This window comes from Saccopteryx leptura, chromosome 1 (assembly GCF_036850995.1).
Source record: "Saccopteryx leptura isolate mSacLep1 chromosome 1, mSacLep1_pri_phased_curated, whole genome shotgun sequence".
NCBI classification, from domain to species: Eukaryota; Metazoa; Chordata; class Mammalia; order Chiroptera; family Emballonuridae; genus Saccopteryx; species Saccopteryx leptura.
This window is the reverse complement of record NC_089503.1, coordinates 59,724,235-59,855,346: the sequence shown is the minus strand read 5'-3', so window position 1 is coordinate 59,855,346 and position 131,112 is coordinate 59,724,235. Positions and strand designations below refer to the sequence as shown.

General features: G+C 42.0%; 1 protein-coding gene and 1 long non-coding RNA gene across 4 annotated transcripts; one reads left to right on the top strand and one right to left on the bottom strand.

Annotated features, from left to right (window-relative positions):
• Positions 1-62,511: 62,511 nt before the first annotated feature.
• POLD3 (DNA polymerase delta 3, accessory subunit) lies at positions 62,512-123,818 on the bottom strand. Of its 2 annotated transcripts, none has more exons than XM_066368549.1 (12): positions 123,629-123,818; positions 121,239-121,294; positions 110,928-111,030; positions 103,862-103,901; positions 102,509-102,641; positions 95,526-95,778; positions 94,847-94,919; positions 89,333-89,498; positions 85,712-85,824; positions 72,633-72,745; positions 71,053-71,131; positions 62,512-64,598 (listed from the first exon to the last, which is right to left on the bottom strand). In XM_066368549.1, the coding sequence occupies exons 1-12, from the start codon at positions 123,686-123,688 to the stop codon at positions 64,396-64,398; spliced, it is 1,392 nt and encodes a 463-aa protein (XP_066224646.1). In that variant the 5' UTR covers positions 123,689-123,818; the 3' UTR covers positions 62,512-64,395. The 2 variants fall into 2 exon arrangements, with proteins under 2 accessions (XP_066224646.1, XP_066224637.1); XM_066368540.1 differs by having other exon boundaries at positions 62,513-64,598; positions 95,517-95,778.
• A 5,286-nt stretch (positions 123,819-129,104) lies between these two features.
• Positions 129,105-130,574, top strand: LOC136394816 (uncharacterized). Of its 2 annotated transcripts, XR_010749239.1 has the most exons (3): positions 129,105-129,130; positions 129,625-130,008; positions 130,455-130,574. It is a non-coding gene; the product is annotated as an uncharacterized lncRNA (long non-coding RNA). The 2 variants fall into 2 exon arrangements; XR_010749238.1 differs by having other exon boundaries at positions 129,625-130,574.
• Positions 130,575-131,112: the final 538 nt, after the last annotated feature.

Sequence of the window (131,112 nt, the reverse complement as noted above, 5' to 3'; positions counted from 1 at the left end):
TCTTGCTCCAGGCCGGCACTCCTCCCCCATTTTGCTGTGACCGATGTTCTAAGCTCAAATATGCTCACCTCAAAGGGTATCCAAGACTTGGCAGTCAGGTTGGCAACCCTGGCAACCTGGTCTGAGATGAAGGCCTAACAGTTACAATCAAAGACAACATCAAGCCCTGGCTGGTTGGCTCAGTGGTAGAGCGTCGGCCTGGCATGCAAGGGGTCCCGGGTTCAATTCCCGGCCAGGGCTCACAGGAGAAGCGCCCATCTGCTTCTCCACCCCTCCCCCTCTCCTTCCTCTCTGTCTCTCTCTTCCCCTCCCGCAGCAAGGCTCCATTGGAGCAAAGATGGCCCCGGGCGCTGGGGATGGCTCCTTGGCCTCTGCCCCAGGTGCTAGAGTGGCTCTGGTCGCAACAGAGCGAGGCCCCGGAGGGGCAGAGCATCGCCCCCTGGTGGGCGTGCCGGGTGGATCCCGGTCGGGCGCATGTGGGAGTCTGTCTGTCTCTCCCCGTTTCCAGCTTCGGAAAAATACAAAAAATAAATAAATAAATAAAATAAAGACAACATCAATAATTTATCCTGTCCACATGTACAGTTCCTTACAATTTCAAAGACGTATTAAATCCCATGATTCCACTTAAGGTGAAAAGTATAGGAATTACACCCATTTCATTTTATTTTTAAAAACTAATTAATTTTTATTCCATCTTTCACCCTCTCCCCTTTGGCAACCATTCGATTGATCCCTATATCTGGGTCTGTTTCTGTTTTGTTTATTCATTTGTTTTGTTTTTTCACATTCTACATATAAGTGATTTCATATGGTAACTCTCTTTCTCTGTCTGACTTATTTTACTTAGCATAATACCCTCTAGGTCCATTCATGTTGTCACAAATGGCAAAATTCCATTGTCTTTTATTGCTGAATAATATCCATTGTATACATACCACATCTTCTTTATTCATTCATCTATTGATGGACACTTAGGTTGCTTCCATAACTTGCCTATTACTAGTAAAATTACAATGAGTATATCTTCTCAAATTTGTATTTTTGTTTTCTTTGGATAAATATCCAGAAGTGGAATTGCTGGATGGTATGACAACTCTGTTGTTAATTTCTTGAGGAATCTCCATACTGTTTTCCACAGTGGTTGCACCAGTCTGCATTCCCACCAGCAGTGTATGAGCATTCCCTTTTCTCCACATCCTCACCAACACTAATTTGTTGATTTATTGATAATAGGCATTCTGACAGGTGTGAAGTGGTATTCCATTATATTTGAATCTGCATTTCTCTGACAATTAGTGATTTTGAGCATCTTTTCATATATTTTTTGGCCATCTGTATGTCCTCTTTGGAGAAATGTCTGTTCAGGTCTGCCCAAATTTACATTGGATTGTTTTTTAGGGGAGGTTGGTGTTAAGTTTTTTGTTTTTCTGGTTGTTTTTTGGGTTTTTTTGTTTTTGTTTTTTACAGAGACAGAGATAGATGAAAAGCCTCAATCATCAGTTTTTCGTTGCAACACCTTAGTTGTTCATTGATTGCTTTCTCATATGTGCCTTGACCATGGGCCTTCAGCAGACTGAATAACCCCTTGCTCAAGCCAGTGACCTTGGGTCCAAGCTGGTGAGCTTTGCTCAAACCAGATGAGTCTGCGCTCAAGCTGGTGACCTCAGAGTCTCGAACCTGGGTCTTCAGCATCCCAGTCCGATGCTCTATCCACTACGCCATCGCCTGGTCAGGCGGTGTTAAGTTTTATGAGTTTCTAATTTATTTTGGATGTTAACCCTTTATTAGATGTAGCATTTGAAAATATCTTCTCCTATTCAGTAGGTTGTCTTTTCATTGTGTTGTGGTTTCCTTTGCTGTGCAGAAACTTTCTAGTTTGATGTAGTCCCATTTGTTTATTTGTTTTCTGTTTCCCTTGCCCAAGTAGACATGTCCAAAAATATACTGCTAAAAGCAGTGTCAAAGAGTGTACTGCCTATGTCTTACATTTAAGTCTTTAATCCATTTTGAGTTTATTTTTATATTTTGTGTAAGGAAGTGTCCAATTTAACTTTTTTTTTTGCTTCTATCTGTTCAATTTTCCTAATACCACTTATTTAGAGGCTGTCTTTACCTCATTGTGCATCCTTGTCTCCTTTGTCATAGATTACTTGACCATATAAACAAGGATTTATTTTTGAGCTCTCTATTCCATTGGCCTATGATTCTGTTTTTATGTGAGTACCCTACTGTTTTGACTATAGTAGCTTTGTACTATAGTTTGATATTAGGGCATGTGATACATCCCAATTTATTCTTTCTCAAAGTTTCTTTGGCTATCAGGGTTATTTGTGGTTCCATATAAATTTTAAGATTAGCCTGACCTGCAGTGGCACAGTGGATAAAGTGACCTGGAATGCTAAGGTTACTGGTTCAAAACCCTAGGTTTGCTCAGTCAAGGCACATATGAGAAGTAACCATGAGTTGATGCTTCCCACTCCTCCCCTCCCTTTCTCTCTTTTTCTCTCTCTAAAATCAATAAATAAAATCTTTAAGAAAATAAAAAGAAATAAATTTTAGGACTAGATGTTTGAATTCTGAGAAGAATGTCATTGGTATTTTAATAAGGATTGCATTGAATTTCTATATTCTTTAGGTAGTAAAGACATTTTAATAATATTAATCCTTCCAATCCATGATCATGGTCTATCTTTTCATTTATATGTATCCTCTTTAATTTCTATTTTCAATGTCCTATAGTTTTCAGAGTATAGGTCTTTTTTTTTTTTTGCTTAAATTTATTCCTAGGCATTTAATGCTTTTTGATGCAATTGTAAATGGCATTATTTTCTTAATTTCTCCTTCTGATGATTTGTTATTGGTGTATACAAATGTGATAGTAGTGCTACCCCAGTTTTCTTTTTGTTTCTATTTGTAGGGAATATCTTTGCCATTCTTTCAGTTTCAGTCTGTTTGTGTTGGCATTTAATCCCTTTACATTTAAAGTGTTTATTGCCATTTTGTTAACTTTTGGTTGTTTTTATAGTTCTCCTGTTTCTTATTTTCTTGATCTTTTGTGGTTTGCTGGGGGGGGGGGGGTTGTTGTTGTTGTTTTAAAGTGTTTTATATGAGTTCCTTTCTCTTCGTTCTTTGTATATCTTGTTTTAGGTTTTTGGTTGATGGTTACCATGAGGTTTACGTATGTTTTTCTAGAATAGTAGAATAGTCTATTTTAAGCTGATAGGCATTTAAGTTCAAATATATTCCATAAGGATTACATTTTTACTCTCCCTCCATGCTTTATGTTTTTGTTGTCATGTTGTAGATCTTTTTGCTTGTGTATCTCCTATTATTATAGTTTGAGTTTGATACTTTTTTCTTTTGACCTTCATAGTAGTTTTTTAAATGTCTGATTCACTGTATTTATTAAATATTTAGCTTCACCTGTGAGATTTTTACCTTTCTTATATTTTTCTTGGTTCTAGTTAGGGCCTTTTTTTTTTTTTTTTTTCTGAAGCTGGAAACGGGGAGAGACAGTCAGACTCCCGCATGTGCCCGACCGGGATCCACCCGGCACGCCCACCAGGGGCAACGCTCTGCCCACCAGGGGGTGATGCTCTGCCCTTCCGGGGCGTCGCTCTGTTGCGACCAGAGCCACTCTAGCGCCTGGGGCAGAGGCCAAGGAGCCATCCCCAGCACCCGGGCCATCTCTGCTCCAATGGAGCCTTGGCTGCAGGAGGGGAAGAGAGAGACAGAGAGGAAAGAGGGGGTGGGGGTGGAGAAGCAAATGGGCGCTTCTCCTATGTGCCCTGGCCGGGAATCGAACCCGGGTCCCCCGCACGCCAGGCCGACGCTCTACCGCTGAGCCAACCGGCCAGGGCCGGGCCTTTCCTTTTCTACTTAAAGGAGAACCTTTAACATTTCTTATAAAGCTGGTTTGGTGATGATGAACTCTTTTAGTTTTTGCTTATCTGGGAAATTTTTCTATCTCAATTCTGAATAATAACCTTGCTACATAAATAACTCTAGGTTATAGGTTCCTGTCTTTCAGCACTCTCAAGATGTCCCTTCTGGCCTGTACACGTTGCTGTTGAGAAATCAGCTGAAATTGTTATGGTGTTTTCTTTGTCTGTAATTCGATATTTTCCTCTTGCTTCCTCCAAGATTGTCTCTTTGTTTTTAATTTTGCCATTTTAATTACAATATTTCTTGGTGTGGGTCTCTTTGGGTTCATTTTCTTTGGAACTCTCTCTTTCTCTGCTTCCTGGACCTGAATGTCCATATCCTTACCCAGGTTATGAAAGTTTTCAACCATTATTTCTTTAAATAAAGTTTCTGTTTCTTTCTCTATTTTCCTTCTGGAATGCCTATTATGTGAATGTTTGAACTCACCATGTTATCCCAGTGTTCCCTTAAACTGTCCTTGGATTTTAAAATTCTTTTTCTTATTGCTGTTCTAACTGGTTGATTTTCATTAGTCTGTTTGCAGGTCACTGATCCATTCTTCTGTGTTAGTTAATCTGTTGTTGATTGCTTCTAATGTGTTTTTCATTTTAGTTATTGTATTCTTCAGTTTTCCTTGGTTCTTTATTATACTTTCTAACTCTTTGTGAAAGTTCTCCCTAAGTTCCTCTAGTTGGGTGAACATCCTATGACTGTTTCTTTGAATTTTTCATCAGGCAAATTATTTATCTCCATTTCTATAGGATTTTTCTATCCTTCATTTGAGGGATATTATTCTGTCTTTGCATTTTGTTTAACTTTCTGTGTTTGTTTATATGAATTAGACAAATAGCTATCTCTCTCAGCCTCGAAAAAGTTGCCTTATATAGAGCAGCCTCTATGCAGGCTGTGTGTGTCGGTGGCTTTGGCTGGCTGGTCGGAGCCAAGCAGGTGCTTAAAGGCGCCCAGGGCACTGCCTTACCAGCTGGAGCCATTCCAGAAGGGGAGGCCAGGTGTGCCGTATGTTCTGTTGGTTGATTGTGCTTTGCTCTGTTTGGGGCCAAAACAGACTTTGGTAATGTGTCCAGAACAAGACGAACAGACCCTGCAGGTAGGCTGCAGCCCCTGCCCACCCTATGGAAGTGGAGGGGGATGCAAACAATGGTGCTCACTTGCCCCTGGAGCCCAGAGAAGTCCCTTGGTTCTGGAGAGTTCCCACAGCTCCCCGGCCTTCTCTATACAGTCTCTCTCTTGTTTGTTGTACCAAAAGTGGTCCCATATAGAGGCAGCCTCTGTGTAGGCTCTACGTGCTAGGTAGTTTGGGAACCTGGTTGGAGCTGAGCATGTGGTTACAGAGCCTGGGGCACTGCTTTGCCTCCCTTTGTTCAGAGGCAAAAAGCTCCAGGCCTGGTAGTTGTGAACAAGAAGTGGTGGCCTTGCAGGCAGACCAAATCACCCAAGTGGGGCTCCCAGCTGGCTCCTCTGACCTAGACAGTTCTGAAGCTCCTGGACGGCTCCTGCAGCTTCCCAGCCTTCTCTATTCGGTCTCTTTATCTTGCTTGTTGGTCAGAAGCTGTTCATTTGGCCTTCAGCTGTTTCTCCAGAGTAATTGTTCCCTATATATGTGTGTGTATTTAAGTTTGCTCATGGGAAGGGGCAAGTTTAGTGACTTCCTATACTGCCAACATCTTGGACCTCCCTTACTCTCATTTTAGAGGAGAGAACAGAGACTCAGGATCAGCCAGTGTCTTACCCCCAGCCTCACAGGGATGAGTGGTAAAACCAGGACTAGAAATTTGGTCTCCTGACTACCAGAACCATGTTCTCTCCCCAGTATAGCCACACATACCCCACCCCCAGCCTGACTGAAGCCATGGAGAGATAGTGTAAAGTGCCCTGTTGACTGGAGTTCTGCCACTTTCAGCTACTTAGAGGGCTCCACCTATTATCTCCAGAGCCTAGTCATGTGCCTGGGTGTCTGAGGTCTGGGAAGTATATATCCTACCAGTGCTGCCCTCACTGAGCAGGGCCAGTGTCACCCTCCTCAAACTCCCTCTGCCAGTTTCCAGGGGCCTGGTTTGAGACTCTAGGGTTTGAGAATCTTCCCCTCATTCTCTGAGTCAGAAGAGCCTCTTCACAGTCTCTGCCTGCCTCTTGTAGAGAAGACCAACTTGCTTGCCATGTGGGGTTCACTTGAAACTCTGAGGATGTGTTTTGAGCATCCTGCATTTAAAACATAGTCATTCACATGGTGAACTCTGGCCATCCTCCAGCCTAGCTCTATGTCTTTGTCTCAGTGAAGCCTGCCCTGCCCTGCCACACCCATCCCACCTCTGCCCCCTGCACAGTGGCCCCTCTCCTCTGCTGGAGGATGAGGTTGGAGGCAGGGTTCTGTCATCAAAAGGCAGCTCTGGGGCCTCACGACAGGACTGGACTTCCCTGGACACTTTTCCTGGTGTTGTAGGACAAATGCCTTCCTGATTTCTCTGATGAGCTTATCCAAAGCTTATGGTGTTCTTCCCAAACCTCTTTCACCAGGGGAGGCACATTTAGTACATCAGTACCTCCTCACTTTGGTTCAGACTTTTTTGAGTGTGTAAACACAAGGCTTGCCATGGGAATCTCTAAGAGGCTCCCCATGGTTTTACACCTCTCTGAGTAGTCTTCCCCTTCCATGTATTCATTCATAAAACACTCTCCGAGTTAGTCTGGGGTATGCCTTATGCTAAACCACTGACACACTGTAAGGAACCAATATGACCCTGCCTCTCTGTAGGGAGCCGAAGTCTTAATTGGAGGCTGAGAGAAGAGCTAACGGCAGTGCCAGCAGGGCAGTGGGGGGGCCCTGCTCAGATGAGGACCTCTCAGCAGGCTATGAAAATGAGTAGGAGTTAGATGAGAAGGTAGAGGGACAGAAGGGAGTGGGTAATGGCACAGGAAGAGACAGATGTATGGAAGATAAAAATAGCATGTTATAAATTGACTCAAACAGCTTGGTGTTGTTGGATAAGAAAGCTTGAAGCAAGGAGCAAAGGAGAGGCTGCTTCCCGGCCAAGAAGCTGTAGCTTCATCCCGAGGGCAGCACGGAGCCCTGGAAGGGTCAGATTTGCAGTTAGAAAACTAGCTCTGCCTGCTGGGAAGAACGGTGTGGTAGAGTGAGGTAGTGGCTCTAGGGCGGGAATCTACATGAGGTATGACAACATCTCAATCTCCATCACCTCTCCTGCTAGGCTGTTGTCATACCTCATGTCAGAAGCTAGGGCGGGAATCTACATGAGGTATGACAACAGCCTAGCAGGAGAGGTGATGGAGATGGAGATGGAGATGGAAGGGAAGGCAGAGCTGATGGCAGTCTGGACCTGGGCTGAAGGAAAGGGCAGAGTCTGGTGTGTAGCTGATGTCTCGCGCGGAGACTGGGGAGGGCCCACCAGTTCCAGCTGAGCTCCCAGGCATCTCAAGAGATGCCCTTTGGGTACATTATGTTATGGGTCTGGAAAAAAAAGGCTGGGCCAGAGATGGGGATTTGGGAGCTGTTGGCCTGCAAGTGGTAACTAATGCCAGGAGATGGCAGACACTGGGCAGGGAGAGGTTGTAGAGTAGAAAGAGAAGGGGCACCAGGACATCACCCAGCAGAGGAGCCACCACAGGGGCCAGAGAGAAGCCAGGAGAGCACGGTGGCCGAGAGACCAGTGAGATGAGGCCTGGAAGGGCCCTCCGTGGGACAGGGGGCTTCTGGTGCCTGTGGCCGTGGACTATGTCAGGAGAGCTGGGGGTGTCGAGATGTCCGGGAGGAAAGGAAACAGACAAGTCTTTGAAGAACTAGTGGTAAAGGGGAGAGAGGGGCAGGACAGCAGCTGGCAGTGGACATGGGATGAGAGGAGAGGGATTTTTAGCTAGAGGAGAAGAAAGTAAGTCCTGAGGATGAAGCAGCCTCACAGAGAAGGGAAAGAAGAGCAAAAGGAGTGAGTGAAGATGGAGGAAGTGAAGGGACAAGTTAAAATCCATTCTCGCTCAGCCACTAACTGGCTGCATGTCTCCCAGGGAGTGTGAGGAGGGAGAAGGAAAGTCTCCCAGGGCTGCCCAGCTCTCCACTCCTGAGGCTCCCTGAGACTCCAGCAGGGCGTCCTGAGGGATCCACTGTCCTGCTTGGTGACCAGGCTCGCATAGCCCAGGCTCTGGGGGAAGTAGTCACATCCTCTCCCATATGCCAGGCCATTAGCTAACAAAACATATTAAAGCCCTTTGTCTCATTTAATCCCTAGGACAACCCCGTGAGGTGGGGATTGTTGCATTAAGGTAGGGGTCCTCAAACTACGGCCTGCGGGCCACATGCGGCCCCCTGAGGCCATTTATCTGGCCCCCGCCGCACTTCCGGAAGCGGCACCTCTTTCATTGGTGGTCAGTGAGAGGAGCATAGTTTCCATTGAAATACTGGTCAGTTTGTTTATTTAAATTTACTTGTTGCCTGACCAGGCAGTGGCGCAGTGGATAGAGCGTCAGACTGGGATGCGGAGGACCCAGGTTCGAGACCCCGAGGTCGCCAGCTTGAGCGCGGGCTCATCTGGTTTGAGCAAAAGCTCACCAGCTTGAATCCAAGGTCACTGGCTCCAGCAAGGGGTTACTCGGTCTGCTGAAGGCCCGTGGTCAAGGCACATATGAGAAAGCAATCAGGCACATATGAGAAAGCAATCAATGAACAACTAAGGTGTTGCAACACGCAATGAAAAACTAATGATTGATGCTTCTCATCTCTCTCCATTCCTGTCTGTCTGTCCCTATCTATCCCTCTCTCTGAATCACTCTCTGTCTCTGTAATAAAAAAAAAATTAATAAAATAAACATTTAAAAAAATTTTACTTGTTCTTTATTTTAAATATTGTATTTGTTCAATATTTTTGGGTTTTTTACTTTTTTTAATTTTTTTAATTTTTTAAATTTTTACAGAGACAGAGAGTCAGAGAGAGGGATAGACAGGGACAGACAGACAGGAACAGAGAGAGATGAGAAGCATCAATCATTAGTTTTTCGTTGCTCATTGCGATACCTTAGTTGTTCATTGACTGCTTTCTCATATGTGCCTTGACCGTGGGCCTTCAGCAGACCGAGTAACCCCTTGCTTGAGCCAGGGACCTTGGGTCCAAGCTGGTGAGCTTTTGCTCAAACCAGATGAGCCCGCATTCAAGCTGGTGACCTCGGGGTCTCGAACCTGGGTCCTCCGCATCCCAGTCCGACGCTCTATCCACTGCACCACCGCCTGGTCAGGCTGTTTTTTTACTTTAAAATAAGATATGTGCAGTGTGCATAGGGATTTGTTCATAGTTTTTTTTTTATAGTCCGGCCCTCCAACGGTCTGAGAGACAGTGAACTGGCCCCCTGTGTAAAAAGTTTGGGAACCCCTGAGTTAAAGGATGAGGAAACTAAGGCTCAGGCAAAGTTAATGACCTAATCAAGACCCCACACTTGTAAATGGAGGCATTGGATTCCAGCTAAGTTCTGTGATTCTGAGTCCTGATGTGTCTCAGAGCCCCAGGGCCAGGTCCTGGGCTGCGGCAGGCATGGCTGACCTAGGCTCAGACCCAAGTAGCTTCCTGGCCCCAAAACTTGATCATCTTATTATGATGCCAAGTCTGGCCTCCAGGTTTCCTGGGGGGCTTTCTTCTCCTCTTCTTCCAGCATCTGTGAAGCCACCTCCCTCTGTCCCCCCACAAACTCTGGGCTCTGGGAAATGGCAGTGTTTCTGAGAAACAGGACGTGGCCTGTGGTTTATGGCTGGCCTGGGCGTGAGGGAAAGCCTGAGGCCCCACCAGATACAATGGCATCTCCAGGGCAGCCCAGCCACCCTCCTTCCTCTCTCCCTGACCCCTGGAAGACACCCCCTGCCTGCCTTCTCTTCCCACAGGGTCAGTTATGGAAGATTAATAAGAAGTGTTGTGGGAATTTGGTTGAGGTTGGAAGTGGGTGGGGTGGCATGTATATCTATGAACAGGGAGTCATCACAGACCTTCTAGAATGAGAATTGGGACCTGGATCTCTGGCTCACAGCTCAAGGCTATTTGAATGACCACATGACATGTGATGTCTTTCTCTAGTCCCACGTTTATCGATCCTGAGCACAGAACTCACATAACTTTCCCAAAGTCAAACAGCAACCAAGAGTTGGGGCTGTTACTGGGACCTACAGGGTCGGACTCTAAAGTTTACTCCCTCTCTTTACCCCATGATGTCTGGGCCAAGAATGAGAACAGCCTTCTCACCAGCTGGCATGCCACTAGCCTCTCCCCTAAACCCCTTACCCTTCCCAGAAAGTCTTGCTTAACAACCCAGAACAATCTTTCAAAAACCACCAATCTTACCCTGTCTCTCCTTCATTAAGCCCCTCCTCCAATGCCTTCCCTCTGCCCTCAGGATAACATCAAAGCTCCCTCTCCTGGCCCTTTGGGATTGGGCTTCTGCTGCCTCTTCAGCCCCAATTTCCTCACCATCTCTCCCAGCAGCACCAGAGGGTCCAGTTCGCTTCCCTTTCTGACTGAGGAGGGCTGGATCCAGGCTCCAGGATGATCTGGATCACAGACTCTGATACCATCTGGACATTTTCTCTCTGTTGCCCCCTGCATATCAGCACTTTCTTCCCAACCAAAAAAAGCAGACAAGACACCATGCACTGCTTAGCAAGCACCCTAATAGCCCTAATCAGACAAAGTATAAAGGATATACCCTTCTGATTCCAATAAAAAGACTCTGAGGAATGACTCTGATCAGTCCATCCGTCTATCACAGTCAGTCTTCAGTAGTCAGGCATAAGGTAATAGAATTATATGATTGGCGTAGGGGGAGCAGTTACCCCAAACAAAGAGGTGGGCAGAAAATGCATAATCGCTAAAGGGATCCCTGTTCCCAGGCTACCATAGCTACAACTTCAGACCATTTCTTAAACCAGCATCCTCTTAAACCAGCATTCCCGCTTTCTGGAATACCTTTCCCTATGCTCTGCTTATAGTACTCCAGCTTGTCCTTCAAGTCCTCCTCAGAAAAGCCCTCCCTGGTCCCCTCTGCCTCCCAGTATTATACTCTCTTCTGTAATAAGACTCATCCTTCAGTGTTGCAATGATCTGTTCCTAAACCTTTCTCCCACTGGAGAGTAAGCTTCTTGAGTCAATGACCACATGGTGGTCATCTTTGCATTTACAGCCCCTACCTAGCATGGCCCCTGGTCCACAGGAGGCATTTAGTACATGTTTAGTGAAGGAGGAAATGCGGGATGAAAGAGTGACATTGATGGTGAATATAACAGTGGTGAGATGGCACTGACTGCTGATATACAGTAGGCGCTCAATAAGCAGCTGTTGAGCCCTTGAATGGTCCCATGACCACTGTCACTGCTGTCACGACTGCCACGACCATCTTACTGCCAGTTCCACCACCAGGACCACCCCTCACATTTGCAGGGCCCAGCTAGGAATACAAATGTAGTCTATGTATCAGAGTCTAAACATTTAGAAGTTATGAATCAAACTAACAAACTATTATATATAACAAACTATAAATAAATATGTTCTATCTTCCTACCTTTACAAATATACCTTCCTAATGACCTGGAAGGCCAAATCCAAATCTGACATTTTCACACTTCTCTGAATTCTTTTTCAGAACATGGAGGCACAGGGAACCGAACCCTTGGTCCCTGGCTTCCAGGTCTTGGCCCCTCTCCTCTCATTCCAACTCCATCCTGTAATGTGAGGGCACACCTGTGAACACCCCAATCTGCATGTCTCTGGTGGTTTTAAAACATGTCTATGACTGCTTTTATCTCCTCTCATTGAGAAGTGTGGCTCATATCCCCTCCTCTTAAATCTAGGTGTGTTGTGAATCATTTGTAACAATAGAATGAAGCAGAAATTATGCTGGGTGACTTCCACGGCCAGAAAAGGCAATACAGCTACTGCTCTGTGTACTGAGATACTACTACTGGGGCCCTGAACAGCTATGTAAGAAGGCCAGCTACTCTGAGGCTGCCATGCTGTGAGGAAGCCCAGAGCACACAGAGGCCACACACAGATACTCTAGTCCACAGCCCTAGCTGAGCTCCCAGCCAATTACCAGCATCAACTTCAGATATGTGGATAAAGACCCCTCCACTGACTTTTCCCAGCTGAGGCCCCACATGTTGTGGAGCAGAGGCAAACCATCCTCATGGTGCCTGGTCCAAGCTCCTGAGCCCAGTAATCACCATGAACAAAACAAAATAGCTGTTTTGCCTGATCAGGCAGTAGTGCAGTGGATAGAGCATCGGCTTGGGACGCTGAGGACTCAGGTTCAAAATCCCAAGGTCAACGGCTTGCGTGCGGGCTTACCAGCTTGAGCACAGGCTTGCCAGCTTGAGCACAGGCTTACCAGCTTGAGCACAGGCTTGCCAGCTTGAGCATGGGATCACAGACATGACGCCATGTTCGCTGGCCTGAGCCCAAGGTCACTGGCTTGGCTGGAGCCCCCTGGTCAAGGCACATATGAGAAGCAATTAATGAACAACTAAGGTGCCACAACTATGAGTTAATGCTTCTCATCTCTCTCCCTTTCTGTCTGTCTGTCTGTCTCCCTCACTAAAAAGAAAAAAAGAAAGAAAAAATAGCTGTTTCAAGCTGCTATTTTTTTGAGGTAATTAGGTAGCAATAGTAACTGGAACAATGCCCAAGTTTTATCCAAGCACCTCCCCACCAATTTCCCCTGAAACTATCTCTCAGACTTAGAGAACAGGCTAGGGAAAAGGATTGCACAGTCCTGGAAGCAGACTTGGGCTGTTTGGACAGAGAATCCAGGATCCTGGGTTCATCTAGAATGGGGGAAGGGGCACACATCCAATTGATCCTACAGAGTCCCCATGCTATGGGTAGGAGTGTAGCTGAAGGCGAGTCCGTGAGGCCCAGGTGGGGGTCTGAGGGGTCCCGCACTCCACCATCACCATCCCACTCTCACGCCTATTACTGCCAGCACAGTGAGGCAGCTATCCTCAGCGTCCCACTGTGCCCTCAAAAAATCCCTCTAGTGGGGAAGAAAGAGACATAAACAATGGAGAGTGACAAGTACTCTGATAGAAGAAAGCACAGGGGTGTCGTGAGAGACCATGGTGAGGGGACAGGGAACCAGAGAAAGTATCCTGGAGGGGAGGACACCCAAATAGACTTAAAGGAAGTAGCCAAAGAAAGCGGGAAATTGAAAAAAAAAAAAAAAAGGAAGAAAGAGAGTGGGGAAATCGTATTCTAGTTGTAGGAAATGGTGTGTTTAGAGGCTGGGTGACAAATAAGAGTAGTGTATTTGGGGACGTGTAAGCAGGACAGCCTGGCAAGAGAGCCTCAGTGGTCAGCGGAGGCGGGTGGTGCAGGCGGCCGAGTGGGGTGGCTGTGGGTGGAGAGAGAGCCGTAGTGGTCAGCGGAGGCGGGTGGTGCAGGCGGCAGAGTGGGGTGGCGGTGGGCGGAGAGAAGCCCGGCGGCGGAGGGCAGCTCTTCCGGGGCCCTCAGAACAGGACCGGTGCTCGGGGAGAACGCTGGCTCCACTGTCAGTCCCAGGGCCTCCTCTGATTGCCCAGGCCTGTTCCAAATCGGTCGTTATTCTGAATATTACTGCTATTTTTTGAGCCTGGAAGTTTTCTTCATTTGTTTTTGTTTTTTTAACAGGGGTGTAACTCAATCAGATTTGTGTTTTACAAAGATTTTTCAGGCTTTTGTGGGAGAAAGGCTTGGAGGGAACCAAGAAAGTAAGCAGAGCAATCCATAAGTTTTTGCAGCTATTCATGAGAGATGATGGCAGTCTGGACTGGGGTATGGAAATAGAGATAGAGAAGAGTGGAAGAGGTTCAGCGCTTGTTAAAGGGTAGAATCAACAGGCCCAGGGTGGATCAGACCCTGCCTCAATGAGCTCACAGTGCGGCAAGGAAACAGCATGGACATACACAGCAACTAAAATCAGCTCATTCAATCCTTGTCACCAATCTCAGAGGCCCAGTAGGTACAATATTCCTATTTCACAAGTGAGAAAAAGTGATGCCCATGACAAATATTGTTGCTTTACCACCCAGTAGCCATTAGCTGCCTCCCCTTTGCTACTAGAACCCCAGTTGGATAGTGTCCAGCATCTGGGGTGAATCATGACTGACCAAAATTAGCCTTGGCAACCCAACTCTGCTCTGCTAGTGAGTGGTTTAGGGTTGGGCACATAATCCAGTTTGGTGAGGTGTTGAGGGGGAGGACATAGTCCTCCTCATAGGACAGAGTCACATGAGGAGAAAACCTTTTTTCTGCTTTCCTCCCTGTCCTTCCGACTTCAGATGCTGTCAGCTAAGGCCATAAGACCTGGAGCTGTGGCATCCATCTTGTGACCATGAGGCTGAGCATTATGAAAGCCAGTAATGAATGCCGCAGAAGGCTGTAGGGAGTTGAGTCCTCAATGACATCAATGACCAATCTGGGTACCACCTACATTCCTTGATAAGAAAACAACAGATGTCGTTATAGCTTATGCCACTGTAGTAGCACTGCCAATGACCTTGTCATCGCTTTAACATTTTTATACACACCGGCTTCTAGTCCCAATGTGCTCTCACTTCCAAAAATCAGCACCTGCTTCTCCTTGTCAAAGGACCACCCTCGAGCAGCCGGATCCCACTTTGCCTGTGAGCATGGAAACCCAGAAGAGCCTGGGAATTTATACCCTTGCCCCAAGAGTGCCCCTTAATCAAGGACAGATGAGTATGGAGGTGGCAGTCCTCCAGCTGCCTTGTGCTGATCTGCACAGCTCTGAGAAGCGATCTGCCCTGTTCCTAGAGCTTCTCTGTAAGACGCAGCCAAAGTTCCCCTTTATGGGACTTGGCTTGATATCATACTCTGTCTCCCAGTCCCACTTCTCCACTTCCCTACTACTGGTTTGTCTTGGAAACACTTCCTAATATATCACTTTCACACAATTCCTCATCTCAAATTCTGCTTCTTGGAATCCCAACCCAAGACAGCCACCATTAGTCAGGTTTTCTGTACTTGCAGCCTAAAGCATCCTAACAGACATAACAGAGCAAAGTGAAGGTCTCACAGCAAGATTGCTCAAATGTAGGCTTTCCTGCCAGCATTTATGGTTTTTTTAAACATGCTAATTAATAAGCTGAGTATTACAAAATTATTTTTGTAAAGTGCTATATTCTAAACATAATAATAATGGCAATGAATTACTTCTAATTACTGAGAGAAAAACCCGTGAAGCCAAGCACCAGGCTAAGACTTTACCTCAGTGACCGCGTTTAATCTTTACCAGGTGGATAATATTTGTATTAGTGTTCTTCGCTGAGGAACAACATAGAACACTAATGTTCATGGTACACTAAAAACTAGTGTTTTATGCTGAGTAAGCAACCACAAATTTAGCAGCTTAAAACACATTTATAATCTCAGGGTTTACACAGATCCACAGTCTGGGCACAGTTTGGCTGGGTTCTCTGCTGAGGTCTCACCAGCCAGCAATCTAGGCACCAGCAAAGGGGGCAGGCCATCAGAGACTCAGCCGGGAGAAAGATCCACTTCCGAGCTCCCTCGGGTAACTGGCAAAACTCATCTCTTTGTCCTTACGGAACTGAGGTCCTTGTTTTCTCACTGGCTGTTAGCCAGGAACCACTTGTGGTTTCTAGATACCACCATACGGCTTTTTCATAGGCTCTCTCACAATGTAAGTTTACTTCCTCAGAGTCAGGAACAGAGACTCGTTGACTCCAAGGTAAGTCCAATTCCTCTTTGAAGGGCTTCTACCTGATTAAATCAGGTCTACCCAGGATAATCTCCTTTTAAAGTAACTCAAAATCAACTGATTTGGGGCCTTAATTACATCTAAAAAATCACTTTACTGTTGCCATACGCCCCAGACCAGAAGTGAATCACAGATCCCACCCTCACTCAAAGAGAGGAGTTATACAGGGTGTGAACATCATGGGGACCGCCCTAAGGACATCTGCCATACTATTATTATCCATATTGTAGAGAAACTGAGGCAAAGAGGGGTTTAGTAATTCTACCCAAAGTCATCCTGCCAGTAAGAGGCAGAATATGGTTTCAAGCCCATGTACTCTAGTTCTGAGCCTACACTCTGAACTGTGACCCTGCCCAGACTAGACAATGCCCCAAGCATTTTCCTATTTCTTGTCACTGAGTCCTCTCAATAATTATGAGGAAGAAATAGAGGCTCAGAGAGGTTATGGGACTTGCCCAAGGTTGCACAGTGTTGTCTTCTACAGTCAGAACAACAATTCAGGTTTATCAAATTCCCAAACCCATAATTTTAACCAGCGTAGAAAGTAGTCAGTGCTTAAACAGAAAAACAGAGAATGCTGAAGGAGGTCATAGGAGACAAAGAACACCTCTACTGGGGCAGGGGTGAGGCAGGAATGGAGGAGGTAGCGTTTCAACAGGGTCATAAAGAAATAACAGAATTTGGCCGTTTCAAGGAGGGGACAGCTCAGGCAAAGTCAAGGAAGGATAAAAGCACAGGTGTTTGGGATAGGTGGGGCAGGAAGTTTGTTTCAGACCAAGATTGGGGATTATGAGAAAGGAGGCTGTAGATACGGCCTGGACTCAATTTAGAACACCAGTGTTGACCCTGAGAAGAATACATATTCCCAAAAGGACTCCTCATGGTTAACTGCGCTTAAATTCATGACCATAATCTTACAGCCATTGGAAGTCCCTCACACATGCTACATTTCCTCACATAGGCTACAATTAAAACAAAAGCCACAGACAAGTCAGTTAAGCCTCCTGCATTGTGCACCTGTTATTTGAGTCCACCCTTTTATGAGCACTCCTAGGATGGAAATGTGACCAATAAAATGAAGACTTTCCCTGTCCAATTTGAGCTGTGCAGCTATAGCCTCATTTGCATCCTCACTGACCAGTTGGACCAAACTGTGATAATTTGGAACCATCATTTGCATGGAAATAGACCAATCAAGGCCCAGGTGCAGAGGCACTCTTCTCTATATAAGCCAGCTTCACCTCTACCACAGGAAGCATACTTTCAGTTTCCATGAAGATTGTGTTTTATTGGGTGGAGTGGCAACACCAGGACTTCCTTACCTGGGCTGTTTCGCAGTTGAACTGTTCCATGATTGAGCTGTTTTCACTGAGTAAAGTCTTCCCATTCACCCCACCCTAAACTGAGGCCTCCTGTTAGTGTCAAATTGGTGGTGATGACTTTTGGTTGACACCAGGATAAGGAGTCAGAGCTTTATACTGAAGGCAGTTGGGAGCCGCAGAAGGGTGTGAGCAGCAGCCATACACAAACATGCATTTAGAGGTTTTAATGTCAGGTGTGTGTATGAGAGGGGACTGTTTAAATAGTTCTTTCTGCCTCTAAAGAAGACCTTTCCCATTCAAGGGCATCTTTGGTTCTCCCAAAACCCTAGGAGGGAGGATGGATGGGCAAAGCTGTGCCCATTTTATGGACAAGCATGCTGAGGTCCATTGAAGGACGTGCTTCTTCTTCTTCTTCTTCTTTTTTTGTATTTTTCTGAAGCTGGAAACGGGGAGAGACAGTCAGACAGACTCCCGCATGCACCCGACCGGGATCCACCCGGCACGCCCACCAGGGGGCGACGCTCTGCCCACCAGGGGGCGATGCTCTGCCCCTTTGGGGCATCGCTCTGTTGTGACCAGAGCCACTCTAGCGCCTGGGGCAGAGGCCAAGGAGCCATCCCCAGCGCCCGGGCCATCTTTGCTCCAATGGAGCCTTGCTGCAGGAGGGGAAGAGAGAGACAGAGAGGAAGGAGAGGGGGAGGGGTGGAGAAGCAGATCGGCGCTTCTCCTGTGTGCCCTGGCCGGGAATCGAACCCGGGACTTCTGCATGCCAGGCCGACGCTCTACCACTGAGCCAACCGGCCAGGGCCAAGGAGGTGATTCTTTATGAGGGGAATGAGACTCAGTAGTGGGGTCAAACGTCCCACTTCAGTCATGGTGCTGGGGGAATGAGGACCAGGGATTATATTTTTTCCTACAGACTGTGGCTCATTCATCCTTTGCACATCCCACATGCATGCACCAGAATCAACATGGGGATTGTTTGAAATGTCCCCTCTGAGGCCCCAAACCCAAAGGTTCTGATTCAGAAGGTGTAGAGTGGGGCCAGGTATTGGCAGTTTAAACAAGAACCACAGGTGGACCGGATGGGCCGTGATACCTTTTAAGAGCATAAGGGTCAAAATCTCAGTCATTGTAGAACATTGCCCATGATGCAGCCTACAGCCTCAACACCACTCTTCTCCATTCCTCTGGAGGCTACCTCAGCTGAAGTCAGGCCTCATCAACCCTCCTGGAGACGTTTTAAAGGCTGGCTGACTCAGCTAAGTGCTATTATTAGGGAATAATCTGAAACTGAGGCTCAGCGCGTCGACAGCGTGCCGCAGATTCCTATGCTGCAAAAGGTGAGATTCGAACCCGAGGCGATGGCTCCAGGAGGACTCCACTTCCCGCGGCTGCCAGCAGGGGTACACCGAGCCCTGGGGACCAGGGGGGCAGGAGGCGGAGGTCGGGGCGGGGGCGCCGAAAGAACGGGGGCTTTGATTCCCATCTCCCGGCGCCGACCCAGACACTAATTAAAATCGCCTGGGCCGCGGGGGCGGCAGGGCGGGCACAAAGCCGGCTTTGACCGGGCGGCGGCGGCGCTGGCGGGCGCGGGGCCCCGCGGCACAGGGGCCCCTTGTGGAAAGTGTTTGTTTTTGCTCGTAAAGCGCGGCAGCCGAGCGAGCGCTGCCCTGGCGGCGAGGGGAGCGGAGACCGTAGAGGGCCCTTGAGGCCACGGCCGGCCGCCCCCGCCCGGCCTGCCTGCGCACTGCCCCTGGCTCCGCAGTCCTAGCCCACCGGGCGACATGCCTTCCCATCAGGGCCTCAGTTTCCCCTGTATTGCATGGCAATAATGGTAACCTAGTAGTATTACTAAGAAGTAATATTTATTGAGCACCTGCTGTATTCCAGGTCCTGGGCTTTTCCCACTTTATTTTATTTAATCCTCCTAACTCTATTAATATCTCCGTTTTAGAGATGAAGCTGGAGAGGCTGAGTGCCTTGCCCACGGTCAGACAGTTCTAAATGAGAGAGTAAGTGCTGGGATCCAAGACTATGACTCCAGAAATTAGAGGAGCTGCCTCTCAGCAGGGCCAGGGCCAGTTGGGGGCACACAGGAAGGTGGGTTTCAGCAAGGAAAATTAGCCTGATCACAGCCTGCTCATTACCCATCAAGTGGTCCATTGGAGTGAGCTCCCTAGCACTGAGATGTTCAAACAAAACCCTAAACACAACTAGTGCTAGTTCTCAGAGGTCCTATTAGCTCAGGTCTTTAGGGTCTCTGGCTAAGTACAATGGCACTGTACCAGATTTGGGGGTGGGGTGCAGATCTGCGTGGATAGTGGGAACTAGGAAAAGACAGGCTCCTCCTCCTCAGGAGCCCCCAAGGTTGGTGGGGCCCCCTGACCTCTATGGTCACAGAATCACTTAAGCTCACGCTCTGGGCCTTTACACTCCAGTGAGAACTTGCTGCAAGTGTGAGTCTCTCTTCTCCCCACTTTTCACCTGACTTCTACTCATGCTGCAGTTGTCAGCTCAGAGCAGGTTTGACTCTCTTAGCACCCACCATTTGACCTTGAGAATAACTGTTGGTAATGATCTGCTCAAGGTTGTTGACTTCCCTTTCAGACCTGGTTCCCGGAGGATAGGACTGTATGGGCCTTGCTCACCTTTGCCACCAGTTCCCTCTCTGGATGGACTGGGCGGGGAGAATACATTGGGTGGTATTTCCTCTGGTTGGAACAGGATCAGTTAAGGCCTGGCTGGGGAACTTGGGGCGAGGATGGGCGTCATCAGAAAGATACAGAACCCTAGTGGGGGACCGAGTTTACTGCCTAAGACAGTGACAGACCAGGCAACTGTCTCAACCAGTGACGAGTACTGAGGTGCCCTGTGACTGGGGGTCCTGCGGCCGCTCTGTTACTGGGCCTCTAGCAACCTGAGCTCTAAGCCTCTCCACCTTCCTCCACCCCTGTGCCCCCCTACTCCTCACCCCTTCATGTTCCCTGCCTCTGCAGTCTGACAGCGGGGGCCAGCTCTGATCTGCAGGGGATCTGCCACTGATCCCAGCCACCTGTGAGAACTCGATGGAGAACAAGGAAGGAGGGTTTCTCAGACTCTCTCCCTCCCTAAGCTCTGGGAGCCAGGGCTTGGACAGAGACACTATTAACACAAAATTTGCAAACATGGCTTCTAAAAATAGCTCCGGCTGGCAAGACCCACCTGGCACAGGCTGCACCTTTGCGGCTGCTGGCGCACTCCCCTCAGAGCACCGCCTCAGTCTGTCAGCAAGTGTGTCACTCTGCCTTCCCCCACCCATCGTGAGGGCAGTCACAGCTCTGGGTCCAGTCCAGGGGAGAGACCCAGAGAGGAGAGGAGGATTGTTCCCATCTGAAGAGGGGCTGGGATGCACAGGCTGAGGGGGTGGACAGCGCTGCCAAAAGGGGTGGAGGTGGTGGGTAGGACACATAGGTGCAAAAAGACCAAGTTGGCGTTTAGATTCTGAAAATGAAAATAGCCCAATCAGAGTAAAAATATACCAAGAAGATGAAGAAAGAAAACACGAGGGGAGGAAGGCAGGGCTGGGAGAGTGGTTCCATGGTCATCGTGGACCCAGCGGGGGAGGGCACATGGTTACCCCCCAACAAATCCTCAGGACCAGAGACCCAAAGAAGCTACCTCTGAGCTCTTCTTCATCTTCTCTCTTTTGAGGAGAAAGAGAGAGAGAGGGAGGGAGAGAGAGAGATGAGAAGCATCAACTTGTAGTTGCATCACCTTAATTGTTCATTGACTGCTTTTCATATGTGTCTTGACCTGGGGGCTCAAGCCAGTGACCTCGGGATCATGTTGATGATTCTGCACTCAAGCCAGCTACCTGAGCGCAAGCTGACGAGCCCATGTTCAAGCTGACTACCTCAGGGTTTTGAACTTGGGACCTCAGTGTCCCAGGTTGATGCTCTATCCACTCACCACTGGTTAGGCTAAGCTTTTCTTATCTAACCCTTTATTGAACAAATAATGCAACTGAGACCTGGACTGGTGATGTGACTTGCCCCAGGTACCTCAGCAAGCCAGTGGCAGCACTGGGCTGGAATTTGGGCCTGTTGGCCTAATGTATTCCTACAGGCTTCTCGGTCTTCCTCTCTGATGGCTGATGGAATAGTCTTCATTAATAATGAGTCTCAAAATGCTCCTTTTTCATTGTTGCTTTATTTAGAAAAGATTTACTGAGCACCTGTTGTGTACTAGACATTGGGTACACAAAAGTGAACTGGAGAGGCAGGCCCTGGATTTCTGGTAGGTTCCACTAGTCCAGTTCAAGGACTGCTCAAGTGAGCACAGAGCTCTGCTGTGCTCAGGGTTCTTTCATGTAAACTTATAGGAAAGAATATATATTGTGTTTCCCAGGTTACAGTTGAGGAAACTGAAGTTCAGGCAGTTAATAACTTGTCCAAAGTCACCCAGTAAAGTTGGAACTACAGCTTCCTCGCATTGCCTCAAGGGGCCTTGGGTTCCTTCTAGATCAGAGCAGATGGCTGGTAGGAGGCCAGCACTTGCCCCTGGGTGCCACCTGTTATGGATGTGACCATGGGTGAGAGTAAGAGGGCACTAGAAACCCCCTGTGCCGCAAACCAGCACGGCAAATAATTCCAGGTCCTGAGTGGGAATGACACAGAATTAAGAAAATAGGCTTAGAGAAATAAAGGATGGGGTTGGGAGGGCTCTGCGGTTGCTGATGGCAAGAACAGAGAGCACTCCACACTCGCTTCTTGCTTTATTTATAGGGCAAAGTGGGCCATTAGCAAATCATATTTCCGGGGTAATCCAAGAATTTTACCAAGTGCAGAAAACCCCCACCATACATAACATCTTAACTTTACACAAAACAAAGGATAGAAGAAACTTGCCTCCAGTCTTTCTGGGGGACATGGGGGATAGGATGAGTATAAACAATCCAGCACCACAGCTTAACAGCCTTTAGCAACTTCACAGAACAAGTGAGATGGGGGGTTGGGCAGACTGTCAGCTTACTGCCAGTCCCCCACACCTCTGTCCCCCAAAAATCTAAACTCCAAAAACCCTGTTGGCTTTTCGGTCCCCAACACCCATGACCAGGGACGCAAGATTGTTGCACATTACCTTGGTTTTGGTTGGATTCAGTGACGTTCCCTGGACACATTACATAGGTAGATCTGGCCCTCAGAGAGCTCACGGGAAGTCTGGCTGCTCCCTACTACTTAGCGTCTACCCTACTCTCCCAGGCCCCGCCATGGAGCAGTCAACCAGACACAATGCCCATTCCTGGAATGGGAAAGTAAAGCCAGAGCTGTACTATTGCTGGCCTGCACACAGGCCCCATTCAGGCTCTATCGTGGGTGGTCAACAGATGTGAAGACATGTGACCTGCCTCTCCAGGGAGCCCTGGCTGTGCTGCATCCCTTACAACAGCCCTTGGCCATTGCCTCCCTGTGGTCTCTACATCCCCAGGCTCACCCAGGGCGGGAACCCGTGTACCATTTCATTCTCTTTTTCGATGCCACAGTGAATTCTACTTTGCAATGGGTTCATTCAAGTGAGGTTATAGGGTCCTGCATATTCATTCCAATCATCCCCCCACACCCACAGGGGCACATCATCAGTTCTGCACCTTCCCACTTGCTGCCTAGAACTTTCCATGATACAGTGCTTACCTTGAGTCCCCAGCTATTACACACCTTGTGTGCTGACAGGGCTCTGACTGTGGACCCAGGCATTAACTGGCTGTCCCACTCTGCTCAGACACTGAGATCCCCGTGAACTGGAGAGGCATCCCCTGCCTCCGAAAGCCTGCTGCCTGCACAGCACTGTCTGATCAAAATGGCCACTCTGGACATTTAAATTGCCAGTTTGAGTTATATCCCCCTTCCAATGTAGCCACACCTAAGGAAGACAAAGACGCCCATATCTGGGCTGGACCTAAGAGAGAACAGTGCTCTGTGGGTGGCCTGGCTCAGGAATACTGCCCTCTGGGGCAGTCCAGGGGAAGTAGAAGCAAATCCAATCTGAAAGCACTATCAATATCGGCATCCCTGCCTTCCCTGTGCAACATTTTCTTTTGGCAGCTATATTACCCTCTAACCCTCTCCTTCAAGGAAGCAGTGCTGGGCAGGTGCTTGCCCAGGAAAGGTCACTGGGACCAGAGGTGGGGATAGCACCAGCCCACAGGTTCCCTAGACCCCTGGGAAGGGTCTAGGCCTGGGAAGACTCAACCCAGTGAGGTGATAAGCTCACCAGTGGTGACTAGCTCAGCCTGTCTGAACACTTCCTCCAGGGGGCTGGACTGGGGCCCACCAGAGCAGTGGGCAGATGGAAGTGGAGGAGGGTGGAGTGTGTGGAGCACTGTCTCGGTGTCTGAGCCTTTTCAGTTCCAGCCCATGTGCCCCACCCCTAGAAAAAGGATCCCTAAGATGGCCTGAGAGAGCGTGTGCTCCTTGCAGCCAAAATGCTTGTCTAGCGGATAGATTCCATCTCTCAAGGGGGTTTGAAGGGGAGGCCCAGAGTCCAGGGACCAGGAGAGGCTAAGGCTGGAGCTGAGGATGCACCTCTGGAGGGTGCTGGAGGGGAGTCCAGCTGAGTTACAGATCGACACTGACGTTGAAAAGGCTGTGCAACTGGAGAAGTCTTTCTGTGTTCCATCACCGTCCCCACGTGTCCCCACGGTACCTCAGTGGGTCTTTGTTCCCTGCAACCTCAGCAACCCCAACCTACCACTAGAATCCTGCAAAAACCCTGGAGCTGAAGGGAGAAGCCCCAGCTATGTCTTCAACTGCCCAGTGACCCAGATATATCACTCAACCTCTCCCAAGCTCAATTTTCCCATCTGAAAATTGGGGAGACCAATTCCAGTTTGTCCATATCCTCCCACAAGACATGATGTTGGCAGGGGGTGGGGGTTGTACGAATGAAATGAGATCACAAATTGGAAACCACACCAAGACTCAGCATCCAGTTACATGTGATTCATCACGTATGACCTCACCAGCTAGAAAACAGCAAATGGCAAATCCTTGCCTTCTTCCCCCTGCCTCAGGTTAGCAGATTATTCAGTCCCTTGGTCAACGAATACCGAAAAAGCCCCACTTGGGTGGCTGGCACCACTTGGGTCTGAGGAGAACAAGAGAAAGAGACCTTGGCACTGCCCTCCAAGGGCTCACAGTCTGGGACAGTGAGATTCACACAAAACATAGTCACCGCCATTTTTGGAAGCATCTACTCTATGCCAGCTCTGTGCAGTGTGCTCTCTACATGACATTTGGTTGAACAGTTACCCCATCAGGTAGATGATATTAGCCTCAGTCTATACATGAGGATCCTGAGGTTCAGGGAGGCAGCTGGGGAGGTTAGTTCAACATCACACAGTTAGTGGCATTGGGCTTGAATGCAGGAAGAGCTACCTCTGGGTCTGTGGTCCTTGCAGAATCCCCGGCTGCCTGTGGATGCTGTCAAGCAGGATCTGGATGCTCCAGGAGGGGCTGCCCACTGTCACCCCCGAAGTCTGTGCTTGCTTGTCCCCGTGCTGGGCACTGGAATCCAGTGCATAGTCTTACACTTTTACCCCTGGTGAACACATGGTGTGACCAGAACTGCCTCTCTAACCTACACCCCCCAGGGTACTCACCCCTTTCCCAGTGCACCTGACACTTCGTGAATAACTGTAGCTCCTATGTGTGCAGGCTGCCCACTCCTAGGAAAGACTGTGAGGTCTACATTTGACAAGTTAGAGTGAATGAATCCCCCTCACCTTTGTTTCTCTATGGGTCAAACCCTTGATGGGGGCCTTAGCAAGTTCTAAAGAATTGCATGCAGCTCAAGTCTTAGTAACAGCGGTCCAGTGTGGGCCCATGACACCTGTGGGAGTCGCTGCTACTTCCTGTCATTAAATGTGTGTGCCAGGCTCTGTGCTGGGTACCCACCCTGAATTGTCTTATTTAGTCTGCACATTAAGTGTTACTGTTATCCAGTTTTACAAATGAAGATATGGAGCCTCAAAGAGGTTCAGTGCCTTGCCCAAGTTCACACAACTACTGAATAATGGAGCTGAGCCTCCATCCTGTCTCTGGACTTCCTGTACCCCACAGCAGCCTTTGGGGAAAAATCAAATTCTTCATCTAGCATTCAAGACTTTTTTGCTAGATGACCTGAAAACCATCAGCCAGACAGGTCTCCCTCCTCCCTGTACCCAAACGGGTCTGTTCCTTCCCACCAACACCTGTCCCTGCCCTTTGCCACCAGGATAGCTCCCCTGCTCCCCCCATCCTGAGAAACTCAAGCACATGAAGGATAGGGTGGGGGCATGGAGGGTGAAGAGCAAGGTGTCTCAGAAAACTAGAAAGAGGGGAAACGTGAACACAGGAGGAGAAGCCAGCGTCTCAGTCTATGCTAGCTCCATGCTGGGGCATGCTGGTAGGGACATACACTTGGTGTGAGTCAGTCGACTGAAAGCCACAGACTGTGTGTGTTACCCTGGTCAGAGCCCAGTCTCCTTGAGCTCTACCTTCCTCCCGCCAGGAAGGAGTGGGCTTTAGATGATCTTGGAGACCTTTTCTCCTGAAAGGAGGTGGCTGCTAGAACTTCACTCCCCCACTCTGATCCCTACTGCTGGTGGTCCCTGTCTCCAGCAGGACAGTGGCAGCGACCAACACCCCACCAACCCTCCCCCCCACACACACACACAACACACCCGTCCTCTGGAAGCAGATTTCAGGAGGAGTCCAGTCCTGGTGGGTGCTACCCAAGGGGAGGGGTCTCGAGCGCACCGGAAGATGAGGCAGGACCCCCGATTCTGGTTCTGCTCCGTTGTCCACTCTGCTGAGCATTGTCAGGCAGACTGATTATCCTCTCAACCTGTTTCCTCAGCTGTAATATGAGGAGCAGAATGGGTAGAGATGGGGTAGACAGTCTTTAAGTGTGCTTCTAGCCCTGATAACCAAGGAATTTCTGAAGCCGAAGAAGTCCGGGCGTCAGCAGAAAAGGTGAGGAGAATTTTATAACCCTTGGGCAGCATGGCCCCGGGCAGGAAGCAGAACTGCTCTTTCCACCGGAGCAGCTGCTTGGCCTGGCTAAGCAACACAGGGGAGGGGCAAGGACCTAGATGAGGACAGGCACCCAAGAAAGCAGACAGGGATGGCAAGGAAGGGGCTGACAGGAGAAAATGGAGAGACCGAGACAGAGGGAGGATGGAGAGCTCGCAGGTCAGACATGGTGAGGGGGTAGGGTCATGAGCCAGGGCCACAGCTACACACCTGGGGCAGGAAGAACTCGGGGGCGGGGGGGAGGGGGGGGAGGGACATCCCTGGGCTACCAAGAGCCAGATGTGTAAAGGAGGAGCCAGGCTAAAGCTTGCTTTCTCTTTTCAAAAGAAAAAATTTTGGAACCATTGACTGTAGGAGTATTGGGGGCCCTCTTGATGTGTCTTCTGACCTCTTCTGGTATAAAATTGTAAAATCACAATGCCATCAACCAAGTAAAACAATATGCACAGAGAAAAGCACGGAAGTCCCAGTATGGCTCAGGGGGTCTTTTTAGCTGATTGGTCCATGAATGCTGTCCTCGGAGCACAAGAGAACTAGTCTCAGCTGTAGGAGAGCCGGTGTCTAGTCCCTGCTCTGATACTAACTCACCCAGGGGCCTTGAACAGGTCGGTCACGTAAATCTGCTTGGACCTCGGGAGCAAACACTCCTGCCTCATCTGTCGTTGTGGGGGTGGGGAAGCTTGTCTAGCATTCAATGACTCATTCTATTCTAGCTCCATGCTGGGGGCTGGGACACCAAGATGAACCAGACCTAGTCCCAACCCCATCCCTCCTCTTGAGAAGCTTCCATTCTGGATAGGAAAACAGACAGATGGGTAAGTAGATAATTTAAACTCAATGTGATAGACACACAGATTATTATGCGTGTGTACAGAGAGCAGTATAGACCACACGCTGGGGGTGGGGGGATGGCCAGGGAAGGCTTCCTGGAAAAAGTGAACCAGAGCTGGGCCCGGAAGGATGAGTAGGATCAGCCAGGCAAAGCCGATGAAGAGGACAGGAAGTAGGAGGAAAAATAACAGTCCAGCCAGAGGACACAGCAGAAACAAGACCCCAGAGATGTATATCAGTGCAGTGTGGGGACGGAGGGACAAGTAGCTTGGTGGTGAGTGGAAAGCCTGAGTGTAAAGAGGACACCATAAGAATTAAGTGGGATGATGGGCGAAGGCGTGACATGAGCATAAGGTCACACTGTCAGTCTGTGTGTCCCTCAAGCCGATGCTGGATTAAGAGAGGGTCCATAATGCATAATTCCTCTCAACCTGGCTTGACGTGGTATCTTCCGGTTGTCTCATCGTCACATTCCCCCCAGAATGTGCCAAAGGCCTGGCAGTTTCCCCAGCCTACTGTGGGGGTTGGGGGGCATGCAAAATTACAGCCACTGCAACGAGGCCGGCGTGACCTCAGGAGCTCGTTTCATCATTCTGAAACCATGCTCCTGGCCTTAGTCAGAGGCAGAGCGGTGGGGAGGAGAGGGTGGGAAAGCAGAGTGGGTGGCAGCAGGTTTGGGCAAGGTGCCGAGGCTGGAGGAGAAAGCAGCTGGGACCAGAAGGCAGTGAACTCCAGCTTGGATGCCATCCATCATGCTGTGTGACTTCAGGCCAGGTCCTTGCTCATTCTGGGTCTCTCTGAGCAGCATGGGTTCCTGGTGGTGTTCCCACGGGAGCCTCCTCCCGTGGGCAAGAACTGTGGGCTCTTGGTTACTCCTGTGGGTGTGGCTTTTAGTGGTGAGCAGGCGCCTGTGTGGGCCTGGCAGGGTTGGAGTCCGGGCCCCAGCAGTAGGCTGCTTGGGAGCATCCACGCTTCCAGGAGGATCATGCGTCTGTGAACCATGTGAAACTAACTGGCTTCTGCCAGGGTCAAATCTATAGAGATACCTAGAAACTTTGGGTTAGCAAGCTCACGCTGCCCAGGTGCGCTTCCCTTTGTATTCTGCATCCGTAGCCAAGTCTTTGAAGCAGTCATAACTAAGTGGGGCTGAGTGTATTCATTTGCCAGGTCTACCATTACTGAGTACCACAGACTGGGTGGCTTAACAAGAGAAAATTTTTCCCCACGGTTCTAGTGGATAGAAGTGTAAGATCAAGGTGTTGACGGGGTTGGTTTCTTCTGAGGCCTCTCTCTCTGGCTTGTAGATGGCCACGTTCTCCCCCTGTCTTCACGTGGTCTTTCCTCTGTGTCTGTGTCCCAATATCTTCATCTTACAAGGATAGCAGTCATACTGGATTAGGCCCACTCCTATGACTTCATTTACTTAATTACCTTTCAAAGACCGTATCTTCAAATACAGTCACATTCTGATGGTCTGGTGGTGCCGGATAGGACTTCAACATATGGATTTTGAGGGGGACACAATTCAGTCATAACACTGGGCTTTAGAATCAGCAGGGAAGCTTTTCTAAATCCAAATTATTCTTTTTGGCTGAGAGAGCCACGAACGCCACATATTTTAAAATGTAATTCCGTGAGAGCCATACAACGACCCATGTACATTACGCATTATCCAATAAAAATTTGGTGTTGTCCCGGAGGACAGCTGTGATTGTGTCCAGCCACCTGCAACCATGAACATGAATGGTAGGAAGTGAATGGACTGTAATACATGAGAATGTTTTATATTTTTAACATTATTATTTTTTTATTAAAGATTTGTCTGCGAGCCAGATGCAGCCATCAAAAGAGCCACATATGGCTCACGAGCCATAGGTTCCCAACCCCTGTTCCAGAGGTTCTGAGTGTAAGCTCCATGAGCAGGGAGCTGTGTTCCTACTGCCTAGAACTATGTGCAGCATGTTGTGTGTGCTCAGAAAATACTTGTGGACTGAAAGGATGACTTTGGGAGATTGGGATGAAGCCCACATGTTTGTCACTTAGAAAGTTCCATGGCTGGATGGGAAGACGAGGGCCCAGTAAGGTAAAGAAATAGCAGGCCTGGCTCTCCACAGAAAATGTGGGCTCACCGGACCTGCCTGGCCCCTCTCCAGGAGGCCCTGGGCAGTAGGAAAAAGGAGGGTTGGACTTGCCATCACTTTTGACCCTCTTTACCTGTTATTCATCTATATCCTTTATAATATAATAAAAAAAGATAAATGTAAGTAAATGTTTCTCTGAGTTCTGTGAGCTGCTCTAACAAATTAATTGAACCTGAGGAGGCTATGGGGCCATTCAATTTATTTACAAATGTGCCCCATTCTCTTACTTTATTGTGCTGTACACGTGTTGTGTTTCTACAGATTGAAGGCAAGCAAAAGATTACGACTCCCTTTATTGCGGTGGTCTGGAACCAAACCCGCAATATATCTGTGGTGTGCTTGCATAGCCAACTGGTCAGAAGCCCAGGAGGGTGCAGTCTTGTGGGACTGAGCTCTTAACCCGTGCAATCTGAGGCCATTATAGCATCAGAATGGGGTTAATTGTTGGTGGTGCTGGAAAACGCACAGAGGACCTCCCTTCAGCACCCTTCCCAGGTGGCCTCTGCCGACCCTCCAGCCTCACCCTGTACAGCCTGTGGTTAAAGCCACAGAATCTAGTGCTGTTTTCTGAGTCTGTCATCCCTCTCCCCTTCTCCCCTTAGTGCAGGCTTCCCTGGGTTCTTCCCCCACTTTGTTTGCCTAGGAAATGTCTCCTCGAGCCCCGGTTGAGCTCCAGGCCTTCTCTGACCAGCCCAGACTGGGGTACCGGGGCAACTCTGAGCCCTATACTTCCCTCTATCATTCTGGTCACACTGGCTGCAAGTGCCCTTCCTGCTGTCTCCTCCACCAGACTGGGTGAGCCGAGGGCATGACGAGCTGGTAAGTGCTACCTGTGTCCTGGAGCCTCAACCTGTGCAGGGCGCCGAGGCTAAGCCCTCTGCAAGGTTTCAGGGAATGAAGGATGGATGTTGAAGGGAAAAGCAAATGATCTGGGAAGCGGCGTAAGGAGGGATAGTTGGAGCTCCAACACAGGGTTTCAATGGAAGAGTTTTTCGAAAGGTGACATTCTTTCTATTCCGGCTCATACTCTCATTTGTGGCAGGACTGGACCTGGTGTCGCAGTGTCTGACCTCCCCCTGCCCCACCCTCAGTGCCCCAGCCCCTCTGCCAGGGCGGGTGGGGATGGCTGCTGCAGAGCAGATGTAGGAAGCAGATGCTTGGCCTCAGGTGCAGACCTCAGGGGCAGGGCTGGCCAGGAAGCTCACAGAGAGGTGAAAGGGCAGTGGCCCCAAGGTGTAGAGACTGGAAAAGACCAGTAACGGGGAGAGGAGAGGAGGGAGGGGCAGGGCAGACAGCTGGGAGGCCAGAGGCCCGGTTTCTCCTCTCAGTGCCATTGTTCAGCCTCAGAGAAGCTCCCTGATTTGACCTTTCAGTAAGTTCCTGCCTCTCCGGGCCATGGGTTCTTCAACTCCGATTGGGTGGGCTGGACTAGGGGGTCACTAATGTCCTCTCTAGTCCTGGCCAAGGTTTGAGAATAGTGTGGCTGTCTCAAAATGCCATTTGAGAGGACTGTCCTCAGGCTGGCACACAAATGGCAGGGCACACATCTAGCCAGGCACTGGGAGGATACGTCTCTGGGCCTGGAAAGAACTGGAAGCAGCTTCCCCACGCCTCCTGCACTGGACCTTGTCCCACAATGTGGGGAAAACAGCTGTGTTAGGCTTGCTCGCTGGTTTACTGGCTGCAAGCACTTTGCCTGATTAGTGCGTGAGCCCATGGGAGCGCCACCTGTGTGTGGTTTATGTAAGGCTACAGGTGCTTTCCCTGAGGTGCGATTCTCCCAGATCACTCTCTCGCCACTGTGAGGGGCAGTATTCCTGATCCCTTGCCCTTCTCTGAGGAGAGCAGGTTTTCCTTTGTATATTTGCTCACTCATCTTTGCGAGCCTCTAATAAAGGGGTATGGCCCTATGCTTTCTGGCTCCACAGTTCCTCTACTGTCTGCCTGTATTCAGTGAGAACCTGCATGGTCTCAACCACCAGCATTACACACAATTTTGGCAGGCCACTGTGGCCTCAGGTCTAATGAAGCTGGCCACCTGGGGAGCCATGGAAACCCAGCCTGGCCTATTTTGTGGTGAAGCCATGGTCACCTCTCTGCCTAACCCTGAGGTGATACTCCTGAACATGGCCTGTGAGCTGGGCAGCACCCTTCATGGGCCACCTGGGATTCTAAGGAGTTCAGCTGGCTGGGGGCAAAGGAGTTGAAGGACGCGCCAAGCTACAAGGGCCCAAGGACCAGGTGTCTGGCTATGTGGACAACCTCTGTTAGTACTGCACTCCCTGGGTCCCACCTGTCAGGACAGGGCCTGCTGTCCTGGGCTTGTGCCTGCAGCCATTCCCTGAGTGGTATTTCAAGTTCAGTTGGTGAAGCCAGGCCCCCTGGGATGAGCCAGTTGGCCGCTCTCTTTTATTTGCTTTTCAAAGTTGGAAAAACTACACTGTGCACCTGGCTGTACTTATTGCTGCTGAGTTTTCTTTCTTTCTTTTAAGAAACAGAAAGTAACCACTGTGCCTACTATAACCAAATCCACTTTATTGGTCTTCTGCATCTCCCACTGCAGTAATAATAATCCCTTACATTTGATGGGTCTTTACAGTTTACAAAGCACTTTCTTATGCATTCTCCTTTTTGTTCCATGCAACAGCTTTGGGGGGGGTGAGAGGGCTAGCATTACCATCCCTGATTACCGGTGAGATAAGTGAGCCTCACTCAGTAAGATCAGCTGCCCAAGGTCATGCAGCCACACGAAGCTATAGCAAATAACCTGGGTCCTCTCATTCAAGGCCTCTGTTCTTTCCCTTCACACACCCCTCATGTCATGTAAATGCCCAGGGTCTCAAACACCCTTTCCCCAAAACAAGAAAGGGCAGAAGACTCAGCTGGCCCTGACTCTGCTCTTTTCATTTCTGAACTTTTTCATTTGGTAAACTTAACCATCACTTCTAAGCCAATGATGAAATCTGGGCTTCTCTCTGGGACCCTGCTTCTCTAGGTCTCTTTAATGTCCCCACCTGGTCCTCGCTCACCCCACTTAGAAAATTCAGCATTACCTTAGTTTCATTTCTCTTATATCTTTTCAATCTAGTTGGCCAAGTCCTGGGCATTTTATTTAATTCACTTATTCATCCAGCAAATACGGATTGTATGCTATAATTTTACAGTCTACTCTGCCTCCCACTGTTACATAATACATAGTCTTGTGTGTCTGGCTTCTTTTGCTCAGTGTAATGTTTATAGGGTTCATTCATCTTAGAGTATGTATTCCTTTTTGTGGCTGAATAATATCCCATTGTATGAATATACCACATTGTACTTATCTTTTCATCAATTGATGGACATTGGGTTGTTTCTACTTTTTGGCTATTATGAACAATGCTGCCATGAAACTTAGCATACAAGTTTTTAAGTGGACAAATGTACTTCTTTTAAGTATATACTTAGGAGTAGAATATCTGGGTCATATAGTAATTATAGCTTTAACATTTTGAGGAACTACCAGTTTTCTAAAATGGCTGCACCATTTTACATTCCCACAAGCAGAGGTATGAGTGTTCCAGTTTATCCATGTCCTCGTCAACACTTTTTATTATCTTTTTTACTATAGCCATTTTAGTAAGTATAAAGTGGTTTCTCATTATAATTTTGATTTACATTTCCCTGATGACTAATGATACTGAACATTTTTAAAATGTGTTTGTTGGCTGTTTGTATATATTGTTTAGGGAAATATCAGTTCAGATCCTTTGCCTGTTTTTCAGTTGGTTTATTTGTCTTTTTATTGTTGAATTATAATCATTCTTTATATATTCTGGGTACAATTAGATAAATGATTTTTAAATATTTTCTCCTATTCTGTAGATGGTCTTTTCATCTTTGAGGGGGTGTTTTGAAGTCCAATTTAACTACTTTTTCTTTTGTCACTTATGCTTTTGGTGTTTAAGAAGGCTTTTTCTAATCTAAGATTACAAAGATATACCCACTTTTTTACTATGATCCTTTTTGAGTTAAATATCTTTATTAAAAATTTTTAATTTGTGGTTAAATATCCATAACAAAATCTACCATCTTAACCGTTTTAAAGTGTACAGTCCAATAGTATTAAGTACATTTAAATTGTTATGCAACCAATCTGCAGAACTTTTAATCTTGCAAAATTGAAACTCTATACTCAAAGGATTCTTTATTTCTTTCTACTCCTAGGCCCTGGTGAGCTAATTTTCATGTTTAACCTAAGAAAAGGGCCCAACTTGATTCCCTTGCATGTGAATATACAGTTGTTCCACTGCCATTTATTGAAAACACTAATCTTTTTCCATGAATTACCTTGGCACCCTTGTTGAACATCAATTGACCATAAATATAAGGGTTTACTTCTAGACTATCAATTCTGTTCCATTGATCAATCCATATACTAGTATCAGACTGTCTGGATCACTGTATCTGTACAGTAAGTTTTGAAACCAAGAAGTATGCATCCTCCAATTTTGTTCCTTTTTAAGATTGTTTTGACAAATTTTGGTTCCTTGCATATCCGTGTGAATTTTAGATTAGCTTGTCAATTTCTGCAAAAGAAAAAAAAAGCCAGGTGGGATTTTGATAGAGATTACATTGAGTCTGTAGATCAATGTAGGGGCTATTGCCATTTTAATAATAGTATTAAGTTTTTTGATTTATGAATATGCGAAGTTTTTCATTTATTTAGGTCTTCTTTAATTTCTTTCAGCAATATTTTATGAGTTTCAGAACATAAATTTTGTACTTTTGTTAAATTTTTTCTGAGTTATTTTGGGAGTTTTTGATACTATTTTAAAAGAAATTGTTTTCTAATTTCATTTTTGGATTGTTCATTGCTAGTTTGTATAGAAATAAAATTGGACTTCATATATTGATCTTTTATCCTGAAATCTTGCTGAAATTGTTTGTTAGGTCTAATAGTTTTTTTAGTGGATTTTTTAGAATTTTCTATATAGATTGTATCATCTATTGTATATAGAGATAGTCTTACTTCTTTTCCAATTAAGGTCTCTTTCATTTTTTTCTTGACTAATTGCCTTTTCTAGAACTTCTACTACAGTGTTAAATAGATGTGGTAAAAACATACATCATTGTCTTGTTCTTGATCAGATGGAGAAAATTTTCAGTTTTTCACCATTAAGTATGATGTTAGCTGTGGGTTTTTATAGATGCCCATTATCAGCTTGAGAAACTGCTATTCTTAATTTTTTGAGTGGGTTTTTAAAAATCATAAAACTGCTGGATTTTGTCAAATGCCTTTTCTGGTTCTAATGAGATGATCATGTGGTTTTGTCCTTTATTCTATTGATTAGGTGTGTTACATTAACTCATTTTCAGATGCTAAACCAATCTTACATTCCTGGGAATAAGTATCATTTGGCCATGGTGCATAGTCCTTTTAATGTATTGCTGGATTCATTTTGGTAGTACTGTGTTGAGGATTTTTGCATCTATATTCACAAGAGATATTAGTGTACAGTTTTCATTTCTTCTGAAGTCTTTGTCTGGTATCAGGGTAACAATAACTTCATAAAATGAGTTGAAAAGTGTTTTCTCCTCTTCTAATTTGTGGAAGAGTTTGTGAAAAATTGGCAGTAAATTTTTGGAAGAGTTCATTCCTTTTTATTGCTAAGTTGTATTCCATTATGTGAATTCAGAGCAATTTGTTTATCTATTCACCTGTTGTTAGATATTTGCTGTTTTCAGTTTTGGAGTAAAACTGCTGTGAACATTAGTGTACAGATCTTTATATTGACATAAGTTTTCATTCTCTTGGTAAATATTTTCAAGTGGAATTGCTGAGTTATTTGGTAGTTACATTTAACTTTACAAAAAAGTTCCAGACTAATTCTCAAAGTGGTTGCATCATTCACTATATTTTCCACTCCCTCCAGCAATGTACTCTGCTTACTCCACATCCTCACCAAATTAGGTGTTGGCAGTCTTTTAAATTCTAGCCATTCTAGTATGCATGTTGTGATATCTCAGGGTTGTTTTCATTTAAATTTGCTAATGAATAATGACACTAAACCCATGTTCATGTGTTTACTGGCCATTTGTATTTCTTTGTACAAAATCTGTTTGTGTCTTTTGCTCATTTTTTAAAAATGGATTTCAATTGCATCTTCTTACTACTGTATTGTAGGCATTGTTAATAAATTCTGGATAGAAGTCCTTTTTCAGACTAGATAGAGAATGTTCACTCTATGATTTTCCTACATATTTTCTTAATAGTATCTTTTGAAGAGAAGCTTTAAATCAAACTTTATATTTTGATGATTTCCATTTTATTGATTTTTCTTTTATGGTTATTGCTTTCTGAGTCCTGGTTGGGAAATCTTTGCTTATCCAAAGATCATGAAAGTAATCTATGTTTCCTTCTAGAAAACACTTTCATAGCCAGTGTTTTTACCACTGTTTTTTTGGACAGACTTTTCTTTACACGTTGAGTTGCTTTTGTCCCTTGAATGAAAATCAATTAACCACTCACTAACTATTCTGCCCCATTTATCTTTATTTTCTTTCTTTCCATCTTTATGCTAATATTACACTGTCTTGACTACTGTAGCGTTATTGTAAGCCTAGATATCAGGTAAGGTAAATTTTTCACCTCTATCTTATTTCAAGACTTTCTTATTCTAGACCTTTTATATTTCCATATAAAATTTAGAACCAAGTTGTAAATTAAAAAAAAAAGACTTCCAGAAACTTGATTGGTATTGCTTTGAGCTTATTGATCAATTTTGGGAGAATTGACAAATTATCAATATTACATTCTTCAATTCTTGAACATGGTATATCTCTCCATGAATTTTGAGCTGCATTAATTTTTCTGTCTGGTGTTTTGTAATTTTTAGTGTAGAGGTCCTGCACATATTTTGTTGCATTTATCTTGAAATATTCTGTTTTTAATGCTTTTATAAATGGTATTTAAATTTATTTTCCAATTGATTATTGCTAGTGTATGTAAATACAATTGATTCTTGTGTATTGACCTGGTATCCTGTCATTTTACTAAATTCATTTATTGGCTTCAGGATATTTTTGTAGCTTTCTTCAGTGTTTCTGTGTACATAATTATGTTCTTTGAAAATAAAAGCAATTTTGTTTCTTCCTTTTTTATTCATATGCCTTGTCATTGCATTGGCTAAAACCTCAAGTAATATAATATTGAATGAATTCACGATAGCAGATATTATTGCTTTGTTTCTAAACTTAGTGGAAAGTCAATATTTCACCAGGAATATCATATTTAGTATAGGTTTTTGTAGGTTATGCTTTATTGAGGTGTTTTATTCTATTTTTAGTTTTTTGAAAAGTTGGGGTTTTACTTTTTTATCAAGAATAGGTATTAAATTTTGTAAAAATACACATGGTTTTTCTTCCATGTATGCTTGAAAAGAACGGGTATTCTGAAGTTGAGTTTGGTGTTCAGTAATGTCAATTAGGTCAAGTTGGCTGATAAGGTTTTTTAAATCTTGTCTATTATTATATAAGTACAGATTACACTTTCCAATTTCTTTGCATATGTTGGTTTTTGGTTTTGTTAGATATTCTAGCAATTCTGATATCTGATATTTCCCCCTTAGGGGTGTTGTTGCTTTTGCTTGTTTAGTAACTTGCCTGGACTAAATCTGTGGAGCCTGCAGTGTGTAGCCACTAGTGTCTTTTTCTTCTTCTTCTCCTATTATCCTCCTCCTCCTCCTCCTCCTCCTCCTTCTTTTAAAGCCTTTCTTCCTAGGGATTGCCTTTGCTAAGTAGTTAGTCAATGATTGGTCAGAAGTTGTGCTTAAACACATTGAGCTCATAATATTTTTTCATGGTTCTGTGTTAAATCTTTTTATTTTATTTTATTTTCTTCTTTTCCACATGAGAGGAGGGGAGATAGAGAGACAGGCTCCCACATATGCCCTAACCAGGATCCACCTGGCAACCCCCATCTGGGGCCATACTCACAACCAAGCTATTTTTTACCTCCTGAGGCAGAGGCTCCACAGAGCCATCCTCAGTGCCCAGGGCCGATGTGCTCAAACCAGTTAAGCCATGGCTATGGGAAGAGAAGAGAGAGAGAAAGGAGGGGGAGGGGTAGAGAAGCAGATGGTTGCTTCTCCTGTGAGCCCTGACTGGGAATCAAACCTAGCCGATCCTCTACCACTGAGCCAATGAGCCAGGGTTGTGTTAAATCTTTTGCATGGGTTAGATAGTATATTCCTAATTTAGGTAGTTTTTAAGTCTGCTCCAGATTTTACTTTCTGTTGGGCACTTTCATGTTCCCTTTACCTGTTTGCATGATCTCAAATTACACCCAGAATATGTGGATAGGGAGGCACTCTGGTTCTCCTGCTCATGTGCGTTGCCGGAGATGTGGGAGTTTATCAAGCCCACTATGGCTCTCATTCCCTGTATATCTCTGTTAAATTTCTGGTTCCTTCTTTGCCCCAACCAGGACCTCAACCTTAAGCTAGCTGAGTTACTGGCCTTCCTTAGATTTTTGTTTTGTATTGTTTTGTCACTGAGATTGCTCCTGTTTCTTTCAATGCCCCTGGGCATAGGATTGTTTAAGCTCTGTTCCAAATCAAGTGATCCCCTTCCAAAGCAAAACTACAGTTTTTTGCGGCTTCCCTCTCTCTGTAGAACAATTACCATGGTGACTGAGCTGGTGTGGTGGTGTGGGAGGAAAGGGTAGGAGCAGGCACAGACTAAGATGTTACAGACTGCCAATGTTCTTACTGGATTTTCAGTAGTTTTTCATGAATAAATGCTTTTCAATTTGTTGTGAGCCTTTGATCACTTCAGCTTTTGTCTCGCTTTAATATTTCTTTTTTTTATGAGGATTTTTCTGAACTCCTTACTCTGCCATTCCAGAAGTCCTGCACTTCTCGTTCTATATCCTTCTAAAATTGTGAGTATATCTATTTTTTTCCATGTTCTGTTAGCTTTGACTTCATATATGAATAAAGCTGTCCTAAAAATCCATGAATAGGTTTTTGTGTGAACATATTTTTAACTCATTTGTGTAAATATCAAAAACAACAATTACTGGCCCTGGCCAGTTGGCTCAGTGGTAGAGCGTCAGCCTGGCGTGCAGAGGTCCCGGGTTCGATTCCCGACCAGGCCACACAGGAGAAGCACCCATCTGCTTCTCCACCCCTCCCCCCCTCCTTCCTCTCTGTCTCTCTCTTCCCCTCCTGCAGCGAGGCTCCATTGGAGCAAAGATGGCCTGGACGCTGGGGATGGCTCCTTGGCCTCTGCCCCAGGTGCTAGAGTGGCTCTGGTCGCAACAGAGCGACACCCTGGAGGGGCAGAGTATCGCCCCCTGGTGGGCAGAGCGTCGCCCCCTGGTGGGCGTGCGGATGGATCCCGGTCGGGCGCATGCGGGAGTCTGCCTGACTGTCTCTCCCCGTTTCCAGCTTCAGAAAAATACAAAAAACAAAACAAACAAAAAAACCCAACAATTACTGGATAATATGGTAAAACTATGTAGTTTTGTAAGAAACTGCCAGACTGACTTCCAAAGTGGCCATACTCTTTTGCATTCCCAACAGAAATGAATGAGAGTTCCTGTTGCTCCGCGTCCTGGCCAGCATTTGGTGTTGTTGGTGTTTTGGAATTTGGCCTTTCTGAAAGGTGTATAGTGGTCTCTCATTATTGTTTTAATTTGTAAATCCCAAGTAATATGTGATGTGGAACATCTTTTCTGTTTGCCATGTGTATATAGCAGGCCCTTGAATGTCATTTTGTTCAATATAATTTTGTTATAATGTTGATGAGAAAAAAGAATTCCTGTCCTGGGCCACTGTTTGTGTGGAGTTTGCATGTTCTCCCATGTCTACATCTCTGGGTATTCCAGGTTCCTCCCACATCCCAACGGTGTGCAGGTGAGGTTAATTGATGTGTCCAAATTGAACCAGTCTGAGTGTGTGTGTGTGTGTGTGTGTGTGTGTGTGTCCCTGTGTTGCTGGGATAGGCTCTATCTGCAACTCTGAACTGGAATAAGTAAGTTAGAAAATAATTATCATACTTGTTTTTCTTAATCTTTCTTAAATGTAAGAAAGCTCACATTTCTTTCTTTTTTTTTTTTTTTTTTTGTATTTTTCCTAAGTGAGAAACGGTGAGGAGGCAGACAGAAACTCCGGCATGCGCCCGACCAGGATTCACCCTGCTCTGCTGTGATCAGAGCCATCCTCAGCACCTGGGCCAACTTTGCTCCAATGGAGCCTTGGCTGCAGGAGGGGAAGAGAGAGACAAAGAGAAAGCAGAGGGGGAGGGTGAAGAAGCAGATGGATGCTTTCTCTGTGTGCCCTGACTGGGAATTGAACCCGGGACTCCTATATACCGGGCCGATGCTCTACCGCTGAGCCAACCGGCCAGGGCTCACATTTATTTCTATCTTTAATGTTAGAAGTGTTTTGGGTCTTTATTTAGAAGTTTGGTGACATTTTTGTGACCAGATATATGCCATAGGAACTTAATTCTTATTTATATCAATTAGCATATGGCAAAATTGGTTTTGTTATACATTGTTTCCCAGTATTTATCCACAACATTAAGTGAGACTTACTGTGTCTTCTTTGGTGAGGTGTTTATGACTTTTGCCTATTTTTTATTTTTTAAATTTTATTTATTTATTTATTTTTAATGGGGTGACATCAGTAAATCAAGATATATATATTCAAAGATAACATGTCCAGGTTATCTTGTTGTTCAATTATGTTGCATACCCATCACCCAAAGTCAGATTGTCCTCTGTCACCTTCTATCTAGTTCTCTTTGTGCCCCTCCCCCCTTCCCTCTCCCTCTCCCCCCTCTCCCCGTAACCACCACACTCTTTGCCTATTTTTTAATTGGCTTGTTTGTTCTCTTATTGAATTTTAGAAGTTCTTTGTATTTTTTAGATAACGGTGTTATATCATATAGCAACTGCAAATGTTTACTGCCTGTTAATTGGTTTTTATTCTCTTAACAGTATCTTTCACAGAGAAGAAACTTTTAATAGTAAAAGTCTAGCTTATCAACTCTTTCTTTCATGGGTCATGTTTTTCATGCAGTGTCTAAGAAGTCATCATCACACCCATAGTCATCTAGGGTAGTGGTCCCCAACCCCTGGGCCGTGGACCAGTACCGGTCTGTGGGCCGTTTGGTACCAGTCCGCAGAGAAAGAATAAATAACTTACATTATTTTCGTTTTATTTATATTTAAGTCTGAACGATGTTTTATTTTTAAAAAATGACCAGATTCCCTCTGTTACATCTGTCTAAGACTTACTCTTGACGCTTGTCTCGGTCACGTGATACATTTATCCGTCCTACCCTAAAGGCCGGTCCGTGAAAATATTTTCTGACATTAAACCGGTTCGTGGCCCAAAAAAGTTTGGGACCACTGATCTAGGGTTTCTCCTATGTTTGCTTCTAGGAGTTTATCTAGTTTTTGCTTCATATTTAGGTCTGTGATCCATTTTGAGTTAAGTTTTTTTTAAGAGAGAGAGGAACAGATAGGAATAGACAGATGCAAAGGGAGAGAGAAGCATCAGTTCTTAGTTGTGGCACATTAGTTGTTCATTGATTGCTTTCTCATATGTGCCTTGACCAGTGGGCTCCAGCCGAGCCAGTGACCCCCTGCCTCAAGCCAGCAACCTTGGGCTTCAGGCCAGTGACCCCACGCTCAAGCTGGTGAGCCCACACTCAAGCTGGATGAGCCCATGCTCAAGCCGGTGGCCTTGGAGTTTTGAACCTGGGTCCTCAGCATTCCAGGCCAATGCTCTAACCATTGCACCACCTCCTTGTAAGGACATTTTGAGTTAATTTTTGTGAACAGTGTAAAGTTTGTGCTTAGATTCTTTTTTTTTTTTTTTTGTATGTGAATGTCCAGTTGTACCAGTACCATTTTTTGAAAGGACTATCTTTGCTCCACTGTATTGCCTTTGCTCCTTTGTCGAAGATCAGTTGGTATATTTATACGGGTCTACCTCTGGGTTTTCTATTCTGTTCCACTGACCTATTTGTCTATTCTTTCACCAACATCACACTGTCTTGATTACTATAATTTATAGTAAGTCTTGAAGTCAGGCAGTCATTTTGAACTTGGTTCTTCTTCTTCAGAATGTGTTGGTTACTCTGGATCTTATGCCTCTCCATGTTAACTTTACAATCAGTTTGTCCATGTCCACAAAATAACTTCCTGGATTTTGGCTGGGATTGCATTGAATCTATGGATCAAGCAGTAAATTTTTAAGAAATATTACAGTTTTCAGTTCTGTAATGGCTATTTGATTCTTTTTAAAATATCCATTCTCTGTTGAGATTCCTTACTTTCTCTCACTTTGTTTATACTTTTTTCTAATGCCTTGAGTATGTTTATAACTACTTTAAAGATCCTTGTCTGCTTATTCTAACCTTAATGTAATTAATTTATGAGTCTGTTTCTACTAAATTATTTTTCTTCTGATTAACACATTTTTCTTTGCATGCCTACTAATCCTCTCTTTTGCACCAGCCAGTATGGGTGCTACACTGTTGGGTGTCTGCATTTTGTTGTCTTCCGTAGTGAGGTGTTGGCTTTTACTCTGGCAGGCAGATAATTTGCTTGTGGATGAGCTTGATCTTTTTGAGGCTGGTTTTAAACCTTTGTTTGGGTGCATCTGGAAGAGCATTTACTCTAGAGCTAGATTAGCCTACCCTTAAGGCTTGGCCTTTCTGAGAGAGCTGCTGGGTGCCTAGAGTATGCCATGAGGTCTCAGTAGTTTGGCTAGTTATAATTCAAATGTATCTCAGGTCTCTACATGTAATGGTAGTTGTTTATCTCCAGTAGTTCTTCTCTGCCTGGTCTAGCAGGGTCTCCCTATGCATGTGTAGGGGACCCCCTGCACATTTCTGGAGCTCCTTTTCTGTGTGGCTCCATTCTCTCGGAAACCTGCTCTGCAAATTTCAGCTGCCTCAGCAGCCTTGACCTCTGATTTGTCTCATCTTAGCAAATGTTCTGTTTGTCCTCCCCTTCCCTGAATCCAGGTCTAGAAAGTGCCTCCAAATTAGGTGATAATGAGGCACAGTGCATCTGTTTTCTTTCTATTAGGGATCATATTTCTATTCTGCCTGTTGTCCAATGCCTGAAAACAATAATTTTATATGTTGTATCGAGTGTGATAGTTGTGCATAGAGTGAGGGCTGGTTCAGTACCAGTTACTCTGCATGGCCAGAAGCAGATATCCCCTATCAATTTTTTAACTGTGTGATCTTGGGCAAGTCACTTAATCTCTCTCTTAACATCAATTTTTTTTCATGTCAAAATCAGACTAAGAATAGCTACTTCAAAATATTGTTATGATGAAAAGAAATAATACATATGAATTTCTGATAGTGCCTGAAGCATTTGCCGATGCTCCCAAATAATCATTGTTCATTACTGTAGTTGTTCTGGTGTATAAGACCTGTGGCAGGCTGCTGCGATCGCAAAGACTAACAGGAGAGCAGCACAGTCAGGTGAAGAAGCATACCCTAAGCTACAAGCTCTCACTGTCCTACACAGCAAAAATTCAGCAGCAGTGGCACGGCCTATGGGTTTTGGGACATCCTAACAAGCTACTGACATACCTGGCTACAAGATAGCATTCTTGAAGCCAAGGACCAGGTGAAGGCTGTTGTTTATAACAAGGAATGAAAGCATCAGGCACAATGGGGGCAGTGGGATGTAGCATAAAGAGTACAGAGGCTTTGGAGTCAGACAGGCCAGGGGTTCAATCCCAGATGTGTTATTTAGCCTTAGGTAAGCCACATACTTTTATATATATAATTTATACCTTTCAGGGTTCTTAAAATAAGAGGTGCCATATGTAAAGTCCCTGGTATATAACTGACATGTAATAACTAACTGCTATTATTATCTCTATCATCTGATTATATCACTTCCTAGCTTAATAACTTTCCTTGGCTTTTTTTATTTCTCTTAAGAAAAAACATCCAAACTCCTAAATATGGCTTAGAAGACCCTCTATGACTAACCTTTAACCTCTTCAGCCTTAAATCTTGCCACTCGGAGCTTCTTTGACTTTCTTTCAGCCACATTAAACTACTTTCTTAAACTATCCAGGCCTTCATGTTGCCTGTATCTCTCAATGGAACGTTATTCCTATCCTCGGCTTGGCTCACCAGTTTAGACATCACTTCATTTATTCATCATTCTTGTGTTCATTCATTCATCAAATGTTTACAGAGATCCTTATGTAGCAGGTACTGGAATACAGCAGTGAACAGGGTATATATATATATATACTGTCTCTGTCTTCATTGGACTGTGCCCTGTAGCTTAAGCATATCTGCCAATGGAGCTCCCTGGACTTGGGGCTCCCTGCCAAATACTTTCATGGTTTCCTGTATTTCTCTCATAGCCCTTCTTTTGATATATTGCAATTGTTTATTGCCTATCGTTAACCCTCACTAGATTGTAAGCTCACCGAGGACATGCACCTTGTGGTCCTAATTTTCACTGTCTATAAGGTGACCAACTTTTTTACAAATGAAAAGGAGGACAAAAATTAATTGAAGAAAACAATATCGTAAATAAAAGAAACATTTTATTCATTGCAACAATAATAAACTATAATATGATAAATGCATAATAAAAACATTTGTAATATTTTATATTGTAATTATGCTTACATGCCTATAATTTTTAATAATAATTGTAAGAAAAAACTACTCATTTAGATACAAATACGTCACATGCAATGGATCGACTGCATCGATCAAATACGGACATTTACAGACTAGTCTTCCAGTATCAAAAAGGAGGACATATAGGAGAACACTTTTCAAAGGAGGATGGAACTTACAAAAGAAGGACTGTCCTCCCTAACGGAGAACGATTGGTCACCTTACTGTCTAGCACATTAAATATGTGTTGAATTATTAGCAAATTACCAAAAGCTTGCTCGGCTCTGACACATACACAGAGCACCTCCTCAGTGAAAAACACTGTGGGAGATAAAGGTACAGGCCTATCACACCGGCCCCAGGGAAGGCAACAACCTCGAGGTCCCTGACTCTTGGGCCCAGCTCTCTCTCGCTGAGATCACAAGCTGGTGCTGATATGCCCCTGCTTCTGTTGCCGGTGACAACTCATTGCTGTGCTCCCACCAATGCGGCTTCTGCTGGGGAAGTTTCCTTCCCTCTCAGTTCTTTTTTAAGCCCCCTGGTCCACAGAGTTCTATCTGCTTTATAGACCCTCTTACATCTCCACGTACCACACCAAGTTTGAGCTGCAGCAGCTGCTCACACAAGTGCCGCCTGTAAGCAAATGACCACTGGTCCAAAAGCACGTGTGAGACACCTGTTGGCTTCCTCTGAGGCCTCCAGGAGTTTTCTGCCTCACTTGGACTCTGTCAATAGCTTCCTCTTCTTTCCTCAAAAGTGTCAAAGCCTAGTAGTACTTCCTGTCCCTAAATCAACAAAATAAATAATGGAAACTCGGCTTTATTCAGTTTTGCTTAAGTTAAATTAGATTGGTCTCTGTCACTGGAAGCAATAGGAAAGTCATTCTCATGTACTGACGATAAGCATCAAAATTGGTACAGCCTTTGGGAGGGCAATTTGGCAATAGGGGTCAAGAGTTTCTAAAAATTTATGTCCTTTGACAAAGGAATTCTATTGCTAGGAATCAATGTTAAGGATAATTTAAAATACATTAAAGATTTGGTTGTAGTTACCCAAAATGTAAGCATAAGGCTCAGGAGAAATTTGTCTTTCTCTGACTTGCTTTAAAAGTTGTTTACAGGTATTCAGTTTTTGCATGACCAGGCAGTGGTGCAGTGGATAGAGCGTGGGACTGGGAAGCGGAGGACCCAGGTTTGAAACCCTGAGGTCGTCAGCTTGAGCATGGGAACCGCAACGAAAAATGGAGGCTTCTCATCTCTCTACCATTCTGTCTGTCTGTCCGTATGTGTCCCTCTCTCTGACTCTCTGTCTCTGTCAAAAAAAAAAAAAAAGACATTCAGTTTTCAGATGAGAATTATTATTACACGGTATTCAGCTCCAAAATTTAGGCGCTTGGAGGTTTTGAGAGAGAAAAATCTCAACTCTGTAATATGGAATTGAGAGGAGTGGACTAAAATTTCAAGGTCAAGCTCCACCACCACCTTATGTGGCGGTGCAGGTAAGTCACCTAACCTCCCTGGGCTTGTTTTCTCATCTAACAAGGGCTAATATCTAGGCGATCCACCTTAGGCAGGCACATAAGGATGCTCCAGCTCTCCCTCTGGTCTGCACTAGTGAGCTCTGTAACAACAGGAATTGTCTTCATTGGCTTCCCTTTGTCTTTAGAACGACACAGTTCACACCACAGCCACAGGGTTCCCAGCACGGTGAGGTGCCCCAACTCCATCCTCTCACAGGGCCCTCCGCAGATCCTCTGGAAGGCTTATCACACGGGTTCTTAAATATCTGTTTACATTTTTTTTTCCTTTGGTTGCTTCTCCCTTTCAAAACTCCATGAGGGCAAGTTCTGTTTCTGGCTTGTCCACGACTGTCTTTTCAGGGCTTGGCAGCCTGCCCAGCCTAGAGACACGAGGTAATTTGTTAAATGAATAAATTTTATAATCTTAAGAGTGTCAGGGATAAAGACCTAAGGCCATTGTTTTACAGCTGACAAAACTAAGGCCCACAGAAGAGAAAGGACTTTTCCATGACCACATGGCCAGTGAGTAGAGAGGCAGTTTTAGAATTCATTCATTAAATGTTTTTAGGCACCTACTATGTTCCAGGCACTGTCTGGAGATTGGTGCTCGAGCTAAAATGACGGCCGAGACAGCCCTGACCTCCTAGAACTTGCCCCGTAGTAGAGATGGCCAATAAGCAGGTAAACAAATAGCACTTATCACTATCTCAGATATTATGTATCTATGGAGAAAGGTGCGCTGGAGACCAAGTCACATAACAGTGAGGACTCCTATCCATGTTTTCTGCTTCAAAGTGCCAGGTTCTTTCCACTACACCACGCTGCCTGCCTTGAGTAAACAAACAAAACCATAATTTATGAGGCTCCCTCAGCTGCCTGTGTGTGTGCTTGGTGGGGTGAAACCCTCACGCTGTCCATGAAAACGGGCCAATATCATCAGAAGTAGCAGCTGACTGGCTTGCCTGCTAAAGCAGGTGTCACAGCGTTCGCCAGCCTGGCCTTGCTGTCTTGAAACTTCGCATCTGGCGCCCAAAGAGAGAGGGAGTGTGTTTAAATAAGACGGCTATTGACCAAGCAAATGGAGGAGGGTTGGAGTTGGCTGGTCTCTGGGAATGATGCAAACCACAAGGGGACAGCACTCGGGAGGTGAACAGAGAACACAGATGGGCTCAAACTGCAGGCGTGACTATTGCCTGAGCACCCTATACATCACTGGGGGAAGGAGAGGAGGCCTCTTCACTGCTGGAGATCTGTTTATTTTTTCATCTATTAAGTCGCCTTCTGATATCTGCAGTTGGGGAAACAGAATGTCTACTCAGACCACTGGCTTTCTTCTAAACTGTTTGAGTAGGAAGGTAGATGAAACAAAGGTACAGAATGCATGCAGATGACACAGCAGTCCATCTGAGAGGCAGGTGCTGGTGGGTCAGAGGGGAGTCGGGAACTGGAAAGGTGAGCAGGATCACAAGAATGCCCACAGATACTCTGGGTCGGTGAGCACTCCCTCCTCATTTTGTTATGAGATTAGTTTTAATAGTAGTGTGTTGTCTACAGCATAAAGTGGATATTCTAATATAGAATAGTTGAAAAATAAACAAATAAAGGATATAACTCATTCCCAGATAGTTAAGATTAAAGTCCAAAACATTGCTTTGAAAATCATAATAGTTACTGACCAACCACGATAAACGGGGCACTTGATATTTATTATCTCTAATCCTCACCGTGGTCCTGAGGTAGTTATTACCTCCATCTTACAGACGAGCAAACTGAGGCTCAGTTTCAAGTGAAGTGACTCTTTAGAAGTCACATTGGTAGTAAACGGGCATGGAGCTCCAATCTGTCCAATTCTGAAGTTCAAGTACTTTTTACAAAACCAAGAAGTGGCAGCCAACTGCCTGATAGCAAAAGGTAACTAACTATCTCTCACTGCTCTGATGCTTCTAATGTTTTATAGGCTGGGAAGCCACCTAACTCATACTGTGAGTTATGAACAATTTTCAGTAAGGGTGGAGGGGCATCATGCAGGAGCTTTGCGCAGCTGTTCCCTTATTTTAAGGGTGAGCTTTTTGCAGCAAAAAGCTTACTGCTCGAAAAGAAGAGTATCATTACACAGTCCCAGGTATGATGGCTGTTTAGTGAGTGCCCGATATGCAGCCTGATTACAACATGCAAGACTTGTTTACTGTGCTCCACACCCGTGGAAAAGAACTCACGTCAAGAATAGATGACGACAGGGCACTCACAGTCTGCCCCTGAAATCCAAGCCCTACCACGTGCTCCTTAGCTGGGCAGCCTCTCTGCCGGTCAATTTCTTAATTCATGAAACTGGGCTGATAGCTACACCTCCCAAAATTGTTAAGATCAACTGACTTAAAGTATATAGAAGCACCTGGCATGGAATAGATGTACAGTAAAGATGACAGGATGAATTTAGTTGACCAGTCGGGGACTATGGGTCACTTTGGCCCAGAGAATTCCAGGGGGATGCAGTCAGTTCCAGGTCTAAATCAGAGTGTGCTTGTGCGTCAGAGCGGGGCCTCCGTGTATCCTTACTGGAACCGTGGAACCAATCCCATCTCCATGGTTTAACTAGGACCATGGCTCAGGCAAGAGCCAGAGGATTTCCAAGCATGAGATGACCCAGCAGAAAGCTAATCATTCCACATTTGAAGTCACTCTCAATTCTCTCCTGTCCTGAGTTTCTGAGGGAATCAAAGGAGTCATTTGCCTAAAACTGAACTAAATTCAACTTTGTATTATGTTCTTCTGCTTGCTCTATCTCAAGACGCAGGTAGGATGTGACTCTTGGGGACTTATGACCTACTTCATACTAGTAAGTCTCTCTTCGGGCACAAAGGGTGGGTGATTTTTCAAATCTACAAATCTGACATGTTAAAATTCTTCAGTGGCCTCCTCTAGCCTAGAGAATAAAGTCTAAACTGCTTCATTAAAACCTCTGTGATCTGGGCCCTGCCTACTTATTTGGCCTCATAACCCACTAGTCTACCTCTCACCAAACCACTTACAACTCTAAACACGGCATGATTTTTCTTGTGCCTCTTATGTTGTATGTCCCATTCCTTCTGCCTGGATGCCCTTTGCTTTCCCATTTGGCACTCTCCTATCTATGATCAAGACCTTGGTTTAAGTACGTCCTCCTCTCTGAATCCTTAATACCCAAAGCCGCCGTAGACAATCTTCCCTGGGCCCATACCTTTAACAGAGGAAGGCGGCCATGGTATAGTAGAAAAAATACAGGCTTCAAGTCAGAAAGCCAAGAGTTCAAATTCTGGTCCTCCCTCCAAACCAGCCGGAATGCCAGCCAGAGGCCAGAAAGTCTTGGTCTCTAGCCTAATGTCCAGAGGTGGGGCTTTCTTTCCTTTGTAAAGACAGATGCAAAAATCAGAGACGAAAGGTTGAGGAACCCTAACCACTGGCAAGATCATCCCTATCCAGGATTGGCAATATTTTATTTATTTTTTGTATTTTTCTGAAGTGAGAAGCAGGGAGGCAGAGAGACAGACTCCTGCATGCACCTGACCAGGATCCATCAGCATGCCCACTAGGAGGCGATTCTCTGCCCATCTGGGGCATTGCTCTGTTGTAAATGGAGCCATTCTAGCACCTGAGGTGGAGGCCATGGAGCCATCCTCAGCATCTAGGACAACTTTGCTCCAATGGAGCCTTGGCTGCAGGATGGGAAGAGAGAAAGTAGAGGAGGAAGGGTGGAGAAGCAGATGGGTGCTTCTCCTCTGTGCCCTGGCCGGGAATTGAACCCGGGACTTCACATGCTGGACCAACGCTCTACCACTTGAACCAATTAGCCAGCGTAGGATTGGCAATTTTAAATGTGTAATTTATTTTCCTTCTTTTGTTCCAACTTCCATGTTGGCTTACATGCCCACCTGACAGGGAGTCAGCTTCCTGTACAGGTTTACGAATCATAACCAATACTACTGTATGCTAGTTCCTCTCATTTTTCATGATAAATTTATTACTAAAAATAAACACAGCTCACCTTTGGGCAAATCATTTAAACTCTCTGAACCTCCCTATCTTTATTTGTAAGTGAAAAATGTTGTGAGGTTTAGAGAAAATGTATTTAGACATCTAGCACAAATTTTGGTCCATGGTAAGCACTCATAAATATTGTAAGTATAATGTGCTATAATAGTAATATTTGTCTATGTCTTCTCTCCACAAGACAGGAAATTCCTCAGGAAGAGGAAATTCATCTTTGCATCCCCAGCGTCTAGCACAACAGTGCTGGGCACATAGTAAACTTAAAAAAACACACACACACACAAAAACTTGAATGCATAAACATCCACATGACTGGCAGTCTCTGGAAGGCAGAAGACTTGTCATGTGCTTCTCTTACATCTTTCACACTGGCCACCGTGGTTACTGGGCAAATGAGTAAGCATTCATTCAAGGCAACTCATGAATGGACCAATACGTTCTCTTCCTTCGGGGTTTCTTGACAGTAGAAAAGTTGCATGATGTAAAGTCTGAAGACCTAGGATCTAGCCCTGGTTCACTTTCTTGCTGTGAGGTGTTGGGCATGCTGGCCAAACAACCTGGGCTTGTTTTCTGCAAAAATGGGGGTGAGAAAATTCTTATGGATTATCACAGGGATGAAATAAGATAAAGTAAAGGACCATATAAATATAGAGCATAACTGCCTTTTGAATTATCCCTTGTCTTGTGAGCTTGTATTATGGCTTAAATAGGGAGGAAATGCCAAATTTCATCTTGATTTTCTTAAAAATTTTTTTTAATTTATTAATTCTAGAGAGAGAAAGAGAGAAAGAGAAGGGAAACACTGACCTGTTGGTCCAGCCATCCATGCATCCATTGGTTGACCCCTATATATGCCCCAATTGGGGACTGAACCAGTAACCTTAGCACATTGGAATGACACTCTAACCAGTTGAGCTACCTGGCCAGCGTTCCTCTTGATTTCCTTACAAAGGTTAAGTCAAAGGCAACACCAAGAACTGGAGAAGTTTCTTCAAGGAAAAAGCGTTCTTAATTTAAACTAAAACCAATTAAATGGATTGCTTAGGAAACTATGCTCTATTCAGAAGTTTGCTGGTGATATAAAACTAATCAGTAAACTTTATTTTATTCTAGCCTCTCTTTAAATTCTTAGTAACATTTATTAGTCTACTTACCTAACTTTGTAATTTAGTTAAGTATGGTATACTGAACATAATTGAATTTTTGTTTATAGATTTCAAGACAACTTGGCAGGATGCTGTAGAGAGGACTCAAGCAGAGAGATTGGATTAGATAAACAGGAAGATTGCCTTTGAATCTGACAGTCTGGGATCTGAACAACTCATTGTACTTATGAACCCGAATCACCACTGGGCAATATGGAAGTATGAACTAATACACAGCCAAGAGCAGGATAGCAGGGTGGTTAAGACTGTAGGAACTGAAGCCAAACTGTCAAGATTTGTATCTCTCTGGCTCTGAAGCTTGCTAACTCTGGGACCTTGAACAAGTTACTTCTCGACCTCAATTTCCTCATGTGTAAAATGGGAATAAAAGAACCAATCTTACATGGTTGTTATGAGGCTTAAGAGTTAAGGCCCTGGCCGGTTGGCTCAGTGGTCGAGTGTTGGCCTGGCGTGCGGGGGACCCGGGTTCGATTCCCGGCCAGGGCACATAGGAGAAGCGCCCATTTGCTTCTCCACCCCCTCCCCTCCTTCCTCTCTGTCTCTCTCTTCCCCTCCCGCAGCCAAGGCTCCAATGGAGCAAAGATGGCCCGGGCGCTGGGGATGGCTCCTTGGCTTCTGCCCCAGGCGCTAGAGTGGCTCTGGTCGCGGCAGAGCGACACCCCGGAGGGGCAGAGCATCGCCCCCTGGTGGGCAGAGCGTCGCCCCTGGTGGGCGTGCCGGGTGGATCCCAGTCGGACGCATGCGGGAGTCTGTCTGACTGTCTCTCCCCATTTCCAGCTTCAGAAAAAAAAATACACACACACAAAAAAAAGAGTTAATACATCTGGCCCTGGCCGGTTGGCTCAGTGGTAGAGTGTCGGCCTGGTGTGTGAGACTCCCGGGTTCGATTCCCGGCCAGGGCACACAGGAGAAGTACCCATCTGCTTCTCCACCCCTCCCCCTCTCCTTCCTCTGTCCCTCTCTTCCCCTCCTGCAGCCAAGGCTCCATTGGAGCAAAGTTGGCCCGGGCACTGAGGATGGCTCTGTGGCCTCTAGAATGGCTCTGGTTGTGGCAGAGCGACGCCCCAGGTGGGCAGAGCATCGCCCCCTGGTGGGCATGCCAGGTGGATCCCAGTTGGGCGCTTGCGGGAGTCTGTCTGACTACCTCCCCGTTTCCAACTTCAGAAAAATACAAAAAAAAAAAAAAAAAAAGGTTAATACATCTAACAGTCTTGGAACACTGCTTGGCACATAGTTGGTGTGCAGAAAAATGTGAGCTATTCTGCCCTGTTAGTTTAATATATGTCCAAATACTAGGGGCTGTCCATGCATTATGTCATTAAAGCCTTAAAACAACCCTTTAAGGGAGGTGGTAACTCATTGTAAAGATGGAGAAACTGAGGTTCTGAGTACTGAAGCACCTTACCTAACTAAGGTCAGTGCCTTAGATAGGGCTGCATCCAGAGCCCCTGCCTCCCAGTCCTGTGTCTCTCCATCACACACCCTGCTTCCCCAGTATGCCACAGCTGCTGACTGCATCCACAACAGAGTTGAATTTATGCTGAGCCTACATATACCCTGTAAGTACCCTTTGGGATATCCTGCTTGCTTTTTTGTCAATATTCCCATTCTTAAGGTAGGATAGAAATAACTCCATTAAGGGTTCAGTTAATCATAGTTTCCTTGTACCATGATTGTGTAAATGGTGAGTGACAAACAGCTAAATAAAACCCACTAAAAGGCTGGACCTTCCTTGGCCTGTGTCTTGTTTTAAATTCTTTGTTGCTCTTCGCACAGGACTATAAAGTTTTGTCCATGATTATCCCAGTTCTTGTCTGAATTAAGTCCCTTGTCTACGGCTCATCTAAACACAATCTCAACTCCTGTTTAGTATGTATGTCTTGTCACTCCAAAATGGTAGCTTCTGAGCTCTTGCAATCCCGAAAGTATCTTATCCAGGACTAAACATAACTAGAATTCAACAACTGCTTGACGCTTTGGATTTGAATGATCCAAAGCAGATACTAAACGTGTTTTTTCCGTTGTTCAAGAGCATTCCAGTAAAAGACATGAAATAAGAACCTTGAAAAAGAAAGCAGCCAAAGAAAGAAATTAAAGAAGGGCTGGCCATGAATAACTGAGTATTTGAAAAAAGGGGACAGTTAGTGGGGGTGGGGTGGGGGTGGGGGTGGGGAAAGCCAAGGTGAAACCTCAAAAAACAGGGAGGGGAGTCTGGCAAGAGCAAATAAGGAAAAAAAGGTGTGTATGGGGGAGGGGGGGAAGCCAGACAACAGTTAACATTTGAAATGGAAGTGAAGTCTCAAGTTAAGGTGGGTTTGGATCAGAAGCCTAGATTTCTCTGGCTAAAGTGCCTGGGTGGCAATCTGTGGGTGGCCCACAATTAGGAAAAAAAAAAGAAAAAGAAAAAACTGGACACAGATACAAGTGGTGAGAAGTGTCATGCAGCAGGGAGTGGCAAGCATCAATCCAAAATGCAGTCATTTGGGTACAATGTGCCCTTCAGAGAGGGCATGGTGACAGCATGGGCTAATTTACAGAGTCGCCAGGGCAATAACTCAGAAAGCAACACTGCCTTCTCACAACAAAATGAGGCTGCCCCAGAATGCTTCATGGTGGTAAAAAGCTGCATTACAGCAGAGTGAGATCCCGGAACCAATGAAAGGAGACAAGTTTACCAAAACGAGTCTTGACACAGAGTATGTTTCTGGCAAATACATTATTCACTCATTCTACTCAGGTCCTAGGGAAACTATTTTGTTTCCTTATATGGCCCTTCTCTTCAGCTCTCTCCTGTATAATAGCTAATGTCTTCTTAGAGAAACAAAGATAGAAAAGGAAAAAACCGTTTCCTTGCCCCCTCTCCGTTTATTTCAGGGAGTTGAGTAGAAGCTCCTATCATGGAGAGTGTCACAGAAGTACTAGCTCTTCAAATCACTTTTAAAAACTGAAATAATTGCCTCTGGCCAGTTTGCCCAGTGGATAAAGTGCCAACCTGGTGGACAAGAGGTTGCAGGTTTGACTCCCAAGTCAGGGCACATATGAGAAGCAATCAGAGTACACAACTAAGTGAAACAATGAGTTGATGCTCCCCCCCCCCCATCCCTCTCCCTTCCCTCATCCCTCTTTCAAATCAATGGAAAAATAAAAAAATTAAAACTGAAGTTAGCCTGACTAGGTGGTGGCGCAGTGGATAGAGCATTGGACTGGGACACAGAGGACCCAGGTTCAAAACCCTGAGGTCGCCAGCTTGAGCATGGGCTAATATGGTTTGAGCAAGGCTCACCAGCTTGAGCCCAGGGTCACTGGCTTGAGCAAGGGGTCACTCGGTCTGCTGAAGCCCCCCGGTCATATGAGAAAGCAATCACTGAACAACTAAGGTGCTGCAACGAAGAGCTGATGCTTCTCATCTCTCTCCTTTCCTGTCTGTCCGTCCCTATCTGTCACTCTCTCTGTCTCTCACAAAACACACACTGAAGTTATTTCTGCTAGAGAAATCTATATTGATGGGGGAAGGCAAAAGAAATATTGCATTTGTCAACACTGGCTGCCAAAATTAAGCAGCCTTATTTTTTTTTAAATTTTTTTATTTTTTGTATTTTTCTGAAGCTGGAAACGGGGAGAGACAGTCAGATAGACTCCCGCATGCGCCCGACCGGGATCCACCCGGCACGCCCACCAGGGGTGACGCTCTGCCCACCAGGGGGCGATGCTCTGCCCCTCTGGGACTTCGCTCTGCCGCGACCAGAGCCACTCTAGTGCCTGGGGCAGAGGCCAAGGAGCCATCCCCAGCGTCCGGGCCATCTTTGCTCCAATGGAGCCTTGGCTGCAGGAGGGGAAGAGAGAGACAGAGAAGAAGGAGGGGGTGGGGGTGGAGAAGCAAATGGGCGCTTCTCCTATGTGCCCTGGCCGGGAATCGAACCCGGGTCCCCCGCACGCCAGGCCGACGCTCTACCGCTGAGCCAACCAGCCAGGGCCAAGCAGCCTTATTTTAACTATGACATTTTGCTTTAATCCTATTCTTTCATTTTAATACTGGAACTAAGATACAATGTACATGCTTGGTAAAACACTCATTATACAGCACACAAAATCTAAATGACAGCTGTCACTCTTATAAAATAATTTTTATTTATTTTAGCCATCCTCCTACCTTCTCCACTTTCCAACCATCAGCTTGTTCTGTGTCTATGGATCTCTTTCTGTTTTATTTGTTCATTTGATTTTTTAGATTCCACATATAAGTGTAAGTGATATTTGTCTTTCTTTGACTTATTTCACTTAGCATAATGTCCTCTAGGTCTATCAATGTGACAAATGGCAAGATTTCATTCTTTTCTATTGCTGAGTAGTATTCCATTGTTGGTATCACATCTTATTTATCCATTATCTCTCAATGGACATGTAGATTGCTTCCATATCTTGGCTACTGTGAATGATGCTGCAATGAACATAGGAATGCATGTATCTTTTTGAATTAATGTTTTTGTTTTCTTCAAATGAATACCCAGAAGTGGAATTGCTGGATCACATGGCAGCTCTATTTTTAACTTTTTGAGGAATCCTCATACTGTTTTCCAAAGTGGCTGTCCCAATTTACAATCTCACAGCAGTGAACAAGGGCTCCTTTTTCTCTACATTCTCACCAGTATTTTATTGATTTTTTAAAATAATAGCATTCTGATAGGTGTTAGGTGGTATCTCATTGTGGTTTTAATTTGCATTTTCCTGAGCTTAGTGATGCTGAGCATCTTTTCATATATCTGTTGGCCATCTGTATGTCCTCTTTGGAGAAATGTGTGTTCAGATCCTCTGCCTATTTTGTTATTGGATTTTTTTTGGTGTTGAGTACCAGACATATTTTGGATATTAATCCCTTATTGGATGTGTCATTGACAAATATCTTCTTCCATTCAGTCGGTTGTCTTTGTTTTATTGGTTTCCTTTGCTGTACAAAACTTTTTAGTTTTATGTAGTCCCATTTGTATATTTGTTCTTTTGTTTCCCTTGGAGTGAAGTAGACATATCCAAAAAGATATTGCTAAGGCCAATGCAAAAATAATTTACTGCTTTTCTTCTAGCGCAGCAGTTCTCAACCTGTGGGTCGCGACCCACAGGTTGAGAACCACTGTTCTAGGGGTTTTATAGTTTCAGGTCTTACATTTACGTCTAATTCATTTTGAGTTTATTTTTGTATATGGTATAAGAAAGTGGTCCAATTTCATTTTTTTACATGGATCTGTCCAGTGTTCCAAAAACCACTTATTGAAGAGACTATCTTTACCCCATTTCATATCCTTACCTCTCTTGTCTTAGATTAATGGACCATACAAGTAAGAATTATTTCTAGGCTCTTTTTCTGTGAAAAGGTTGTATATACAAAGTGGTCCCCAAATGTCAAAAGAACTGAAAGACCAAAGAACGAGGCAGAGAAGTCCAGCTTGTTGGTTAATGAGTTTAATAGGAAACTTACAGAAATGCAGTCCTGGGTGGTATCAGGACGTTCCTATCTCCACATCATTCCCCCGCTAGACCACTCATTTTTATCTGCCCTCAGAAGTGAACCTGAGCTAAGAAAGGAGTATGTGGGTGGTCAGGGGGAACAAAGAGAACAAATACTGGGAGGCTCTGGTACCAAGGTGAGCTAAGAGACAAATAACATTAGGGTTGTCTTGGCCCAGAAGGGTCAATGGAAATTCTGTGATTAGCCCAAAGCCTCTGTATACATTTCAGAGTTCACCCAGGGGAAGATAAGGGGTTCAAAGATCCTGGTTCATTCACTCAGAAGTAAAACTGGTAGATTAGCTTCAAGATGGAATCAGTTCTGTCAGCACAGCTCTATTCCATTGATCTATCTATGTTTTTATTCCATTGATCTATATGCTTTGATTATTATAGCTTTGTAGTAGTTTAGAATTGGAGTATGATACCTTCCACTTTGTTCTTTCTCAAGGTTTCTTTGTTTATGTGGTCTTTGTGGTTCTGTATAAATTTTAGGATTAACTGTTCTAGTTCTGAAAATGCCATTGGTATTTTAATAGGGATTGCATTGAATCTGTATATTGCTTTGGGTAGTAAGGACATTTTAGCAATATTCTTCCAATCTAAGAACATGGTATATCCTTCCATTTATATACAGTGTGTTCGTAAAATCATGGTGCACTTTTGACCAGTCACAGGAAAGCAACGAAAGACGACAGAAACGTGAAATCTGCACCAAATAAAAGGAAAACTCTCCCAGTTTCATACTATTCAGTGCAGTTCGATGTGGGCTCACGCACAGATGTTTTAGGGCTCCTTAGGTAGTTATCCCATATAGCCTCTACAGACTCGTCACTGACGGCCTACCAGAACGGGGATTCTCCACCAAACTGCTGGTTTCCTTCAACTGCTTATCCCATTGAGTAATGTTATTCCTATGTGGTGGTGCTTCGTTATGAACACGCCGATATTCACGTTGCACTTTGGTCATGGATGCGAATTTAGCGAGCCACAGAACACACTGAACTTTCCTCTGTACCGTCCACATCTTGACTGGCATGGCCGTGGGCCACTCCGCTGTATATACAGTGTTACGTCATCATCTACGCATGCTGCCACATCATCCTACAGAAACTGGGAGGGTTTTCCTTTTATTTGGTGCAGATTTCACATTTCCATCGTCTTTTGTTGCTTTCCTATGACCGGTCAAAAGTGCACCATGATTTTACGGACACACTGTATATCCTCTTCAATTTCTTTTGTGTGTGTGTGTGTGTGACAGAGACAGAGAGACAGACAGCAGGAAGGGAGAGAGATGAGAAGCATAAATTCTTCCTTGTGGCACCTTAGTTGTTCATTACTTTCTCATATGTGCCTTGGCTGGGGGGCTACAGCAGACCGAGCGACCCCTTACTTGAGCCAGTAAGGGGTGAGTCTTGCTCCAACCAGATGAGCCCACACTCAAGCTGGCGACCTCGGGGTCTTGAACCTGGGTCCTCCACATTCCAGTCCGACGCTTTATACACTGCGCCACTGCCTGGTCAGGCTCAATTTTTTAAATAGCTTATGCCTTTCACCTCTTTGGTTAAATTTATTCCTAGGTATTTTAATCTTTTTGATGCAGTTATAAATGGGATTATTTTCTTCTGATCATTTGTTATTGAAGCATAAAAATGCAACTGATTTCTGAATATTTTGTATTCTGCTACTTTACTGTATTCTAGTAGTTTTTTGGTGGAGTCAGTTCTGTATATAGAATCATGTCATCTGCAAATAGTGATTTTCTTACGTCTTTCCAATTTGGATGCCTTTTTAAAATTTATTTACTTTTGTCTGATTGCAATGGGTAGTATATCCAATACTATGTTGAACAGAAATGGTGATAGTGGGCATCTCTGGCTTGTTCCTGATCTTAGAGCTTTCAGCTTTTCACCATTGAATATTGGCTGCTGTTTGTCATATGTAGCCTTTATTCTGTTGAGGTTCCTTCTATATTTATTTTGTTGAGAGTTATCATAAAAGGATGTTGAATTGTCACATGCTTTTTCTGAATCTATTAAGATGACTATATAATTTTATCCTTGATTTTGTTGATGTATCAGTATCATGTTAACTTACCTCAGATATAGAACCATCCTGTGTCCCTGAAATAAATTCCACTTGATCATGGTATATAATCCTTTTGATGTATTGTTGAATCCAGTTTGCTAAAATTTTGTTTAAAACATATGCATCTATGTTCATCAAGAATATTGGTCGGTAATTTTTTTTTTTTTTTGTAATGCCTTGGTCTGGTTTTGTTATCAAGGTAATGCTGGTCTCAAAAATGAGTCTGGGAGCCTTAGCACCCTTCAGGTTTTTAGAATAGTTTAATAGGTGGGCTGACCTGTGGTGGCGCATTGGATAAAGCATCGATCTGGAATGCTAAAAGTACCAGTTCAAAACCCTGGGCTTGTCTGGTCAAGGCACATACGGGAGCTAATACTTTCTGATTCACCCCCCCTCAAATGAATAAAGAAAAAGATTTCTGTTTAAGAATAGGTGTTAATTCTTCTTTTGTCGTGGCCAGGTAGCTCAGTTCATTAGAGCATCATCCCAATACACCAAGGTTGTGGGTTCAATCCCCAGTCAGGGCACATACAAGAATCAACCAATGTATGCATAAATAAGTGGAACAACAAATTGATGTTTCTCTCCCTCTCTAAAAAAATAAATTAAAAAAATTTTAGAGTACTTTGTTAAATATTTGGTAAAATTCACCTGTGATGCTACAAGGTCCTAGATTTCTGTTGGGAGTTGTGTGTTTTTGTTTTTTTTTTGTTGTTGTTGTTTTGAGAGGCGGGGAGGCAGAGAGACTCCTGCATGTGCCCTGACTAGGACCCACCCACAAGCCCCCTTACCCAGCGATGCTCTGCCCTTCTGTTGCTCCGTTTCTCAGTGACTGAGCTATTGTATTTTAGTGGCCAAGGCAAGGCCATAGAGCCATCCTCAGCACCTGGGGCCAATTTGTTTGAACCAATGAAGCCATGGCTGTGGGAGAGGGAAGAGAAAGGGAGAGGGGTAGAGAAGCAGATGGTCACTTCTCCTGTGTGCCCTGACCAGGAACTGAACCTGGGGCATGCACACGCCAGGCAAATGCTCTACCACTGAGCCAACAGGCCAGGGCGAGCATTTTTTTATTTTAGGCTCAATTTCATTAGTCGTTATTGGTCTTTTTGGATTTTTTGTTTCTTCCTGATTCAGTGTTAGAAGATTGCATGCATCCAGGAATTCATCCAGTTCTTCCATGTTGTCCAATTTGTTGGCATAAAAGTGTTCAGTGTTTTCTTATATTCCATTGTATTTCTATGGTGTCAGTTGTTACTTTTTTTTTAAATTTAAAATTATTTATTTATTTATTATTTGTTTTTACAGAGACAGAGAGAGTCAGAGAGGGATACAGGGACAGACAGACAGGAATGGAGAGATGAGAAGCATCAGTCATTAGTTTTTCATTGCACATTGCTACACCTTAGTTGTTCATTGATTGCTTTCTCATATGTGCCTTGACCGTGGGCCTTCAGCAGACCAAGTAACCCCTTGCTGGAGCCAGCGACCTTGGGTCCAAGCTGGTGAGCTTTTGCTCAAACCAGATGAGCCCGCGCTCAAGCTGGTGACCTTGGGGTCTCGAACCTGGGTCCTTCCGCATCCCAGTCCAACGCTCCATCTACTGCGCCACCGCCTGGTCAGGCAGTTGTTACTTCTCTTTTCAAGTTTATAGTTGAACTCTCTTTTTCTTGATGAGTGTGGCTAAAGGTTTATCAATCTTATCTTTTTAAAGGGCCAGCTCTTGGTTTTATTGATCCTTTTTTTTTTTTTTTTTACTATTTTGTTTATTTCTACTTTGATCTTCATTTCCTTCCTTATATTCACGTTGGGCTTTGTTTGTTGTACTTTTTTAGTTTCTTTAGTGTAAGGTTAGATTTTTTTGTTGTTGTTTCATGAGGTAGGCCTGTAGTGCTATGAATTTTCCTCTTACAACTGTTTTGGCCATGTCCCATAGATTTTGGATCATTGTGTTCTCCTTTTCATTTGTCTCAAGGTATATTTTGATTTCTTCCTAGATCTATTAACCCACTCATTGTTTAGTAGCATGTTATTTAAGCTCCACTTGTTTGTGTTTTTTGGTTTTCTTAAAAATTGATTTCTAGTTTCATGATTTTGTAATCAGAGAATATGCTTGATATGCTTTCAGTGCTTTTTAAATTTATTGAGACTTGTTTTGTGACCTATCCTGGTAAATGTTCCATCTGCACTTGAAAAGAATATATATTCTGCTGCTTTGGTGTGAAATGCTCTAAAGATATCAGTTAAATCCACTTGGTCTAATGTGTCATTTAAAGTTGCTATTCCTTGTTCCTTATCTATTATATATTTTCTGTCTGGAAGATCTACCCATTGATGTCAAAGGGGTATTTAAGTTCCCTACTATTACTGTATTATAGTCAATCTCTCTCTTTATGTCTATCAATACTAGCTTTATATATGTACGTGCTCCTACATTGTGTGTAAATGTTTACAAAAGTTACATCCTTTGGTTGATCTCTTTATCATTATAAAATGCCCTTCTTTGTCTCTTGTTACAGCTTGGTCTCCAGCAGGCCTCACTTAGCCACAATCCCTGCTGGTTTTCACAGCAATTTTTGTGGGGACTTTTCTTCCTGGCATGGGGAGACAAGTGTGGGACAGGGACCCCACCCCTTGGTGCTTTGAGGGAGGTCTCTGAAGCCAAGATATCCCTTCTGTTTCTCAACCATCAAACCATGGGTATGGGACCTGCCATTTCATGTCCCTGTCCCTTCTACCAGTTTTGACATGGCCTCTTTCTTATATACAGTGTGTCCGTAAAGTCATGGTGCACTTTGACCGGTCACAGGAAAGCAACAAGATGATAGAAATGTGAAATCTGCACCAAATAAAAGGAAAACCCTCCCAGTTTCTGTAGGGTGATGTGGCAGCATGTGCGCATGCACAGATGATGACGTAACACTGTGTATACAGTGGAGCAGCCCACAGCCATGGCAGTCAAGATGTGGACGGTACAGAGGAAAGTTCAGTGTGTTCTGTAGCTCCCTAAATTTGAATCCGTGACCAAAGTGCAACGTGAATATTGGCACATTTATAATGAAGCGCCACCACATAGAAATAACATTACTTGGTGGGATAAGTAGTTGAAGGAAACCGGCAGTTTGGTGGAGAAACCCCGTTCTGGTAGGCCATCAGTCAGTGACGAGTCTGTAGAGGCTATACGGGATAGCTACCTAAGGAGCCCTAAAAAAATCTGTGTGTGAGGCCACATCAAACTGCGCTGAATAGGTATGAAACTGGGAGAGTTTTCCTTTAATTTGGTACAGATTTCACATTTCTATAGTCTTTTGTTGCTTTCCTGTGACCGGTCAAAAGTGCACCATGACTTTACGGACATTCCTATAAGCATTACTTATAGAAATGCTGTTCAGCTGGTATTCAGGTGGTTCTCAATGAGAATCAACTTGTTCTCCTCTTATAAAGTTCTTCACTTGGACCTCATAGTCTTCAAATAAAATCCAGACTCCTTAGTAGGACTCCCAACTTCAGTTCTCAATTGGTCTTCCTCCCTATTCCTAAATTCAATAGTCCATTTTCTCCCCAAAGCCATTTGCCTCTGCCTGGGAAACCTTTCAGTTCTTCTCTGCTACCCATCTTTCAAAAAACTGCTTGGCTTCCTCCCCTCCTGAAGACTTCCTCCACACCTACCCTCCAATGAGCTCTCAGAGGGCCTGTGCTTATTTGTCACTGCACGCTCACCATGACACTATACTTTTATTTTACTTGCTTGTCTTTTTCACTAGATCCTGAGGACAGTGACAAATACTAGGGTTCTATTATATCCTCTAGTTCCTGGGTCAGAGTCCTGACACACAGTATGCACAATAAATGTTTTCATGAACAGTAAATATAGCCATCTATAAATCTCACTTTCAATAGGCACATATCTGTCTAAAACCTTTGGAAAATTGGACAAGTGTCTTCCCCCTTTGACCACATTTATAGCCAGATTGACTCTGAAGGAGTATAATATCTAGGTCATTTCCTTGATAACGTTTCAGGAAGTTGGTAGCTAACTGCATCATTTATGACATCAGGAAACCACCATTAGTAGAACACCTATGTGCTGCCACTGTGTACTAAATTTATGCTCTGTATACATTATTACTTCAGTCTTGGCAATCCATGGTAATTCTTTTTAGCTCTTTTTTGGTAAAGAACCTGAGAAAGGAATTTGCCCAAGGTCACACGGCTAGCAAGTAATGAAGCCAAACTAATACAATGTGCAAGATCAGGACTAGATTTTCTTCTAAATGAACTAAAAAATGAGTTTGGCTGGAACTAAGATTTCCCACAGGGCTGAAAAAATGATGAAGGCAGCAAATAACTTGTCTATCTCAGACTATGGGTATGCAATTTTAACAATATAAACTAAAAACCAGTCTTGTTCCTGTTCAGTTTAAATAACTGCACACACTCTTGCCATCCTGTCAAAAAACAGACTCATCAGACATTCAGTTTGAAGAACTATTTTAAAACAAATTCTCAAATTTATTTAACTCATGGGATAACACGGTAGTTTTGTATAAAAAGAAAAACTACAGCCACCACTTACTAACTAAATCTTGCAGACAGCTCCGGTGCAGGCAGCATATTGGAGACAGTGATCACAGGATCACTGTCACAGGATTTGCATTATCCTTTCAACCAGCACCAGAGGTTTTCAATTCAAAATTTAGTTTACTAGAGATTTCAGCATCGTCATTATAATAAAAAAAGAGTTGATTTATTTTCCATTTCTATTTAGAAAAACAACTAGAGGAAATGACAGAAATAACCATTTAAAGGGGATTTCTCTCCAGAAATTTTTTATAAAGATTTAAGTCCAGGATTTCCGTGTTTTTATCCATCCATTTAAGATCAAAAAATAAAAGGGGGGCAGGGCAGTTGGGAATATGTCAACCTTTACTGAGCTTGCTACACAAAGCGTCTGCCTTTACAAGTCCTAGGTGTCATTCTCCAAACCTCTGGGCTTGAGCAAGTCCATGGGTGCCTGGCTAAAGAGCCCTTGGTGACAGCCGCTCTTAATCCAAGGCCATCACAATACTAACTTTAAACAGTAAATGCCAGCTGTATCACTCAAGACACACACCAGGCTGAGATGGAAAGAAGTCAGACATCCCTTGACGGTTCATAGTGAGTCAGACCAGCAGCCAAGTCTGTGTTCCTTTCCCAAGTGCACCGTGCAGATCACTGCCACACCACCTCTGTTCATGGAACTCACTGTCCAGCCATAATGGAAGCTGCTTAAAAGTTACCACTGGAATAGATGATTTTCCTTAAGTAACAAATGAAAATATTTAACAGCAGTTTAGACCTACTAACAACTCAGTATCTCTTTCTCTTCTTGGGGAACTTGTACTTTTAGGCAAATGGAAGAGTTAAAAATATAGAGGACCAACATCTATATTGCAATTACGTGCTTTTCTCTCTTCCTCATGACCTTCCTGGAAAATTGTTTCTGAATGTCCAGCTTCCTTAAGAAGAAACTTAACTTACATACTGCATGTAGGAAAAGATTTCTCTTTTAAAAAGCCTTCATTTCCTTGTATGAGTTACACTCTCTACTATTGAGAGTGGGAAAGAGAGGAGACAAAAATCACAAAGAGCATTATGAAGCACACCCTGTGTCAGCCACACAAGTCCTTTAACATTGTCATTGCTGACGCTAAGTCATTTCTGGTGACGTTGAATAACATGTCTATTTGTGCTTTTCCCTGACCAGTAATTGTAAAAGTCTAGAGACCTTTTATGAAAGGAGTAGAACACAACGTGCTGGTGTGTAGCCAGGTGTCAGTATACTTTATAATGGAGGAAAAGAGGATTACAGGGAGATTTTTGTTTCAGGTTTTAGTCCAACCAAGATTTAAAAGACTTATAGAAAACGGTCTCACACGGAATTCTTTGTGGGGAAAGGATGATAAGGGGAGTGGTAACACATCCAGTAAAATTCAGAAATAAAAAAACACCCACGAATCCATAGAATACTACAAAACAAGGACGAATACTCCCTGAGCCATACGCGGATCGGGCACAGGGTAGCCACTAATGGCTTCATCTGATAATTCTGAAACCTGTTCCAATTTTTTTTTTCTGGAGTACATTCTTCTGGACAGGTCAAAGATTGTGCTTAAAAAGTGTCATGAGAAGGTAAGAGCTTTTTAAATATCTTTTAACTCTTGCTTCCAGATGATTTCCTTTTGGTTGTAAACCAGTAGTACAAACCTTACCAGATCAGATGGTAGAACAGTCTTCTGATGTAGGTGAGGTGAGGCGCTGGAGGAACTTACACAGTAAGCGAGTTTGTATGTCTTGGTCTTTTCCCTGACCACTCCACATCTCTGACCTAACAGAGATGGCAGTTCATTTCTTCTGGAAGAAGCCAGTAATGGACACTTGTCTATTGCCTTTACCCAGAGCAGCAGTCCCTTTCCTGGGGCCCTTTCGTTCCTCTTTGGATTCTTTTTTCACAGTCATTACTGCAGGTCTGTGTATGGAAGATGTCTTCATCTTAAGTTCCTCTTCACTATCTGTGCAGGATTCACTTTCATAGACTTTTTCAGTCACTGGTAGAAGAAAGGAAAAATGGAACATGAGTAGGTTGAGTCATTTAGAATACTATTCTCTCAAGAAAACAAGATGTCTTGTTCACCAGATCCCCCAGGCCTTTTGATCAAGGAAGGTGTGCTCATCTACTACCAATGTTTTCTCCCACAGGGAGAGCAGATCCAGCCTTACATGGGATGTATGTGGTATTCTGAGCTCCCACAGCCTCTAGTTGGGGCTCAGAATAATCAGTCCCCCTTATTCTCTCACTGCTATGTCCCATGCTTTTAAACAGGCCTTTATCATTTGACTGCCCAAACCCTGCATTTGGGTCCTGCTCTATGCTAATTTCCCAAGCTTTAATTGGTGCCTATCTCCACTGCTCATTTTCCTGGTCTTAATCTCTACTCTATTTGCTGATTTCCATCCTGTCTAGCCAGGCTCATTGCCAGGAACTCTATCTCAATGCTGATGTCTCCCACTCTCGGTACATCCTAAGTACAGAGGATTGGTGACAAGTTACTCAATTGTTTGGTTTTTAGTTTTGAATGAATGCTAATTATCCCAAGATTTACCAACGGTATTATACATCATGAAGATAACTGTCCCAAGCAAACTCTATCAGATGACAAACTTGATCGTTTTAAGCAGGGGTCCCCAAACTTTTTACACAGGGGGCCAGTTCACTGTCCCTCACACTGTTGGAGGGCTGGACTATAAAAAAAACTATGAACAAATCCCTATGCACATTGCACATATCTTATTTTAAAGTAAAAAAATAAAATGGGAACAAATACAATATTTAAAATAAAGAACAAGTAAATTTAAATCAACAAACTGACCAGTATTTCAATGGGAACTATGGGCCTGCTTTTGGCTGAGATGGTCAATGTCCGCTTCCATATTTGTCACTGCTAGCTGTAACAAGTGATATGACGCGCTTCCGGAGCCGTGACACATGCGTCCGGCGTCACCAGCAGTAGTACAGTACGTGAGCGACACCGCCAATGAAAGAGGTGCCCCTTCTGGAAGTGCAGCAGGGCCGGATAAATGGCCTCAGGGGGCTGCATGCAGCCCGCGAGCCGTAGTTTGGGGACCCCTGGGTTTTTTTTGTTTGTTTTTTGTATTTTTCTGAAGCTGGAAACGGGGAGAGACAGTCAGACAGACTCCCGCATGCGCCCGACCGGGATCCACCTGGCACGCCCACCAGGGGCGATGCTCTGCCCACCAGGGGGCGATGCTCTGCCCCTCCGGGGCGTCGCTCTGCCACGACCAGAGCCACTCTTGCGCCTGGGGCAGAGGCCAAGGAGCCATCTCCAGCGCCTGGGCCATCTTTGCTCCAATGGAGCCTCGGCTGCGGGAGGGGAAGAGAGAGACAGAGAGGAAGGAGGGGGGGTGGAGAAGCAAATGGGCACTTCTCCTATGTGCCCTGGCTGGGAATCGAACCCGGGTCCCCCGCACGCCAGGCCGACGCTCTACCGCTGAGCCAACCAGCCAGGGCCTGGGAACCCCTGGCTTTAAGGAAGGACAATGATAAAATGAGAAATAGTCACCAATTCTCTTATTCCCTATTAGCCAAAGGCATATGTTACTTTTTTTTCTGCCAATAACAATCACTGAAACGTTTGCCTAATGAAAACTTTGAAAAGCATTATACTACTGAGCAGTCAATATAAGGAAGCCCAAACACAGACAATGGTTCCCAACAACGATATCACTGAACTGACGAGGGTGTCTTTCCAGTATTACTGCACTACATACACCAAGCACAAGAAACAGAACAATGCCAACTTCCTGTAACTTTAGAGAGCTGAAGCAGCTGTATAACTAATGTCATCTAAATTCTTTCTTCTCAGCCTTTCTGGTTGCAGCAAGTGATGGAGAAACAGTAAAGAAAAACATCTTTTCTTAACTGAACAGAATAACTCAATATGCATAATAAATGCTAAAATGATTACAGTGAAAGTATTTTTTTCTCATTTAAGAACAATAGTAGTTGTTTTTTGTTTTTTTAAGTGAGAGGAGGGGAGATAGACTCCCACATGTGCCCCAACCAGGATCCACCTGGCAACCGCTGTCTGAGGGTGATGCTCGAATAAACTGAGGTATCCTCAGTGCCTGAGGCCAATGCTCAGACTAACCAAGTTATCCTCAGCACCCAGGGCCAGCACTCAAACTATCTAAGACACTGGCTGCAAGAAGAGAAGAGAGAGAAAAAGGGGAGAGGAAAGGAAGAGAAGATGGTCACTTCTCATGTGTGCTGACCAGGGATTGAACCTGGGACATCTGCAAGCCAGTCTGATGCTCTATCCACTGAAACAACTGGTCAGGGCTGAACAATGATAGTTTTAAACTCTTAATTATTGGTCATTTCTAATAAAATATATTACTTAAATTGTTCTAGAGGCATAGGCATTTGAATCAAATCTATCCATGTTCTAATACCTAGTCTGCCATTTATACAAATTTTAATGTGCATCAGAATTACCTGGAGGGCTTGCAAAAACACATTGCTGGTCTCTGATTCCAGAGTTTCAATTTCAGTAGGTCCGGGGTGGACCTGAGCATTTGCTTTTCTAACATGTCTGGGGATCTGATCTTGAGCATGACTTTTCTACCCCCAAGTCCCCTAAAGTGGGGATAACACTGCCTCACAGAATGTACAGGTGCACCTAGTCATCTTTGGCAAGTCCCCTTCACTGCTAGTTTTTCCCTCACAGTGGCCACGCTGGAGGTCAACTGGCTACTGCCACTGCAGCATTCCTTCACTTATTCCCTCCAATGCTACTAAGGTTGCGCAGTTAACAGTCTCCTCCCTAAGAGTTCCCAGGATTTGTCATTACCTTCTAATGCTTAGAATTTACTTTGCTGACTCCTACCAACTTAGAGGCTAAAAACACTGATTAGCCTTATACATATATTAAGTGTTCTCAGAGGCTTTGCTACTCAACTTCGTTCCACAGACCAGAGGACATTAGAATCTCCTGTGAGATCATTAGAAATGCAGCCTCTCAGGTCCTCCCCCAGGCCTACTGTATCAGAAGTTGAGTTTCCACAAGATACTCAAGTAATGCATATGCTCAGCAAAGTTTGAGAAATGTTGCTCTAAAATACAGAATTTCCTTGATATACCTATTAGTTCAGCAATTACAGTCCTACATCATCATCCCCATCTTGTACACAACTTCAAAAGCATTATGTAACTGGTTTACTGGAACAAAATTGTGAGCTGTTATTTACTAGTACATATCTCAAAGTCTGAGTTAAGTCTGAAGAGCCTATAGACACAGAAATGACTTACTAATTTGGTGGTATAGACTTGCTCCTTCATAAGCTATATTCTGTATTCAAAGGGCAGCATGTCTATAATATTAAATTTCAGCATCAATTAACTCATTATTTCATTACTCATTAATGAAACTACTCAATGCCAATTTTGCACAATGCACTGCTTGGGGGGAGGAATGGAGTTAAAAACCAGTCAGGGCAGCACCAAAAAAATTTCTTAAGCAGCACACTTAGCATACCTTCCAAGTTCAAAGGAGCATTACATTAAAAACTTTGGCTGCTTCAAACTACAGGACAAAGGAGATTTCAATTTAAAAATACAAGATCTTTATTTCAGCTGAACAGCATGCCACTTTTCTGAGATGCCATTTAAAAAGGCCCAGTCTGCATGGGTAACATCAGAATTCTTTTCATCAACTGCTTTAGAAATCTACCTTGTCCAGAAGTCCACCAAAAACTTATCTCAAGGGCCCAACTCCCCTACCCTGCAGCAAATTCACAAAAAGGGAAAGATCAGCTTTTTAAGCCCACAGGCCAACTCTGATCCAGCACAGGACAGGGCAAGAGCTGTGCTGATATATCTGGAACAATCTGAGCAGAGAGAGGAAAGCAGATCTCTTGTTGGCAACAGGAGCCAAGATTCATTAGCTTGAGCTTGGACTAAAAACGTTAAAAAACCCCAAAAAACCTGCTATGTGAGCACAGTTTTCATCGTTGTATCCAAGGCTCTTAATAGTCCTGTGTGGAGACAGGACTGCAAAAAGGCCCACATCCCACACCTGGCCAAAATTTGAGTACTGTGTTTTGAACAAAACAGTATGTAATTGGCCACAAATTCCCAATGAATTGTCACAAAGATCTATTTGACATTTTTCTTTTGGGATAGAAGGAGAAAAAAACTAGCACTAATGCTTTAGTCCTCTTACATATAAAAGAGAAAAAGAGTAAGAAATTCAACAGAAAGTACATATTGTACCACCAACAGTCAAACTCAGAGGCTTGAAAATGCACTATTAGAAGACTCAAAACAGACTACTACTCAAAGGCAAGAATTCACAGGCTCACAATAAATTTGGCAATGAAAAGGGAATTTCATTTCTCAGTCATATGGTACAATTAAAATGTAGATGCCTTTTCAAAGGAGTAAGAAGTGGGGAATAATGGGACAAGGCTCTCAGCTGATAAGATGTCTTCACTAGTTTTAACAACCACATTGCCTAGGAAAAACTGATTTTTCACTCTATTTTTAAGACAAAAAATTTGAACGAGAAAAGGAAAATCAACAAAGGGAAAAAACAATAAATACTTCTCTGGAGAGTCAAGCCATGGCAGGTGCCATAGGAAAGAAGAAACAACAATTACAGGCTAATCCAACTAACAAGAGGTTGAAGAGGATAACCCACAGCTCTTTCAACTATAGAGACATGGGACCAGTATCTGATCATACCATCAGGCCAAATCCTAAAAGCCCCACAGAAGTCTGGTTCAAGTGTGGAAAAGGTACAAGATAAAACATGGCTGAAAATTCAGCCAATGACTCAAAGCCTGAATTTTAGAAAAATGTAAAATATTTTTCCAGTTTTATTGAGATATAATTGAAGTACACCACTGTATAAGTTTAAGGTATACAGTATAATGGTTTGACTTACATATATATTGTGAAATGATAACCACTGTAAGTTTAGTTAGTAGGTAGCAGCCATCATCTCATACAGATAAAATAAAAAAAGCAAAAGAAAAAAATTGTTACCTTGTAAAGAGAACTCTTCAGATAAACTCTTTACTTTCATATATATCTTACAACAGTGTTAACTGTAGCCATCATGCTGTACATACATCCCTAGTATTTATTTTGTAACTAGAAGTTTGTACCTTTTGACCACCTTGATCCTATTCCCCCTGCCTCTGGTAACCACAAATCTGATCCCTTTGTCTATGATTTTTTTTTTTAACATTGGTTTTTTTGTTTTTTTTTTAATTTTTTAAATTTATTTATTTATTTTACGGAGACAGAGAGAGAGTCAGAGGGATAGATAGGGACAGACAGGAAGGGAGAGATGAGAAGCATCAATTATTAGTTTTTCGTTGCGATACTTTAGTTGTTCATTGATTTCTTTCTCATATGTGCCTTAACCGCGAGCCTTCAGCAGACCGAGTAACCCTTTGCTTGAGCCAGCGACCTTGGGTCTAAGCTGGTGAGCTTTGCTCAAACCAGACGAGCCCACGCTCAAGCTGGAGACCTCAGAGTCTCGAACCTGGGTCCTTCCGCATCCTAGTCCGATGCTCTACCCAATGTGCCACCGCCTGGTCAGGCTATGATTTTTTTTTAAAGGTTCCACATGTAAATGAGATCATACAGTATTTGTCTTTGTTTGTCTGACATTTCATTTAGCACAATACCCTCAAGGTCCATCCATGTTGTCACACACAGCAGGATTTTATTTTTCATGGCTGAACATTTCGTTTTATACATACATACATATGTATATATAAACACCCCCCCACACAACTTCTTCATTCATTCTCTGTCGATGTGAACACTTGGGTTGTTTCAAAGCCTAAATTCTATTCCCCTCTAGGCCTCTATAAAAAGCACATGCTTTTACCTAACATGGCTTAAAATAGGAAACATTAAGGAAGTAATCTGGAAGAGTCAAACCTCTCTGAAGAACAAATGGAATAAAATATCAAAGACTTAGGACACTCTCTTCAGTCTCATCTGATCATCTGTAGAAGCTTTCTTTCCATTGTTCAAATGTTCAAAGTGACCAAAAAAAAACCAAACAAATAACCTTCCCAAAAAACCCTAAATATTTTTCAACATCTCTAATAACTAATCTTAAGTTGTAATTGTGATTTCCATCTTAAAAGTGTTTTTAGCTATATTACCTCACCCGAAATTCCACAACAACCCCACATGTAGGCAAAATAGGAATTCTACTTTCATTTCATAGATCAAGAAGCTACCCACTAGAGATGACATAACTTTTATCTAAGATCTCAAAGCAATTTTTATAGTGTATGGCCAAACAAAAACCAGGTATTCTAATTCGAGATGCAGTGGTCTCCCTTGGGGGTGAGTGACATGCACATTCAAGTTTGAGGCATGATGCTCTATAAAGGATTATGGTACCTGTCTATGGAAATAACTCGATCTCTGGATTTGGAGCCAAAAATTTTTCTTACCCATGCAGCCTTCCTCATCCCTGAAAGTTTTAGATTTCAGTACGCGCTTTCGTTTTCTTTTGTTTTCTCCACTTAAGCTCTGAAAGATGAGAGGAAGATCAGAGATTACAACATGAAGGTGACCAATAAAACTAGAGAAAAATAAAAGCTTTTTAATTTATAACAATCAATCTCCAATAGTCCACAATGATAAAAAGCTGAAGTAGGAATTCTACACATTTCCTTTTAGAGGATCAGCCATCCTACATAGGTAAGTCATGCTCATTGTATGTGCAGGCTTGACATTTCATTGTTTCTGAGAAAAAAGTACCAGGCTGAGTAAAACTCTGTGTTCATTCAGCAACATACTTTCATGAAATAGTGCAGGCACTTTGGGTTAAAAAAAACCAACAGGACAAGAACCTTAGTGGAGAAGAGAGACAAGGAAAACAGACCACTGTGATAAGGGCTTTACTGGAGGGCTGAGGCAGGTATGGGAGAACACAAGACCCCTAAACCAGACCAGAGGTTTCCACAGCATCTGCCCTTGCTGTAGATATTGCTATTTCTGCCTTGACACTTAACATTACATCCGTCTAATTTAGTCTTAGACTGCTATTACTTTCCTTTCATTTTCACTGATCTTTAATTCCATTTGCTCTTCAGCTAATGAAGAAATTGATGCAAAATCTGAATGATGGTCTTAATACAACAAAAAGTGCTGGTCATCAAGGAAACAAACTTGTCAGCACCCATTTGCTCAACTGTTCATTATCTACACTGATAGATGTGACAAATGCAGCTAAAGATCATTCAGAACCACATTTCCCCATTTGGTGCCAGCTTTTCTCATCTAGCCCTTTTCTGGAGGAGTAACCAATATGCATATGTTGTTTGTTCTGTATCCTTCACACACTGTGCCCTGATGCAGGCAAGACCTCATTTTGCACAGTTCCGACAAGAGTTAGGAAGCACAGCAGTCCTGATGCTGAAGGTCACGGAAAGCAAAATAGCTCCCAGGACGACCTCTGCAACCTTCCCGAAACTTTGACCTAGAGCTGTTATCTCACTTCAGGTGAGAAGACAGGGAATGTCCATTCTTAAGACTTATGGGAGAGCAGAATGAGACAAGAGCCATCTATTGGCGTTTATGAAGTACAGTGGTCCCTCGTCTATTGTGGGGGTTAGATCCCAGAACCCCTCGCAATAGGCGAAAATCCGCAAAGTAGCAACCTTATATTTATTTTATTATTTATATATATTTTAAAGCTTTATAAACCCTCTCCACACTCCTATAAACTTTTCCCACACTGCTATTAACCTTTCCCATACTTATTTTGCTTATTTTACCGCAAATATAATTAAAATAATAAATACATAAAAATACATATATACTGCAAAATCCCATGATATAGTGAAAAATCTGTGATACAAAATTAGATATATATAATTTAAAAATCTGCGATACAATGAGACTGCAAAAAGTGAACGGCGATATGGCGAGGGACGACCATATACAGAAGAATGGATTTAACAAAGTAGTTTTAGGTCCTTGGATACAAAAGAATAAATGAGAAGACAACCATCCCCGTAAGTTGTACCTTGACAGAAGGAGGCTCTGGCTCAGTCTTTTGCACTGGTTCAGGACGTGGAGACTCAGGAGGAGGTGGGGACGGTGACTCAGCTTCATAAGCCCCAGGAGAATCTGGTATGACTGAAATTATGAAACATGCTTAGTTAGATAAGAGGAACTTTGGCTCTTTCTGGTACATTGCCTTCTCCACTGGCTAAGTTTCCATGTCCAGCAAAGGACATTTTGCAGGGCAGTAATTCATGTCAACCAAGGACTCTGCAGTTAAATATATCTTTAAAATCTACATCTTTTTTTTTTAAAGGTGAGAAAAAGGGAGATAGGCAGACTCCCGCACGCACCCCAACTGGTATCAACCTTGCAACCCCAGCTGGGGATGATGCTTGAGTACCAGCCTATTTTTAGTACCTGGGGCCACACTTGAAACAACTGAGCCATTGGCTGAAGAAGAGAAAGAGGGAGAGAAGGGAGAAAGGGTGGGGTGAGAAGCAGATGGTCACTTCTCATTTGTGCCTGGACCGAGAATGTCCATATACTGGGCTGATGCTCTATCCACTGAGTCACTAGCCAGGGCCACATCTTATAATTTTATACAAAGAAAATTACAGAATCAAGAATTATTTGAGCTACAATGTACCTTAGAGATGATTTTAGCTAAATCTTTTATTTTACAGATACCAGTAAGTCAGGGTATGAAGTTATTTTATAAATATCCACTCATCACCTACTATGAGTCATGAATGACTTACATTGTTTCACTTTATCCTCGTGACAACCCTAACAGACAAATACTATTCACAGATTAGATCTAAGTAAACAGAGGTTCCAAGAGGTTAACTTGACAAGATCACAGAGTTTGCAACTGAGGTAGAAGGTTTTAAACCCAAGGCAGTCTGATTCCTCAGCCTTACTACTCCCAACTATCCTATGCTGACTTATCATACAGGACCAGACACTCTCTCTTTAAATCAAGTAATTGGAAATAACCTCAGATTATACCAAATGTTCCATCCCAATGTCTTTGATTGGTCTGAGGATTATTTGCAATCACCTGTGATTTTGTTATACAGAAACTTTCCAGCTGACACTAAAAGCATAAATCTTGGGGAGAATCACATATGAAATCATTACAGTTATAGCTCTAATGACTAAGATCTGCTTAATATGTTTAATGGGAACTATTTCTAGTCCCTGGACCATTGATAAGGCTTGTTTCGCTATACTGAGAAACTTCCAGGAAAGAAATATTGCTATGGAAGTGGTATTACTCAAAAAGAGAGCAACACCAGAGTGATCCCATCATTTCCAAATAGTTCCAGAAGTAGTGGTCTCAGTATAAGGCCCATGAGAGGGCAAGTGAAAATCCTCAGCTGACCTATTGCTTAATCACCACAAAGAAACTGCTGGTCAAGGGACTGGGTAGCTGCTTAGCCACACCTGCTCCCTGAATCTCCTGGCTGTATTCAAATTCTTAGCATAAGTCTTGGATCTGAAACCCTCCCAAATGATTAGGTCAGTGTTAAAAATTATGACAGTAGAGAGTTCAAGGCCAAATGACCTAAAGAGGTGAAGCATAACAAGAGCCAGAATGAAACAATAAACTACACACTTCAAGTATGAAATGGGTCCCAAAACTTTTTAAGCTCTGGGACACAAGAGACAGACACATAAAAAGAAAGTGGTCCAGCTATTAACCCAGCTCTGGGAGGCTAGAACCTGATGGGTACTCAAGAGAGCAAAAGAAAAGCTAAACCACAGAACCAAAGACCCATTTTTTCTGAAGGTATAGCTATTAAGAAAGCTGTATCACCATGTGTTACAGTGGGAGGAGGAAAGTTTATGCAGTGAGGAAACTAAATAAAAGAAATGTTTGAGTACTTACAGTAATAATCTTAGGAGTACTCTATTTCCAGTTCTGTAACCACTTAAATAAATCAAGGGAACAATCGCAGGGACACCCTCTAAGACCCTTTTCCACTGTACTTGTGGAATTGTTTGTTTACCTAGATTCCCTCTCCAGACTCTAAGCTCCACAGACAACTAGGTACCATGAATTTCCTGGCACTGAACATACAGTAACTTTTTTTTTTTTTTTAGTAAAGGAAAACATTTTCTAAACTAAATCTGGGACAAGGGGCTTCTTAGTCAAGGAAGATTCAGTATATACAACATTTCCCCATGTATAAGATACTCCATGTAAAAGATGCACCTTAATTTTGGGGCCCAAAATTTGAAAGGAAAAAAAAGTATTACATAAAGTTATTGAACTCAAGTTTTATTCACAATAAAACTCATACAACTCCTCATCCGCATGAAAAAGTGGGAAATGCAAGTAAAAAACTACAACCACTGTATAAGACACACCCAGTTTTAGACCCCAAATTTTCCAGAAAAGGGTGAGTCTTATACACGGGGAAATAAGGTACCTCCCTCTCCACACACCCTCCCTAGAGAGAAATATAATGATAAAGATATGAAACGTTATAGACTCTCACCCACTACCAAGGAAGAAAACAGAAGGGCCAAGAACTCATTAACGATTAAAAAATTTCAACAAATCCCTGGGCGATGAAGGCAGATGGGAGGAGGTTGACAAGGGAGCATCAATCAGATGAGTTGACAGGAGAGGTTACTACCTATTATAAAACTTATTTTTTATCTGTTTTTTTTGAAATTGTATATATAGGTATTACTTTTTAAAATAAATTATTTTAAGAATGAAAGAACAGGGGAAACAACCAGAATTTTCTAGGTTTTCCAAACATTAATCTTTCATTCTCGTAATAACTCCACAGTCATTAGTACTATCATTATTATTTCTATTTTAAACAACTGAGGTTCATTCAATGAGATTAAAAAGACTCCTGCCCACATTCATATGCTAGAATCTCTGTCTGTCTGCCTGAGTCTTTATTATCTAGCCATGCATTCTTCCTCAATATACTTTTAGTGACATAAGCATATGAAATGTTTGACATACTGGTGTAATTTAAATATAGGGTGGGGCAAAGTAGGTTTATGGTTGTTTGACTGGAAAATAAGAATTAATCACTAATACAAGAATAAACTCATAAACTCTTGTGTTTCACATACTCATAACTGTAAACCTACTTTTATCTACCCTGTAGATTTGTAACAAATCTGCAGTTCTTCAGATGAAAAGCCCTCAGTGGTGAAATATCACTCACCCCTGAAATTACCTTTGTTGGGAGTACAGTAAGACTGGTAAAAAATAATTTCAGGGATCCAGCAAGGTTACCACTGTTTATCAGTTTTCTGGCACAGATTGGTAATTAGAATTCTTGGAAATCATTTATAGCTTCCTAGGACATTTTTTTTTATTACCTATCTTACCTTTAAAAGGGGCTCATTTACTTAACATTCTCCATAAGCAATCTGCGAGGACTAAAAATGTTAGCAAAGACTTAAGAAACATATTGGTTACCACTATTTCTTCCTAGCAACGTAGACATTTCTTAGTGTTACTTCTTTTTCGGTCCAGCCTTTTCTTGCCTTACAAAAGAGAGTATATAAACTTGCTAAAAGTGTTCATGACTCTGCCAGGGAGAGGAGAAAGGAATAGTATATCTTAAGTGGAGAGCTAAGGATATGAAGCTGGAGGGACTTTTTTCTGAGAGAGGGACCGCAAGTGTATTACTGCTGTTACTTACAGAACACCTCAACAAGAAAACTTCGTCCGTCAAACACTATCCCACGCTTCTGACACGCCATCTTATTTGATGTTCATAAAAGCCTACACAGTTTCTAATAACACCCCCATTTTACAGATGAGAAAACAGGAATTAAAGAAGGAATCTGTCTAAAGTGGCACACAGTAAGTGGTGGAGGGTCTGTCTGACTCCAAAGTCCCTGCCATTCCCTCCACTCCTGCTGCCTTCAAACTTACAACGGCATACTATGCTAATAGCACATATTCAGTGTAGCAGAAATAAAACACTAACAGGTTAGAGACTGTGAAAAGGTTTAAAATAAAATCCTACTGGCTTTGAGACAAATAAATTTAGGAGTAAAATGACCAAGGTTTACAAATTTAGTCAGATGCCAAAATTTATCTTTGCCAGAGAAAGATTCTGACAGCCTCTGCTCCACATCATTTGTTACTATAGGTTGTCCACTTCTATCACATTTCTTCTCACTCCATCCCAAACTAACCCCACTCCTATTACATAGGTATCATTTTTGTGGGCTAAGGGTCAGAATTACAGAGATTATTTCAAAAGTATGTAATGAGTGCTCAATCAACCACAGTAATTCCTTGACTTCGAGCTGATTCCTTCACTAATACGAGAGTATCTAGTTTCCCTTTTCAATGTACATTAGGCTCATGGCTTCAAATATTTTTCCAGAATCTTCCTCAAGTTCTTTACCTGGTTGAAAATGGGGAAGATGTTCCAATTAACACATATTCCTAAATTACTTACTAGTTATTTTCCTATGTGTCTGCGCAGAGTTGTCTCTATTTTCTAAACTCTTAACTGGTCAGAATGTTCCTTGATGGTTGTTTCAACACACTTGGGAATTTTCCTTTAAGCAGTCGTGGTCAAACCATTTTGATAAATGACATGGAATGAGTACATAGCAACTGCCTCTCTGGGATGCCCACAATGCCTTCTCCCCACCCATGCCAAGGACTGATTAAAAACCTTGGCTCGGGTGGGCACAGGGTATCATAGGCCATAAACTTGAACATGTAAGCATGACTGGAAGGATCTAAATCCATGGAAGAGTCAAAGATGGCCCTCTCTCATAGCCAGATTCAACCTTTTGTACAATTTCTTAGGTCTATTTACTCCTTTTGCATTACCGTCATCTAGATATGAAATTTGTTGTGTTTTTTTTTCATTCAAGAACAGGGGGTATGTTTAAGCTTTATTTTCAGCTCTTATAGCAGTTTCAATGTAAAAGTAGTAGAGTCGAACAAGTTTAGTTTTGTCATGAGATAGCATAGTAGGTTATTCTTTTTAATCTCTCTTAGCATTAATTTGGGTTTTTTTAATGTACCTTTACATGTTACTGAATTCCTCTGGATTAGCATTCCTCCCTCTGCTCCCATTACCTCAAATGTTTTATACCCATTATGGCATGAACTCATGGAGAACTGATTATAGCAACTCAAGATTTTCACCACTGGTTCTCTAAGCAGGCTCTGGCATATCAGTTCAACCCAATGGTCTTTCTCTTAAGCCTCCTTCTCTTTCTATATACTTCCATTTACACGATTTGGAAAGAGATTTTGGCTCTTAGAATACTTGTTATTCTTTTAAAAGGCACATTAATTTTGCTGATTAGTGGTGGCGCAGTGGATAGAGCGTCGAACTGGGATGCTGAGGTCCCAGTTTTGAAACTCTGAAGTTGCCAGCTTCAGCACAAGCTCACCAGCTTGAGTGCAGGGTCGCTAGCTTAAGCATGGGATGATTGACATAATCCCAAGGTCAATGGCTTGAACCCAAGTTCATTGGCTTCAGCAAGGAGTCAATGGCTGAGCTTGAACACTGTTCCCACCCCCGTCAAGGCACATATGAAAAAGTCAATAAAGAACTAAAGTGCCGCAACTACGAGTTGATGCTTCTTCTCTCTCACTTCCTCCCCCCCTAAAAAGGGCACATTAATTTTTCTACATGAGAATCTTGCCCTTATTCTGCTTATCTTACAACTGTGTCCACAACCTAAAATTGGAAGGTCCCCTGATACCATTCTCTTTCAAGAATGATATTATAGATTCTTCATCTTAGCATGGTTTTACTCATATGGTGTGGAATACCACCAACACCCTTGATGCCTACCATATAACCCTTTTTTAAAGAGTGATATGAATGGAACATCTCTGGTTTATTTTTTTAAAAAGAAAAGGTCTTGGGCTCATCTTGGTGTACCCTGAGACTTTTTTGTGAGCGGCCTCAGGCCCAGCACTGGTGCTGAGTTTTCCTGCTGTGACCATCATGCACCCCCACCTGCTGACTTACTGAGAACCTGTCTCAGGCAACTCATGTACCACCAGAGGTTCTATCAGTGGCAAAGCCTAACAGGCAGATAGCAGCAGGTGAAGCCACACCTCGGGGTACCTTGGGCCTTTTGCTGACCTACCCCAAGCCCAGTATTAGGGGAAGTAGACCTCGGTATAAAGCTTGGCCCCTCCCACATGACTCAGGTCCAGTAACTGTGGATTATTATGTAGTTCTTAACAGGTAGCCCAGGGCTGGTCACAGGCAATGTCTGACACTGACCTGTACTAGTGTCCTTCCTAAAAGACACCAAAACCAAAACATAGTAGCTGGCTTCAGACAATACCAGAGCATGACCTAGTTAGTTTCACTGTGGCACGTCCAAAGGGAGATCTCAGAAGGCACCCCAGACCCTGCTGGGACGTATTTCATTTCATGGGGTTGGCCCCCAAACAGTAGCTCATACACAGTGGTTAGGGTCAATCCTCACAGCCAGCCAGCCTGTAGGTCAACCCCACCCACAGACAGGCAAACAGCAATCAAGACTATACTGTAACAGGAGGGCTCACATAACGCACACAAGAGACATTCCTGGAACACCTAACTTAGGTGATCAGAGAGACTGCACCACTGAGCTCTATAGGACACCTACTACTTGAGGCTACCCTATCAAGTCTGGGAGACATAGCAGATCTACCTAGTACACAGACAGAGAGGTGGCCAACATGGAGAGATAAGAAAATATGCCCCAAATGAAGAACAGGAGAAATACTCCACAAAATACTAAATGAAATGGAGGCAAGCAGTAACATTACAACAGTTGTGAGGATGCTCAAGGAACTCAGGGAACACATGATGAACTCAGTGAGAACTTAAACAAAGAGATAGTAAGCATAAAAAATAACAAAAGAACCATAAAAAAGAACTAGTCAGCGATGAAGAATCAATACCTGAAACAAAGAATACACTAGAATAAATCAAAAGCAGATTAGATGAAGCAGAGGATCAAATTAATAATTTGAAAGACAAGGTAGCAGAAAACACAATAAAAGCAGCAAAAAGGAAAAAATAAATTTTCTAAAATGGTAATTTAAAGAACTCTAGGAAAAAATCAAGCATAACAACATCTGCATCATAGGGGTACCAGAGGATGGGAAATAGACAAAGGGATTGAGAACCTTTTGAAGAAATGACTGAAAATTTCCCTAACCTGATAAAGGAAAATAATACACAAGTCCAGGAAGCACAGAGTCCCAAATAAAAAGAACTCAAAGAGGCCCACACCAAGACACATCATAAATAAAATGGCAAAGGTTAAAAACAAAAAGAAATCTTTAAAGCAGCAAGAGAAAGTTACCTACAAGGAAGCTTCCATAGACTCAGGTAATTTCTCAATGTAAACTTTTAAGGACAAGAGAGATTAGCTTGGAAAATTCAAAGTAATGAAAAGCAAAGACCTACAAACCAAGACTAGTCTACCCATCAAGGATATCGTTTAAAATTGGAAAGTCTGACTTTGGTGGCACAGTGATAGAGCATCAACCAGGAACACTGAGGTCATCAGTTTGAAACCTTAGGCTTGCCAGGTCACGGCACATACCAGAAACAACTACTACAAGCTGATGCTTCCCACTCCTCCCTCCTTTCTCTTTCCCTCTCTCTCTCAAATAAATAAAATCTTTAAAAAAAAAATTGAAGAAGAAATGAAGAGCTTCCCAGACAAGAATAAACTAAAGGAGTTCATTACTATCAAACCAGTATTATGAGAAATGTTAAAGGGACTTCTTTATGAAAAAAAGGAAATATGAATAATAAAATGGCAATAAGCTGCACACCTAAAATCACTTTAAATATAAATGAATTGAATGCTACAATCAAAAGACATTGGATAGCTGAATAGATAAGAAAACAAGACCCATATATGTGCTGTCTACAAGAGACCCACCAGATCAAAACACTGACTGAAAGTAAAGAAATGGAAAAAGATATTTCATGCAAATGGAAACAAAAAAAGAGCTGGAGTAGCAACACTTATACCAGATAAAACAGACTTTAAAAGAAAGGCTATAATAAAAGACAAAGAAGGACAATACATAATGATAAAGAGATCAATCCAACAAGAGAATATAACCCTTGTAAACATTCATGCACCAAACATAGGAACACCTAAACATATAAAGCAAATATTGGACACAAAGGAAGAGACTGACAGTAATATAGTAATAGGAAATTTTAACACCTAGTTGACATCAATGGATAGATCTTCCAGATAGAAAACAAGAGGGAAACAGCAGCCTTAAATGACACACTGGACCAGATGGAATTGACATTTTCAGGGCATTTCACCCCAGGAAAGCAGAATACACATTCTTTTCAAGTGCACATTGAACACTTTCTAGGATAGACCATATGTTGGGCCACAAAACAAGTCTCAATAAATTTAAGATAATTAAAATTGTATCAAGCATCTTCTCCACGACCACAAGGGTATGAAACTAGAAAGCAATTATGTGAAAAACAAAGCGCACGGAGGATAAATAACATGTTACTAAACAATGAATGGGTTAACAATGAGATCAAGGAAATCTCAAAAAAAACCCAATCTTACCTAACACCTAAAGGAACCAGAAAAATAACAACAAAGACCAAAGTGAAAAAAAGGAAGTAATAATAAAGATGAGAGTGGAGATAAATGAAATAAGAGTCTAAAAAAATATAAAAGATCAATGAAACCATGAGCTGGTTCTTTGAAAAGATGAATCATTAACCAGATGCATCAAGAAAAAAAGAGTGAGAACTCAAATAAATAAAATAAGAAATGAAAGGGGAGAAGTAACAACTGACACTAAAGAAACACAAAGAATTGTTAAGAAAATATTACGAATGACTGTACGCCAAGAAATTGGACAACCTGGACAAAACGAATAAATTCCTAGAAACATACAATCTTCCAAAACTCAATCAAAAAATCTGAACAGACCAATTAGAACTAATGAAATCAAAGCAGTAGTCAAAAAACTGCCAGCAAACGAAAGTCCTGGACCAGATGGCTTCAGTTGAATTTTATCATTCAAAGAAGAATTAACACCTATCCTTTTCAAACTATTCCAGAAAATTCAAGAGCAGGGAAGACTCCTGAGCTTGCCTAAGAGAAGAGCATTATTCTCATTCTAAAATGAGATAAAGACATTACAAAGAAAATTATAGGCCAATATCCCTACTGAACAGAGATGCAAAAATCCTCTACAAAATATTAAACTAAATTAAGCACTACATTAAAAAGATTGTACACCATGGTATAGTGGAAGTTATTCCTGGGATGGAAGGTTGTTACAATATCCACAAATCAATTAATGTGATACACCACATAAGCAAACTGAAGAATGCAAATCACATGATCATATCATTAACGCAGAAAAAGCATTTGACAAAATCCAGCATCCATTTATGATAAAACTTCTCAGCAAAGTAGATATAAAGGGAACATACCTCAAAATAATAAAAGCCATCTATGACAAATGCACAGATAACATCATACTCATTGGGGAAAAACAAAAAGTGTTTCCCTTAAGATCAGAAACAAAACAGGAATGTCCACTTTAACCACTCTTACTCAACAGTATTGAAAGACCTAGCCTCAGCAATTAGATAAGAAATAAAAGGCATCCAAATTGAAAAGGAAAAAGTACAACTCTCATTATTTGCATATCACATGACACTGTACACAGAAAATCTTAATGATCAGGCCCTGGACGGCTGGCTCAGTGAATAGAATGTCAGCCCTGCATGCAGAAGTCCTGGGTTCAATCTCTGGTCAGGGCACACATGAAAAGCGACCATCTATATCTGCTTCTCTTCTCCTTCCTCTCCCCTCTTCTCTTCCTCGTCCCCTCTCACAGCGAGCAGCTCAACTGGTTCAAGTGTTGGCCCTGGGCACTGAGGATAGCTCAGTTGATTTGAGCATCAGCTCAAGATGGGGGCTGCTGGGTAGATCCTTATCAGGGCACATGTGGGAGTCCATCTGCCTAGCTCCTCTCCTCTCACTTAAAAAAAAAAAAGTTCACCAAAAACTAGAACTGATAAATGAATTCAGTAAAGTAGCAGGATGCAAAATATATATTCAAAAATCAGCTGCATTTTTATACACCAATAATAAACTATCACAGTGATTTTCACTCAGTGTGCTGCAAGAATTTTTAAAACATGCAATACCTATTTAGTCAGGGACACTGACCTCTTTTCCCTACAATAACCATCTAATGTGAATAAATAAAAATTATACTTTTTTTTTTTTTGGTCAGATCAGCAAAAAAAAATTTTTTGGTGTATTGCAGAATTTTAGTAATTTATGTATACCATGAGATGAAAAGGTGGAAAATCAATGAACTCTCAGAAAAGAAAACAATCCTGTTTACAACATCAAAATAAAATGCCTAGGAATAAATTTAACCAAGGCAGTAAAAGAATTGTATTCAGAAAATTATTAAGACATTAAAGAAAGAAATTGAAGATACAAATGAATGGAAACATATACCATTCTCATGAATAGAAAGAATTAACGTTATTACAATGTCCGTAATACCTAAAGCAATCTATAGATTCATACAATCCCTATCAAAATACCAATGGCATTTTTCACAGAACTGGAATAACCCTAAAATTTATATGAAACTACAAAAGACCTCGAATAGCCAGCCGAATCTTGAGAAAAAAAAACAAAGTCAGAGGTATCATTCTACCTGATATCTAACTACACCACCAAGCTATAATAATCAAAATGGCATGGTTCTGGCATAAAAACGAACACAGAGATCAATGAAACAGAATAAAGAACCCATAAATAAACCCACACATATATAGTCAATTAATAGAGCAAGAACATACAATGGGGGAAAGACAGTTTTTTTCAATAAATGGTGTTGGGAACATTGGACATATGTAATGAATGAAAGTAGACCACCTTCTTAAACTATATATAAGATTAACCTCAAAATGGGTTAAGGACTTAAATGTAAAACTTGAAACCTAAGACTCCTAGAGGAAAACATAGGCAGCAAAATCTCTGACATCTCTCTTAGCAATATTTTTTCTGATATATCTCTTCCGGCAAGGGAAGCAAAAGAAAAATAAACAAATGGAACTACATCAAAATAAAAAGGTTTTGCACAGTGAAGGAAACAAGGAACAAAACAAAAAGACAACTTACTGAATGAAAGAAGTTATTCTCTAATGATAGATCCAATAAGGGATTAAAAATAAAAATTTATAAAGAACTCATATAACACTAAAAAAAACCCCCAAACAATCCAATTTTAAAAAATGGTAGAGAACCTGAATAGATACTTCTCCAAAAGAGACATATGATGTCCCTTATGCTCTACACATCATTAATCATCAGAGAAATGCAAATTAAAACCACAAAACATCACCTTACACCTGTCTGAATGGCTATCATTAATAAATCAACAAACAAGTATTGCTGAAGATGTGGAGAAAAAGGAACCTTTTTGCACTGTTGGTGAGAATGCAGACTGGTGCAGCCACTATGGAAAACAGTATGGCGGTCTTTCAAAAAATTAAAAATGTTCTGTCTTATGTATGACCCAGCAGTTCCACTATGGGTATACATCCAAAGAAACCCAATACTAACTCAAAAGAATATATGCACCCCTATGTATACTGCAGCATTATTTACTGTAGCCAAGATATGGAAGCAACCAAATGACCATCAATAGACGAGTGAGTACACACACACACATACATATAAACACAATGGACTATTACTTGCCCATAAAAAAGAATAAAATCTTACCATTTGCAACAACATGGGAAGATGTGGAGGGTATTATGCTAAGTGAAATAAGTCAGACAAAGAAAGACAAATACAGTATGATTTCACTTGTATGTGTGGAATCTGAAGAACAAAATAGTCTGACCAGGTAGTGGCACAGTGGAGAGAGCGTCAGCCTGGGATGCTGAGGATCTAGGTTCAAAACCCCAAGGTTCATGCAGCTTGAGTGCAAGCTCACCACTTGAGTGCAGGGTCACTGGCTTGAGTGTGAAATCACAGACAGGACCCCATGATCACTGATTTAAGCCCAAAAGTCGCTGGCTTGAGCCCAAAGGTCGCTGGCTAAGCTAAAGCACCCCAGTCAGGACACAGATGAGAAAGCAATCAATGAACAACTAAGGTGCTGCAACTATAAATTAATGCTTCTCATCTCTCTCTCTTCCTGTATCTCTAAGAAAAAAAAAGAGCAAAATAAATGAACAAATAAGTAGAAGCATATCCATAGATACACAGAACAAACAGTTGAATGGGGGTGGGGGACACTGGGGTGGTGGTATTTGTGGGGCTGGGTAAAAAAGGTGAAGGGGTTAATAATTACAAATTGGTAGTCACAAAACTGATCTGGGATATAAAGTACAGCATAGGGAATATAGTCAATATTGTAATAATTATGTATTTGAAATATCGGGGGCAGGGAGGCCACTTTATAAAGTACTATATATTGTTTTCTAACCACTATGCTGTGCACCTGAAACTAATATAAAATAATACCGAATGTAAACTGTAATCCTTATTTTCTTTCCCTTTGTATTTGCTATTTAGCAAATTACAAGAAAATTATAGTTCTGGTCAAAAGGTTCTATATGTGTCTCAACAGGATTACCAGTGTCATCGTGACCCATAATACATTACTTTTTAGTTCTTTGAGATCATAATAAGTATTAACCTCTGCTGTGGACCGAATGTTTATGTTTCCCCCAAATTCCTATGTCGAAACCCCAATCCCTAATGTGACGGTACTTGGAAGTGGGTAGTTTGGGAAGTAATTGAGCTATGAGAGTAGAGCCCTCATGAATGAGATTAGCACCTTTATTAGAGACATGTGAAAGATGATTTCTCATCCTGCTATGTGAAGCGAGAGCAAAAAAGGTGTCCTTCTGCAAAGCAGAAAGAGCTCTCACCAGGTACTAGATCAGCTGATTTTGGACTTCTCAGCCTTAAAATATGTGAGGAATAAACTTTTGTTGTTTAAGCCATGCAGTCTGTGGTATTTTTGTTATAGCAGCCTAAACTTATAGATAATCCCATTAGCCAAAAATTAATAGCAATGCTAACCTTCATCTTCACTGCTGTCAGACTCAGGAAGTTTCAGTCTTCTCCTCTTTTTCTTCACATTTATAGTTTCTTTTGTCTCACCATCAGATAACTCCATGCGCTTTCCCCTGTGGCTATCCAGGAAAAATTTAAGAATGTCACACAAAATAAAACAATAAATATCCACATACTACTATGAACTTGCATCATAACAAATGGCCTTAATTCCAGAAGACAGAAATCACAGTAGACTAACAAGTACTGTATTCTTCCTAAGGCTAACTGACCACAAGTAGGTTATTTCATCAGGTGACCAGAATAAAAATTTTCTCTAGCTCTCTACAGACCCCTGAAAACTACCACAAGGTTACTGAAAATCTTCGTAAATTCTTACTTCCCCTATGGCTTTCAGTAATTCAATAAGCATTAAATAAGCAGCTACTACCTAAACATATGAGGCTGTTTGCTAAACACTGAGGATGTAACGATCAAGAAAATACTGTTCCCGCCTGTTCCTGAGTGGGCGGAGGCGCAGTGGATAGAGTGTCAGCCTGGGATGCTGATGACCCACGTTTTAAACCCCAAGGTCATTGGCTTGAGCGAGGAATCATAGACATGACCACATGGCGATGGCTTGAGCTCAAGGGTCACTGGCTTGGCTGGAGACCGGCCTGAGTCAAGGCACATATGAAAGAGCAATCAATAAACAACTAAGGTGCTGCAACTCTGAGTTGATGCTTCTCATCTCTTTCCCTTCCTGTCTGCCTCTCTCTCCCTCTCACTAAAAAAAAAAGTTCTTAAGGACCTTTGACTAGAAAAACTATAACTATAATACAATGTGATAAATTTTACTGGACAAATGTTATGGGACATGAGTCTTACTTGAAAACTTTAAAAGCTAAGTACAAGTTTATCAGATAGAAAAGGGATACATATTTTAAAGAAAAAAAGCAATACAAGCAAAGGCATAAACATAAGACCTCAAGCTGATTCTAATAACATAATAAAAAACCTACACTCCATCTTGACATTATTTACCTCCTGTGGATACTCTATACTATCCATTCAATCAATAAGTAATTTATTAAGGGCCCACTGTATGTTAGAGACATAATTTTTATCTTCAAGTACTTTCTTTCTTTTGTAAGTTTAAATCAACTTATTTTTCTACCTTAAGCTACAAAAACAAATTAACCCAAATTACTAGAAGGAAATAATAAAGAGCAGAAATCAATGAGGTAGAGAAAATTAACAGAGCTAAAGTCATTATTTTTTTGAGAAAGGAGTAATAAAATTACGCATTAATAATTTTACAATACTGATAAAAAAGACAAAGAATATATTACAAATATTAGGAATGAAAGAATGAGGGGAATCTGTAGTAGGAACTATAGACACTCAAAGAAAAAGGCTGTAGTTTGAACAACTTGAAGCCAATGAACTCAGCTACTTGGATAAAATAGATAAATTCCTTAAAAAACAAAACAAAAAACCAAAACAACCAAACTGCCTGACCAGTGGTGTCACAGTGGCTAGAGTGTCAACCTGGGACACTGAGTTCCCAGGATTGAAACTCCGAGGTTGCCGGTTGAGCTTGGGCTCATCCAGCTTGAGCATGGGGTCATTGGCTCGAGTGTGGATCATCAAAATGATCTCATGGTCACTGGTCTGAGCCCAAAGGTTGCTGGCTTGTGCAAGGGGTCACTGGCTTGGCTTGAGCTCCCCAGTTAAGACACGTATGAGAAGCAATCAATGAACTAAAGTGAAACAACTACAAGTTGATGCTTCTCATCTCTTTCCCTTCCTGTCTCTCTCTTAAAAAAAAAAAAAAAAGCTAAAACCAAAGTGTCCTTCATTATAAGATTGAATAAAGAAGAGGTGGAGTATATATAATATATACAATGAAATACTACTCAGTCCTAAAAAATGATGACCCACTGCCATTTACGACAACATGGGCGGACCTTGAGAACATTATACTGAGTGAAATTAGTAAATCAGAAAAAGCTAAGAACTGCATGATTTCATACATAGGTGGGATATAAAACTGAGACTCATGGACATAGATAAAAGTGAAGTAGCTACCAGGGGGAGGGGGAGGGAGTAAAGAGGGACAAATATACAGTGACAGAAAATGAATTGACTTTGGGTGATGGGTATAAAACATAATCAACAGTTCAAATGCTATAGAAATGTTTACCTGAAACCTATGTACTCTTATTGAACAACATCACCCTGTTAAATTTTCTAAATAAAAATTTTAAAAAAGAGTAATATATGCTTAAATATTTTAAAGCAAAAACAACAAAAATACCAAAACACCTGACCCAAAAAGAACAAGAGACATTGAAGAGCTCTAAATATAAAATTCATTTTATAAAAAACCTTCCGACAAAAAAAACTCTAGGCCCAGATTCACTTGTAAATTTTATCAAACTATTAAGAAATAAATAATATATATCATGCACAAACAAGGAGTAAACACTTTCCAACTAATTTTAAGAAGTCATAACTCTAATACTGATATTTAATTTAATGTTACCAGAAAAGAAAATAACTGACCCACAGTGCTTGTAAATGTGAGGGAAAAATCCTTGTATTAGCAAACAGAATCCAGCAATATATATAAAAAATAATACATCATGACCAAGTGGAGGTTTATACCAAGAATGCAAGGTTGGTTTAATATCTGAAAATCAATCAATGTAATTCACTACATTAACAGAAACACTGTACAATCATTTCAAGAAATACAGAAAAAGCATCTGTCAAAATTCAACACCCACTCATAATAAAAGCTCTCAACAAACTAGGAATGGAACTTCTTCCATCTGGTAAAGAGCATCTACTAAAAATATACAGTGAACATTATACTTAGTGTTGAAATACTGAATGCATTCCTAATAGCCATTGACAATGAGTGTTGTATCCATAGTTGAGACATTTTAATCCATCTGTATCACATGTTCCTAGGAGGAGAGAGGACCACTGGACACAGCCTTGACCCTCTGAAACTGCAGCACTTTGTTGATGTTTTCTATTAGAGTATCCCCAACCTTGCCACAAAAGTCAACTATTTCTGGGCCTATCAGTGCTGACAGTGTCCTTTAGAATTTCTTTCAACAGACTAATTCCTACCAGCTATGAGGTAGTGTCTCAAATTCCTGGATCCATTTTTAACAGCTTGTGTGCTTTTTATTTTCTTTTCTAATTACATTTTACCACTTGAAAAATAAACTCATTGATATAAAAAGAAAATAAAGAACTTTTTCTCTTAAATTTGACTGGAAAGTGTAACCCTTCATTTACAATTTGAAGTGAGAAACAGACACACAATCAGGCCCCCTTATGCCACGTCCACAAATTTAAAATGAAGTAAAGGAGAAAAAAACCATCGATTTAGATCAATAGGACTCAAAAAAACGACTTTGGGCTTTAAATGATCTAAAATGCAGATTCCAGTTTTACTTCACTAATAAGATATTGAGCTTTTCCCCTCACGCTGGTTATGGAGCTGTACCCCACGGATATTAAGTGGGATTTAGCGCTCAACTGAAAACTGCCTGCTGTCATTAAGCCCAAACGGACCTTCTCAACCCCAGCAGACACAAGCTTCCCTCACAAGTGACAAAATTTTCCTACCTTTTTTTCTCCTGATGCTGCATCTTAACAGGCTCTACTTTTTTGCTGGGTTTCTTCAGAACTGCAGGGGCTGCCAGCTTCGGTTCAGTGACAGACAGTGGAGGCTGTTCCACTGCTTTTTCTTCTTTCACTGCTTGTTCTGAATCCAAATTGACTTTAAGTTTATCTACAAATAAAGTATAGCAGACAACATACAACCCCATTGTGCAATATTAATCTATCATTCCGCTGACAGTCTACTAAATTCCAGGTAATATGTTAGGAGCAGGGACTAAAAGGATTATTAAAAAACACACAAAAAAATCACCCCAGTCTGTGTCCTAACAGAGCACATGGTCTCCTCAGGGAACATTTCTCCTTTCCTACTACCACTCTAGCTTAACTGTTTTCATTTTTCCTTTTGGCTAATCCCTCATAATATCACAGCCCCAAGGGCAAATGATAGTAAAAGCAAAGCTTAGAAAAAAAACAAATACAACTTTATGAGGTATCACCATTCACACCTGTTAGAGGAGAAAACTACGAGAGAAATTAAAGGATGTTACCCAATAGTACACAGCTTCTAAACCACGACAACAGAAATTTGTACTAAAATCTTATTTTCTTTTTTTTTAAACTGTTTATTTTATTTTATTTTTATTTATTTATTCATTTTTGAGAGGAGAGGGAGATACAGAGAGAGAGAAGTGGGGGAGGAGCTGGAAGCATCAACTCCCATATGTGCCTTGACCAGGCAAGCCCAGGGTTTCGAACCGGCGACCTCAGCATTTCCAAGTCGATGCTTTATCCACTGCGCCACCACAGGTCAGGCCTTATTTTCTATTATATTCTATGTTTTTAAGCTTGGACACTTTTATATCCTACTACCTTAATGATATAACTAAAAGACTGTTTTGGAATCAGATAAGTTTGGTTCAAATCCTGCTTTAGTCTGGATAAATTAATTTATCTAAAAATCAGGTTTCTCTGTAAAAATTGGAGTAACATTTACAAGATTATCATAAAGATTAAAAAAGATCAATATGTAAAGTTAAGTGATTTACCCAAGGTAACATCAAAGAGCCAGGATTTGACCCTAACACAGTTTAATTCCTCAAAGTCTTTACCCCTTCCCCTACTCCAAGCTGAAAAGCACAAAAACAACTACAGTATAGTACAGGGAACTAAGAAATTTAAGGAGGATGAGACTTGCCATCTGAAAAATTTTAGAAGAAATATACAGAAATTATATGCTGCATTCAGTGATAGTTCTTTAATTTTTCAAGAAAAGTCGTACAATACTCTTAGAAAGTTGTAAACGACATGAAGCTCTTCAATAAGCAGTTTTGGTTATATGTCATAAAACAGCTTAACCAGTGTTTTTCAACTGCCGGGTTCGCAAACTGGTCCGCCAGAAATTTTGTGCCAGTCTGTGAAAGAGTTAACCACCCTGATGTTGTATGAAAATTATAGGCCCAATGATCTTGGTCAAATTCGCTTATGCTCAGGGTGATTTCTGTCTTAATGGTCTCCAAAATAATTCTATTTCTACTGGTCCTCAAATGTAAAAAGGTTGAAAACCACTAGCCTAACCTATCTACAGTACAGAAAAAAAATGACTGCTATTTTAGTTTTTGGCTAAAAAACTACACACAGCTCATTATAACATAAATAAAATATATTATTTGAAAAAGTAGATAATATGTAATCTGTTTATGCTTTATTTTTTGAAAACTTAAATGGGAAATCTGAATGGTCAGAACTTAAATGGGAAATCTGAATGGTCAAATCCACCACCCTAAGGTGGCATTCTCTTCTTCATTTTCACCACTGCTGTTCTCAATCAAGTATCAGTACTCCTCAAACTTTCCCACCAAACTGTATAGGAGAGTAAATATGTCTCTCCAAGGGGTTGAGGGGTCAGTGACTGACCCAGAAAATGTTCTCTGAAGATGCATGTGTACCTTTAAAGCTTATGCAAAGTCTGCATTCTATTGCCATAATTTATACCATTTTGTTTGCAACTATTTCAAAATTACATCATGAGGAGGAAACAAAACCTTCCAAATACTTCCCACCTACTTCCTGGGTAAGAAAAGAGAGGCTATTATATTGAGTCTATCAATTTCAGAAAACTGAACTAAATTAAAATACCTTTGGTCAAACGATTCAGCATCCTGAGTTTTATTCTGTCTTGGTTTGTAGCATTTTGGGAATTACTATTTATACATATACGAAACTACAATTGGCCAGTTAGCTAGCAAAGAGGTAGTTTGTTGTAACAATTTCAGGCAACTGTTAAAAAAAATTTAATCACATTTCTTGAACATTCTTACCTGAATAATCAAATTACTTGTATCATATGACAAATTAAAAGCATCTCATTTTTATATTCAAGAAAATAAGAAACCCCTTTAAGCAAACTCTCTTGAAACAAGGAAAGAAAGGTAACATGACTTTGTCACCAGTGCTACAGTTTTTTAACATAAAAAGCAATAAGGTTTTTGTTATTTAGATATAATTCACACATCATAAAATTTGCCCTTTTAAACTGTACAATTCAGTGGTTTTTGTTTGTGCAACCCTCACCAGTATTAGAACCTTTCCATCACTTCCAGCCCTTGACAAACACTAATGTACTTTCTGTCTCTATAGATTATCCTATTCTGGATTTTTTTTGGAGGGGGGCAATAGGGGTGGGAGGAAGGGAGAGAGAGGAGAAGCATCAACCTGTAGTTGTGACTGTTTAATTATCCATTGATTGCTTTCTCATAAGTGCCTTGACCAGTGGGCTCCAGCCAAGCCAGTATCCTTGGGCTTCAAGCCAACAACCTTTTGGCTCAGGCCAGTGACCATGGGATCATGTCTATGATCTAACACTCAAGCTGGCAACCCCGAGCTCAAGCTGGTGAGCCTGACCTCAAGCCAGATGAGTCTGCGCTCAAGCCAGCAACCTCAGGGTTTTGAACATGGGAACTCAGTGTCCCAGGTCGATAATCTATCCACTATGCCACCACTGGTCAGGTCTATCCTGTACATTTTCTGTAAATGGAATAAAACAAACATGGCTTTTTTTTTTTTTTTTGGTATTTTTCTGAAGCTGGAAACGGGGAGAGACAAGTCAGACAGACTCCCGCATGCGCCCGACCGGATCCACCCGGCACGCCCACCAGGGGCAACGCTCTGCCCACCAGGGGGCGATGCTCTGCCCCTCCGGGGCGTTGCTCTGCTGCGACCAGAGCCACTCTAGCGCCTGGGGCAGAGGCCAAGGAGCCATCCCCAGCGCCCGGGCCATCTTTGCTCCAATGGAGCCTTGGCTGCGGGAGGGGAAGAGAGAGACAGAGAGGAAGGAGGGGGGGGATGGAGAAGCAGATGGGCGCTTCTCCTATGTGCCCTGGCCAGGAATCGAACCCAGGTCCCCCACATGCCAGGCCGACGCTCTACCGCTGAGCCAACCGGCCAGGGCCAACAAACATGGCTTTTTGTTTTCGGATTCTTTCATTTCTTATGTTTCAAGGCTCGTCCATGTTGCAGCACTGCTTCACTCTTTTTTGACTAAATAATATACCATTGTGTGGACATACCATATTTGTTTATTCCATTCATGAGATGATGGACCTTTTGGTTGTTTCCACTTTTTAGCTATTATAAATAATGCAATGAATATTTGTGTATGAGTTCTGTGTGGACATGGAGTTTAAACTCTTGAGTAGAAACCCTGGAGGGGAACTTCAGGGCACCTAGATTTAGCTTTCTGTAGTACTGCCACACTTTTTTTAAGTGAGCTATCATTTTACATTTCTCACAGAAATGTATGAGAGTTCACTTTCTCCTTGCCAATGCTTGTTATTGTCTAGCATTAAGTTGTATAAATGGTTCAAGTCTCCACAATCACCTCTCTTCATCTATCAAGCTTCATTTTCATTGCAATGATCTTGTCATATGTTAAATGTAATAAAAAATATTCATAACTCTAAACATTCAGCCTTGAAAAAACACATGTTAAATAATCAACTCTGTAAGCCATTCATTTTATTAGGTAAATATTTACTGTAACTCTTATTTTAGCCAAGTTTTCCTCTTCCCTCTATTACATTCTTTCATAACACCCTTCACTCTCCACTTAACAATTATAATCATTATTTATTTGTGTCACTGAAAGGAGAATATAAGGGCCACAAGGCAGGAACCTTGTTTGCAAACGTTTTGTCCATGGTAGCATCAATACATAATCATGCCAAGCACACAGTAGATGCTCAATAAATATTTGCTATGTAACACTCATGAATGAGTAAGTGTATATGACTGTATAGTCTCACTGCCCCTCTTCTAAGACCTCCTAAAGCAGCAGTGTTATCTGCCATTCAGTGTTTTTTGGAGAAGCTGATTTTCTTTTTTTACACTTAATATTTATGTTTTATGTATTTTAAAAATCTGGTTTTTAAGGTTACAAAAACGCATAAAACAACAACAAATATACATGTGAACCTCACTGAGGTTGCCAAGAAACCACACAATCTGACTGGGTACCATGGAGCAGAGTAGTACCAGCCACACAGGCCAGTGACAGTAGCATGATCTATTTACACAGAAGTAGAGAGCCCTCCTTGTTCACTGTGCGTGCAAGAATACAACTGTGTTTCTCAACCTGAAAATAGCCAATTTTCCATTTGTTTTCAGAATCCAAAAATGTTCTCCGATAGCTTTCATGACAAATAAAAAACTATCACTCTAATCCCCTCAACCACCAATCTGACCATCATGAAAAAGCAGAATTCTGACTAATTTTGCTTGCATAGGCATGTAATAAAATGCTTCCCCACAAAATCTTTATAAAACTGATGCTACAAGAAAGTGTGCTATAATTATCCTGTGGCTTCTACATTCCTCCTGGTATTCTGCCACATACCCTCAGGGGATGTTTACTTGATATGAGAAGCATGAAAATATGTGACTATTGGTTCCTTTCATACAAAAGAATTCTTATTTAAAAAATTTTTTAAATAACGGAGATATCTTTTAAATGGCCAGTACTATCTAGGCACTTGCAATTCACACTGAGAGCTAGTTCATTACTATGAGTAATATGCAAAAATAACTAAAGGCAAAGCTTTGTTTTGTAGCCCCTTGGGAGATGGGGCTAATACTAGTCTCACCAGACAAACTGACCCCAGCCTCCAGGATATTAACCTCAACACTGTACTGCTTAACTAGGCAGCCTCCCTTTTGTTTTAATTCCCATTTTCAAAAGCTCTATGAAACAAATATTTAATTGTTTTCAAGGCAGGAGTAAAACTAGGAATAGTAAACTATACTCTAAGACTCAAACAACCCAGCTCACTCATAAAATCCACTCTTCCAGTTGGGTTACTTTCATCAATATATTGAAAATTTAAGTTGGGATTCAGGAATGCTACATGGTTAGTGTCCTAGATGGGTAAAACAGGACAAGGTGGCTTTCACCTCAGATATGCAATAAGTTAGTATAATAACATTCGTATATTAATAATCAAAAGAAAGTAAGGACATGCTTACTCATAGCAGCTTTTCCAAAAAAATTGCTCATCAAACTTCCTTTCCCTGATGCCTTGTTGCCCAATGAAGATGCCTAAAAGCATAGAAAAAAACCCATCATTTTTATAGTGTTTAGGTTGCTCTTCAAGTAGCAGTCTCAAAAAAAAAAATCTCTTCAATAGCAGAGCCCTCTCTGATGATGGTTTAGTCTTTATATAATCATGCCAAAATGTGTGTGTATTAGATATAAGAACAAATCCAGACCGGCCAGGATTGGGTGTTAATCTTCAAAGCTTAGGTTCTCACAGTTCTCATAAAATTATTATCCATGAATACATCCAAACTTTTGAGTATATTTTAAAACTACTTAATTTGACAGAATTAAAATAGATCTGAGGCAGTATGGTACATGATGGGGAAAAACCTCCAAAACATTACACTTGTAATCGTTAGAAGTGGATTTCAAGGCTGGTTCCACCACTGAATAGCTCACGGCTTGGTGAGCAGCATTATCAAAAGAAAAAGGACTATTTCAGATGAGAGTATCAAGAATTAAAGGATTCAAACTAAAGTATAAAAATTAGAACTAAATAGTAGAGCCTTATATAATTAAACTACTACCCCTGGAATTATTCATGCTTTTCTAGTTACCCATTCTGAGATGAAAGGCATATCTTGAAAGAAGACTTACATTTGTTACCTCTTTAGCTTCTGTTTTGGTTTCTTTGTTGGTATCTTGGGTTTTAGAAGCAGCTTTAGAGGCAAACATTCCCATAATTCCTTTATGTTGATGGGAAATCTGTTTGGAGGTGGGTGGGTCATGACCATTGGTAGTCAACTCATTATTGGCTCGTGCCTCACTTGATACCTCAAGCTCTGACTGCTCAAACTTTTCAGACGAGATTTCAGCAGATGCTCTAGGGACTGCAGCTGCACAATAAATGGCACTAAACCTGAGGACAGAAATGTTATAAAATGTCAAAATCAAACCTTACCTTTCAGCTCTTCCTTTGTCAGTACAATATTTTCTAAGCCTAATACTATAAAAGGAGAAAATTTCAGAACTAGAACAAATTTTAGAAATTATTTTGTGCAAAACTCTCATTCAGATAAACTACTATTAGCCAGAAGGCAGGGACGTGTCCTAGATTATATACCTAGTTAACAAGAGAATTAGGTCTCGAGTCTAAACTTGGATATGGAATCTACCATACCATATTGAATATTCTTGTTTGGAAAAAAGCATCCTAATTCTAAATAGTAAGAATATACCAAACAAGAATAAAAGGTTAGTAATTTCATCATACTTGGTAAATCAAATGGTTATCCTCTTGTTGTCAAGACCTGTACCTTACAGAGCCAGATATGCAATAAATATTGACCAAATCAAAATTAAGAGCTTTAAATATTAACAAATTTCCTGGCAACTCTCCTGGCCACAGTGGATCATGATTTAAAACATGGAAGCTGGAAACACAGCCACTGGCCCCTATAACCTGTGGTTCTTAACAGTTGTTTGTTAATAACTTGTAATACCAGCTAACACTACCAGAAAATTATGTCCAAAGCCAAGTGAAGAAATTTGGCCTGACCAGGTTGGTGGCACAGTGGATAAAGTGTCAGACTAGGATGCGGAGGACCCAGGTTCGAAACCCTGAGGTCGCTGGCTTGAGCAAGGGGTCACTCACTGTACTGTAGCCCCACATATGAGAAAGCAATCAATGAACAAATAAGGAGCTGCAATGAAGAATTGATGCTTCTCATCTCTGTCCCTCTCTCTGTCAAAATAAAAAAAATGGAACTGTTTGCATGGATATTACAGGGAACATTCACTGTACATATGCGATTTCATCACATAAATCCATAATGTAATGTGAATGGATAACTGATCTAGCCTTCTCAAATGGCTATACTTAAAAAACAAAGTTCCCCAACTTTCCCTAGCAAAGAACACTTTATTTCCCCATCTTTGCTTATTGGGGAGCTCACTGAAGGCAGGGAAATGTATTATTCATCCTTTGTATTTCAATTTCCTTGTGTAAGACCTGGGTAAGTGTCAGGGAATATATATTGAAAGAATGATTACATAAGACATAAGCGAGGCTTCTGGCTTCTCTCCTATCTTCATTGTGTTACCTCAACTTGGGGTGGGAGAAGATGGAGTTTAAGAAACTATGCAATGAGGCCCTGACCAGGAAGCTAGGTTGGTTAGGGCATTGTCCTGATACACCAGGGTAGTGGGTTCAATATCCGGCCAGGGCATGTACAAGAGTCAACCAATGAATGCATGCATGAGTGGAACAATAAATTGATGTTTCTCTTCCTCTAAAAATCAACCAATACAAAAATCTGAGTCTCTGGCTGGTTTGCTCAGTGGTAGAGTGTTGACCCAGTGTGTAGATATCCCAGGTTCGATTCCTGGTCAGGGCACAAAGGAGAAGCAATCATCTGCTTCTCTAACCCTCCTTCTCCTTCTCTCTCTCTCTCTCTCTTCCCCTCCTGCAACCATGGCTTCATTGAAGTGAGTTGGCCTCGAGCACTGAGAATGGCTCCATGGCCTCACCTCAGGTGGTAAAAAGAAAATGGCTCAGTTGCTGAGCAACGAAGCAATGGCCCCAGATGGGCAGAGCATCACACCCTAATGGGCTTGCTTGGTGGATCCTGATTGGGGCACATGTGGGAGTCTGTCTCTGATTCCCCTCTTCTCACTAAAAATAATTTAAAAATTAAAAATTTTTTAAAAATTAAAAAAAAACAACTATGTGGTGAAAGCCATTATCATAGTGATCAGCCAGGCATAACTTCATGATTAGCTACTAGAATAACTGGCCTAAGGAAAAAATAAAATCCCTGATAAATCACTTAATCTCAAAAGTAACTTCAGACTGAACAGTTCCTAAACTAGAATTTACAGCTCCATAAATCTTCCACTGATTTATTGTGGTCCCCATTGGAAAAGCCTACATTAACGCAAATATTTTGTGCATCAGAATAACGGAGGCCCTGGCCGGTTGGCTCAGTGGTAGAGCATAGGCCCAGCGTGTGGAAGTCCCAGGTTCGATTTCTGGCCAGGGCACACAGGAGAAGCGCCCATCTGCTTCTCCACCCCTCCCCCTCTCCTTCCTCACTATCTCTCTTTTCCCCTCCCACAGCCAAGGCTCCATTGGAGCAAAGTTGGCCCAGGCACTGAGGATGGCTCCACAGCCTCCACCTCAGGCACTAGAATGGCTCTGGTCACAACGGAGCAACGCCCCAGATGGGCAGAGCATCGCCCCCTAGTGGGCATGCTGAGTGGATCCTGGTCTGGTGCATGCAGGAATCTGTCTGTCTGCCTCCCTGCTTCTCACTTTGGGGGGTTGGTGGTGAAAAAGAAGAACAGAGGGAAATCATTTCCTTCCACCCACCACTCTACCTCTTTGGCTTTGTGGTGCTTCCATGTACAAGGAAAAGAGCAATGTTTTATTTCATTGTCAACATCTAAAGTTGGCCACAAGACAACTCTTTCTTCATTTGGTCTACATTCCACACCTTAGGGTCAGGACCAGAAATTGGCAATGATGAAGAGACCAAGTTAGGCTGGGAACATGTCCGAAGAGAGAAGAATCTGCTCAATCCTAAAATTTCAACTTTCTTCCTGTCACAGCACTACTTAAAAACACATGAAACAATGAGTCAGATCTCAGTTGGCTCATAATTCTCAACACTAAATACAACCTTCTTTATTGGAGATAAATTCTTCACATTTTTACCAAGGCTACTTTAAGTATTTAAGTAAAGTTTCATTAAAGTGCTTCCTATTACCACATTTCTACTTGCCATATTTATTTTAGAGGTCCCTGTGCAAATTTCATTTTGAACCTTTGAGTCACTTTTATTCTTGTTTGCCTACTTGCTAAATACAACAGAAGAAATAATTTTTAGAGCTCCACATACCTTGACTAGATTTTAATAGACGATTTAAAAAATCTAGTAATATAATTTACATAAATTAGTCAGGTATTGCTTCTTATAATCTTTCCCTAATAGACACTAGACTTATAAATTATTATTCTTTAGTTATATAATTATATTTATTCAACAAATATTTGTATGACTATTACACTCAAGGTTTTAAGCTAAAGAACTAATATCTAACATTAGGTTCATTCAACAATTATTTAAATGCTTACTATTATCTGCCAGGCACCATTATAGGTAGAGTGGTTAATGAAATAGACACGATCCCTATTTTCATGAAACTTATAGAAACTATGTGTGGCAATTCTATATCTATTTGTCCTCTATCAGTAATCTCCCCTGTATCTTTGACCATTTCCTCTTTTATGGCTTTTTCCTAACAATACAAGTTCAAGGCATTCTCAACTTTAAAAATGTATATATCTTCCCTTAGTCTCAATTCCTCCTTATCTACTTCCTTCTTTTTTTTCCATTACATAGTCATATTTCCTGTAAAGAGTTACCTATATTAACTCAGCTGATCCCTCTACTTGAAAATGTTCTTACCAAGGCCATCACTAAATCCAATGGACACTTTTCAGTTCCTAGTTTACTTAGCTTCTTTTGATATTATCAACCAGTCCCTCTTTCTTGAAATTCTTTCCTTAGCTTTTAGAACTCCACATACTCACCTGACCAGGCAGTGGCGAAATGGATAGAGCATCAGACTGGGATGCAGAAAACCCAGGTTTGAGACCCCAAGGTCACCAGCTTGAGCACGGGATCATCTGGTTTGAGCAAAGCTCACCAGCTTGGACCCAAGGACGCTGGCTTGAGCAAGGGGTTACTCGGTCTGCTGAAGGCCCACGGTCAAGGCACATATGAGAAAGCAATCAATGAACAACTTAGGGTGTCACAACGAAAAACTGATTGATGCTTCTCATTGTCTCCATTACTGCCTGTCTGTCCCTATCTGTCTCTCTCTCTCTGACTCTCTATAAAAATAAACAAAAAACCCCCCACAAATATTTAGAACTCTACATACTCATAATTTTCCCCGTATCTCTGGCTGTTCCCTCTCAGGATCCTCTTTTTGTGCCCACCCTTTAAAAATGGCTATCACTCAAACAGTGTTTACTATGTGCCAAGCACAGTTCTAAGCACTTTACATACATTAATTCATTTAAGGCTCTATAGCCCCTTGAAGTTGTTACTATTGTTAGCTTCATTTTACTGAGGAAACTGAAGCAGAGAGATTAATTTGCCCAAGGTTACATAGCTAATAATTATGACCTAGAGTTTTACTTTCTGTCCTTTCATTTTATACCCGTGATGGCGAACATTTTTATAAAAACCGCCCACTTTTGCAGTGCTGGTCAACATGGTCCCTCCTGCCCACTAGTGGGCGTTCCAGCTTTCATGGTGGGCAGTAGTGGAGCAACCAAATGGCGCCTCGATTGGCCCACCATGAAAGCTGGAACACTCACTAGTGGGCGGGAGGGACCAGGTTAACCAGCACTGCAAAAGTGGGCGGTTTTTATAAAAAGGTTGCCATCATGGTTCTATACATTCCTTTTGAATGACTATGTCTACCTAATTACCTATTTTCTCTGATTCCAAAATCTCCATTTTTATCCCAGATGATTAGATTATTAAGGAGGCACTGAACAACATTTCCTCTAAGAGTATGGCACATCATAGGTATTCATCATCCAGACTAACCTATCTATTGCAAAGAACAGGCTTCTCAAATTTAACATGTCCAAACCCAATTCATCATTTTCCCCTTCCCCAAAGCCTGTTCCTCCTTACACATTCCCTTTCTTTTTTTTTTTTTTTACAGAGGCAGAGATAGACAGGGACAGACAGACAGGAACGGAGAGAGACGAGAAGCATCAATCATCAGTTTCTCGTTGCGCGTTGCGACTTCCTAGTTGTTCATTGATTGCTTTCTCACATGTGCCTTGACCGCGGGCCTTCAGCAGACTGAGTAACCCCCTGCTGGAGCCAGCGACCTTGGGTCCAAGCTGGTGAGCTCTTTGCTCAAGCCAGATGAGCCCGCGCTCAAGCTGGCGACCTCGGAGTCTCGAACCTGGGTCCTTCCACATCCCAGTCCGACGCTCCATCCACTGCGCCACCACCTGGTCAGGCACTTTCCCTTTCTTAGTGATGGTCATCTATTCAGTCACCCAAGCCAAAAACATGGCCATAATCATTAACACCACAAACACAAGACTCTTCCCACACACCTGGCCACTACCACAACATCCAGGATTTGATGGCATGACACTTTAACCTTTGTACCTTTCCATCCCCAACACCATTACTGTATAACTATCATTTCTACCCTTGACCACTGCAACATTTCTCCTCCCTGATGGCCTTGCCTTCAGGTTATTCCCTTCTGAACTGACTTCACCACCACAGTCAGTCATCTCTCTAAAATAAAAATCTGATTTCACTCATCTGCTTAAAAATCTTCAGTCAGTCCTTAGTGCCTTGTAATAAAGTCTAAATTCTTATCCTAAGAGGCAAAGCATAGAATCTAACTCCTAATCAGTTTCATTACTGCCTACCTCTCCCTCTGTTCCAGCCATTCAAAACTACCGTGGTTCTGTACACACAATGTTTTCTCTCAGCTCTGCCCTTACTCTCTGACTTCTACTTTGACTGGCTATTTCTACTGGGCCTTCACACTTCAAGATCAGTGTCAATCCCATCAAGAAGCCTTCTGTCTTGTCTCCTCTCTGAACCCCACCAAAAAATGTGGGATGAGTGTTCCCCAACATCTTCCCACGCTATTAATTCTATTATAACACTGCCATACTGTGCTGTAACTGCCCCCCCCATGAGACCATCACTGCACCTTCCCATGCTATTATTCCCATAACACTGCCATACTGTGCTGTAACTGCCCCCCCCATAAGACCATCACTGCACCTTCCCATGCTATTATTCCCATAACACTGCCATACTGTGCTATAACTGCCCCCTATAGGGCCATCACTGCACCTTCCCATGCTATTACTCCCATTATAACACTGTCACACTGTGCTATAACTGCCCCTTATAGGGGCATCAGTGCCATAGGTAGGCATTGGGCCATATCCACTCTATAGAGTGTGACATGTTCATATCAGATCAAAGTAGGCATTATTATATCCAATTTAAAGATGAAGAAATCAAATCTCAAACAGTTTAAGTAATCTGTCCAAAGTCATGGAGTACTAAAGAACAAAGCCACAACTCAAGCCCATGACCATCAAGTCCTAAAACCCACATGTGTTATAGTCCATTACTTTCCTGTGCTGTGAAGAATACCAGAGATAAACAAGATCTGATCCTGGCTGTGGAAGACCAACTGCTTTTGGACAGAAGGTAGAGGGATATCAAATTAGGAATTTTTTTGAAGGATGGCATTTGAACTGGTTCAAAAAGGATGGGCAGAATTTAATAAGGAATGATGGGGGAAAGAGAGTAATGAGGGGGCACAACGAACATTCTGGTGGCAGTGACAGGATAAATACACGAGAAATAGATTTATGGGGAGTCCACTGGGGTTTTCAATATGGGTTGTGGCTGCTATTTTTCACCTTATGATGTACTAATAAAACCAGGCATGTGTCTTACTGCAAGATAAATGGGGTTTTACTAGACTTGGCATGCACTCTTAAGAGGCAGCCACTATGTAAACATCTTACAAAACCAATTCGTAAAGAAGCCCACAAGGAACATTAAGGAGCTCACTTGCTGCAGTTCTGCAAGTTGCTTTTAAGGATGTCATAGTCGGTATTGAACAGAGGCCCACTGTCCTTTAGCATGGCTTTCTGGATGCTGTACACATGGACGCTGGCAGTCACAGCTAGCTTGGACTTCACTGCTACAAGTCAACAGGAAAAGTAGTCTGTTAATACACAAACTTCATAGCATGTGGGAACTTTAACAAGAAACCCTTCTGCATTAAAACCATTTACAACCTGTGGTGGTCCAAAAAGCTCTAAAAGGCCAAATAGCCACATATACAGTATAACATCACCTCTTCTGTCTCCAACGGGGACATTATGACAAGGTAGGTGGTAGTGAGTCAGTTCTAAGTACAACACCTGTGAGGGTATCACTCATCCAGTGGACACTCAGTAAATATTAATGAATGACTGATGATGACTGTGATTTTTTCAGTCAGGGAAGAATCTTACACTTGAGCACATAATTGAGGAGTAATTTTTATTTGAAAAGACTCACGTAATTCAACTTCACAGAAAGCATTACCATAACAAAATACAACTAACCAGGTGAGTGTGCAGAGGAAAGACACAAAAGAACATCAGAGGAACAAACTTTAGGTTCTAGGAAGGAAAGGACTGTGCCTAACTTGTTGCAAGTCTCTAGGGCCAAGCACAGAGCTTGACACACAGTAAATATTATGTATCAACTGAATGAATCAATCTTGCTTTGCCTACCAATGTGGGATTGAGAAAGAAAAAGTGGACAACTCCATCACTCTGAATACATTCAAGTTAATTTGTACAACTGCTCCATAGGCAGGAGTCTTTCCATATAAAGTACAACTGCACAGGTTTTGTCTTGAGACACCGGTCTAAGATCACATGGACCCTATTATACAATTCCCTTGAATTGAGGTTAAAAAGAAAATAGAACAGTAACAAAGATAGTACTGAAACAGGTGGACAAATTTAATTTAGACATTATATTGAACCTTCCTTACTTTAGAAAAGCATTCTTTAATTTTCTTTCTAAAAAAACTATTATGAAACACACAATATATTTGGAGACTACTGCCTTTTTACAGTTGATGAGGTCCTCCATATGGTATTCATGTTATTTTTTGCATGTCTGTCACGAGTTTTCAAATCTTGTGATAAAAATGCTTTATAAGTTTTAGTGGCTATTGACTTTAAAAATGGGAAGTTAGGCAGATGAAGTATCATATTTTAATGTTTCGGAAACTAATAAAAATATATATACAGCTATTCAGTTAAACAGCTAAATATAGTTTATGCAGATGTTAGGGGCAGATTTTTATTATACCTACACTGATGCCATAAGGGAAAATACTTGCTAAATTGCTATAACACTTACCTTCCAATTTATCTTCTCTCACTACTGCAACCTTGTGGCACTGTAAGGAAATAACACTTCATTAATGTTCAAAGTAGTACAACTTGCAATTTTAAAGTTTCCAAGCCAATAATTCAATTGCACTTGGATATAAAATTAGAAACATTAACTACCTCTGAAAATGTTACAATTTAATAGTCACACTCATTTTTTAACTTGTTTATATTGAAACTTCTCAATGAGGTTAAGGAAAGTGATATAGATATCAATATAATTTTAAAAAATAACCCACAGCATCTCAAATCAGTGTGAGTAAAAGAGTACTTTTTAATAGATAATGTAATGAGAATTACTATGTAATCATATAGAACCTAATAAAAACTGGTTAGTCTCTCACACCACAAAACAACTAAATTCTTAATGGGTCTGTTCATCTAAATACAAAGAATGAAACCACATAAACACTAGATGAAAATATTGGTGAATTTTTTGATAAACTGATATAATCTGAAAATGAGGAAGTTTCCTAACTGTAATTTAAAACCCAGAAATAATTGAAATAATCCATAAAAACTGACAACTAACTTTTAGATAACCAAAAAACCCAAAATTTGAACCAAAGTACAAAGACAAATGATAAAGTGGGAAAAATATCTTCAAGTTTTATCACAAAGGGTTAAATGTAGCTTCTAAAATGGAGAAAAAAAGACTTGCAATCCTTTACAAAATAAACAAGACATGAAAAGAAACGCAAATAACTCTGAAAACATGACAAGAACTGTGTAGCAACAGGCATTCACACACATTGCTGCTGGGAATGAAAAATGAAGTATTTGGCAATACTCAACGAAGTAGAGCCTGACCAGGAGGTGGCGCAGTGGATAGAGTGTCGGACTGGGATGCGGAGGACCCAGGATTGAGACCCCGAGGTTGCCAGCTTGAGTGTGGGCTCATCTGGCTTGAGCAAAGCTCACCAGCTTGTATGCAAGGTCGCTGGCGTGAGAAAGGGGTTACTTGGTCTGCTGAAGGCCCACAGTCAAGGCACATATGAGAAAGCAATCAATGAACAACTAAGGTGTCGCAAAGAAAAACTGATGCTTGATGCTTCTCATCTCTCTCTGTTCCTGTCTGTCTGTCCCTATCTATCCCTCTCTCTGACTCTTTAAAAATAAATAAATAAATAAAATTAAAAAAAAACAAAACAAAGTAGATAAACATTCTACTTCCAGAAATGTAACCTTAAAACACTGGAAAAATACAGAACACATATACTCTGAGCTATTCACTGCAGGACTATCTGTAATAGCCAAAGATTATAAATAACTCAAATAACTATTAATAAGGGACTACTGAGTACACTAAGGTATATCTATTAATGTAGGATCATGAGACTGTAAAACAAAGCAGAATTTTTAAATTTTTTTTAAAGATTTCATTTATTCATTTTAGAGAGGAGAGAGGAGAGAGAGAGGAGTGAGAGAGAAGGGAGAGAGAAGGTAGACAGGAGCAGGAATCATCAACTCTCATATATGCCTTGACCAGGCAAGCCCAGGGTTTTGAAACAATGAACTCAGCATTCCAGGTTGACACTTTATCCATTGTGCCACCGTAGGCCAAGCTATTTCCACCGTGCCACCACAAGCCAGGCTATTTCTTTAACTACTATGGAGTAATGCTCAGGATCTACTGTTAGCAGAAAAAGCCATGTGCAAAATAGGGTGTAATGTATGAAAACTTCTAGGAAAGAAAGTGGATTAATATGAATATATATTTACTTATATTAAAAATATGAACAACAAAAACAATAAAAGGAGAACATAAAACCAATAAAAAGTTACTTGTAAAGGAAAGAAGGGAACCTAAAAATTCAGAGGAAAAAAATTGAATTTGACTAGCTGGTCGTTTAACTATTTAATTATTTCAAGTGATTCTAAAACACAGGTTGACTATGCATCCCACAACTACAAAGAAGTCAAAATATTTTCAATCATATTGTTAGTAAAAATACTGGTTTTGCTTTCCTAACTCTCATATATTTGGCTAAAGCAGATACATATTTATGCTAATGTAGGAACCCCCAAAATTCACATAAAAGAGCAACATAAAATCAAATAAATTTTTATAAAAATGTAATTGCAAATCTGAACTGGGAATATCAGTTAAGTTTTCATTATGTGTTCAAAAAAAATACAAAACATTGTTAATGTCATGTTCTGCAAAGCTGTACAATAAAAATTACAGAGCTTATGAGAGAGAGAATTAGGAATGAAGCACTCATACCAATGCAACCTTGTAATAAGAGCCCTAAAAATAATAATTAGTACCCTTAGGAGAAAATCTGGATAACCTAGTTTGGTGTGGCAATATGCTGCCTCAGGGGATACTGAAAATGCATAAAAACAGCTCAGTGGAAATGCCAGTTTGCAGGTGCTAAAACAACACACCAGAATAGAGCTCCAATTCAGTGCATTTCTGTTAAAAGGAGGACACAGGAGAAAACCACGAGCCTGGCTGAGGGTAAGCCCCCTGAGCTTTTTAGCAGTTGAAAACAAAGGAAAAATATGGCAAGTTACTGAGAGAAGTTCCTCTTTATAGAAAAATTCCAACTAGTAATATATGCAGAAAGTGACAGAAGTAGAACATCACCATTTTATAACTCCTCATGAATCAATGATCTGGGCAATAATAAAAATCAATTTAAGCTAAAATCATTAGATGAAAAAGCTAATGGGGAACTTCATAAAGGATGAATCAGACTAACAACCTCTAACAACAAAAAGAATCAAGTAGGCCCAGGTCAGTTAACTCAGTCATCACTGTCCCCCATCCCCCCCACCCCCCGTCATCCCTAAACACACCGCAGTCAGGACACATACTGAAAACAACCAAAGAATGCATAAGTGGAGCAACAAATGAATGCTTTTCTCTTTCTCTCTCCCCCCACATCCCACTCCCCTTCCTCCCTCTCTAAAAATTCATCAATTAAAAAAACAAACAAACAAAAAAAACCCCAACCAAATGCCCCCTTGAAATTTTCAAATAATTCTCTCTTTTTTTCCTTTTCCAAGCGAGAGGAGGGGAGATAGAGAGACAGACTCCCACATGCGCCTCGACTGGGATCCACCCAGCAATCCCCATCTGGGGCCCATGCTCTGCCCATCTGGGGCCATGCTCACAACTGAATTATTTTTAGCACCTGAGGCGGAGGCTCCACCAACCGTTCTCAGTGCCCAGGCCAACATGCTCAAATCAATGGCCACGGGAGAAGGGGAGAGAGAAGGAGAGAGAGAGAGAGAGAGAGAGAGAGAGAGAAAGATGGAGGGAGGGAGGGAGGGAGAGAAAGAGAGAGAGAGAGAGAGATATGGGGGGAGTAGATGGTCACTTCTCCTGTGTGTCCTGGTCAGGAATAGAACCCGGGACTTCCCCATGCTGGGTAAATGCTCTACCACTGAGCCAACAGGCCAGGGCCTCAATATATTTTTATATTAGGATTCTAAGATTTCCTTTGAAAGCATTCTGCTGCTTAAAGACTTAAATGCTCTCTTAAGTTTAAAAATAAAAGGTCTTTATAAGCAAGCCACAGCAAAGAAGTTTTTAACTGATACAGGTTATATTTCATTTTGAAAAATGGTCTCAAAAAAAAAACAAAAACGCAGCGAAGAAAACAATCTGAATGCACATTCACCGGTTAATCCAAGAACCTCCTGTATCCCAAAGACCATGCAAAGATACCAAATTAAGAACCTCTGTCATTTGGCTTAGAAAATCAACAACTTTATCTTAAAACATAAATTCTTAAATTCAGACCCTGCTCCAGAAGATGCGTGAACAATCAAAATTTTATGAATGTCAACCTATGAATTTTTCTTTTAGATTCTCAAAAAAATCAGCAACCAAGAAAGGAATAAAACTCACTGCTTTAAAGAAACCCAGTAGGCCCTGGCCAGTTGGCTCAGTGGTAGAGCGTCAGCCTGGCATGTGGATGTCCCAGGTTCAATTCCAGGTCAAGGCATACAGAGAAGCGCCTATCTGCTTCTCTACCCCTGCCCCTTTCACTTCTCTCTCTCTCTCTCTCTCTCTACTCCTCCTGCAGCCATGGCTTGATTAGAGCGAGTTGGCCCTGGGCACTGAGGATGACTCCATGGCCTCACCTAAGGAGCCAAGATCTTGGCTGAGCAACAGAGCAACGCCCCACATAGGCAGAGAGCATCGCCCCCTAGTGAACTTGCCAGGTGGATCCTGGTCAGGGCACCTGCAGGAGCCCGTCTCTGCCTCCCTTCCTCTCACGGAATTTAAAAAAAAAGAGAAAGAAAGAGAGAAACACAGTAAAGAATTATGACTAGACTGAAGGCATTGACCAGAGAGACAGGAGAGAGCTAGTTAACCCTGAAAACAAAAGAAGACATTCCGATGCAAACTTTGGTAGTATCCATTCAAGTGCCATACAAAGAGAGGGTTCTGGTGCCAGGTTTATTTCTCTCAGTAAATGATCAGGTCTGCTTAATTTTGTGTTTCAGATATACAGGGTAGGGCAAAAATAGGTTAACAGTTGTTCAAAATAATATAATAATTAATAGATAATATACAAGAATAAACTGTTTCACATACAACTGTAAACCTACCTTTGCCCACCCCTGTATAATGACATCTGATTCTACACTTGCAAATATCTTGATTATTACCTGGCTTGCCAAATAGCTTACCAACAAGGAAAGGAATGGCTGCAGAGAATATAAAAATCTGATTCCCCTAGCAATTTTGTTTCTCCTTATAAATGATTAAATTGGCATCCTAGTTTTAAATCTCACATGCTTGGGACTCAATTGCTATTAAACAAATCCCAGTCAGTACAGAGGGTCCTCGGGTTCTGACAGTCTCGACATACATTTCAAGTTTACAATGCTCACTCCCATAAAAACTTAAAAATATTGAGATGTGTGTTTCAGCTTACACTGCTAGTGTCGTACTTACTATGTGAGCAAACTAGTTTGGTCGCGCACGGCAGAAAAATATGCAGTAATGCAGCGTTATGAATGAGGGAGCTGGCATCCCCAATACCTTAACTACGTCATTTTGGACTGTTAAAAGTGCAAGTGTTCTGTTTGTGTTAGGCTAGGGCAGTGGTTGTCAAAGTGTGTGCCAGGGCGCACTGGTGCGCCATAGAAGATTTCCAGGTGTGCCTTATGGTATTTCAGAGAAATATGTGCCTGCTGAGGACCAAAAAACCAACAGGGTTTTTGGAGTTTAGATTTTTGGGGGACAGAGGTGTGGGGAATTGGCTACAAGCTGACAGTCTGCCCAACCCCCCACCTCACTTGCCTGATTAGGTTGCAAAAGGCTGTTAAGCTGTGGTGCTGGATTGTTTACACTACCCCCCATGTTCCCCAGAAAGACTGGAGGCAAGTTTCTTCTATCCTTTGTTTGGTGTAAAGTAAAGATGATGTGTATTGTGGGCGTTTTGGATTGATGATTAAACATAAGGAATTATCTCTTGAAGCTTTTTGGATTTCTATAAAAGAAGAACATGTGGCAATATCTAAAAAAGCTTTGAACATTTTACTATAATTTTCAACATCCTATTTATGTGAATTAGGATTTTCTATCCTCAACACAATTAAGAGTAAGAAGAGAGGAATTCTTCAATGTATTGATGAGGAAATGAGAGTTTGCCTTTCAAATATATGCCCAAACATTGAAGAAATTGCTAGGACACATCAGGCTCATGTTTCTCATAAACACAAGAATGAAAAAACTTAACACATTCCTGCCGGGACCTGCTAAATTTACTAAATCTAACTAAGAATGTATCTATATATATTAAAAGATAACTTTTTTGTCGTTTACTTTTTAACCCCTTTTTTACGAATTCTAAAAAGCATAACTCAAAAAATGTAACATAAAAATGTTTTTTAATGTCAGAATAACTTTAATTTTGTCGTATTTATTTTAATTACCATAAAAGGACTCTTGGACTTTATATATTTTTTCTTTAATATTTGACTTAATTATTATAATATATTTCTCAATTTGTATATAGTGTGCCTACGATTATTTGTAGGATTTTAAATGCTCCCCGACTTCAAAAAGTTTGAGAACCACTGGGCTAGGGTGTGTTTCAACTTACACCAAAATTTGGGTTACATCACTATAGGTACAGAACTGTGTTGTAACCCGAGGACACCCTGCATTTTGATGTCAGGCTTCTGAATTTATGAGTCTGAAGGAAAGTCCAAGGGAAGAGGAACACATATGTTAGTGGATCTCTGAGGAGCCCTGCTCCTTGCGCTGTTCTGTAGGGCTGCTGGTGGCAGGAGCAAAAAAGCCTTCAGACCGGAGGTGTGGGGACAGAAGAAACGTGAAATGTGCCTTACTTCTGGGAGGAAGCCAGAGAGGAGGAATGATCAAAGTTTCCAAGGATCAGTCTGGAGCAAAAGGAACAAATTATTGCAGCAGAGCTTCCCCAGTCATGGGAGTGGTAGAATGATCCCTTTGCTCATAAGAAGTGCATGGAAGTAGCTAAGAGAAAGTCAGCAGACCCGAGAAAGCTTTGTGGTCAGGATGGTGAAAATGCAGCAGTGACCTGAGTTGAGGGGTGACCACATACCAAACTGAAAAGATATATGAGAATGAAGACATTCCCAACCTATGCCTCTGCATTCTCAGCCTCCTGCCAACAGCCCCGTTCTTCAGCCACTTAGACATAAGCCTACTAAAATGAATGCTCAAATTAAAATCAACTTGAGTTAAAAAAATAATAAAATTATACTTTCTAAACACCTGAGTGTATGACTTGACATTTGAAGAGGATGGAAACTAACTACCATTTTTCCTAATATACCTTCAAGCAGAAGAAAGAAAAATTATATAGAAAAGTTGTATAATAATGATATAGTCTCTGCATCACAGCTGAGATATCACCAAAAGTCAGTTTTAGGTTTAGTCTCCAAATTCAAAATAATCACCGTCAGGTAGCTTTTTAAAACTACCATAATACTAAATATTATGTCCTCCCCACCCCCGTGTTGTTATTTACCAGTTTATATAGTGCAAACATATTTAAGCTCATTATAATATTCTGAAAACTTACCAAATGTCCATTCTGAACAAGACTGCCAGACACCAAATAAGTGACGTGCAGTTGGGCTCCTGAATTTTCCTTTCGCTTCCTTTCAACATAATCATACAGCATCCTGTTCCAAACAGAAGGCACAAGAAAGTCATTAGTAAGAGTTTTTACCTCATCAACTCTTAATCTGTGACTTAAAAGTTAGGCATATTAAATCTGGCAGTTCTTCAAATTGTCTACAAAATTTCTGCTCGGTCTATGAATAGAGAGTTATGTTGGGGTCAACTTAATGAGTTGGCACGGTGGCCCATTTCATAACTGAAATAAAAGGACTCTAGTAATAGGCCCAGACAGAGTGAACATGCAATAAAACAGTAACATACAATGAATAGAACACTCAACCAAGAATAAGTTCAGTCACTATGTGATCCTGGATAAATTAATTTTTCTATGCCTCTTAATATCTTGAGTTATAAAACTGGAGGGCTGTACTAGATAGATCAGTGATTCTTCTACTATAGGATTCAGGTGGCCATCTAAAACCCTCCAGCCCCCCAATTTTTAAGTAAAACGTATAATATGTGTTTGTTTTTTTTACAGAGACAGAGAGAGAGAGTCAGAGAGAGAGATAGATAGGGACAGACAGACAGGAACGGAGAGAGATGAGAAGCATCAATCATTAGTTTTTGGCTGTGACACCTTAGTTGTTCATTGATGGCTTTCTCATGTGCCTTGACCATGGGCCTTCAGCAGACTGAGTAACCCCTTGCTCAAGCCAGCTGCCTTGGGTCCAAGCTGGTGAGATTTTGCTCAAACCAGATGAGCCTGCGCTCAAGTTGGCGACTTCGGGGTCTCGAACCTGGGTCCCCCGCACCCCAGTCTGATGCTCTATCCACTGCACCACTGCCTGGTCAGAATATGTGTTTTGTGGAGAGACAGTTCAGGGTTTTCAATAATTTCTCAAAAGGGTTCCAAAACATTAAAAATGACTAAGGAAATGATTACAAATGTCCAGCTTTAAAATTCCCGTTTTATAATCACTCAGATTCTATGCTGTTTCAGAACTGCAGACTGTAACAGCTGACTTCCACTGCCCAGTACTCAGAGTATTCACTAACCTGAGACTGCCAAACACTACATGTACCAATAATGTTGTTTTTAGTAACAATCCTAAATTCAACAGATTAACAAAAACAACAAAAAAGACATATCATTTGTGTCTTTTATTTCAAGAAATATATACTGAGCTTCTATAACACACCATACTTCTGCCAAGGACAGCTAGAAACTCAAACTCAAAAATTCCAAGGGAAACTCAACGTACACTGTTGACTACTCTCTTCTAGAAGTGTCTGCTCTCTTAGCTTCCATAAGCCCATGTCCCATTGAGTCCCCTGCTACCCTTCTAAAGCCCCTGCTATTTCCTGTACAGACTTGATTACCTCTTTTCCCTAATAGGGTGCGGTCTTTAGCTATCTTTTCACTCTCTATATTAGACTGACAAATCATTTGGGTTTACCTGGATTTGAGAGGTTTCCCAAGACATGGACTTTTGGTACTAAAACGGACAGTCCTGGGCAAACCAGGATGGTTGGTCTATTTCATTCATCCCCATGGCTTACTTATGATGACAACAACATCTGCCGAAACCCCCAAGCCAGAAATCTGGGAGTCATTATCCTTCACTTCTCCTTATCCGGTGAGTTGCCAAATCTAGTCAGTTCTCCCTCCCAAGCAATTCTTGACTCCATGCCCTCCAAATCTCTTGACTGGACTATTTCAATTCCAAAAGTCAATTCTGTACTCACGAGCTTTTATTATCCACAAGGCTGCCACAGTAGTGTTAAAAATGCAAATCAAGTCATTAGGTCAAAAAACTTCACTGAGTGGCTACTTTAGTTCTGCACCTTAGGGAGAGGCAATGAACAAAGCAAAGTTCCTAACTAACCTTTTATAGCTTACACTGCAGGAAAGAGACAAACAAGTAAATATGTTAAATGGTAGTAAATCTATGGGGAAAAAGTAATAGAGTATCTGAGCGGAAGTTTTGCTATTTTATATAAAGTGATTAGGGAAGGCCTCATGAGCAGAGCCCTGCAGGAAGCAAGGAAGCCAGCACTGTGGCGATCTTCAGGGGTGATGTTCCAGGTAGAAAGAACAGCAAATGTCAAGGTTCTGAGGAAAGAATGTAGACAAGGTAGAAGAACAGAAAGGTGGCAAGTGTGCAGAAGGGAATAAGAAAGAATAGTGGTGACCAAGTACCAGACATGTAGGGCTTTGTGGCCCTATGTAGAACCTTTTATAAGAGTCCCTGACTGCCCTGTGTAAAATATACTGCCAGAGGGTAAGGGAGGAAGCAGGGAAACTGATTAGGAAGCTACTGCAGTAATGCAGGCTAGAGGTGATGTTAGCTCAGACCAGGGTAGTCACATGGAGGTAAGAAATAAGTGGATGAATTCTGGGAAAATTTAAAGGGAGAAACAACAGTATTGCTGATGGGTTGATTGTGGAGTATGTGAGAAAAAGGTGTTATGGATGACAACAAACCAACTCAAAGGATAAAGCTGTCATTCACTGACATGGGGAAAAGCAGAAGTAGGGGGCAAAAATCAGGAGTTAACTTTTGAAGCATGTTAAGTCTGAGATGCCTATTAGTCATTAAGTGGTGTTGAAAAGGTAGCTGGATATTCTTGTCTGAAGTATTATTATTTATTCAAAACTTTCTGGTAGCTCTCCATCCCCAAAGGGTCAACTCCCAACTCCCCAGTAATAACACGTAAGACCTTCTTGTTCTGCTCCCTTGTGTCTCTCACCCTTCTCTCACATTCACACTATTTTCAGCCTTATGAAACATTCTGCAGTCCCCCTTGCTCCTTCTGCCTGGAATGCTTTGCTCAGACCTCATCCACCTACTACCTCATGCAGACAGCAGCTCGGTTACCACCTCTTGTGAAGCCATCCCTAAAACCACAGGCCAGCAGGGCACCCCTACCTTCCAAGCTCTAACAGAGCCTATCCCATGTTATTATGCACTTACCAAGTGTGTCAGCACTTACTAAATTGTATTCAAACTACTTAATTTAGATATCTGTCATTCCCACTACACTGTAAGTTCCTTAAAGATAAAAATGTGCCCTGTTAGCATTTTTGTTGATTGCTCTATCTTGTCCTCTTTCGTGTTTCCTTCCACGCAGCACTGCATTAGGAAAGATGAGGTAACACAAATTCACAAACATTTTGGTTTACTTACGCTAGGTAGAACCATGCTAATGGAAGAAATGACAGGCAGGTACCATACCTAAGATACTCTCATGCTTGCTAGCTAAATCTTTTATCTACAACTCATATATCATCACAGACATCCTCTATATACTTGCCTCCCCAAATCCACCCTAGTTCTTTTAGATTAACAGGGAGATCAAAACTGCACAAACTCTTTTTGAAAAAAAAATAATTTCTGCATATCTTTAGAGTCTCTAGGGACATGTTTATCTAATGTGTTACATCAAACATTTTAGCAACAAAATATGCAAAACATTCTTAAGCATGAATGACAACATATATGAATTCTTATAAGATGCATTTCCTACAGACATGATTAATTATATCTTTTCATTTACATTCATTAATTTTCCCTCCTGATCAATTCCACCAATAACTTTTCCTAGGATAAATATAGTGCATACGGTATACTGCCTTGTCTGACCTGATTTAATTTTTTCACTGCATTTTTATGACCTGAAATTATCTTCTATAAATCAATGATGGGAAGGACCTTGTCTATCTGGTTTGCTGTTCTATAACACTATATTAAGAACTAAAAAAGTACTTCTTTACTGAATCCAAGCAAATCAGTATCATTATGCCCAGTTACTACACTCAGTGCCAACTTTAAATGTTTCCACTATAGAAATAAGCCATTCAGAGAAAGACAAATACCATATGATTTCACTTATGTGTAAAATCTAATGAACAAAATAAACAAGCAAAACAGAAACAGACTCAGAGAACAGACTGACAGAATTCAGAGGTAAGGGGGGCTGGGTGAAAAATGTAAATGGATTAAGCAAAACACAAAATACAAGCAAACAAACCTAAACACACTTGTTTCATACTTGAAACACTGGTTTGCCCAACAAATGTCACCCCAATAAATTCAATAAAACTTAAAAAAAATAAGAATATTTCAAATGTTAAATAAATAAATAAATAACTGCTTCCACTATAGGTAAAATAAAAAAAGGTGACAGGACACTCAAGTCTCAATTTTCTCATCTGTTAAAAGGGGCTGATAGGCCCTGGCCGGTTGGCTCAGCGGTAGAGCGTCAGCCTGGCGTGCGGGGGACCCGGGTTGGATTCCCGGCCAGGGAACACAGGAGAAGCGCCCATCTGCTTCTCCACCCCTCCCCCTCTCCTTCCTCTCTGTCTCTCTCTTCCCCTCCTGCAGCTGAGGCTCCACTGGAGCAAAGATGGCCCCGGCGCTGGGGATGGCTCCTTGGCCTCTGCCCCAGGCCCTAGAGTGGCTCTGGTCATGGCAGAGCGACGTCCCGGAATGGCAGAGCATCGCCCACTGGTGGGCAGAGCGTCGCCCCCTGGTGGGCGTGCCAGGTGGATCCCAGTAGGGCGCATACGGGAGTCTGTCTGTCTCTCCCCGTTTCCAGCTTTAAAAGAAAAAAAAAAGAAAAAAAAAAGGGGGGGGGCTGATAATACCCATCACATTGAATTGTTAAAGAGAGTATGTGATACGTAGGTGGGACATAAAAGTGAGACTAAGAGACATTGATAAGAGTGTGGTGGTTAGGGGGGGAGAGGGAGAGGGAAAGGGGGAGGGGGAAGGGCACAAAGAAAACTAGATAGAAGGTGACAGGACAATCTGGGTGATGGGTATGCAACATAACTGAACGACAAGATAACCTGGACATGTTATCTTTGAATATATGTATCCTGATTTATTGATGTCACCCCATTAAAAAAAATAAAATTATTAAAACCCTGAAAAAAAAAAAGAGTATGTGAGATAAATGTGAAAATATCTACCATCCTTCGTATTTATTCAACAAACATTTATTGGCACCTATTATGATCCAAGCACTAAAGATACAATGATTGTGGCATACTGTGTTTTCTGAAAACGGCTGCAACAATGTCGCCCATCCCACATGCTCTTCCGTGTCCACCCAGAGAGAGGTGGACTCCATCCTTATCCCTGAATCTGGCAAGGCTACTGATTCATTTTAACTAAAAAAATAAAGCAGACATGATACTGCTTGATTTGTGAGGCAATCACCTTCTGCCTTGTGCTGGAGCACTAGCTTTTGAAGTCTTAAATGCTGTGTTAAGAAGTTTGACTACCTGGAGACACTATACTCTGGTAGATATCCAGGTCATACAGACAGACCACATGCAATGTCTGGTCAACATCCCCGGCCACAGTCCCAATCAATGACAAGCATCAACTGCCAGACATGTGTACAAAGAATCCTACTGATGTTAAAATTCCAGCCACCGAGGCTTTTCAGCTGAGGCATCAGACACCATGGAGCAGAAATAACTTATTCTCACTATGTACCACCTAATTCAGGGGTCAGGAACCTTTTTGGCTGAGAGAGCCATGAATGCCACATTTAAAATGTAATTCCATGAGAGCCATACAAAGACCCGTGTACGTTATGCATTATCCAATAAAAATCTGATGTTGTCCCAGAGGACAGCTGTGATTGGCTCCAGCCACCCGCAACCATGAACATGAGTGGTAGGAAATGAATGGATTGTAATACATGAAAATGTTTTATATTTTTAACGTTATTATTTTTTCATTAAAGATTTGTCTGCGAGCCAGATGCAGCCATCAAAAGAGCCACATCTGGCTCCGAGCCATAGGTTCCTGACCTAATTTGAAAACAATAGTGTATTCTTTTTTTTTTTATTAAATTTAATGCAGTGACATTGATAAATCAGGGTACATATGTTGAGAGAAAATATCTCTAGATTATTTTGACATTTGATTGTGCTGTATACCCCTCCCCCAAAGCTAAATTGTCTTCTGTCACCTTCTATCTGGTTTTCTTTGTGCCCCTCCCCTCCCCTAACCCCTCTCTCCTTCTTCACCCCATCCCCCCTCCCCCAACCCCCCGCCCCTGTTGCCATCACATTCTTGTTCATGTCTCTGAGTCTCATTTTTATGTCCCTTCTATGTATGGATTCATCTTAGTTTTTTTTCTGATTTACTTATTTCACTCCGTATAATGTTGTCAAGGTCCATCCATGTTATTGTAAATGATCCGATGTCATCATTTCTTATGGCTGAGTAGTATTCCATAGTATATATGTACCAAAGCTTTTTAATCCACTCGTCCTCTGACGGACACTTGGGCTGTTTCCAGATCTTCGCTATTGTGAACAATGCTGCCACAAACATGCGGGTGCATTTCTCCTTTTCGAGCCGTTCTATGGTGTCCTTGGGGTACATTCCTAAAAGTGGGATAGCTGGGTCAAAAGGCAGTTCGATTTTCAGTTTTTTGAGGAATCTCCATACTGTTTTCCACAGTGGCTGCACCAGTCTGCATTCCCACCAGCAGTGCAGGAGGGTTCCCTTTTCTCCACATCCTCGCCAGCACTTATTCTGTGTTGTTTTGTTGATAAGCGCCATTCTGACTGGTGCGAGGTGATATCTCATTGTGGTTTTAATTTGCATTTCTCTAATGATTAGTGATGTTGAGCATTTTTTCATATGTCCATCTGTATGTCCTCTTTGGAGAAGTGTCTATTCATCTCATTTGCCCATTTTTGGATTGGGTTGTTTGTCTTCCTGGTGTTGAGTTTTACAAGTTCTTTATAAATTTTGGTTATTAACCCCTTATCAGACGTATTGTCAAATATGTTCTCCCATTGTGTAGTTTGTCTTTTTATTCTGTTCTTGTTGTTCTTATTGTGAGGACTAAGGCATTTTTAACATGTTAACAAGCACTCAATATGCAAAAACCTTAAATAAAGTGACAATTATTCAAGTAAACTAAAACTACAAAACTCTTAGAAGAAAACACGCAGATAAATCCTTTTGACCTTGGGTTAGGTAAAGCCTGTTAGACACTGTATAAAAAAAAAGCAAGCAACAGAAGGAAAAAGAACAAATGAACTTCTTCAACAATAAAAACTTTTGTGCTTTAAAGGACACCATCAATAAAGTACAAAGACAACCCACAGAATGGAAGAAATTTTTTGCAAATCATATATCTAATCAAGGTCTAGTGTCCAGAATATATAAAGAACTCTTACAATTCAACAATAAAAAGACAAATAACCCAATTAAAAAATGGACAAAGGATCAGAATAATATTTCTCCAAAGAAGATATACATACAAATAGCTAACACGTACATGAAAAGATCAAATCAAATCAAACTGTAAATCAAAACCATAATGATACCACTTCACACCCATTAGTATGGCTAAAATTAAAAAAGACAGATAACCAAGAGTTGAAAAGAATATGGAAAAATTGGAACCCCTGAACATTGCTGATGGGACTGTAAAATAGTATAGCCACTTTGAAAACAGTTTGGCAGTTCCTCAAAATGTCAAAAATAGATTTATTATCTGGCCAAGGAATTCCAATCCTAGGTATATAAAGAGGAAAACTGGGAATACATATCTGCACAAAAACTCATACTCAGATGTACACAGCAGCATTATTTGTAACACCCAAATGTGGAAACACCTAAATGTTCATCAGCTGATGAACAAACAGATAAACAAAATATGGTTTACCCATATGTTCTGGGCTGAATTGTGTCCCCCAAAAAGAAATGCGACCTCCTAACCACCAGTACCTCAGAATATGACCTTACTTAGAAATGGGATCTTTTCATAATCAGCTAAGATGAAATCATGCTGAAGGAAATGGGCTCCTAATCCAGTGTAACTGGTATCCTTATAAAATGGCCATGTGAACACAGGGACAACAAATGCCACATGACAAAGGCAGAGACTGGGGTCATGCAGCTACACGGCAAGGAATGCAAAAGACTGCCAGCAAACCACCAAAAGCTAGAAAGAGGCAAGAAAGGATTCTTTCCAGGTTTCAAAAGGAGCATGGCTCTGCTGACACCTTAATTTCAAACTTCTAACTTCCAGAACTGTGAGACAATGTATTTTTGCAATTTTAAACCACCAAGTACACTGTTATGGCAGCCCTAAGAAACCAGTAACACCATATGAAAGAATAATTCAGCCATAAAAGGGAATAAAGTATAGCAGGACCTCAAATAAGGTAATTTCATTAAAATACTGATGAATACTGTAGGAACTTAACTCTTGTTTACTGTATTAATGAGCCTATGGTGAAATTGGTTTCAGATGATGTTAAGTGGGGATTTACTGTCCTGATACATGCTATATCATGGTCAAACCTTGGAAACATTAGACTAAGTGAAAGAAATCAGACACGCAAGTTTACATATCACATGATTCCATTTATATGAAATGTGCAGATTATGCAAATCTATAGAGAATCTACTAGTAGTTGCCTAGGGCTGGGGGAAGTAGGAGACAGAATTCAGGAAAAATGATGAGTGACTGTTAACATACAGGGTCCTTTTTGGGGCTGATGAAAATGTTCTAAAATTAATTGCAGCTATGGCTGCACAACTCTTTGGATAGACTAAAATTCATTATACATTTTCAGTGGGTGAATTCTATATGAATTCTATCTCAATAAAGTTGTTGATTTTTCTTTTTAAATATAAAAGAAACACATATGACAGAGTTAGGGAGGGATGATGATACCTGTAATAATGCACTAGGGGAGGGCTGTTCCAAGAAGTAATGTGTGAAATTTGGGCTGAAACCTAAAGGATGATGACAGCTTGGAAGAGAGCATTCCAGGCAGAGGGAATGGTACCAATGTCCTGGAGTGAGAATGAGCCTGGCGTAGTTGAGGCAAATATGGCTAGAGTATAAAAGGGGTGGAGAGTGGTGTGGGATGAAGCTGGTACACAGGCAGGGGCAAGAAAGTGTGTTAATTCTATAATACACAGGGTAGCTACATAAAATTGCAGGATACTTTATTTCATGTCCAGTATGCACCTTTAAACTTCAAAAGTTTATAATAGTAATAGGTACCTCATCTCATATTTAAACACACATAACCACAACAAATAATGACTCTTGCAGGTGTCCACTCCTAGAGTTACCCAAACCTCTTGGTTTGGGACAGGACAGTCTTAGCAACAACAATCTTAGATAGTCAAACTCCTCCAACTGTCAAACAGCAACTCAAATAAAGCCAAATCAACCCACTCTAGAGACTCAAGGGATATTCCCACCACTTAAAGATCCTACGATTCAAGGAATAGGAAAAAAGACCACCTTTAGGGATAAAATAAACTAAATGAGTGGAATGCCAGTGGCTGAGGCCAGGCAGGTCCACATTGGATTTGGGCAGACGGTAGAGAAACTGAGGGGCCAGAAAGCGTTGGGCCATTTCTGTTTAATAGAGTCTCGCAACAGCAGACAAGCAAACCAGCAGGGGAAAACCACTTCTCAGGCAAACAGCAAAATGGCCCCTCACAGTGGCGGGCAGGCAATTGCAATCCACTGCCCTAAGGGCAAGCATCCATAGCTTTACATAGCCTATACACACATGGTGCTGCCCCGTGCTCACACATTAATCAGGCAAAGTACAAGCGGGCAACCCTAACAGAGCTGTTTTCCCAACAATGAGTATTTAAACTCAATATATGTGTCCTCAACCTGTTCATCAATTCTTCCCCCTGGGACATGGACAACATCTGCACATTTGCAGGTCAAGAAATTTTGAAGTTAATTCAAAAGCTTACTTTGTTTCCCTTTTCAAGTAAGGAAAGGTAATATGGCAGACTTCAAGGGGAATGCTCTGCACCACTCTAAACATCTCTGTTATAGTTTCACTTAAAAGGTTCTCCCCCGTCTTATACTGTTATACAGCTTATGTCAAAACACCTGTTGACCTCATTATGGGAATATTTCAGTAACACCCAGAGATGGGCGTAAGAAGCATGTGCGCAACTGTAATAAAGATTAAGATAAACAGACGTATAAATCTGAGATGTAAACAAAATTGGATATCCCATTTAATAAATCTGAAATAATAAAGTGATGTTAACCAGAGGGCAAGACTACAAATAAATCCAGCAAATCACCTAAAGAATAAAGTAGTAAAAATAGTATTCTTTCCCATTTCCCAGAAAAAAAACACAAAACTCTAACCTAGAAGCTATCTATAAAGCTATAAACAAAGCAAAACAACAAACAAAAAACTCCTAAGTGATGAAAATTAGTAGTAAATTGGACTTACTGTTTGGCCTGGTTAACATGAACTCCTAGTGTATAGCTCAGCCATTTGTATGTCACCTGCAAAAAGAAGGAATTTTTTTCAAGTGAGAGGAGGGGAGACAGTGAGACAGACTCCCACATGCACCCCCACAGGGATCCACCAGCAACCCCTGTCTGGGGCCAATGCTCAAATCAACCAAGCTATTTTTAGCTCAAACAAACCAAGCTATCCTCAACACCAGGGTCCAACCCTGAACCAACTGAGCCACAGGCAGTCAGAGAGGATGAGGGGGATGCAGGGAAGGAGGAGGGAGGGGAAAAGAAGCCAATGGTTGCTTCTCTTGTGTGCTCTGACCATGATTTGAACCCTGGATGTCCATACACCAAACCGACACTCTATCCACTGAGCAAACCAGCCAGGGCCAAGAAGGAATTTTTTATTTTTTTATTTTATTTTATTTTTTTTTGTACTTTTCTGAAGCTGGAAACGGGGAGAGACAGTCAGACAGACTCCCACATGCGCTCAACCAGGATCCACCCGGCACGCCCACCAGGGGCAACGCTCTGCCCACCAGGGGGCGATGCTCTGCCCCTCAGGGGTGTCGCTCTGCCGCAACCAGAGCCACTCTAGCGCCTGGGGCAGAGGCCAAGGAGCATCCCCAGCGCCCGGGCCATCTTTGCTCCAATGGAGCCTCGGCTGCGGGAGGGGAAGAGAGAGACAGAGAGGAAGGAGGGGGTGGGGGTGGAGAAGCAAATGGGCGCTTCTCCTATGTGCCCTGGCTGGGAATCGAACCCAGGTCCCCCGCACGCCAGGCCGATGCTCTACCGCTGAGCCAACCGGCCAGGGCCGCCAAGAAGGAATTTTTAAAACATTTATTAGATGGCTCCAGAGTGCAGGTCAGTTCAAAATGCACCTAAACATTCCTAGCTTTGCCTGACCAGTGGTGTTGCTGTGAATAGAGCACTGACCTGGGACGCTGAGGTCCAGGTTCAAACCCGAAGTTGCTGGCTTGAGCACAACTGAGCTCAAGGGATCATAGACATGATCCCATGGTCGCTGGCTTGAGCAAGGGGTCATTGGCTTGGTTAGAGACTCTAGGTCAAGGCACATATGAGAAGCAATCAGTGAACTAAAGTGCCGCAACTATGAGCTGATGCTTCTCATCTCTCTCCTTTCCTCTCTCTCTCTCTAAAAAAAATTGATTCTTAGTCTTACATGATATGCCTTATAATAGATGCTGCCCCAGTTTTCCCACAAACCATCCATCTGAGCAGGTAGGACTGAGATACTTATCTTACAAATACTAAGAAATTTGTTTTACAGACCAATTAATGTAAATAATCTAAAAAGGAAGGCTGAATATACATCAAAGCCAAAGCCCTCCTTTTTCTCACACTCATTGTTTTTACTAAGGCTCTTATTTCACATTCTGTCCTTTTTTGAGGACCACCATCCAAGACTATCCTAAAACTCACCCAGAAGCTAGATTATTTTGAAGTGTATAACCCAGAAAAACCTCTAAGGAAAGTTGTAGCCATACAAAGGAACATTAAAGGACCTAAGTGGTGCAGGGATCAGGGAATGAAATGAGGTGGATGAATACTGTATCAGAGATTAGATTGGGAACTCTGATCTTCAAGTCTAGATCTTCCTTCCCTTCTTCCTTGAACTCTCCTGTCTTTTCTCTCAAAGTCTTCCAATTCTAAATGCTGAGTTTTCAATAGTTATTAAGTTAGGCAAAGGCAGTGCGATGTGTATGAAACATTATTAGCAAAAGAGACAGACCTAGGCTGGAAAACTGACTATCCCTTACCAACCACAAATAAAGTATTTGGCTCCTCTGTCTGCTTCAATTGCCTTTTCTACCAGCCTCTGGGTGGGTCCCTGCAAAGAGTAAGTGCAATCATGTGCATCCTAAACTCACAGTAGGTAATCATCACGATTTGCCAAATGCATTCACATCCATTGTCTCACTTGATCTTTTCTATCCCTGTGAGGCAGGTCAAGCCTGTATCAATACCAAATTTCCAGTAACAGGAAACCAACTGTCGGAAGGTTAAACAACTTGTCACTTAAGCCTGGTTACATTTCAACTGTAAATTTGGGGCTTTAAATGCCAGCCACCTTATCAAAGTTGTACAGACGCCTTGGAAATATTAACAAGAAACGCCCCTCCCTCCGCGGCCCCTAGTCGGTGCAGTGCCCAGTACGCCCACCCAAGGGACGAGGGCTGCCGCGCGCGCCGAGACCTCTCCCGAGAGTTCTCGTACGCCTGAGGCACGAGGCGTGGTGACCTGTCTCCCTCGGCTGGTCCTCACGAGACCACACGGAGAGGGGACAGGACTCCGCCGCCCTCGCCGGGCCCCAGGACCCCAGGCGAAAACCCGCGTTCCCCAGTCCTAGCTCCTCACGATCTTGTTCTGGTCCATGACGAACTCGTCTATATTTTCCAGATAAATCTGGTCCGCCATGGTGCTGCGGCGCTATGCCCCGCAGCTTCTGGGTTCCCCACGCCGCCTGAACCGCAGCTCCCGCCGGCGGGAAACGTCCTTCCTTCCCCCTAGGTCGCGGGTCGTTTCCCACAGCAACAGAGGCGACGCGCTACGGCGGCCGTCCGAGGGTCAAATTAATCTCAGAGATGGCGTAGGCCGAAGTAGGCGGAGCTAGAGGAAGCGGAAGGACGGGAAGAACTAGGAGAGTGGGCGTGGTCTGGAGGGGCTGTTTGTGGAGTTGAGTTTGAAACCTCACCACTGCCGTTGAGTGACTGACTCAGGGCAAAGTACCTGACCTCTAGGCGTCACAGTCTTTCCATCTATAAATTGATAAAATAATCCATGTCCTTTCATAACTTAATTAAACAAATGTTTATCAAGTACCTATTCTATTACAAGCAATGCTTAGGCACTGGGGACACAGCAGTGACCAATAAAGAAATAAACAAGTAATTTTAGTAGAGTGATGCCAGCTGGGATAACGTACTGCTTGTTATAATATAATCCCTCAAAAATTAGGAAAGGTTTTCCAGAGGGGATGGGAGAGGGGCAATGGTTCCATAGAGGCAGGAGTGTTTGCGGGAAAGAGAAAAGAGTTGACTATGGCTGAAATGTTGGGAGAAGGGGCCAATCAGGAGTGATGAAACTTGGGAGAAGCCAAATCATGCTACCCTGAAGGCTGTGTGTAGGGGCACATGAACTTTAAGAAAAAGTTTTCGTGTTGGGGAATTTTAACTAAAATTTCTATTAACATCAGCCAAAAATCCCTTAATAATTGATTTCAGCATAAACACTGTAGCTAAATATGACGGCATCTTTATTATACGCGGCTTAAGTGTCTGTTTGTCGCCGATAGCTTATTGGTTGCTTGCGTAACTGTACTAGCCAATGGGGTGAAGTTGCCACGGCATTCAAATAGTCCCTCCTTCTGGCATGCCACCTCACAAATTGAGGTTAAAGATTGGAGCAATTATTATGCTGTTAAGAAATCTTAACACCAGAAGAGGTCTTTGCAATGGTACAAGACTAGAGGTTCTCCAATTGAAAAATAATGTCATAATAGCTAAGTCTTTGACTGGCTCCTCTAAAGGTGAAATATATGTCATTCCAAGAATTGATTTGGCTCCATCTCAAACAGGGTTGCCGTTTCAATTGAGACGTAGACAATTTCCTGTAAAACTTGCCTTTGCTATCACCATCAATAAGTCTCAGGGCCAAACGCTTAAGCGTGTTGGCATTTTTTTACCTGAGCCTGCATTTGGACACGGTCAACTTTATGTTGCCTGTTCAAGAGTTCGTGAAAGAACGGACGTAAAATTAAAAATAATTGATGGTCCTCTGCAAGGCGAGCTTAAAAATGATGGAAAGATCTACACAAGAAATGTTGTGTACAAAGAGATCTTTGACATGTGAATTAACATTTTATTATTTAAATCACCTTATTTATTGAGCTAGCGGTGGCTCTTAAGAAATGTACCGCCAGTGGTTTCCTTCATTGCACTCTACTTTAAGCAATTAAGCAAGTAGAAGGGGGAAACCCCGTGGGGCAGTAAGCAAAGGGGCATCCTCGCCACCTGCCCTGGGTAATTCAGTTTGAATTAGCAGATACCTTTGCACAAATCATTTTAATTACAATTTATAATATCTAGAACAGCGGTCATTTCGTATGACCGCCGGGCTTTCTAGTAGTGGATAATGGAGCAGGCTCTATAGGAGTTAAACCCTAGAATTGAATCCTGGTTTTGATACTGTATTTGTTGCTGTGATCTTAAGTAAAGTTATTTAACCACTGCATGCCTATTGCCCCATCTATAAGATGGAAATAATAATAGTACCCACTTCAAAGGTTTGTTGCAACATGTATTCATTTGAGACATAGCAAAAGCCTCAGAATCAGGCACTGCTCTGGATACTGGGGTGCTGGGCGTACATCTCTGATCAATAATACAGGGAGTCTGTTTATAAGTACCTTAACATTCTTGTGAAGATACTTAAGTGAGGGATGGTAGTGGCTTAAAATAGGATAATGGTAGTAAAAATTGAGAGAATACAGTGACTTGGGTTTCTTTTTAGAGTCAGCAAAACCTGCTGATGCATTAGATGAGTGGAATGTTGGAACAACAGGAATCAAGGAAAATGCCTAGATTTAGAATAAAAAATTTTAGGTACATGATGATGCCTTTGACTACTGAGATGTGGAAGATAGAACAAGAGCAGATAAGAAAATCAAAGAATTCTATATGGCCAGAGTTATAAACAACTATATACATAAAGTCCTCACACCATGACTGTACACAATAAAAATCAGTAACATCCAGGAACACTGTACCAGGTGCTTTGAAAGAAAGATTTCATTTACTCTTCATAGCATCTCTGCAAATGGATTGTTAGTCTATATTTTATTGACTAGATTGCCAAGGCTTAAGAGAGGAGACATGGATTTTTTAGGTCACAGGGTTAAGTGGTAATGCTGGAATTGGAACACATTTCTTGTCATTGCTCCACAGGAGTGGGATATAAATAAAGATAATTGGCAGGAGTCTTGATACTATTCCCCACTCCAACAGAGGTAGATAATATAATATAGAGTACCTAACCCAACGTGGTCCTAGATATGCCAATTTTAAAAGACTGGAGAGGTGTCAGAAGGGGGTGAAGGTTATGAGTGGGTAAATGGTAATGGCCAGAGACTTGACTTGGGGCGGTGACCACACAATACAGTACAAATGATGTGTTGTAGAATTGTGCACCTGAAACATATAATTTTGTTATCCAGTGTCACCCCAATAAAAAGGAAAATATCCTGACCTGTGGTGGCACAGTGGATAAAGTGTCAACTTGGAAATGCTGAGGTCGCTGGTTCAAAACCCTGGGCTTGCCTGGTCAGGGCACATATGGGAGTTGATGCTTCCAGCTCCTCTCCCCTGTCTCTCTCTCTCTCTCTCTCTCCTCTCTAAAATGAATAAATAAAATAAAAAGGAAAATAAAGTTAACAGAAAAAAAATATTGCATGACTTATAGAAGCCAGATAAGTAGTTAACCTTGGAAGGGTAGAAACTGGAAGGCTTCTGAGAAAAGGATAATGTTCTGGTTCTGTATCTGGATGCTGATCTCATGGTTTGTTGAGTTTGTGAAAATGATTTTAATTGTACATTTTTGATATGTATAGTTTTCCAAATGTGTATGTTCACACTAATAACACATTTAAGAAAAGTGATCATTTAAGGAATCTTAACTACTGTGCCAAGCATTCTCAAACCAGGAAAATAAATATAGGTACAGGTGTTAGAAACAATGGGTTTAATGTTAATCTTGGACAAAAAAAAAAAAAAAAGAATTCTGGGAAGAAGGAGTAAAGGGCAAAAATGGATCTCAGGCATGGGATTATCAAATAAATGACTAAAGGCATTTCCAAGTCTGGGGTGGAGTAGTGGGATTAGATTGGGACTAGAAAAAGGTCCCTCTAAAGAAGGGACAATAATATATAGTGGTATATTGATAAATGTTTAATAACCAATTAGCCAAATTAAAGAGTCTCTGATTTGTAGTGGTTGCCAACTTCTGTGGTGTGAATACTCACCACAGCAGATTTCGTTACTGATACCAATGTCACAGAACACAGTTAGGTAGAGATGTACGACATCACCCCATTATTTCCACCATCCAAGTACAATAAACATGGGGATGTCAAGTACAGCATAGGGGGTATAGTCAATAATATGGTAATTACTAGGTATGGTTCAGGCAGGTACTAGACTTATTGGGGGATCACTTCATAAATTATATAAATGTCTAAATGTATACCTGATATTAATATAATATTGAATGTCAACTGTAATTGAAAAATAATTTTTAAAAGTACAATAAACAAGTAACCACAAAGCATAGATGGTAGTACAATGTAGTAAAATAATGAGGAAGTGACAATATTTGAAGGTTTGTTGTCTTAGTTTTTAATATAATTTAATTTTAAATTTATATTACCTAATTTTTAGTAATGGCTTTGTTTAACAACTGACTTGTCAACTTTCTGAAACATTGATGTTCCACTCTCATAAGCAGGTACAGGCCAGCTCTAGCACACCACTACAAACAATATACACTTTGCATGCTTGAGGGGATTGAAAGTAACATGTCCTGTACTTGGAAGATAGCTAAGTGCTCTATAAATGATAACTATTACATAACAATACCTAGCTACTATTAACTATATGCCAGGCTCTGTTCCAAGTGCTTTACAAATATTAACCCATCTAATCTCTGTAAGAACCCTAGAAAGTAAGGTTATTATTATCCCCTTTTTCAAGATAAGTAAACATTAGCACAGAGAGGTTAAGTAGTTTGGCCAAAATCACAAAATAACTGGCAGAGACAGAATTATAACCCAAGCAGTCTGGCTCTAGCATCCATGATCTTAAACATCGTGTTTTTCTGTCTTATTATTATTTTATAACTGCATGTAGGAAAGCCAATAATAAATACAATGAACTCTAATTCATTTTTTTGTAAAAACTTGGGAATCCTTGAGAACATCAGTAAAATGAGAATTGCTTTCAGTGGAAGCCAAGTAACAAATGGTATGTATTGATTATCTACAGGATGTGGGAACAGACTCCAGGCAAACAGGAATTAATCTTGGAAGTTGTCAGGGCATTTGATGGGGGTTGTGAGGAGACAAGGGGAGGGAAAGTTAGGGAGCAGAGATCTTTGACAAGGTTTAAATGTCAGTAAACAATCCTAGGACTGTGTCCAGAAGATTAGTGTTTTATCTAGATAATGCCTGAAAGCTCAGGTCTAGGATCAAAAGTAAACCAGAAAAGAGGATCCCTCTGTATTTTCACTCCCATAAACCACTGGTGTGAAAGTCTTGCACATTGCTGGGGTGATAACTAGTTACACTGAGTAACTGTCACATTGTGGGTACCTTCCTAGAATGTACTCATTTGATACTCAAACAACCTTGTTAAATTCTACTACTCCTTCACCAAAAAAAAGACCCAAATTTAAATCAATGTTATGTTAGTAGGAAAAGTGAATAGGAAATTATTCCATATAGGTTCCAAGACAAGGTTGTCTTAAACTAATAACTAAGTAGGATTTTATATCTGGCCTCATTCTAATAATAACAACAACTAACACAGCAGCATCTAATAGATTCTCAGTGACTTTTTATCGATTTAAGTTCAATTACACTGAAGACAGTGAGATTGGGGGGGCACTGGATTAAGAAACAAGGAGACTTGAAATGTTGTTCACTCTTACTTATTCATGGAGTGTGTAAAGTGTGCAAGCACCACGCTAGGCCTTTTACTTGAATATTCTTATTTCATCAGCAAAAACAATTCTATAAAGTAAGTAAATATTATTACTGACCTTCTATTATCCCTGTTTTACAGATGAGGAAACTGGAGCTGAGAAAGAGTAAGTAACTTGCCCCAAACCATAAGGGAGTAAGTGGTGGTGGGCCATGTGTTTATGCTCAGGTATGCCCAAAGCCCATGATTTTTTTTTTTTTTTTGTATTTTTCTGAAGCTGGAAACGGGGAGGCAGTCAGACAGACTCCCACATGTGCCCAACCGGGATCCACCCGGCACATCCACCAGGGGGCGATGCTCTACCCATCCGGGGTGTCGCTCTGTTGCAACCAGAGCCACTCTAGTGCCTGAGGCAGAGGCCATGGAGCCATCCTCAGCGCCCGGGCCATCTTTGCTCCAATGGAGCCTTGGCTGTGGGAGGGGAAGAGAGAGACAGAGAGGAAGAAGAGGGGGAGGGCTGGAGAAGCAGATGGGCGCTTCTCCTGTATGTCCTGGCCAGGAATCGAACCTGGGACTTCCACACGCCAGGCCGACGCCTACCACTGAGCCAACTGGCCAGCAAAGCCCATGATTTTTATTCTCTCTTTTTTTTCCTTCTAGATTTTTAAACTTTTATAAGAGTCTGTTGCCGGGAACCTGTGTGACTAGTAATTCCAGGTCCTGAGGGGGAATGATGTGAAATGAAGAAAATAAACTTAAAGAGAAATAGGATGAGATCAGGAGGCCTCTGCAAGCTGATGGCAAAAACAGAGTGCCCTCCACCCCCAACCTTGCTTTATTTCTAGGGCAAAGAGAGTCATTAGCAAATCAATGATATCTTTTTTATCACATTTCCAAGGCAACCCAAGAACTCTCCCAAGTGCAGAAAACCCCCACCATACATAACGTCTTAACTTCACAAACCAAAGAACTGCCTCCAGTCTTTCTGAGGGACATGGAGGATAGGATGAATACAAACCATCCAGCACCACAGCTAACATGGAGGTGTGAGTAAAAACAGCTTTTAGTAACTTCACTAAGCAAGTGAGGTGGGAGGTTTGGGCAGATTGTCAGCTTACTGCCAGTTCCCCACACTTCTGTCCCCCAAAAATCTAAACCGCAAAGACCCTGTCGGCTTGCAGTTCCCAACAGTCTGTGTCATTTTTATTGTCAGAAAAAATAAACTCATTTTTAGTTTGAAAAAATGGGGCATTAATCCTGACCTGCGATGGCGCAGTGGATACAGTATCAACCTGGAATGCTGGGGTGGCCTGTTCAAAACCGCAGGCTTGCTCAGTCAAGGCATATATAGAAGCAACTACTATGAGTTGATTCTTCTTGCTCGCCCTCCCTTTTCTCTCTCTCTCCTCACTTTAAAATCAATATAAATAAAATATTTTTTCAAAATGGGTCATTTAGTAATGTAAAATTAATTTATCTACTTATTCCAGGCATCTGTAATGTTTTTCATATTGGAATGTAAAAGGCAAATCTCCAAAACTGAAAAGTATCACCATTCCTACCAATACCTTAAATGCTGCTTCTTAAAAAAAAAAAAAAAAAAAAGACAACTCATTCCTTGTTCCTTAAGGTGAGACTTAATATCAATGTTAAGAACAAACAGTTCCAACCTGGAAATGCTGAGGTCGCCGGTTTGAAACCCTGGGCTTGCCTGGTCAAGGCACATATGGGAGTTGATGCTTCCAGCTCCTCCCCCCTGTCTCTCTCTCTCTGTCTCTCTCTCTCTCCCTCTCTCTCTCTTCTCTAAAAAATGAATAAATAAAATAAAAATTAAAAAAAAAATTTAAAAAAAAAAAAAAAAAAAAAAAAAAAAAGAACAAACAGTTCACAACCAATCAACCAAAGTATTTGCAAAGCAAAGGAGACCAGACAAAACTGTTGGAGATAGCAATGTCAGTTGACACCAACCAGCAGTGGAAGCCTTCCAATCAAGACTCTTTAGCTTCCATGTCTCAAAAGAGTACCTAAGGTTGCTGTTAGAAATATTGAATAGAAAGCTGACCCTCCTTCTTCCTCCTCTTCATCCCCAAAATGATTAAAGTCAGAAGGTCTAATGATTTGGACAGGGCATGGGCGGGAAATCTAGAT

Coding starts and splice junctions, on each gene's coding strand:
- POLD3 (XM_066368540.1), bottom strand. CDS start 123,688: ATGGCGGACCAGATTTATCTGGAAAATATAGACGAGTTCGTCATGGAC. Junction 95,779..102,508: donor AACTTGCAGAACTGCAGCAA/GTGAGCTCCTTA, acceptor TTCTGTCCTCAG/GTTTAGTGCCATTTATTGTG. Junction 89,499..94,846: donor TTTTGGAAAAGCTGCTATGA/GTAAGCATGTCC, acceptor CTTTATTTGTAG/ATAAACTTAAAGTCAATTTG.